General features: G+C 37.6%; 2 non-coding genes and 2 pseudogenes across 2 annotated transcripts; 1 reads left to right on the plus strand and 3 right to left on the minus strand.

Moving 5' to 3' along the window:
- Positions 1-25656: 25656 nt before the first annotated feature.
- Positions 25657-26318, minus strand: LOC120878845 (annotated as a pseudogene).
- Positions 26319-53925: 27607 nt separating this feature from the next.
- On the plus strand, positions 53926-54030 carry LOC120879156. The gene has a single exon (XR_005724724.1). It is a non-coding gene; the product is annotated as a U6 spliceosomal RNA (small nuclear RNA).
- Positions 53974-114483, minus strand: LOC120878846 (annotated as a pseudogene).
- TRNAC-GCA lies at positions 63614-63685 on the minus strand. The gene has a single exon. It is a non-coding gene; the product is annotated as a tRNA-Cys (tRNA).
- Positions 114484-144179: the final 29696 nt, after the last annotated feature.

The following is a 144179-nucleotide window of genomic DNA, read 5'->3' on the forward strand; positions in this document are numbered from 1 at the left end:
TGTCTTCTCCCACTTTAGCAAATGGCTTCGGCAATTACAGGTCTCCAATTAACAGGCCATCTTATGCAGAGCAAGCTTTGCACTGACTAAACCATGACTGGACTTAATCCCTTTAGCCAAGGGGATACCATGCACTAAGTATTTTAGGTTTGATTTACCTGGTACAGTCACTGTGGGAAGAGGAATGAGATATTACTCACTGGTTTATCATTCAAAGAATGTAAGTGCCATATGGGGAAACGGCCGTTTAGATGTATACAGATAAACTACAGTGAATGACTAACTAGCTACCTAAAAAACTAACTGAAAAAAGCAACAACATCAAAAACCTGCTCTTGACTTTATCTTCCCCTCAATTACTTTATATCTTTCATTTGATAGCAAATCTCCACCAAAAAAATCCAGATATGCAATTCTAGTTTCCATTCTTCCATCATTCCTCAAAGTTACTCTAAAAAAACCTTTCGCCACCAGACTTATTAAGATTCCAAACTACCTGTTTCAAAATTCCATGGTCAACTTGTGTTCCCCAACCTACTTGATCTGGTTAAATTCTTCTTTCACACCATCATTTGTGTTTCTTTCATTTTTTCCCTTTCTTCTGATTTCCCTTTATTGGTAGAATACCATGTTTAAGACTTGTTAGTACAAAGACATTTTGGTGTCTTCTTTTTTGTCTAGCTACACTAGTTTCTCGGTGATCTCATGGAAATTCATGGCTCTAAATACCACGTACATAAGGACTCCCAATATATGCATCAATAATTTTGTATTTTTCCTTTAATCATAAATTTGCATGTCTATCAGATATGTCTGCTTGATTAGGTATAATCTAAAGCTTAATGTGTTTGACTTATTTCAAGTTCACCTTCTGGTACTCCATATAGAAACAGCCCTGATATTCCCTTTCCAAATAGATGACAGTTCAATTTTTTGAGTTGCTCATGGCAAAAACTCTAGTGACATATTATTTTTTATGTATAATTTTATTTACTTATTTATTTATGTCTGTGCTGAGGCTTCCTTGTTGCACTTGCTTTTCCCTAGCTGTGGCGAGCAGGGGCTACACTCCGGTCATGGGGCGCAGGCTTCTTTCCTTGCAGAGCACGGCTCTGGGGCAAGTGGGCTTCAGTAACGGCGTCCGTGGGCCCAGCGAGAGCAGCTCCTGGGCTCCAGAGCACAGGATCTATTGTTGCAGCGCCTGGACTCAGCTGCTCTGTGCCGACGGTGGGATCTTCCCGGATCAGGACTCAAACCCGTGTCTCCTGGGTTGGCAGGTGGATTCTTTACCATTGAGCCACCAGGGAAGCCTTAGCAACGTATTCTTGCTTCCTTTCCTAGCGACAGTGCCCGATGTAGATCTTCTCAATTCCCGTCTGGGGATTCATAAATGATTTGCTGAATTTTTTGTGCCCACTGATGAATATTAAATAAGAAAATGCTTTTAACTGAATTTTGGTTAACATTTTCTCCTTTCCCTATACCCTGAGTATGCCTCTTATTATCTAAGAGTATTGGGACTAAAATTGATTAATGAAGAGTTTGATTAAAATGAAGTTGCCTGTCTATAATTAAACTATATCTTCAAGAGATGTTGATAAAATATGCTTTACTGTAACCTAAAAAAGTTGGAAATTGTTTACTTAATGTTTCAAATCTTATTCATGAAATCATTTAAACGAATTGCTCCAATAGTTTCTGTCATTACTTAGAAATGTCAATGAACTAGCTTTTAAAGTTTGGTTCCACTCCCCAAATCATGCAATCATCTTGTTCTTTCCCTAGTACACTCGTGTAATTGTTTTAGTTAAAAGCCTACAGTTTATACTTAAGACAATTAGTGACATAAAGACGGATTGCAGAGGACCTGTTCACAGTAATTGAAACAGTGTCATCTGCTGCACGTACGGGCTGTTGCAGAAGTTTGAGCTCAGGGTACACAACCTACTCTTCACCCTTTGTAGAAAAATTACTTGGCTTTTCAGAATATATTGTGTTCTTTACACTATCTTGTGGTTTTCATTTTCTGTGAAAGCATGATGAATGCATTATATATAAATTCCTAGTCCTTCTAGTAAATGCAGGGCATAATCATTAATTAAATTGTGACCATTCCAGTCTATAAAGTATAGCTTCAACCAAATTGGCAGATGGTACCTGCTTCATTTCTCTGTGTTCTAGAAAGTAAGAAGAAATAGAGGTAAGCTTTTCCTCATCACATCTGTACACTTTTGTATATCCTTTTAAAAACATTGAAACACATACATTTAAACATATCTTGTAAATCAGTCAATTACAAGAGGAAATCAGTTAACTGGTATGATGGTATAAATGTAATATCCATGTGAAAAACATATAAAATTCTATGAGTATAAATATCTGATTTTTCAGACAAATATATTTCATTTTTGTGCACTGTATTACTAGTAAGCAACATAGACGATTTTGGTATTTATGACAGCTGCTAAAATGGAAATATATATTTCACACATTTTCAAAATATTTTAGTGACTTAGGTAAATAGTTCAAATAGGAAAAATTTCTAGCATTATAACTTTTTCAGGTTCAGAGGCAGATAACAGCCAGTCAAATTTCTGCCTGTTTTAATATTGTTTTCATTTATACTTCAGTCAGATTCTACTAATAGAAATATTTGATATTATACATTTCAATTCCATTCTCCCAAATCATCCCGATGTATGGCAAAACCAATACAGTATTGTAAAGTAAAATAAAGTAAAATAAAAAAAATAAAGAATAAATATTTACATCACATTCTATTATCACCTTGAAATTCTAATGAACTTAAAGAATATTATAGCTGAATGATTTTAATAGCTGCACTATTAATCACTGAAAATAAGACACTATTTAATGCTAAGGGGAAAAAATGACAGATTTTTGCTCTTTGACACTTATACAAATTTTAAATATCCTATAGTAATTATAGTAAAAATTAGCTATATTAAACTTTGGCCCAATAACTGTGACATTATATAATTTTTAGGAATTCTTTTTTTTTTGTATGCTGTTATATCATTTTAATGCGTGAGAGTGTGAGATAGAGTGAAAGTGTCTATGGTAATAGAATTTTTAAGCCAATTGCACTGTTGCATTAATCTACCAGTACAGACAAAGTGTGAATCTGGAAGAGTTTTTAGGTTGTTTCTAAATTCAATAATGAATTTTTAAATCCTAATATTCTTGTTGGATGAGCTCTCCACATCATAGAAGGGAAGAATGTTAAGCACCTTGTACTAATGAAACAAACTGTTCATGTATAACTTGTCTAAAATTAAACATAAATAATTATGTATTATGACACTTCTTGGGATAATTTTAAAGTAGCTGAAGCAGTGTACCCAGTCCTCTCAACTCTTGTCCCAAGTGAGTATATTACCAAGAACGATCAATCCTGTCAAAACGTCCATCATAGAACATAGGTGTATCCATACTTAAGAGCACAGAATTCCTCTGACAGTTTCATCAGGAATATTAAATAGATAATAATCTGGTTCTATTTTTATTTGTATCTATTCTTTTTAAAAGATTGATGCCTTCTACATTTTCATTTTTATAATATGGTTTTAGTTACTAATTTTCTGGCAATTCTAAGAATCTGACAACCCCAAATTTTGATTTGGAAATTAGAGAGTTATATTCTAAATCAGTCCAGGCTGCTATAACAAAGCACTATAGATAGGGTGATTTATAAACAACAAAAATTTATTTCCCATAGTTTTATAAGCAGGAAATCTGAAACAGGAAGAAAACCCTCCTTTAAGTTGCAGACTTCTTGCTGTGTCCTTAGCTAGTGGAAAGGACAAGAAAGCCCTCTAGTATTTCTTTGATAAGGGCACTTAACCTATTTAGGAAGGTCTCCTCTTCATGGCTAACATATCTCCCAAATCTCCTACTTCTCAATATCATCATGTTGAGTGTTAAAATTTCAGCATTTGAATTTTGGGGAGATATAAACATTCAGTCTATAACAAACCCTTAATTGTAAAAGACATTTACAAAATAAAATGATAAAAAAATAAACAAAAGCACAGGCACTAACTTGAACATCTTGGACATATTTGCAGAATCCATTCTCCCGTTTTCCTTGTCAAAGTAATCAATTCAATTTTCTCATGACCGGTCCACTGAACTACTGCTGCCCACATCATTGTATATCCTTCTCTGTACCATTTCTCATAGCCAACTTCTTCCTGACACTAGCCACATTAGATATCCAGTAGCTAAACACTTTTCGATTATTCCTCTGGCCAATAACTTTTTGACTCTTTCTAAAGTTGGAATGTAACAAAATTTTACCCAAGGCTTTAGTCTTTTTGCATTCGATGTGTCTCCTCTGATCTGCTGCTGTAGCTGCTGTTGATCAGTCGTGTCTGATTCTTTAGGACCCTAAGGACCATAGCCCACCAGGCACCTCTGTCTGTAGTATTCTCCAGGCAAGAGTACTGGACTGGGTTGCCATGCCCTCCTCCAGGGCATCTTCCCACCCGGGCATCAAATGCAAGTCTCTTATGATCCTGTATCAGTAGTGGGGTTCCTTACCACCAGTGCCACCTGGGAAGCCTCTTTTTTCATCTACTTCTATTTTTTTAAAATCAAATCTGTCGGGGGACATTCAGCTTTAAGGGATCCAATATGTTATTATTTTCTTTTGTGTGCCATTTCTGAAGGATTCTCTATTCCTCATCAGTTCCTGGAAAACAGGAGTGAGCAGAGCTGCACACAGTTCTCAGGACTGAGAGCATGAGAGAGGGCACCTGCCTGGATTCCTTTCATGACTCCCTTCAGTGACCTTACTTAAATGTAATCTATTCAGTTATGCCCCTGTTACTCAGGATATGGAATGCTTTCTGGCCCTTTGAAGATTGTTATTTGCCTGGATTTGTTTTTGTTTAATTTTTTTTTTTTTTTACTGCCTAAAGCTGCCTTGCACAAAGATATATAAACAGGTGTTTCTGCAAATAAAACACCCTTGTTTCACTCGAGACTTGGGTCCCCCAGGTCTTGGTCTACAAAGACCGTGACACAAACCTATGCAAATACAGTTTATAAATCAAAACCATACATATGACAGACTCTTTATCATCATTCTTAGTTCTTATCCCACTTTCCTAATTATTATCTTCCTTTTAATGCTCTAAAGATATCTCCAATTTATGTTCCAAATTGAAATAGAGATACCTCCATATTAATAATTTCAAGTCCTATCAGTGTTTTCTGAACTTTTGAAAGGTGTTCATTTTCAATAGAAAGCTTTCTATCATTGAGGGGATCCCTACTTAGAAATTCTTAAATATGAGTTCAGATTTTGGTCTCAGCTACTAACTTGTCCTGTGGTCTTGGCCAGAATGTTTGATAACACTTCTGAAATAGAAAATATATAAACCTTTCTAATATCAGGAATTTTTAAAGTATGTTGGCATAATGATTAATGATTTTCTTTATAAACTTTAGAAAATACTGAAATTCTATATTTAAATAATTAATTCACTCTGTGAATATCTACTGCAGATCCCTTAAAAGATAAGGCATTTTCTAGGCTATGTATGACATCAGTGAATTTAAAAGCTACAAATCACTACTGTTTAATAGTTTAAATTCTATTGGGAGTCTAGAGCTAGCCAAATGAGTAAGGAAAACATAGAGCAGGTTAGATAATGGCAATTGCTCTAGAGAAAGATAAATACGAAAGGGGTAATGGATGTTGTTAGGTGGATGCATATTTAATACAATAGCTAAGGAAGTCCTCACTAGGTGATTGAGATTTAAGTGAAGACCAGGAAGCTGTGAGGGAGTGGGCCTGATGGATCAGCTAGGATAAAGAAATTTCAGGCTGAGAGAACAGCAAGTACAAAGTGCAGAGGAAATAAGGTATTTATTTAAGTAAATAGTGGAAGAACTGCTGCTGCTGCTGCTGCTAAGTCGCTTCAGTCGTGTCCGACTCTGTGCGACCCCAGAGATGGCAGCCCACCAGGCTCCCCCATCCCTGGGGTTCTCCAGGCAAGAACACTGGAGTGGGCTGCCATTTCCTTCTCCAATGCATGAAAGTGAAAAGTGAAAGTGAAGTCGCTCAGTCGTGCCCGACTCTTAGCAACCCCATGGACTGCAGCCTACCAGGCTCCTCCGTCCATGGGATTTTCCAGGCAAGAGTACTGGAGTGGGGCGCCATTGCCTTCTCCAGTGGAAGAACAGAGATGCATAATAGGGCTTCCCTCATAGCTCAGCTGGTAAAGAATCTGCCTGCAATGTGGGAGACCTGGATTCAACCCCTGGTTGGAAAGATCCCCTGGAGAAGGGAAAGGCTGTCCACTCCAGTATTCTGGCCTGGAGAATTCCATGGATTGTACACTCTGTGGGGTCCCAAAGAGTCAGACACGACTGAGAGACTTTTCACTTTCAGAGATGTATAATGGAATTAGTTTCTGAAGTGTTTCTAGGCCATTGTGTGATTTTTGTTTTGAATTACAAGACAAGAGGCTCTGAGAATTTGATTAGAAGAATGATGCATCATTCCTCAAATTTTAGCAAGATCAATTTTAACTTCTGTTTGAAAATATATTTTAAGAAAGACTGGAACCATTAGGACCAGATAGGAAGTTACTAGGTTAATCCTAGTAACTGTAATGGGGGGATGGTAGATGGGGAAAAGAGTTAAGATTTTATTTTATTTATTTCAATTTTTCCAGCTTTGTTGAAACATAATTGACATATAATATTGTGCAAGCTTAAGATGTACAACACAATAATTTACCTAATTCAAAAATAGCTATTATGATCAGGTTAATCAAGATATCTAACATCTTATGTAGTTACTTCTGTGTGTATATGCATATGAGAACTTTTAAAATATGTTTTTTTAGGAACTTTCAAACATAGAAATCCAGGTATCCATACCTGTGGTCACCATGTATATCTCCAGAAATTATTTATTTTATTTATCAAAAGGAATTTGGTACCGTTTGACAGCCTTCATCCACTTCACTCACCTTGTGCCCTGGTGACTACTAATTTGTTATACTTTTATGATTTTTTTTTAGATTCTATATGTAGGTGAAAGCATGCAGCTTTTGTCCTTTTCTAACTAATTTCACTGAGCATAATATCTTCAGTGTCCATAAGGTTATATTTTAAATGTAGAGGCATCATAATCTCAGAGTGGCTGATGGTATGAAAGGAGTCAAGGATTACTCCAAAGTGTTGGGACTAAGTATTGATATCTGAAGGAATAGAGTTGTCACCACAGAAATGTGAGACTGCGTGAGAAGGATTTAGGACCGGAGGGCAGATCAGAGTCAGTCTGAACAAGGATGAGTGACAAGTTACACTTGGAAATTCAAACACAGGTGACAACAGGCAGTCATGTACAGGACTGTGTCATTCATGGAATCAAATGTTTAAAAGGGGAGGTCTTTTCAATATTAGGATCTGGGACTGAGAACCATCAAAGCAGACTGAGAAGGTGTATCCTGTTGTGGTCAGGAAAAAGCAAAACAAAAGTGAAAACAAATATTCCCTCACATCCAAAACAGGAAGCTACATGAAGATGATATTTTAAGAAAGAATTTGTGATCAACCAAATGCTGCTAAAAATCGCATATGATGTTTATTGAGAATTGACTATTTGATTCACCAAATGGAGATCAACACTGGCTTGAAAGTACCAGTTTCAATAGAAAGAAAATTGCAAAAAACTCATTAAGTGAGCTCAAGGTAGCATGGCTGAGAGGAAACGAGAGTAACTAACATTTTCAGAACTCCTGGAATGTGCTGCGTGCTTAGTCGCTCAGTCGTGTCCGATCCTTGCGACCCCATAGACTGTAGCCTGCCAGGCTCCTCTGTCCACGGGATTTTCCAGGCAAGAATAGTGGAGTGGGTAGCCTTTCCCCTCTCCAGGGGATATTCCCAGCCCACGGATCAAACCCAAATCTCCCACATTCCAAGCAGATTCTTTACCATCTGAGCCACCAGGGAAGCCCAAGAATACTGGAGTGGGTAGCCTATCCTTTCTCCAGCGGATCTTCTCAACCCAAGAACTGAACCCGGCTCTCCTGCATGGCAGGCAGACTCTTTACCGACTGAGCTATGAGGGGAGCCCTCTTGTGATGGGTAGGCATAAATTTCTCATTTGACTTGAGGTTTAGAGGAATACAGGAATAGGATAATTGATGATATAGAGGAGGAGGACAAGTGCCAGAGAGATTTCTCTGAACTGCCAGTAGGCGACTAGTGCACAATTAGACGGTATTACCTTTTCCTGAAGCATAATTGCCTCAATGCCTCAACCGTAGTAACAGGAGCATATGTAGGGTATCTAGGTACTGGTGTGAAACTGTATTGGTAAAATTTGTGGAATTTATTGTGTCTGCTTGTATTTTCTCAGTGAATAGAAAGCATGGTCATCAGCTCTGAGAGTGGGGAAGAGGTGCTCTGGACGAAGAAAGCGGAGAATGGGGGTCAGACTGGACCCGGAAAGTACTGCACATTTGGTGGGCAACCTTAAGAATCCATGTGAGGTTAACAATGAAGTTAAGAGGCATTAAAGGGCACAGTGCATTTTTGAATGCTTACTGTGTGGTCAACACACTGAGAAATGCAATGTGCATATGTGTTGTCTCAATGCTAAACTTCAGAGCCACTCGACAAGTTTCCTATCATTATCACCATTTTCTAGATGGCTAATTTTTATGTATTTACAGATTTAGGAAGTTATTCTGTCATTATTTGAAATTAAGTTTTTTTGATGGCAAATCTCATGTTTTTTATTTACTTTCTACTTTATGTTGCCTGGAGAATCCCATGGATGGAGGAACCTGATGGGCTACAGTCCTCAGGGTAGCAAAGAGTTGGACAGGACTTCACTTTCACTTTTATGTATGGGACAATTGTTTGGCTATTTTCCAAATCCAAGTTTGTTAATAACTACAGTGTTGCAAAAAGAGTGTCTTTTTTATTTATATAAAATGATTATTATCATCTTTAAGTTGATATGATGAAATATTTATCAAGATTATGATGACTGTGAGACCATGAGATATTTTAATAACACAATCAAAGACAGAACAGAGATGAACATATTGGAAATTATTCTATATTGACCTTCAGGGCTATTGTTACCAAGCTCAAGCTCACTCTGCTCACAGCACAACAGACAAATAAATCTGAGAGATGAGGTACTGAGTCGAGGCATACAACTTTATTTGGAAAGCAGACAGAGCAAGAAGATGGAAGGCTGATGTCTCAAAATTATCTTATCGAGGTCTGGATGCCAGGTTCGTTTATAGAACAGAGATGGGGAAGGTGAGGAAACAATGTAAAAATCTTGCAATATCTTTAATCTTGCACATATCTCCTAGAATGACTAGCCTTGGAGAGGGCATATGTTAATTTCTTCCATCCTCTGGCCATCCACAGGTGGACAAGTTCCTGAAAAAGGCATTTTGGTTTAACATTTAGGCAGAGGGGCTGGGTTTCCCAAGGCAGACCATTTTGTAGAGACAGTATCCTTTTAGTGAGCAGAAGCAACAGGAAGCAAAAGTTAAAGAAGCAGCTCCAACATGGAGTCAGTTCTTCCTTTAAAATTATAAATACTTAATATTTTCTTCTGAAGTGCACTAGGAGTTAATATTATTAAAGATAGAGGACTAATAAATTGGATTGATTGTTAGGGAAATTAAGTAGTCTTGCTTAGGCTTCAGAGACCAAGCAGAGTGGGCCTCTGACCTTGCTTCTAACCTGCCTGGACACTGCCCTGCCTCTGAGTGACAGTCACTGCTCTGAGCACAAGGTCTGCAGCATCAAACTAAGACAAGGGGCAGGGGATGAAACTTGAGATTGCTGAGGTGCTGGGGGTGGGCTGGCAACAAAGCCCTGGGCCCAACTACATTCCCAGTTTTACACACTGACATGAAACCAGAGCTGCAACTTGCTCACAGATTGGTGATGCTATCAGTCTGCATCCTGGGATTATAAACGGGAATCCCAAACTGCAATCTTTGAAGTCTCACCCATGGAGCAAATATACTGACTGGGACCTTTTCCCAGCTGGGACTCCAGATGTGCTGGGTCACGGGACTTCTCAGCGCTGTTTGAGTCTGAATGTTGGTCAAAATCCAGTTTAGTGATGTATCCTCTGCTGTTTCACTTTCTCTTTTCTTTTAATGTTAGTATATTGAAAGTAAGCTAGATAGTTCACTAATAAATATTGTAATATTTACTTGTACAGAATGAGTGGCTTATTTTGTTAACAAATCCTTTGAACCTGAGGCAAAAGTGAAAACTTTCAGCAAAACATCAACATTTAGTCTTTTTTCATATGTATATCCTTTTAAAAATATTATTGTGAGATTAAACTATCCAGTTTTTCCAGATCTCATCAAACTGTGAGAGAAAGTAGATTGATAACAAAAATTTTCAAAATTCTCTGATTCTTATTTTAACCTATGAGCACAGGACTTGTATCCTCTTCAGTGTATCCCTGAGATGCATCTAGAAGTCCTAACCCTAACTTGTAAGAAAAGTTATGACCAACTTAGATAGCATATTCAAAAGCAGAGACATTACTTTGCTGACTAAGGTCTGTCCAGTCAAGGCTATGGTTTTTCCTGTGGTCACATATGGATGTGAGAGTTGGACCGTGAAGAAGGCTGAGCGCCGAAGAATTGATGCGTTTGAACTGTGGTGTTGGAGAAGACTCTTGAGAGTCCCTTGGACTGCAAGGAGATACAACCAGTCCATTCTGAAGGAGATCAGCCCTCGGATTTCTTTGGAAGGAAAGATGCTAAAGCTGAAACTCCAATACTTTGGCCACCTCATGCAAAGAGTTGACTCATTGGAAAAGACTCTGATGCTGGGAGGGATTGGGGGCAGGAGGAGAAGGGGACGACAGAGGATGAGATGGCTGGATGGCATCACTGACTCGATGGACGTGAGTCTGAGTGAACTCCAGGAGATGGTGATGGACAGGGAGGCCTGGCGTGCTGCGATTCATGGGGTTGCAGAGTCGGACATGACTGAGCGACTGAAATGAACTGAACTGAGCAGGCTTTAAAATATCTGAATATCCCATCTTATTGTGGAAAAAAAAATCTGCTTCTGTTTCATGATCCAACTCTTCTATATTTTGAGATCCTTTGACAATCCTAAGTTGTTTTCATCCTGCTTTTCCCCCCAATAAAAACAAGTAGATGGTTACCACATTGTTGTTTTTCCATCACTCAGTCGTGTCTGCCTCTCTGCGACCCCATGGACCGCAGCATGCCAGGCCTCCCTGTCCATCACCAACTCCTGGAGTTTATTCAAACTCATGTCTATTGATTCAGTGATGCCATCCAGCCATCTCATCCTCTGTCATCCACTTCTCCTCTTGCCCTCAATCTTTCCCAGCATCAGGGTCTTTTCAATGAGTGGGCTCTTCACATCAGGTGGCCATAGTAATGGAGCTTTAGCTTCAGCATCAGTCCTTCCAATGAAAATTCAGGGTTGATTTCCTTTAGGACGGACTGGTTTGATCTCCTTACAGTCCAAGGGACTCTCAAGAGTCTTCTCAAGCGTCACAAAATAGTTACCACATTTTATTAGTTTTATTCATTTTTGTGCCTCTTTTTCTAGTTTATAAACATTCATGTTAATGATTTGCTTATGTGCATATTTGTTCTCCATGAAAAAAACACTGTGATTAGTACATGAAAATCATTCAGTAATTTTTGATGATTAAATGAAAGAATGGAATGGGAACTGATGGGAAACTTTTGTCTGGTTTTGCTTGTTTCACAGTGTAAATTTAGTACCTTCATGGCTTGTCTAGTGGTGCAGAGGTTAAAGCATCTTCCTGCAATGTGGGAGTCCTGGGTTTGATCCCTGGGTCGGGAAGATCTCCTGGAGAAGGAAATGGCAACCCACTCCAGTATTCTTGCCTGGAGAATCCCATGGATGGAGGAGACTTGTGGGCTACAGTCTATGGGTCGCAGAGAGTCGGACACGACTGAGCGACTTCATTTCACTTCACTTCACTTCATGTGAAGTATTTATCATCACCATGCACAGTGTGTCATTTTAATAACTTAGAATCTGCTTCCACTCATATGAAATAATCCTTTAATTGAGGAACTATAGGCTGATGAGACCAAGCACTTTTTGATGCATTTCATTCTGAATTATTAGATACCAGTAAATGGGGTTTTACCTCAGTCATACTTATTGTGTTACTTTGAGTTATAGGAATACAAGTCAATGGATTCTATGGAAAAATTAAATAATCAGGAACTTCCAGATTTTGAATGCTATTCAAGATGTGGCCTTTCATTTTCTATGGGCTCCTGCCACATCACTTACACATATTAAATCACATTCCCTCAGTTGCACAGACAAAATTATTAATCATATTTCAGCCAATCAGCTTGGGCTTCCCTGGTGGCTCAGATGGTAAAGAATCTGCCTGCAAGGTGGGAAACCTGGGTTCAATCCCTGGGTTGGGAAGGTTCCCTGCAGGAGGACATGGCAACCCATTTCAGTCTTCTTGCCAGGAGAATCCTAAGGACATGGGAGCCTGGCAGGCTATAGTCCATGTAGTCACAGAGTCAGACACGCCTGGGCCACTAGGCACAGCACAGCACAAAACAAGCATCTTGGGTAGACATTGCTCTAAACTGTTGGTACATATGGAGAAATTCTGATGTGTAGTGATGAAAAACACCTGTAAATACAATTTGCTTCTTGAAATAATTGTACCTATATTTGATCCAGGAAAGGTACTATTACACAATGACTATGTCCAGCAACTTGAAAAGATGTGAGTGCTAAATGGTATAATCATTAATGGTTTTGTTTCGCTACTAATTTTGCAGAAATTAAATTTTGGACCCATGGTGGACTCATGTCAATGTATGGCAAAACCAATACAGAATTGTAAAGTAAAATAAAAAATAAATTAAAAAAATAAATAAATAAGAAAAATAAAATAATAAAATAAATTTTGGAGTTGCAATCATGATGGTAAGGAGTCTAAAGTGACATTTCCAGACATTGATATTGTTAACTAAAAACTTATGGAGGTAAAAATGAAAATGCTTTAGTTCTTATAAGAGTCGACATAGAGGACCCATGAAAGCGTGAACAAGTTTTGCCTTTTGATGGTGAGAGGATATTAGCTTTGTCAACAGTAAACACAGATTGCTATTCAGTGCAATAGTTGAATATGATTATATAGTTATTTTGAAATATGTTTCTGTCTTTGTGTGTTTTCTTTTGTTTCCATTACTACAGACTAAATATTGTTTGAATGGCCTTGAAGAAACGGTCCCTTATATCTTGTGGAAACAGGCTTTTTGAGAATACAAGTGTATCAAACTGCAATGAAGAAGGAAACAATTTCCTAATCTCATACACAATTCTATATTTCCAAGGGCAATCAGATAACATTTGTGACCTTCCATTTTTATTTCAAGAAAAAATGAACCATGATTGAAACATTTATATATAATACATTCTTTAGAAGAGACCTTGCTGATAACAGGGTTTTAAAAGATTGATGCTCAGAATGAAAAACTATTTTGACCTTCAATTTTTAACTTCACAATGCCTCTGAAAAGAAACCTTTCAAATTTCAATAAAAAACTTAAAAACTATATTTAATGTATAACATAGGCTGACTGAGTGCATTATTTTATTATAATAACAATCTTGAATAAAATTATGCATGTTCAATGTCTATAGTGACTATTCAGTTCAGTAAAATAATGTGCTCACAGACAGGAGAGGCAGAGAGCCAGACTTCTAGAATGCAATAAAGCACAGCTTCAACACTCTGCTGCAGCAGAGTTAGGGCCTGCTGTGAAAAGACAGAGAGAGAAAAAGGCCCAGCAGAGGCAGGGGGCAGCCATCAGAAAGGGGTGACACTCTTGCAGAATAGAGGCTTTGGGCAAATTCCAGACCTACAACAGACAAAGATGAACCAGAAAATAAAGCGAAGAAAATTTATAATGTTTATTTAGAATAGAAAAAACAAAAAAAGTGACCTCAGTTTCTTCAATAGAGCCAAGCTTTGAAATAGCCTTATAAGTGAAAAAGACAAATATGTTTATATGAAATAATAATCTTCATTACCAAATTTTCTTAGACATGGAAAAGTGTAACTTTACAAAATCGCTAATGTTTCTCAAGCTTATCTCTCAAGATCAGCTACTAAATTAGCTACTAAGTAGCTATTAAAACTGCTTAATAATGCTCCATATCAACTATGACCAACCATCTTTCTTAAAGGCCAAGATAATTATTCAGTATGAAAAATGTTGCAAGGAATAAATTTCTAATATTAGCTGACCAGCAAGGCCAAAGTCAATTTTTTACTGCTTTCTTAACTGTTTACTACCCTAATTGGAATATGTGTGTGTGTATATGTATATAAGCATGGGCTTCCATGGTGGCTCAGACAGTAAAGTGTCTGCCTGCAGTGCAGGAGACATGGGTTCGATCCCTGGGTCTGGAAGATCCCCTGGAGAAGGAAATGGTAATCCACTCCAGTACTGTTGCTTGGAAATTCCCATGGACGGAGGAGCCAGGTAGGCTACAATCAATGGGATCACAAAGAGTCGTACACGGCTGAGCTACTTCACATATATATGCATATATATATATATATATATGCCTATTTTCAAATCTAAAATTTTGAAATTCTGAGATTCATATTGAAGTGAAAAAAAATAAATTAATAAAACCCTGTGATTTCCTGAATGCGAATCTATAATACCATCCTATGTGATCTATTGAAATTTAAGGAATTAAGCTTTTAATACCTTAAGATTCTTTAATGAACTTGAGAGAAAACAGGGAAATGGTAATTGAATTTGTTTTACTTATTTCATCTAAATAGTTTTCCCATTGTTTTTGACTGCATTCTTATCAGTATTAGTAATACACAACACAGAATTAAATATGTCACTTATTTTTTCATGAGAACAAGATATTACTTTTTACTGAAGGACAATTTAAAGGAGCAAAAGAATGTCTTATGTTTCAAAGTTTCTTGTCATATTCGGTATTTTTCAGATTGATCTGCTAGCTCTGCATATATGAAGTTTCTGCAGTAGCTACCAGGGAAGAAACAGCAGTGTTAGTGATTTGTAAATCCACTAAAGGAAACAAATCTGATTCCATTATATTCTATTACAAAAATTCCACCACAGTGTTATATAAAATGCAAATCTGACCTGATTCAGATCCCCAAATCCATTTATTTAAAATAATTTCTGTTTCCTCAAGGGAAACACATACATAGGATGAAGGAGAAAACAGAAGAATAAAGAATAAGAAAATAGCAAAGCAGTAAATCGGCAGGCGAATAGCAAGGAGAAAATTTCGTTCACATTCTCTCATGACTAATTTGTCACTGTTGTTACATACTTGGATCATTTTGACTTTGAAGTGATGCTGAAGTGAGGGTCTCCAGGAGAGAGGTCTGACCGGCCTTCAGGAAGTCTCCACTGCGGGCGTCACACTGCTGAAATAACTTCCGGTTCTGAGCCCATCTTTATGACGCACTAACATTGCTGATCAACAGAATGAGAGCAGAGCCTTGAGGTAAAAATGAGGTCATACTAATTTAGAACCCCAGAAACTAATACAGAAAATATATGAAGTCTATTAATTGTATAATAAATATAATAAATGTATTTACATACATGAATATATATATTTTCCTATAGTGATGACAAAAATGAGAGTAGAATAAATGTTTATATTACTTTATATTTATTTGTATTGCAGTCCTGAGATTTTTTTAAATAAAAGTTGCTTAAATTTTCGATATCTTAGAGATTGGTTTGTGTCCAACTAAAGTATATGGAATCCGCATTTCATATAGTCTCAGAAATACATTCTTAGAGTTCTATTTGATTTATTTCAAGAAATACACATACGACCTAATTTGGGAAATGGTGGACTTTATTAACCACTGTTTACAATAAGAATCCAAAATAAAACTGTATGCTCACAAAATAGATTTGAGCAGTTTCCCCTTTGATTTACTAACTACTGAGATGCAAAGTTAATATTCTTACATCTGGGAAGATTCAAAATTTCTCTTTTTTCTACCTACTGTATAATTAGGTAATTGATAACTATCTTTCTCTTAATTTGTTAGATAATTAAATTTTCTATAAGGAACATTTATTAGGTAATGAAAGAATCCTGCCTGGCTACCAGGACAGTGAGCAAAAGATTCAGAGATTTCAGAAGCAGACAATACTTACTGTTACCAACAATTATTCCCCCCCCTCCCCCACTGGAAATGCACTGAAAATAACATTCTTAAAATTAGGATATATATATCTAATACATAATACACATAATATTGCATATTTAATATATATAATATATATATCTATAAATTATAGATACAACAGCCAGATTTTCCTAAACTGGTTAAATATAACCTTAATTTCCATATGTCATGGGTATATTGTACATATTTATGATTGATGACCTCTGGTTCTACTGTATGGTATTGATGTTTCATCAGAGAAAGGAATGACTCTCTTCCATTTATCTAATTTTCTGTCTTGTTTTTGGTTTAAGTGTTCCCTTCCAAAGCAACTTTAAGACTACCCTTATTTGTCCCATGTTTGGAGATTGTCCAATGTCTTGTCTAGGCATCATGTATTTTAGAGGATATTCACAAGTTCTATCTGAAGAGTCCTTTTTCATTTTAGCCTTTTCAATGTAGGGCTTATTGACCTTGACTTAAGGTTTTCATTGAATTTACCCACTTCTTTCTCTCTACTGTCTTATGATTTTAGCTTTGCTAAATTTTATGTCATTTTTTTTGCCTTCATTAACCTCAATTTCCCAAATTTCTGGCAATCAATTTCCCTCTAGATCATTTATTTTTATTTTTGTCACTGTATTAAAAGTGAAAATGCGAGTCACTCAGTTGTGTCTGACTCTTTGTGGCACTCCATGGAATTCTCCAAGTCAGATTACAGGAGTGAGTAGGCTTTTCTATTCTCCAAGGGGATCTTCTCGACCCAGGGATCCAACCCGGATCTCCCTCATTGAAGATGGACTCTTTCCCAGCTGAGCCACAAAGGAAACTCAAGAATACTGGAGTAGGTAGCCCATCCCTTCTCCAGCGGATCTTCCCAACCCAGGAATCAAAGCGGGGTCTCCTGCATGCAGGCAGATTCTTTACCAACTGAGCTATCAGGGAAGCCTGTATCAGGGAGGATTCATTGTATTAAGTACATATTTGTCTATTTAACTGCTATTGTTGGGGGATAAGAATGACCTAATTTCTTAGTAGCATTATTAGGAATGCAGTGTTCCATCCTTATGTCAAGATAAACATACAAAGCCTTTATTTTATGCTTACTACTATTACTTTATGCTAATACTTCTAGACTTACTGACCTAAGAATAAAAAAACTAAGCATCTGAGTTAGAATTAACCATAAGTTGCATGTGACTTTTCTGCTTAGAGTTGGAAGAAATATTATCACCAAACTTTTGTTTCATTTTTTTTTTCATAAAATGTATCAAGTTTAAAAGTTGTGAACTGGAAATGAAGACTGTGAACTTGGAAGAGCCTTATTTATCTTTGGTTTCCCTCTCAACCTACCAAGGCTTTATAGAATTCAATAAAATATATTCTTCCTAAGCTTCATTACTTTTGATATACTGTAAGTAGACAACAAAACATTTGTAATCTCAAATCCTTTTTTTAGTGAGGAAAATGATAAAGTGTCAAGAAAATTATCTAAATTATTATCTCATTAATTCTATTTAAAGCATATATATCACAGGAATAAAAATGTCAGCATAGAATGAATCAATTGACTATTATCCTTGTTTTATTGTGTTAATTTGTTTTATGTTGTCATTCACAAAAATATTCTAATTATGAGTATACATCCAAATTTCAATTTTAAAATTCTTTGATTAAAGCTCTCTTGTTTAAATGTAACATATGGCATTAAAATTATTTCCAAAGTCAATGAATTCCACTTCAGTTTTAATTAGTATAATATTCTTTTTCATGGTTTGCTGAATTTTTTCTTAATATACCTTCTACTCTTTGCTTCCTCTGTAGCCTCAGTGAATCATTTTGTCTTCCACTTGGGCATAATGTGTATGAAAATATTTACTCCAGGTGAATCAAATATTTAATGATTTAAGGTATTTTTGAATGAAAATAAAGTTTGCAGACCATAAGTGTTTCCTGAATTTCCCAGCCTCAGCTGCATTCATCTAGGCCCTTTCCCTCCTCTGCTGGACGATAAACTTCCCATGCACCGACATAAGTCAGTCCTTACATTTATAACCTCAGGCTACACTAAGAATTGCTCTAATATTCTTTTTTTTTCTTATGAATCATCATTAAAATATAGGTCCATAACACTGTCTTCTATTTCTTTTTTTCTCATTGTTTTTTCCTCCTTCCATATTGACTGCCTCGTCTTAGTTTTTTCTTTCTTTTTTTTTTTTAACTTATTTTTTCTTCATAGTTTAACCTCTACATGTTTGAAAGTTCTAGGCTGCAATTCCTGAAAGCCATTTCTTTGGATTTTTTAAAATTTATTTATTTTTATTGAAGGATAATGGCTTTACAGAATTTTGTTGTTTTCTATCAAACTTCAACATGAATTAGCCATAGGTATACATATGTTTGAAGCTATAGCTTCAGCTATAATTACATTTATAAACATGGATTAGTTCAAGGAAAATAAATATTTGAAAATCTTTGCCACTTGTACATACTATATATCATGGAATAATGGGTAAAATAGCACTCTTTGTCAAACCAACCATCAATTTTTGTGTCTTGTTAGAAAAATATGACAATCTCTTAATTCAAATAAAAGTTCTGTAAATACTTAACAGAATCTAATAGAAAAAATTAACAATTTATAGAACAGAATTTTTATGAGTTTAAAATCAGTGAGGACATATACTGGAGCTCAAGTACATTGATTCAATCTCTTTAAATATTTTATTAGGAACAAAAATGCAATAGACTTTCATTATGTAATAGTACTGTGTGGTGTTTAAGTCAAGTTACTTATTTATGAAGTGAGACCTATGCTCTAAGACCCAAGGTTCTATCTAAAAATATGCACATTTGTATATTGCCCACATATATTTAGCTTTGGGCTAACATGGCACAAAAAGACAAAAAATCCTTTATTTCCTTTCACAACCAAAAAAACTCCTCTGATCTGGGACTGCTCATGTGTAATTATTTCAGTGATTACAATGAAATAAAGCCAGAATATGAAAATTAGCTATAGTGTCTATAAAGTGAATTAGTATAAAAATAATTTAAATACTTAAAATTTTTAATATGCAGTGAAAAAATAAAAAAGTGGAGGATGGTTTCATTTTAAGGGGTTTTTAAAAACAGAATTAATTAAAAGCTCATTGCCAGGAATATATTATGAGTTGTTATCTTATGAATAGAAGGACCTTTATATTCTGAATTGTCAAAAAAGTTGAAATTTTTTATAATATTATAAAGCTCATTTTCTAATTGGCCTGCTTTGTAAGGTTGCAGACAAAATGAATTCTACAGAAGGTCATATATTTGTAGCAATTAAAGAGTTGCAATGACAGGTCACCTATTATAGGATTACTATACTAATTTTGTAGTTAAGTCTCAAAAGAATTTAAATTTGGTTTAAGCTTTTGTTGTCACAAAGCAAATGCACTTACGAGATGCATTTGTTGCCTTTTTCCTTAGCTACCTACCTTCTATATTTTAAAATAGTCATTTCTAGCAATTGTAATTTGGAACTGGCTGGCTTCCAATGACTTGTATGCTGTAATAAATAAAAGATTCATACTATTTTAAAATGTGATTATTAAAAAATAGTTCTGATAAATATTATAGGACTAAAAATAAAGTGTAAATATCTTCTTTTTATTCTGTTCCTGCAATCCACTACATCATAAAATGCATGGAATTTCTCAAACAAATTTTTGTCTATTTTTATTCTTGACATAGAATTAAACATGTCTATAAGTTTAGAGGCTGCTGTAATAGGTATTTTATTGTTAAATATTACTAAGTCCCAAGATTCTATTAGCAGAAATAATAGCATTAATTTCATATTTAACTGATATTCATCTTATTGAGGAAAATGTGCTCATTATTTTATTTGCTTATGGCACTAATAATTTTTTTCTAAATGTGTAATTTAACACAATTGAAAGGACATATTCAAGCAAATCTTTTTTAGATGATGATTTTTTAATTAAAAAAATCTAGATGATTTTATCTTTACTCATTTGAAATATTAAGATACATTTTTTCACATCACCAAAACAGTATCTTAAAATTGGAATGCTATATTAATACTAATCATTAATATAGCCTATTTTACCCTTCTTAAATATTGAAAAATTTAAAAAAATTATGGAGAAGCAAAGAGGGAAATACTACCTCATGTACAAAACATCAACCTAAAATGTAATACCCACAATGAATCCTCTGAGCACTTAGGTGATTTAAAAGAATAGGCCAATGATATTAATATATTTACTGTTTGAAAATAAGGTATTCTCATGTGGAGTATTGATTTCAGCTGGAAAAACAAATCTCTGAAATAGAACTTTCTTTTTAGTATTCATTATGTTCTCATTTGAGAGATCAGAACCAACAGCATGGATGAGGTAAAAGAATTGCTTTATCCTGAAATCTGGATATGATCTGAGGTATTAATTGTAGAATTAGAAAGGTTTAGTCTGGAAGACCTTTGACAATACCATGGAGAATCCATTGAGGGCAACAGAAAATTCTGAGCTGGAAATTGCTTGAAATATCTGAAAATAGGGCAGCTTGGTAAGATCTCTTCATGTGGAGCAGAGTCAAATATGGTGTAAAGGAAAAGTAGTGTTTAGGCAGCAGCTGCTGCTGCTGCTGCTAAGTCGCTTCAGTTGTGTCCAACTCTGTGTGACCACATAGATGGCAGCCCATCAGGCTCCCCCATCCCTGAGATTCTCTAGGCAAGAACACTGGAGTGGGTTGCCATGTCCTTCTCCAATGCACGAAAGTGGAAAGTGACAATGAAGTCACTCAATCGTGTCCGACTCTTCGCAAGCCCATGGACTGCAGCCCACCAGGCTCCTCCATCCATGGGATCTTCCAGGCAAGAGTACTGGAGCAGGGTGCCATTGCCTTCTCTGGTTTAGGCAGCAGTATCATGGAATTTTTATCTACCTATCCCCATACCTATGTATTATCTATCATCTATCTATCTATCTATCTATCTATCTATCTATCTATCTATCTGCCTGCCTGAGTTAAACATTCAAATAACAGAATATGGTCAGAGAAAAATGAAATCATGTTAATTTGTCTTACCTTAAATTCATTCCCATAAACCTCAGCTCTGACTGAGCCTCCTAATGATTTCTTTAGTTGACCACTTTCCTACATTTAGAGTGGAAACTTTTCTCCCACAGATTCCTACCCCCTGCCTTGCCTCAGCTTAGCTGGTGGATTTGTTTTGAGGTATGTGGAGAATACAGAGTTACACTATATCTGACCCATTTTTTCCGCTAGCCATTCACTTTTTAAAATTGATATATAATTGATAAATAACATTTTGTAAGTTTATGAAACTTGATGTCACCTGGCTTAAAAGGAGACAAAGCAAAACCTAAGTCTTGTGTGATCCCCGTTCTATTCCTGGTGGAACATGCTTTTATATTATATTTCAATGTGATTACCTTGTATGTGGGTACTCAGTCATATCCGACTCTTTGTGACCCCATGGAGTGTAGCCTACCAGGTTCCTCTGTCCATGGGATTCTCCAGGCAAGAATCTGGTTACCATTTTTTCCCTCCAGGGGATCTTCCCAACCCAGAGATTAAACCCACATCTCTTGTGTCTCCTGCATTGCAGATGGATTCTTTGCCCCCGAGCCATCACCACCTTAATGTTATTCAACACTTCTAAGTTGCATAAATTATCATTTCTTTTTTTGTGGTGAAAACATTTCAGATCTCATCTTTTAGCAACTCTGAAGTATTGTTGATTATGATCACTACACTCTGCATTAGATATCAAGTGTTGGTGAGGATGTGGAGGAAAAAGAACCCAGTGCACTGTGGGTGGGAATGTAAATTGGTTCTGGCACTCTGGAGAACAAGCTTGAGGTTTCTAAAAAAAATAATAATAATAACCTAAAGATAGAACTACTATATGATCCCGAAATCACACTTCTGGGTATATATCTGAAGAAAATGAAAGCAGGATGTTAAAGAGGCATTTGCGTCCTCATGTTCAGTGCAGATTATTTACAGTAGCCAAAATATTCACTGACCTTGTGATCACTCCGTGCTTTCTGTATCATAACTGGCTTTTCTTTTTCATTACTGAATCATCCTCATCAGGATATGAACGGGGCTCGATGTCACCCGGCTTAAAAGGAGACAAAACAAAACCTAAGTCTTGTGTGATCCCCCTTCTATTCCTGGCACTCTCACACTTCCATGCTCCCTTTTCAGTAAGACTGTACACAGGCTTGTGTACACAGTCTGTATACACTCATTCTACTCTCTACCTTTCTGTTGCCTTATGAACAAACTTTAATTTGAAGACAGCATTCTTTCTTGTTTAACCTTCTACTCCACTGGACTTTCATACCCTTCTTTGGAATTAGACTAAAAAATCATCATTTTTAAACTAAGTTGTGGCACACTCTAGAACCTACTATGCACCTCCTATTTTCTCTATATACTTTCATAGGCAATTTCTTTCATGACCATGGATATCATACAAGTGACTCATAAATACAAATGTGTTTTATCTCAGACCTTTCCCTAAACTGCCAACTTGTATGCTTTTATTCCACATGACCATTTGGTTCACACTCTTAAAAGGTACTCCAACCTCAGGCATTCACTAACACCTCATTCTTTAATGGCAATCTACTATTTTAGCTGTTTAGTTTAAACAGTATCTTGTCAATTTTGAGTACTATTTTTTTTTTCCATAAAGCATCCAACAGCAAATCCTGATGTTTCTGCTTTGAAATATATTTAGAATCTGCTCTATCACCACCAGTCACTGTATTTCCTTTCCTGAGCTATTATAATAAAACTGTTAGAATTACCCACATACCTGTACACAGACACACAAACACAACACAGACATGCACAAACACACTGTATTTTCTGTACTTCACTCACGTAGTTATTCTTCACATGATAATGGAAGTGAATACTCGAGAGCATTTAACATCTCTGCTAAAATCCCCAGGGCTTTGCCACGCCTCTCTAATTAAAACACGAAGTTTTTGCTTTGCTATGGCTCCACCAAACAGCTGTTCTTGCCCCTGCTCAGCAGCTCAGTTGCGTCCAACTCTTGCAATCCCATGGACTGTAGCCTGCCTGACTCCTCTGTCCATGGGATTCTCCAGGCAAGGATACAGGAGTGGGTAGCCATTCCTTTCTCCAGGAGATCTTCTCAACCCAGGGGTAGAACCTGGGTCTTCTGCATTGCAGATTCCCTTGCAAGGAGAAATTCTTGTAATTTCATGGCCACAGTCACCATCCCAGTCATTTCAGAGAAGAAAATAAAATCTGTCACTGTTTCCACTTTTCCCTTCCTATTTGCCGTGAGTTGATGGGACCCGATGCCATGATCTTCATTTTTTTTTTTTTTTAATGCTGCATTTCAAGCCAGGATTCTCAGTCTCCTCTTTCACCCTCATCAAAGGGCTCCTCAGTTCCTCTTCATTTTCTGCCAGTAGAGTGGTATCAGCATTTTTTGTGATCCAACTCTCACATCTGTACAGGACTCCTGGAAAAATCACAGCTTTGACTATGTGGACCTTTGTTGGCAAAGTGATGTCTCTGCTTTTTTAATATGCTATCTAGGTTTGTCATAGCTTTGCTTCCAAGAGGCAAGTGCATTTTAATTTCACAGAGGCAATCACCATCTAGAGTGATTTTGGAGCCCAAGAGGATAAAATCTGTCACAGCTTCCACTTCCTCCACATCTATTTACAATGAACTGTTGGGCTTTGATGCCATGATCTTCATTTTTTTTTTTTTTAATGATGACTTTCAAACCAGCTATTTCACTCTCCTCTTTCACCCTCATCAAGAAGCTCCTCAGCTCCTCTTCACTTTCTGCCATTACATAGATATCATCTGTGTATCTGAGTTTGTTGGTATTTCTCCCAGCAGTCTTGCTTCCAGCTTGTGATTCATCCAGTCTGGTATTTTGCATGATGTACTCTGCATATAAGTTAAATGAGCAGGGTGACCATATACAGCCTTGACGTACTCTTTTCCCAGGGTAGCATGGCGGACTGCAGCTCATTTGGTCACAAAGAGTTGGAGGCAGGTGAGCACTCATTGCCAAACACAAGGCTCCTGAAACTGGAGAGAATGTTTATGAACAGGGTTCTTAAAATTTTCTGCCAGTAAGCTCCTAGCTCCCAGCTCCTGAATTTTCACACACCACACCATGAACTTTCTCAAAATGACTGCCAACTTCTACAGCCTGACGGCTTTTCAACCCCACTGATTGCATGCTGTGAGCACAGGTACAGAGGGGAAGAAGACCCAAGCAAGCAGGGAAATGGTGGTGTGATCCCTGAGGAGAGAGCTTGGCAGCTGAAAAATCTGGATTTGTCTGGAAACGTCAACACAATAAATGACATACTGACCTGAATTTTCTCTGTTTGTGGTGTTTAACTTTGCTATTAAAGTGGTTAATCTTTTGTGTGTGTGTGTGGTGAATTTAAGTTAAGAAGAAAGAACAAAAACCCCACAGTCCCTGCCAAGAACCTATTTGCAAAAACCTAAAGTAGCTTTGATACTCTTCAGGAAAACCTTTGGGCCTAGGAGATAAATAATAGCAAAACCAACCTGGATAAGGCTAAATAAGCATGTAAAAGTCAAGATAAAGGAAAACACACAGTCAATGGCTTGATGTTATGTATGGTTGTAATGTAGAAATACTGTGAACTGCAATTAAGTATTAATACTGTCAACTAATTGGAAACTTTTAAAAACTATCAAGGCCTAAACCACAAGTATAAATATGCTCTATGTGCTAAGTCTGAGTTTAACTATCCCATGTCTGGTAGAGTACACCATGAGGGGGGCCGGGGGATACTCAGCTAGAACAGATGAGCTAGAAAATACCCAAAACTTAAAAGGCAAGAGCATATGTGAATAAACATTCTTAATAGAACTATAGAACTTATTGAATGAGAGCTGTTTTAAGTTCTCTTTATATCTTAAAATGCTATTTTCTAGCAATAAGTTAAATTGAAGTAGCTTCCCTTGCATTAATCTGCAGAATAGTCTATCTTCTAGGGTGAAGATGCTATTTCAATACCAGCATAGTTAGTCTGGCATTCCACTTGCAGTATTTTGGCAAAAATGCCAAAGAGATGATCAAAGACAGGAGAGGTGATGGGTTTCTCCCTAGGAAGGCCACCTCTCCTTTTCCCTATCTGGCCTGACCCCCAAATCCTGGGGGCGGGGGATACTGTTCTAATAGCATCAGCTTGTGCTGCCAGTCCACGCGGGGGCCTTAATGGTACCCTTCCCCACCCTGGTCGTCTTGCTGATCACTTGTCCAGAGCAGGAGGTTGTCCCCGAGGAAGTGCATGATCCTCGAGTCCTCATGAGCCTGGAGTCCTTGCAGGAGTCTTGTTGAGAATGTCACGAGCTTGGTGATGATTGAAAGCGATCATGGTCAAGTGGCAGGCTTGCTCCATGGCCTTCTGGACCTGGTAGTAGAGGACAGAGTGGCTGGGGGCCAGTCCTGGCTCACTGGAGTGACTGGACTGTGTGTGCTCCTCGCTGACCTCATGGGCTTTGCTGTGGGCCTTCTCAGGTGACTCCATGAGGGTCACCTTCTTCTAGCCAGTGGGCAACTTTGGCCAGGTAGTGGTAGTTGTCCCCTGTCATCTTTAGAAAAAAGACTTCGCTCTCATACTGAGTCTCACTGTCATTTTTGATCAGATATAGCTAGGTATCCAGCAGGCTTGGCGCATCCTGACATAGTGGCTCCAGCTCCTCTGTCCTTTCCACAGTAAGCGCAGCCCCTCTTTGCCGTCTTATTGTATTAGTATCTGCAGATGTCTTCTGCTCCATGCTACTAATGACCCCCAGGAAGAATGGCATGCCCTGGCCACGCTCTAGCAGGCCACGGAGAGGTTTGCTCCCCACTGGACTGTGGCTCATTCTGCTCTACTGCGTTCTTTATGGGCCTGGCCCTGTGGTCGTAGTGTTCCGCCTGTTCTGCCAAGGGGCTGTCTATACTGGTGGCTCCTTGCACCATCTTCAGGGGCTTGGGTCACCCAGGCAGGGAGACCGGGTCAACCTGAAGACCTCAGAGGGGGAGAGCAGCAGGGCAGCAGCCCGTGTGCCTGAGAGACCAGCTCACGAATGGACTGGCTGAGACCACAGCATGGAGCTGCAGCTCAAGTGTGACCTCAGCCCCAGACCACAGGGGCTCCTTTCTGACCGGTGTGTGCAGATATATCATTGTGATTTTGATTTGCATTTCTCTGATGATGAGCAATGTTGAACATCTTTTCATATGTTTGCCATATCTTCTGAAAAATGTCTATCCAGGTTTTCTGCCCAGTTTTAATTGGATTGGTTACTTGATACTGAGTTGTACGAGCTACTTATATATTTTATAAAATAACTCATTATCAGTTATATCATTTGTAAATATTTTCTCCCATTCAGTAAGTTGTTTACATTTTTTCAGTTTCCTTTATTGACCAAAAGCATTGAAGTTTAATTAGGTACCATTTCTTTGCTTTTATTTCTTTTACCTTACAAGACAAATTCAAGAAAAATATTTACTGTGATTTATTTCAAAGAGTGTTCTGCCTATGTTTTCTTCTAAGAGTTTCAAGGTTTCAGATTTTACATTTAGATCCTTAATCCATTTCCATTTTCTAATATGTTGTGTGAAAATGTCCTAATTTCATTCCTTAAAAGGTAGCTGTTCAGTTTGATCCCTGAATTGGAAAGATCCCCTGGAGAAGGAATGGCAACACACTCCAACCACTTGTTGAAGAGATTTTCTCTCTTCCATTGTACACATATGTGGATTATTTCTGGGCTTTCTGCTCTGTTCTGTTGATTGATGTGTCTGTTTTTGTGCCAGCGCCATGCTGTTGTGACTACCTTAGATTTGTAGTGTAGTCGAAAACCAGAGAGCACAATACCTCCAGCTTCGTTACTTTTTCTGAAGATCACTTTGCTAATTTGGAATCTTTCATGGTTTCAATTAAATTTTAGAATTATTTATTCTAGGTCTGTGAAAAATATGGTTGGTATTTTTATAGAGATTTCATTAAATCTGTAGATTGATTTGGCTGCTATGGATATTTCAACAATATTATTAATTTTTCCAATTCAGGAACTTGAGATAATTTTCTATTTCTTTGTATTATGTTGTTTCCCTATAGACCTCAGAGTACAGGTCTTCTATCCTCCTTTGTTAACTGTATTAATATCATTTTATTATTTTTGATGATATTTAGAATGATGTGGTTTTCCTGTTTTCTTTCTCCAAGTGCTCTGTTACTCAGTTGTGCCTGATTCTTTGCAACCCCATGGACTACCAGGCTCCTTTGTCCTTTGGATTTTACAGGCAAAAATATTGGAGTGTGTTGCCATTCCTTCTCCAGGGGATATTTCCAATTCAGGGATCAAATTCTTGCCTCTTGCATCTCCTGTATTTGTGGATAGGTTATTTACCACTAATGTCACCTGAGAATCCAGTTCATTATTAATGTATAGAAAAAAAATAGATTTCTATATATTGGTCTTGTATCTTGTATTTTTACTGAGTTCATGTGTTAGTTATTTTTGTGGAGACTTGAAGCAACAGTTAGAACTGGACATGGAAAAACAGACTGGTTCCAAATAGGAAAAGGAGTACGTCAAGGCTGTATATTGTCACCCTGCTTGTTTAACTTATATGCAGAGTACATCATGAGAAATGCTGGGCTGGATGAAGCACAAGCTGGAATCAAGATTGCCAGGAGAAATATCAATAACCTCAGATGTGCAGATGACACCACCCTTATGGCAGAAAGTGAAGTGGAACTAATCACCTTATGGTGACTGCAGCCATGAAATTAAAAGACACTTACTCCTTGGAAGGAAAGTTATGACCAACCTAGATAGCATATTGAAAAGCAGCGACATTATTTTGCCAACAAAGGTCCATCTAGTCAAGGATATGGTTTTTCCAGTAGTAATGTATGGATGTGAGAGTTGGACTGTGAAGAAAGCTGAGTGCTTAAGAACTGATGCTTTTGAACTGTGGTGTTGGAGAAGACTCTTGAGAGTCCCTTGGACTGCAAGGAGATCCAACCAGTCCATTCTGATGGAGATCAGTCCTGGGTGTTCACTGTAGGGACTGATGCTGAAGCTGAAACTCCAGTACTTTGGCCACCTCATGAGAAGAGCTGACTCGTTGGAAAAGACCCTGATGCTGGGAGGGATTGGGGGCAGGAGGAGAAGGGGATGACAGAGGATGAGATGGCTGGATGGCATCACCGACTCGGTGGACATGAGTTTGAGTAAGCTCTGGGAGTTGGTGATGGACAGGGAGGCCTGGCATGCTGCAATTCATGGGGTTGCAAAGAGTCAGACACGACTGAGTGACTGAACTAAACTGAATTGGGGCTTTTTATATGTAAAACTATGTCATCGGGAAATAGTGACATCTTTATTTCCTTCCAATTTGAATGGTTCTTAATTGTTTTTCTTTTCTGATTACTGTAGCTAGGAGTTTTAATACTGTGCTAAGTAGAAATTGTGAGAGTGACTATTTTTCCCTTTTTCCTGACTTTAGAGAGCAAGTTCCAACTTTTCACTGCAAAGTATGTATTAGTTGTGAGTTTGTGATAAATCGTCTTTATTATGTTAATATATTTTCGATTTATACAAGCTTTGATGAGTTTTTATCATGAATGGATGTTAAGTTTTGTCACATACTTTTTCTGCATCTATTGTGAGGATATGATTTTTATCTTTCCTTTTGTTAATATGGTGTATCATATTGTTTGATTTGCAAATATTGAAACACTCTTGCATTCTTGACAAAATTTTCAGTTAATTATAGTGTGCAATCCATTTTACATGTTCTTGAATTCTGTTTGCTAATATTCTGTTGAGGATCTTATACACATCAGAGATATTGGCATACACTTTTCTCCTTTTGAAGTCTTTGTCTGGTTTTGATATTAGGCTGATGAAGGCCTCATAGCATTTTTTTTTTAATTTGTCTATTGAAGTTCTATTTTACCTTGTTATGATAGATTTCTAAACAACAAGGTATTATTTTTTAGTGAAGTGAAAGTAGCTCAGTCATGTCTGACTCTTTGTGACCCCATAGACTATACAGTCCATGGAATTTTCCTCACCAGAATACTGGAGTGGGTAGCCTTTCCCTTCTCCAGGGGATCTTTGCAATCCAGGGATCAAACCCAGGTCTCCCACATTGCAGGCAGATTCTTTACCAGCTGAGCCACAAGGAAAACCCAACAACAAGGTATTATTTCTTAACCTTTCAACAAATGCTCAAAATTAATATTAAACCACAATTGCACAAAGTAGAAGGATGTTGGTCAAAGGGTAGAAAGTTTCATTTATAAAAGTTTTTGGACTCTCCTGTATAGCATAATGTCTGCAATTAAAAATGCTCTGTCATATACTTGAAAATTACTGATAGAGTAGATTCTAGATATCCTCAACACATGTGCATATACACACACGTACACAGAAGTGATTCCATCAGGTGATGGAGATGTTAACTAACCTTACTGTGGTGGTCATTTTGCAATATATATCAAATCATCATATTGCACAATTTAAACTTAATATTATATGCTAATTATATAAACCAAAACCTTAATTAAGTAAATGTTGGAGACCAGATAGGGAGCTCTCATGCTCTATTATGATATAAGAGACCAACAAGAAGAAGAACTTATCTTTCACTCCTGGTAAGGACTACAGATGTGAGAGTTAGACTGTGAAGAAAGCTGAGCACCGAAGAATTGATGCTTTTGAACTGTGGTGTTGGAGAAGACTCTTGAGAGTCCCTTGGACTGCAAGGAGATCCAACCAGTCCATTCTGAAGGAGATCAGCCCTGGGATTTCTTTGGAAGGAATGATGCTGAAGCTGAAACTCCAGTACTGTGGCTACCTCATGCGAAGAGTTGACTCACTGGAAAAGACTCTGATGCTGGGAGGGATTGGGGGCAGGAGGAGAAGGGGACGACCGAGGATGAGATGGCTGGATGGCATCACCAACTCAATGGACAGGAGTTTGAGTGAGCTCCGGGAGTTGGTGATGGACAGGGAGGCCTGGCGTGCTGCGATTCATGGGGTCGCAAAGAGTCGGACACGTCTGAGTGATTGAACTGAGCTGAACTGAACTGAAGGACTTGTCCAGTTGTTTATACTGCCCTCGTGACTTGTTTTCCCTCTGTAAGGATGCTCTCCTTCCCGTGCAGTGCATGACGCCTTGCACGTGATTTACCATAGTTGCAGTTCTGTGCTGATTTACAGTTTTCTGCTGATCCCAGTTATAAACCCATCTCTGCTAGGGAAATGTCTGACCATTAATTTCAGGTCAATATTCTGGTAGCCAGTGCCAGGACCAGAGAAGACCCTCCATGGCCCCAGGGCTGGTGAGTGAACGGTTCGTGGCATCCACCAATGATCCACAGCACTCCCTGCTCTTCTCGCCAACAGTGCAGTTGGAAGGCACCTCTTTCTCCCAGATCTAGCTCAGGCAGCGTCCATTTAAAGCTCTCCAGGCTTTAGTCAGGGTCTGTTGTAGGGTTTTGTCATTTTAGTTAAGGCCTTGTTCTGTATCCAAGTGCTTCTGTGGCACTTTGGTCCAGTTTTTAAGATCAGACTTTTTCAACCAAACTGATTAAAAGGTCATCAACACATTCCTTCAGGACCAGGCCCTGTGTCGCTGAAAGTGTGCCAATTCATCCACTGAACTGTTCTATCAGAACAGGGTCTATTCTATGGAAACTGTTGAAAGGTCTTTGGCCAAGACCCTCTAGGAATATGCTGTTTTCATAGAATGAGCTGGATTAGCTTGCACGCTGTTTGCTTCATAAGCTATTTAATCCATTTCAAAATTATTCTTCTACTCTAGAGAAAAACTTCTGAGGAATAGCGTTGCAGTAATATACATATTTTTAAGGGCACCTCCCTGCACAAAGACTCTGGCCAATTTATATTTAAAATCCCAGGTTTTTCCTTGTGCACATTTCTGACTAAATGGACTGGCCTGACCAAAGGCATTTTAGAATATCAGTGGTCATTATGAGGAACTTTTGAAACCCCCAAACTTAATTTCCTGAAAAGCACTAAGTTAGACTACAATAGCTCAAACTTTCCAGGACAGAGTGGAATGTTTATTTTGATTGATATGTTGGAGCTCCCCAATGTTATCAGGTATCTGAAATTGCCTCCCTGTAAGTTAAGATTTTGAGACTGACCAAGGCCAACAAATAAACAAAATTAAAATTGCTCCCTCCTGGTCCTCCTGTGGGCTGTTTTGCCTCTAGCTCTGTGTCTGGTGTCTTGCCTCTCTTCTGGAATCCTAATGATAGGGCTCTTCTTTTCATACCATATTCCTCTTTCTCTTCTACACCCCCTAGTCTGTCTCTACATCCTCAATTCTTCTACACTTATTATTTCACCAAGTATCCTGTTTTTTTGTGAAACTCGCCCCACTCCTCTTTGGTCTGAACTTGCCAGGGACTGTCTTAATTAAAATAAATAAATTTATATTAAAAATAAATAAATAAAAATAAAGTTAAGACTTCTAAGGATCCTGGGGCTAAACCCTTAATTTTTAATATTTCCCAAACTAAATCTGAACTGTGATCCATAGAGATTTTTCCAAAGTAATTGAGGATCCTTATAGATTTGCCAAGGAATTTAATAGTCATTCAAACTTATCAACTTGATTTAGCTGACTTATATTAAACAATGTATATGCTTGTTGGTGAAGTCCATTCCCAGTACTGGATGAGAACCACAACTGGTAAAATTCTGAAAATGGTCTAGAATTACAGCTGGGAGACCAACCTGCTAACTTACCATAAATAAAGCTTTGGTGATACTAGGTGACTACATCAGCAATTCTTAGCGTTTGTCCAAAGCTTGATGATTAGAACAAACTTCAGGCTTCAACATAAAAATATAATGATCCTTCTCATGAACAATTACAATCAACTTCAGTTTTTGTTTTTTTTTTTTTAAGAAAATTCTGGTCTTCCTTCAGATGTTGATTCCAGTTTATTTACTATTGGGCTATACCAGGAATTTTTTGTGTTAGTATAAAGGGTCATGATGGAATGGGAAACTATATCCACTCCAGATTTAGTTAATCTGGTAAACTAGCCTTCAAACGGAGTCACCGTAAAGTTAGACCACTAAAATTCTTAAGTATTAACTCCAACAGATAAGGGGTCTTAAATAAAACCAAAATTCTCCTGACTTCTGTTATTATTGCAGAGAGCTAGGGCATTAGAAAAGCGAGTGCTACAAATGTAAATACTTTGGTGTAAGCAGCCTTTCCTATGTCCTCCCCGTTCTCAATGGTGGGGTTCTTAGGAGATGCAGGGACTTTTCTGAATCTTCTCTCTTAATTGGCTTGGAGAAACATTTCTCCAGACTGCAGTTGAATCTTTTTCATTCTTAACTGGACACCTAAGCTACACTCTCAGGGATCAACGCCACTACCATTAAAATAGCTCCTGCTAGAGAGTCCTAAAGCAATTCAAATAGTGGGATGGACCAATAGTGAACTCAAGAGGCCCTGTCTCTAATCCTGTTCCCTTTTGTTTAGGCTCTCTAAGAGATCCACAGCCTTCTCTTCTTAGGTCCTCTCCTCCTAGCCATTTATTAGTCTAAGTTTTCTTAGGGAATTATCATGCTATAATTTCTTTCTGTCAAAAGGGAAAAATAACTCTAGAGCTTGACAGTAATCCACAAAGTAAATTAAATGACACTTTACCATCTTTTATTTGTTCCATCTCTGACAGTTAGTAGAGCTGATTCTGGAAACATTGATTACTTGTCCCATTTGAATTAGCTACCATCTTCCATATGGGCAAAATCTCCAACCAACATTGTTTAAACTTCACAGTGCACCTCCCTTCAACATTCACATAGATCCCTCAAAACCTCTTCCCAGAGTTAATCAATACATTTAAATAGATCTCTCAAAATGTCTTCCCAGAATTAATCAATATAATATAAATAAATAAGCCCTTCAAAGCAGAAAACCCATAAAAGATTACAAGGCCGAAGACCTCATTATCCCTTGCATTAGCCCCTGTAACACCTCTGTTTTACCAGGGAGAAAAACCTAAGGGCCAAGAGTTTTTTCTAGGACCTTGAAGCAATAATCGACACCGTTATCCTTTGACACGATGCTGCTCCTAATCATTGTACCTTAGTAACACCCATTCCCACCAGAAGCAAATTCTATACTGTAATTGATTTATGCATTATGTTCTTTAGTATTCCAGTTGACAAATCTAGTCAATAAAGTTTTGCTTGCACTCTGGAAGAAAAACAATTCACCTGGACACTAATGTCTTAGATTTTCCTGAGAGTCTCCTGAAGGCTGATATGGATTATATGAAGTTTGTTACAATATGTGGGTCATTTGTTTCTTTGCTCTCTTCCTCAAGCCTCCTCACAGTAAGACAGAGTCTCCTTGCTAAAGCTTTTAGCCTGAAAAGGACATGAGTTAGCCAAAGAAAAACTGTAGTTTACCCAAACCTAGATTTTATATTTAGGACATTTGATATCAGAACAAAAACGTACATCTAGATCCAGGTAGACTTCAAGGTGGCCTAGGTTTCCAAAACCCCCAAACTTAGCACCAAGAGCAAAGTTTTCTCAGACTAGTTGGTTACTGCTGAAACTGGATTTCAAACCTTTCTTGTATGGCCTAATCTCTGTATGTTTTACTAAACAATAAAAACCTCAACATCATTTAATGGGAAGAACTAAACAACACAGCTTTCACGGATTTAAAGGATAGTTTTATGTAGCAACCTGACCTTGGGCATGCCAAGGATAAGATTCCGTTTTACCTTTTCGTTTATGAAAAGGAATGCGATGCCCTGGGTTACTCATGGCATGTAATTCTTTTATGTTGTGATAACTTTAACCCTGCCACTATTTAACCCTCCATCCCCGGTGAAGTCCCTGAAAACTGCTGAACACTGATGGCCTGCCTCCTGACTCACTGGGATGATCTACAGGGAATCATGTGGGCTAACACCGACTTCTCACGGTTCACAGAGGATTCTTATTCAAAAGGTAACAGTGACGAACATAGTGGTCATACTATTGCAGCTCCTTTTGATGTTGTCCAGGCCGCGTTTTCTCATGGCCACTTCAGCCCAACAGGCAGAGTTATATGCTCTCACATGGGCTTGCACTTTAGTCAAGGTCAAAATTGCTGATATATGCACTGATATTACACGTGCTTTTGGAGTAAATCTTAATTTTGGAAAGTTGTGGAAACGATGTGGTTTCTTCACTTCCAGAGGAAATAAAATTAAAAATTGCTCTGACATTTAGTGATTATTAGATGCAATTCTTTTATCTGTCATTTTAGTTATTATTAAGATTTGGGGGCATTGTAAACTTGATTCTTCGGAAGCAAAAGGAAGTCACCTTGCTCATATTTCCACAACAAATGCTTCCTTTAAAGGAACCAACAGCAGTCAAATCTCTGTCACAGTCCAAAGGAATAATTTCTGAAATAATAATTAAGAAAAGCTGACTAGAGAAGCCCAGAAATTGGTCTCAGAAAAGAAAAGAAGCAATTAGAAATTCAAGAATTGTTGGTTTGATAAAAAGAGAAAACTCTGGTTTGGGCCAAATAACAAACCAGTCTTACTGGTGACTCGAAAATTTCTACTTCTCACCACTGTACATGCATTAAACCACTGGTTTACTGACAAAATGATAGCCTTCATGAATCAATATCAGTGGAGAAACATTAACAAAGCTGCAAAAAGTGCCTACCTCACTTGTTCTACCTATCCAAAATACAACCCAGGGAAGCTTGTTTATACTGGTTCCTGACATTTTAAACTACTAAGTGGACAATTTAAGGTCTGACAAATGGATGTCATGCAACCTCCTGTCTAAATATTAGTTACGGTCTGTATCTTTTTATATTGGATTGAAGCCTTCCCTTGCAAATAAACTACTAATTCTTCTGTGGCTAAAGTCTTTCTTGACAAGGCCATCCCTACCTGGTGAATGCCTCTTGAACATTTTACTGGCCAGGTACCTTCACAAGGCTGAGCTTTTTAGCCCATTTTCACACTTTCTCTGTGTTTACCATCCTGAGTCCTTGGTTTATTTGAACACACTAATGGCATTTTTAAAATTCAATTAAAAGCTCAAAATTTGTAGACTCAGATACCTTGATCAAAAGCATTACTGTTGCTTCTTCTAAATCTCAGATCTACCCCTGTTGAAATTCATAAACTGTCACCCTGAAACTCATTCACAGGATGCTCAATGTACTTGCCTTCTTCATGTTTTGACCCATAACCAATTTTATATATATATATATATATATATATATATATTTACACACAGAGAGACATACTTCTTTAATACATTTCTACTTAAATGCTAGTTTGTTTTAGGGTGAGTCATTAAAGTTTTAATATTTCTGCTTCACTACATTTAATGTACTAACTTTCATACCCATCCTTCTGGTCATAAAAAGATGACTTCCTGTCAGGCTTTACATTTGCATTTCAGGTAGAAAGAAGTGGGAGGGTAAAGGGACATAACACAAAGGATCATTCCATAAGCCTGCCCCTCTGAGAGTTAAATAAAATATTTTTAGGAAATACCACAAATCTGACACTGTTTATATCTCTTTGACAAAGTATAAGTTACAAAGACTCTGATTCAGTCACTGGCCAAATCACTGATGAAGATTAAAAGTATGAATTTTGTTTAGCTATCTATATAATTGATAATTGTAACTTAGATGATCACATTTTAGTAATAGAAAGAAAGCTCAAGCTAATTTCCGTATCTTTGTTCAACTTAAAAACTTAGGAAAGCCTAATGTTAATGCTGCTTAATTACTGTTTGACAATAGAAACATTACAAATTTTCTTTGAGTTCTAATTTCCTGACCAATAAAAATAGGAAAGAAAGTCTGAGGGAAATAATAACCCTCCTATTTAGTGTACTGATTTTCATTATAATCAAATAAATTTATAGCTTTAAAGGTATAAAGATCTACACAGGGAAAGCAACGTTTTCAGAATGTGGGAAATGATGATCTGTAAAACGTGTTTATGATTCTGAGTTCAAAAATCCTTGAAATGTATCTAGATTATTTATCTTGTTTATCTTCTTTTTAAATCAAAATAAAAAATAATCAAACTGACTAGAGTGGCCCAGCAATTAGCTTCAGCAAATAAAAGAAACAATTAGAAACTCAAGAATTGTTGGTCTGATAAAAAGAGAAAGCTTTGGTTTGGGCCAAATAGCAAATAATAAAAATTCTTAATTCTAAATCTTTATAAACAAAGCTATCTGAAATCTAGTGAGCAAGCAACTATGAAAAATATTACATAGATAAAAAATAGATTGCAGTAAAATTTTTATTCAAAAATAGGAGAATATGGAATAGTAACTTAGTGAGCATCTCAGAAGTTGAAAAGATGATATCACTTCAAATTGATATTTTGTTTGGAATCTAGGTGAAGCTTGCGATTAAATCAGAGTTTTAAGATTTTATTCTTTATAAAAGGGGGAAGTTTTTACAAATATCTTATGAATGAAATAGTCAAGGTTCATTATCAAACTCTTTGGCAGAATATTTAGGTGACTTGACTTCAATTTGCGTGGCTAAACTTCTTTACTTGAATTCTACAGGTCTACATTTCAGTTTTAAAAGCAACCCATTACATTTTTGTACTCCAGCATCACATGGAATAACAATTATCTTCTCCCCTACGCTTGATCTAGTATAATAAGCTCATCGGGTATAGAAACAATATCAAATTATTTACATTATATTTACATTACATTATAGAAACCAGGTATCATTATTTCAAAATACGACTGAATTCTTAGATATAACTATATTTTAATTACTGAAAATGGCTGGAATATTTTTGAAAAAATCAATAATATTCTTTTCAAAAAAATCTTAAATATTGTCAACAAAATATGTGTATATTGAATATAACTATACCTGTCCAAACACTCATCTCCTTACTGATTGAAACATATTAATACATAATTAGCTAAACGTTTGACTTTAGGTTGGTTTCTATAATACTCTGTAGTAACATCTAAGGTGTGTAAGTCCCTTAATACTTTCTCTTGTTACTCCTTTTGTGTTTATTTACATTATATTTTAGATTAAATACTTTCCCACATATATTGCATAGGTAAAGCTTCTATCTAGTTATGAACTCTCTGAGGGTTTTAAGGTGTGCATTTTTGACAATGATCTTTCCATGTTAATTACATACAAAGGATTTTTTTTTGGAAACACAAAAGACCTCAAATAGACAAAGTATCTTGATAAAGAAGATTGAAAGCTCGAGGTATCACCCTTCCTGATTTCAAATATATAACAAAGCTATGGTGATCAAACAGTAGAGTGTCAGCATAAAAACAGGCAAACAAATCAATGGGACAGACCAGAGAGCTCAGAAATGTACCCAGGCACATACAGCTAATTAACGTTCTACAAAGTAGCAGAGGGTATGCAACAGGGAGAGGGCAATTTGTTTAATAAAGGTGTTGGAAAAATAGGGCAGCTCTAGTCAAAAGCATGAAACTAGACCACTTCCTTACAGCATGAATATAAGACCTAAAGTATAAAAATCCTAGAAAAAAGCATAAGTGTTAAGTGTTTTTGCATTGGTCTTGAATATGATTTTTTTTTTTAGAATTATCAATGAAAACAAAAGCAATGAAAGAAAAAGACAGGTGGTATTTTATCAAGCAAAGTTTTTTGTATGTCAAAGGAAATAGTAAAATATAAGCAAATAGATGAATAAATAAATAAAATCCAATTTAAATGGATGGAGCAAGATAATAGACATATTCCCCCAAATATACAGATGACCAACAGATGCATGAAAAGGTGTCCAACATCAGTAATTATCACAGGAGTGCAAATCAAATGCACAATTTGATATCACCATCACCCCAGACTTGTTAGAATGGCTATAATCAATAATAAACAACAAGTGTTGGTGAGAATGAGGAAAAAGAAAATCCTGTACATCCCCAGTGGGAATGAAAATCGATGCAGCCACATTGGAAAATAATATAGAGATTTCTCAAAAATTAGAACTGCCATATGATATAGCTCCATTTCTGAATGTCTATACAAAGAAAACAAAAACACTAATTTTAAAAGCTATCTGTCTCCTCATCTTTATTGCAGCATTATTTTTAATATATAAGACATAGGAACAACTTAGGTATCCATAGATGGATAAATACAATTGTGATTTTAAATTATTTATAATGTATAATAGCTGTGGAAAATTCTGAAAGAGATGGGAATACCAGACCACCTGACCTGCCTCTTGAGAAACCTTATATGCAGGTCAGGAAGCAACAGTTAGAACTGGACATGGAACAACAGACTGGTTCTAAATAGGAAAAGGAGTATGTCAGGGCTATATATTGTCACCCTGCTTATTTAAATTATATGCAGAGTATATCATGAGAAATGCTGGGCTGGAAGAAGCACAGGCTGGAATCAAGATTGCTGGAGAAATATCAATAACCTCAGATATGCAGATGACACCACCCTATGGCAGAAAGTGAAGAAGAACTGAAGAGCCTCTTGATGAAAGTGAAAGAGGTGAGTGAAAAAGTTGGCTTAAAGCTCAACATTCAGAAAAAGAAGATCATGGCATCCGGTCCCATCACTTCATGGCAAATAGATGGGGAAACAATGGAAACAGTCGCTGACTTTATTTTTTTAGGTTCCAAAATCACTGCAGATGGTGACTGGAGCCATGAAATTAAGACGCTTACTCCTTTGAAGGAAAATTTTGACCAACCTAGATAGCATATTAAAAAGCAGAGGCATTACTTTGCCAAAAAATGTATGTCTAGTCAAGTCTGTGGTTTTTCCAGTGGTCATGTATGGATGTGAGAGTTGGTTTATAAAGAAAGCTGAGCACAGAAGAATTAATGCTTTTGAACTGTGGTGTTGGAGAAGACTCTTGAGAGTCCCTTGGACTGCAAGGAGAGCCAACCGGTCCATTCTAAAGGAGATCGGTCCTGGGTGTTCACTGGGGGGACTGATGTTGAAGCTGAAACTCTAATACTTTGGCCACCTGATGTGGAGAGCTGCCTCCACTTAAAATACCCTGCTGCTGGGAAAGATTGAGGGCAGGAGGAGGTGACAATGAAGGATAGATAGTTAGATGGCATCGCTGACGGACGTGGCGGACGGGGTTTGGGCGGTCTCCGGGAGCTGGTGATGGACAGGGAGGCCTGGCGTGCTGCAGTTCATGGGGTCGCAGTCGGACACGACTGAGCGACTGAAGTGGACTGAACTGATCATATATTACACATATATATTATATATATATATGTATGTGTTTAGTCACTAAGTTATATCTGACTCTTTGTTACCCCATGGACTGTAGCCCACCAGGCTCCTCAGTCCATGAGATTTTCAAGGTGAGAATACTGGAGTGGGTTGCCATTTTCTTTTCCAGGGGATCTTCTGGACCCAAAGATTGATATATATTTGAAATTTGTTATTTTTAAGCAAATTATATTTATATTTATGTATTTGAAATTGTAGATATTAAAGGTTTTCATCACAAGAAAAATAATCTGTAACTGTATCTGATGCCTATTAACTACAGTTAATTGTGGTGAATATTTTGCAATGTAAACATATACTGAATCATTATACTGTACATCTAAAACTAATATAATGTTAAAATAATAATGAGTGTATGCTCAGTCATTCAGCCTTGTTTGACTCCTTGCCACCCCATGGACTGTAGCTGCCAGGCTCCTCTGTCCATTGAATTTTCCAAGTAAGAATACTGGAGTGGGTTGTCATTTCCTCCTCTAGGGGATCTTCTTGACCTGGGGATCAAACCTGAGTTTTCTGTATGTCTTGCATTGGCAGGTGGAGTCTTAACCATTAAGCCACCTACAAAGCCCAATATAATATTGTGCATCATCTATATCTCAACAAAATAGAAAATCTTATCAAGATAATAAAAGTATTTAATCTTCATACAAGTTACCAATAAAAGCACAGCATATGGTATATAAAATTCATTGTATAGATTTTAAAACAAATACGGGACACCAGGGAAAGGAGTTAATTTAAAGATAGATTGCAAGAAGATAAATTTTAAAAATATTGAACAGAGCCTCATGAACCTGTCAGATTGTACATAGTATAGCATCTATTTAGTTGGAGTTGTGGAAAGAGAAAAAAGAAAAGACAAAAAACAGAAAGATTTTTTGGATGATAAGGCAGAACAAAATGACCCACAAATGGACAGAATGCAGAACTCTTTATTACTTACACTCTGCCCTAGAGAAGGCTGCCGGAGAAAGCTGAGCTAAGATACACAAGCATATACGTGTGTGCGTGCACGCACATGTGCCTGCGCTTGGTCATTCCGTCATGTCCGACTCTCTGCAGCCCCATGAGCTGCAGTCTGCCAGGCCCCTCTGTCCATGGCATTTTCCATGGAAGAACACTGGAGTGGGTTGCCATTTCCTCTTCCAGGAGATCTTCCCAACCCATGGATCGAACCTGCGTGTCTTGTGTCTCGTGCATTGGCACACTGATTCTTTACCCTTAGCGCCACTTAAGAAGAAGTCTATATATGACCGATATATGTAGATACTAGTGATGGTTTACTATATACGATATGATACACTATACATAGTGTGTATATACACTGAGGCCACAAACATTAAAAGGATACGGGAATTCTGTGAATAGCATGCCCACAGACTCGATGATTTAGGTAAGAACAACTAGTCCCTTCAAAGGCATAAATAATCACAAATTACAGACAACTAGATGACCTGCATTATTCTTTGAAATTAAATCAATAATTTACAGCTTTCCAAATAGAAATTATCATGCCTAGATATTTTCACTGGGGAATTCTATCCACCCTCCCCAATCAAATTATGGTAGAAATAATACCAATTTTTCCATGATATGTTCAAGAAAGTACAAGAAGACGGAATGCTTCAAATTCATTCTGTGAGTCCAGCACTACTCTAAATAGCATAAACAGATGAAGATATTACAAGAAAACTGCTCATCAATATCTCTCATAATTGTAGATTCAAATTCTTCCACCATATATTAACAAATCAAATTTAATGATGTATAAAATTAGTTATATGCCACAATTAAGTGAGATCAATACCAGTTATGCAAGACTGGTTAAGCATCTAAAAATTAGTCACTGTAATCTACCTTGCAAATGATCTAACAAATAAAAATAATATGATTAGGTTGATTCATGCAGCAAAATTTGACAGAATTACAAGTGCATTAATAATACAACTGGAATAGAGGGTTGGAATAGGAGGAAATTCTTCGGTGTAGTAAGTAAATCCACCAAGAAAAGAAAGAGAGAAAGAAGCAAACAAAAAAAAAGTGAGAGAGGAAAGGAGGAAGGGAGGAAAAAGAAAAACTACAGTGAAATCTCGTATACAAAAGCCTCATGGCTAACATCATACTTATTCTGAGAACTTAGGTGTTTCTAACTCATGCTGGGAGCAGGCAAACGTGCCCTCTCTCTCCCTAGTCCTACTTTAAATTGTGCTGGAGGTCCTAGCTCATGCAGTATGACATGAAAAGAAAATAAAAGGGACACATATTGGAAGGAAGACATAAAATTGTGTTTAGTTAAAAACTACATGATCATCTATGAATCAAAGAATCTTCAAGATGATTCATGGAATTTATGAATAATTGTCACACAATTGCTCCTGGAGAAGATGGAAACCTGCTCCAGTCTTCTTGCCTGGAGAATCCTATGGACAGAGGAGTCTGGCAAGCCCCAGTCCATGGGGTCACAGAGTCAGACACTGCGACCACTAACACTTTATATATAGCACACTTTACAGGACACCAACACTATAAAGCCACTAACACTTTATAGTACAGTTGCAGTATACAAGGTCAATATAAAGAAGTCAGTTGTTTCACTATACACCAGCAATGAAGTATTAAAATTTAATAATTAAAATAAGGGAAATAATACAAATAATAAAGATGAGATATTTTGACATCAATGTAACAAAATGTGCAGAATCTATATGGAGTCAACATTATTGATGTCAATCACTCCTAAATTAGCCAATATATTAAAACTATCTTAATCAAAATCTCAGGAAACATTTTTACAAATATTAACAAACTGATTTTTAATATTTTTATGAAAAAACAAAGTACTTGGAACAGACAACACAATGCTGAAAAGTGGGAGAAGGATGAGCAGAAGACAAAGGCATAAACATCACGCAAAGCTTGATGCAGAGCAATCACAAAGCTTTCTATAAAACTGTATTAAGCAACGCGGCATTTTATTGGGGAAAAAGTAGACACAGAGGTTAGTGAAACAGAATGAAGAGACCTGAAATAGATATACACAAAGGTAGTTAATTGATTTGAGGAAGAAGCAAAGGAGTTCAATGGAGAAGACGTAGTCAAATGAAAATGGTGCTGTTACAATTGAACACCCATATGCAAAAAAAAAGAAAAAAAAGTCAGCTCACAATAGATCTTCTGGATCCTAAACATAATGCAAAGTGCAAAACTATAACAGTTCTAACCAAGCATATAAGATAAAATCTATACAGCTCTGAGTTTGGTATGGACTTTTTACATGCAACACTAAAAGTGAGATCCATAAAAGAAAAAAAAAAATATATATATGTTAAACAATGAAAAGTAAACACTTTCAGTGGGAAAGACATTGTAAAGGGAATGAAGAAACAATCTACAGACTGGAAGACAAATATTTCAAAGCATGTTTCTGATAAAGGACACATATCCAGACAATGCAAAGAACTCTTAAAACTCAACAAGAAAAAAATTTCAACTTGAAAAGGGAAAAAGAGCTAAGAGATGCCTCACCAAAAAATATATACAGATGGTAATAAGATGGTTAAAAGATTTAATATTACTCATCATTAGGGAAGTTCAGATAATATCTAAATAGATAACAAAAAATTAAAAAGCTGAAAATAGCTATTGCTGTTGAAGATGCAGAACAATAGCAAGTTTTACTCATTGGTCATAAGACTAGGAAAGCATATGGTCATTTTGCAAGACGATTTCGCATTTTCATACAAAGTTAATTCTATCTTACTATATGACCCAGCGATTGTATTCCTAGGTATTTACCAATTGGATTTATGCCATGAGATCCTTACCATACAAATCCTGAACACAAATGATTATAATGTTTGCATTCATGTTTGACAAAAGCTAGGAGTAGCCAAGATGCATCTCAACAGGTAAATGGGTAAGCAAACTGTCTTTTTAATACAGTGGAATGCTATTTAGGGATAATAATAATGAACCATCAAGTTATTCCAAAATATGATTAATTTTTAATGCTTATCACTAAAAAGGCTAAAAAGGCTTGCTAAAAAGACTACAATAGAAACCTAAAAAGGCTACAATACATCTCCATTTATATGACATCGGGTAAAGGAGAATAGGTGAAGAACAGGATTTTTCAGGATACTGTAACTATTCTGTCAGTACGTAGTGGTGGGTATGTAACATTGTATTTATTAAGATCCACAGAACTCTATATAACAAAAGGTAGTCTAAATCAATTTATGAAAATTAAAAAGATTGTTTAGAAGGCCCCAGACTCCCAAGATGGAGTCCAGACTGTGAGGAACAATCTAACTGCATTACAAATACACAAGTCGGTTCCACTGAAAGTGGTGCAGAGAGATGGGAGTGCTCTAAACGGCAGTTTTAAATGAGGTGAGTTTTTAAGACTAAAGGCAAAAGAAACTGCAGAAAGCCTTGTCCTCTGGTTGATAAAGTTGCTTCCCTTAGGGTATATATTAACTATTCTGAGACAACTCTTTATATAACGGATTTGAACAATTAAATAAATGGATGACAGTGGAGATTATGTTTCTTAATATTAGAATGAGGTTATAGACTATCTTGCCAAAAAGGTAATAATGACCTATGACCACATGGGTTAGGATTAGAGAAATTACTATTAATTCATATTTCAGTTCAGTTCAGTCACTCAGTCGTGTCCGACTCTGTGACCCTGTGAAATGCAGCACGCCAGGCATCCCTGTCCATCACCAACTCCTGGAGTTCACTCAGACTCACGTCCATCGAGTCACTGATGCCATCAGCCATCTCATCCTCTGTTGTCTCCTTCTCCTCCTGCCCCTAATCCCTCCCAGCATCAGGGTCTTTTCCAATGAGTCAACTCTTTGCATGAGGTGGCCAAAGTACTGGAATTTCAGCTTTAGCATCATTCCTTCTAAAGAACACCCAGGACTGATCTCCTTTAGGATGGACTGGTTGGATCTCCTTGCAGTCCAAGGGACTCTCAAGAGTCTTCTCCGACATCACAGTTCAAAAGCATCAATTCTTCAGCGCTCAGCTTTCTTCACAATCCAACACTCACATCCATACATGACCGCTGGAAAAACCGTAGCCTTGACTAGATGGACATTTGTTGGCAAAGTAATGTCTCTGCTTTTCAGTATGCTATCTAGGTTGGTCATAACTTTTGCATATACTTATGTTTATATTCCAAATAAACACATGGAATTTTTCATATGTGTGTAGATACATGGGTAGCATGATCTGTCAGCAGCAAAAGCCTAGAAGAAAAACATAATTGCAATAAGCATACCCGGTGCCAAGATTTTGGCTTCTAATACAATTTTCCAGGAAATAAAACAGTGTTCCTTGATAAATGTCTAATTCTTGACTTGAAGCAAGATCAATATACAAGATGAGCCTGGAGCATGCTGGGAAGTAAGAAGTCCTAAACACACACACACACAGGGTTATATTAAAGGGACAAATGAGCCAACTAAAAGAACTTTCAGTGGTCAAAACTGTAGAAATTTGAGCAAAAAAAAAAATAGCATAGTATTGAATATAAAATTGGAGAAAGACATGGCAGCCCATTCCAGTATTCTTGCCTGGAGGATCCCAAGGACAGAGGAGTCTGGCTGGCCACAGTCCACTGGGTCCCAAAGAGTCGGACATGACTGAAGTGATTTATCATGCACGAGTATGAAATAAATATCCATGAATCCATCTTAGCATAAATAAAAAATAAATAAATAAACAAATGGGGAAAAGAAAAGCATCAGATGTGAAAGAATCCCAAGTAATTCGAGGTCTTCGGCTCCAGTAATATTCTGCAGCATAACTCCCTACTCCTTAAATGTGTCCCGCACATCTTAACTTCTTTCCAGAGAGTGCAGTATGGAAAGGGAAAATGATGCAACTTTACAAGAGATAAATCTGATGAACCCTGCCTTAGCCTGGTGCTTAAGATTAGCATCAATCATAATAAGTCGTGTTAATAGTATCTATCTGAGATTGTACTAGAATGACAGTTTTATTATGTGATCTTCCTGTTAGAAAACTATGATCCTAGTATAATCATGAGAAAAGTTTCAGACAATTCCCAACAGAGATACAAAATACTTGACAAGTTCTCTTCAAAACTGTTAAGGTCACTAAGGCACAGGAAGTCTGAGAAAGATCATAGTGATGAGGAAACTAATGAAACATGATCATTAAATTAAGTGATATCTTGGATAGGATCCTGGAGTAGAAAAAGTACATTAGGTAGAAAGTAAGGATTTGTGAATAATATACAGACTTCACATAATAGTAATGTCTAGATATTGGTTCATTAACTGCAACAACTGTACCACAATAATGCAGCAGGGGAATAATGTAATAGGAAAATGAAATAATAGAAACTGACAGCTGGTATATATACAAACACATTATAAAAGAAGGCATGAAAAAAAGTCATAAAATCAATATAATTATGTGCCACTTCAGAGAAGAATGAGAAAATGTGTGGCTGCTAGTTAAAATATTTTTTATATTTAAAAGTTTTACATCATTTATTGAAGACATATTTATATTTTCCAATGAAATATCATCTTTAGTACTCTGGATAATATGCCAAATTATTTCCAAGATAATGTGAAAAACAGTTCTTTTTTTGCTTATAAAATGCCTTAATACTTACCAACACTGACAATCAATATATGTGTGGGTCAGTTTATTTATTTGAAAGCAATGTTGATACAGAAAAGTATGCATATATTAAGTATATGTATGGTGAATTTCCACAAAATGAAGACATACAAATAACCAGTATTAGATTTAAAAAAAGAAGAAGAAGAAATGGGTTATTACTAACATTCCGAAGCCCCTCTTGTTCTTTGAAGGAAGAGGTCAGGGGTTGTGAAAGGGTGTTATAAAGACGGTAATGCTTGAACTGGATCTTGAGGGAAAGCTGGCATTTTAGCAGATGAAGATGAGATGTGGAAGGGGGTCATTACAGAGAGGGAAGCAAGTGAACAGTACCTCCCAAAGGCACTGACGGAATGGCAACCAGCAGATCTGTTCAACTCTCTCGTGCACAAAGAGTATACAAGCTTTCAAGCTCAAACTTGCTTTTTGGCCAACTTCCTGAGGGTTTTAATGCTCCTATCGTATTTTGTTTGGTAGAAAGAAGAAAAATATAAAGGGTTTGAGTTGAGAAGTAATCTCCTTTAAGATAATAAATCATACAAAAATTACAGAGTAAATTGGTAAGAAACAAGTTGCAGCAAAACCTAATAAGATTGTTACACCTCAAAGTTCCATCCTACGTGATAACCAGAAGCAACAACGAGATAGAGCTTATATGTCAGATTGCATGAAGTGGTATAACTCTTTTAGAGAAGCTGATCTATCTTCCCTAAACAAATATATGCAACATGGAGAATTTGTCTACAGATGTCCCCTCTCATACTCCTACTTCACTCAGCTCTGTAAAAAGATATTATAGCTTTATTTGACAATCCCAAGAGAAATGGGATTTTCCTAATAGAAAATGCATATAATGCAAATAAAATTTTAAGCATGGATCTTAGTAACTGTAAGATATTCTTTAGTCTCCCAAAGCACAATAAGGGTTATCATGAAAAAAAAAAAAAGCCTCAGAGAAATAAATAAACTAGCTTGGAGAAGTAAATACATATTCATGCAATTCCTTGCATGTGTTTTGTGCTATTCTTCCAGGAAGAATATTAAATTCTAATATATAGTCTGTCCACAGGAAATTGATAATTTCAATGGAAAAGAGAGTCACAAATATAAAACTGCTATATATATAATGTACATCATTTTCAAACATTTAAATTGATTTCTTATTTTAAAATTTATTTTAATTTACTTTTATTTAAGTATTATTGATTTACAAATATTACATTAGTTTCAATGTACAACAAAGTGATTTAATATTTTATAGATTATATTCCACTTAAGTTATTAAAAATAATGGCTATACTTTCCTGTGTCATAACATATAGCCTACATAGTTTATATCTCTTAATTCTAAGCCCCTCTCTTGCTCGTCCCCACTGGTATCAACTAATTTGTTCTCTATATTTGCGAGTCTGCTTCTTTTTTGTATACAATGCTGATTTTGGGAAAATAGCATCTGAGTATATCTCTGCTACTGCTGCTGCTAAGTCACTTCAGTTGTGTCCGACTCTGTGCAACCCCATAGACGGCAGCCCACCAGGCTATAGGAACTACAAAAGCTTGGTCCAAGGCTGTTTCTGGGAAGAAGTTCTTGTTGCCTTGCAGTCATGTTGGGTCTATCTTTAGAATATCAACTGCATGCATGGCCAAAAGGAAGAAGATCCATAGATTTCTTTTACAGCGAACACATTGCCAGAGAACACATTAGGCTGTTATTTTTTACATACTTATTCTTTCATTTACATGATTAAGTGATATATAAGAGAGAAAAGTCAAAATTGTTGTGTGTGCTCATACCAAAACCTCCAAGTGGTTTGGCCACCACAGTTTTGGAATGACATAAATCACATAACCATTGCTATTTCATTAAGGACTGAGAGATTTTAACGTTAATGAGTTTAAAGCATCATAAAAACCATACTATGAATTTTCCCTGCTTAGCTCAAATAAATACTCCTGTATAATGAAGAAATTGGCCAGCCTTTGTTCCTAGTTCCTAGGAGGAAGCCTTGGAATTTCCTTTCTTATTCATCACATTTTATGCCATCAAGGGAACTCACTATGGGTCCCTAGAAAATAGGTTATGGCAACAAAATGACTCAAGATGGGGGCTGGTCATACCAGAAAGGCCAACCATGTGATTAGGGGTTGGGGCTTTTAGCCATGAGCCATCAGCTTGATTTCCAGGGAGAGAAGAGGGGAAATGGAGATCAGATTTAACTGTGGTCAGTGATTCAGCTAAGCATCTCTACATAATCAATGTCCAATAAAACTCTAAACATTGAACCTTGAGTGAGCCTTCCTGTTTGGCTATTCTATGCATATTGTCATATAACAATATGACAAGATGGTTATATATCCTGAATCCACAGAGAGAAGACAGTGGAAACCTTTATGTTTGGAACCCTCCTAGAACTTGACCTATGCACTCCTTCTTTTGACTGGTTCCGGTTTGTATTCTTTTGCTATAATAAAGCTATAAAGGGAAAAGTGACAGTGTTAGTTGGTCCGTAGAATCTGACTGTTTGTGACCCCATGGATCGTAGCCCACCAGGCTTCTGGGTCCATGGTATTCTCCAGGCAAGAATACTGGAGTGGGCAATTCCCTTCTCCAGGGCATCTTCCCAACCCAGAGACCGAACCTGAGTCTCCTGCATTACAGGCTTATTATTTACCATCGGAGCCATAATAAAGCTATAATTATTAGTATATTCCTTTTCTAGGTTGCATAAGTTGACCTAGTAAATTACCAAACCCAAGTGGGTAGTGGATACACCCCGACTTGAAGCCAGTTAGCTAGAAGTGAAGATGGCCCTGGGAACACACAAATTAGTGTCTTGTATATGAAGTTAAAGCAGTCCTTTTGCAGAGACAGTGCCCTTAATTCGCAAAGTTTGCCCTGATTTGGGGCAGCTAATATTAAAAGCATTGCCAGTATTTTTTTTTTAAGTTTATAAAAGACACCACTTTGCCAACTATAAATTTTACAATTGCTACTGTTTTTTTGAACTTACATCATCCAAGAAGAATATTATTAATGTAGAATCAGCTGGTAATTTTTAGTAAATGAGTATTTCTTGATTTCTTCTTTTTAGCTTATACAAGGTATCTAAGACAAATAAATTACAGTAAATGATGGTCAGAGCTACGGTTATTCCAATGGTCATGTGCAGATCTGAGAGATGGACCATGGAGAAGGCTGAGTGCCGAAGAATCGATGCTTTTGAACTGTGGTGCTGGAAAGGACTCTTGAGAGTCTCCTGGACAGCAAAGAGATCAAACCAATCAATCCTGAAGGAAATCAACCCTGAATATTCATTGGCAGAACTGATGCTGAGGCTGAAGTGTCAATATTTAGCCATCTGATGCGAGGAGCTGAGTCATTGGAAAAGATCCTGATGGTGGGAAAGATTGAGGCCAGGAAGAGAAGTGGGCAACAGAGGATGAAATGGTTGGATGGCATCACTAACTCAGTGGACATGGGTTTGAGCAAACTCCAGGAGATAGTGAAAGACAGGGAAGCCTGGTGTGCTGCAGTCCATGGGCTGGCAAAGAGTCAGACAAGACTGATCAACAACAGCAATATTTAGTTGTAACTGAAAGGCAAGCATCATGCATCCTAAGACAGAGGGAACATATTACTATTACATAGCTCTGCTTAAACCAAAGAAACAAAATAACAGAGACTCCAATATTAGCTCACCTCAGATAATTATGAGAAAAGTGGACCACCCATATCTTCTTTGACTCAGACCACCACTTCTTAATCAGGGAATCTAGAAAATGGTCCCAAGTCTAATTAAAAGTAGAGAATTGATGCAAGCATTTAACAACTGTCTCTCCACTACTGAACCCAAAGTCTTGAGTTAAGTTCAGTAAGTTAACTGACTTGTGTTGAATACAATTATAACCAGCAATCATGCTTTCTCCTTCTGTCCACCTTCACACTCCAGTGGTCAGAATGCTTTGACAGTCTGCAAATTGATAGATGCTTTCTTGGACTGCTGTTATTTTCTGATGACGTAAAGTGCTTCCCTGGCGGAAAATAGAATTAAACAAACTACAAAAGCAATGTAAAGGTATAAAATTCAAATACTCTATGGAAATAATGCAGATCAATTCAATCTAACTTTTTTCTATAAATGTTATGAAATTTTAAACTGCTAAGGAAAAAGTAATTGGAACACTAAGAACTTAGACTGTGCATAATTTGATTGAACTCTTTTTAAAAAGCATTGAGTGAAAGTTCAAGAAATGAGTCATTTAAAATATTCATTAAAAACAATGCAAAAGAGTAAAATGGCATCAGGTCCAGCTGAGGTACAGAATTATTCAGAACATCCCATGAAATCTTAGTCATCACTTTCAGATTAAATTTAGATTGGAAAAACACTTTAAGAACAAGCTATATTTAGAGATGTAGTAATATTCACAAGGCCTGGGAATTAAATAGGTTTATTTAGCATTTATGTTTTGGGGAGGTAAGAAGGTATTTTTTAATTACAAATAGAGTAAAACTTTCTAGTTTAAAAAACTAAACTTTTATTTTTTTAATTAGTAAAATAAGAAAAGAAAAACTTTGCAGAATTGATATGCCCATTAGGTAACTTGAGAACTAGCTATGTATTGTCAATATACTTTATTACTTTAGCTAGAGGTTTCTGACATGTTAAAAGGTGAATATGAGATAACCATTACAATTAAGATGTATTTTGATTCTAGAAAGCAAGAAACATTTTACATATATCTCATAATCTACCTTTCAACTAATTCCTGGCACCCCTTTCATGTTTATCTCGATTTTCAGTAACAAAATTCCCTTAAAAATGCCATGTTTTGTCAAGCTTCTGCCTTTGATAATGGAGTAGTCTCACCTATGTGAAGTTCGATACCTCCTTGGAACTTGATAAAAAATCTTAAAGTCTGACATGGGTCTGAACTTAAATGAATAAATCCTTGTGTCTGGGTCTTAGTATCATCAATATAGCCTTGCCTACAGAGGCTCAAAGTCCATCACTGAGAACTTGAAAGCTAAAATACCTGGGAGACTGCTATGCAGCAGTCTGCATAATGATACATAATTCAGAATAGAATGATTAAAAAAATGTAAGCTTGGCAAGATATCAGACCTTATTTAAAGTCATCACAAAGAAACCACCATATTCATGATAATATGATGCCCATTAAATTTTGAGGCATCTCAGCTATAACAAAAAGAAAAGGGACTTGGAGTCTGAGTCATTGAAACATTTATTCATCTTAGTTTCTAGTTTGTACAAGAGAACACAAAATTACTTCCAATAATGTGTTTTACTTAACTCTATGTTAATTGGGGAAATGGGCTGATGAAAGAATCATTTCAAAGAAGTCAAGAAGCACAGATATATACATACTAAAGAAAAGCCAAAATGATGTTCAAATAGACATAAAACTGACTTTCTCTATGCAGGTAAATGTCAATTGAACATCAATCAGAAATAATGTATTTGCATGTCCGTAGATGAGAACTATTTTTCATTGCCACAGGCTATCTGCATCATAAGTAAGTGTAAAACAGTCCACTGGTATAGAAAAGATAGAATCACCTTTCAAGGGGTGTTGTGAACAACGAATTTTCTATTAAATATATTTAGTTTTTTTTTAAATTTCAATTTCAGTGAACACTGTGATTTTTTTAAAAATCAATAAAAGATTACTTCTTTTTATAGTTAAGGCTGGACTCATTAGGTTTGGCTTCATTATTTATATAGGTGAAGCCAGAATGTTTATTTACTAGATAAGTATTCCCAAATTTTCTTTCTTAAGTTTTTACAAGGAAATGGATTGGGTTTATAAAAGTCTCCATTATTTGCTAATGTAATACTAGGAAATCATGTCCAAGAAAATATCTTCATCAAACTTTGACCTGTGATACCTATGAATTTAGGAGAATCTCTTTCTTCTCAAGTGTCCTCAAATACTCTATGTTTCCTTTCCCACTAGGAAGTGATCTCTATCACTTACAAAACTGGAATACCTCCAGCCAGGCCACATTTTTTCTGAGAGAGATTTATAAGTATTGGCTCCATATAGCAGACTTAAGTTCCTTAAAGTAGCTTGTGATAACTGATTAAATAGTCATCATTCTGAAATATGTTATTACAGATAAGACCTCGGTTGTATTATAATTTTGTCATTATATTCTGATAAAAAGAGGAGAGATTTAATGAATCTATAGGGGTGGCTCATCCCTGGTGGCTCAGATGGTAAAGAATCTGCCTACAATGCAGGAGACCTCAGTTCAATCCCTGGGTTGGGAGGATCCCTTGGAGAAGGGCATGGTGACTCATTCCAATGTTCTTGCCTGGAGAATTCCATGAACAGAGGAGCCTGATGGGCTACAGTCCATAGATTTACAAAGAATGGGACATGACTATAACTACTTAGCACACACCCATCATGCAAGTAAATATGTTGCCATAGAAAGTAAAGAAATTCAAGATTGTTTCTGTTCTGGGAAAGAGAAGGTCAGTTAGAATAAGATGCCATTTTAAAATTTTTGTTTCAAAGAAGTTCAGTTCAGTTCAGTTCAGTTCAGTCACTCAGTCGTGTCTGACTCTTTGTGACCCCATGAACCACAGCACGCCAGGCCTCCCTGTCCATCAGCAACTCCCGGAGTCCACCCAAACCCATGTCAATTAAGTCAATGAGGCCATCCAACAATCTCATCCTCTATCGTCCCCTTCTCCTCCTGCCCTCAATCTTTCCCAGCATGAGACTCACATATATAGAAAACAAATTAGCAGATATTATCATGAGAAGTAGGGGTTCCCAGGTAGTGCTAGTGGTAAAGAAACCACCTGCCAATAAATGGGATGTAAGAGACCCAGGTTTGATCCCTGGGTCAGGAGGATCCCCTGGAGGAGGACATGGCAACCCACTCCAGTCTTCTTGTCTGGAGAATCCCGTGGACAGAGGAGCCTGGCAGGCTACAGTCCGTGGGGTCACAAAGAGTTGGACATGACTGAAGAAACTTAGCATGCATGCATAAGATGAGATAAAGCGGGTTCGTGACAAATAGATGGGGACACGATGGAAACAGTGAGAGACTTTATTTTTTTTTTGGACTCCAGAATCACTGCAGATGGTGACTGCAGTCATGAAATTAAAAGACACTTGCTCCTTGGGAGGAAAGTTATGACCAACCTAGACAGCATATTTGAAAGCAGAGACACTACTTTGTCAACAAAGGTCCATCTAGTCAAGGCTATGGTTTTTCCAGTGTTCATGTATGGATGTGAAAGTTGTAGTATAAAGAAATCTGAGCACAGAAGAATTGATGCTTTTGAACTGTGGTGTTGGAGAAGACTCTTGAGACTCCCTTGGACTGCAAGGAGATCCAACCAGTCCATCTTAAAGGAAATCAGTCCTGAGTGTTCATTGGAAGGACTGATGCTGAAACTCCAATACTTTGGCCACCTGATGCGAAGAACAGACTCAATGGAAAAGACCCTGATGCTGGGAAAGATTGAAGGTGGGAGGAGAAGGGGAGGACAGAGAATGAGGTGGTTGGATGGCATCACCGACTCAATGGACATCAGTTTGAGTCTGTATTGGAACAATACAGTGTAGATTAGTAGGGCCCCTGCACAAGGAAGACACACAAATTAGTGAAGTGATCCATATTTTACCAAATCACATTGTTGTATGACAGAAACTAACACAACATGGTAAAGCAATTGTCCTCCAATTAAAAAGTAAAAATTTTTAAAAATGAGGATAAGGTGAATATAAAGAACAAAAAAATTACAGTGGCAAAACAAAATATGGCAGATGACACATAGAAAGGATATTCTTTCATATTGAAAAAGTAATAAAAAATAAATCGTCCATTAAAATTGGTTGAACTTCGCTAAGATTTTAACATATTTCAGAGCCTTTTAGACTCAGATATTGTAAACCAGTAAATAAATGTCAACTTTTGTCCTTTATTATGCTCATTCAAATTCAGTAACAAACTGAAAACTTACCTGGCAAAAAACATCACAATATTGCAAGGTAATTTTCCTCCAATTAAATAAATTACTTTAAAAGGTATGTTTCAGATGTCTGTGAGGTTCACTAATTTCATAATACCAAATAAGTTCATACTTATTACTTAAAGATTACTAATATATAATTATACTATAATTAATATGTTGTTAATATATGTTATAACCTATTACCAAAAAATACAATATATACTGTTAACATGTCATTAATATAACAATATAACATATAGATGTATTCATTGTTATTAATAGTATACTTAAATGAGTGATCAATCAATTTTTTTAGATGTTTGATTTCAGTTTCAACATGGTAAATAATGAATGTTTTCCCCACAAAGACAGAGATTTGTGGGAGTTGTCAAAAAGTTTTAACAATGTAGAACACCTCAGGAAAAAATGCAAACAAACACACACACACATACACACATTGACTTCTCTTTTCCTTTAAAAACATGAAGCATACATAGGTGATTCTCCTTTTCTTCTATATCACTGAAAGTGAAAGTGTTACTGGCTCAGTCGTGTCTGACTCTTTGTGACCCCATGGACTGTAGCCCGCTAGGCTCCTCTGTCCGTGGGATTCGCCAGGCCAGAATACTGCAGTGGCTTGCCCTTCCATTCTCCAGAGGATCTTCTTGACCCAGGGAGTGAAGGCAGGTCTCCTGCATTGCAGGCAGATTCTTTACCAACTGAGCGAGCCAGCAGGGAACTAATGTAATGTGCTGTATGGAAAAACAGTAGAAACAGTGTCAGACTTTATTTTTGGGGGGCTCCAAAATCACTGCAGATGGTGACTGCAGCCATGAAATTAAAAGACACTTACTCCTTGGAAGAAAAGTTATGACCAACCTAGATAGCATATTCAAAAGCAGAGACATTACTTTGCCGACTAAGGTCCGTCTAGTCAAGGCTATGGTTTTTCCTGTGGTCATGTATGGATGTGAGAGTTGGACTGTGAAGAAGGCTGAGCGCCGAAGATTGATGCTTTTGAACTGTGGTGTTGGAGAAGACTCTTGAGAGTCCCTTGGACTGCAAGGAGATCCAACTAGTCCATCCTAAAGATCAGTCCTTGGATTTCTTTGGAAGGACTGATGCTAAAGCTGAAGCTCCAGTATTTTGGCCACCTCACGCGAAGAGTTGACTCATTGGAAAAGACTCTGATGCTGGGAGGGATTGGGGTAGGAGGAGAAGGGGACGACCGATGGCTGGATGGCATCACGGACTCGATGGACATAAGTCTGAGTGAACTCCGGGAGATGGTGATGGACAGGGAGGCCTGGTGTGCTGCGATTCATGGGGTTGCAAAGAGTCGGACACGACTGAGCGACTGACCTGAACTGAACTGTATATAGTGAGACATCTCTTCCTGGTTTCTCCGGCCTTTACTGCTGAAGCCCCGTAACCCAGGACAGCTCTCAGACTCAGGCCCGCGGAGAGGAGAGGAGGAACGGAGAACTTCCGGTCGTTACCCCAGCGCGTCAGCAGACTTGCAGAGCGCGTAATACAGCTAAAATCAGAGGCAAAACAGATTCTATGATCACTTTGATTCACCACAAGGAGTCAAGTAACGACATGCCTAGTCTGCAGTGCATCAGTGCATTAATTTTACCCATCTTTCGTAGGCGAATGCTTTCAGTACCTTGGTAGAAGGCTTCTAAAACAAATTTAAAAATCTATATTTTTCCAGTCTTGTTGGGATATGGTTGATATATATAATATTGTATAAGTTTAAGATGTACTGCTGCTGCTGCTAAGTCGCCTCAGTCGTGTCCGACCTTGTACAACCCCATAGACGGCAGCCCACCAGGCTCCCCCCCGTCCCTGGGCTTCTCCAGGCAAGAACACTGGAGTGGGCTGCCATTTCCTTCTCCAATGCATGAAAGTGAAAAGTGAAAGGGAAGTTGCTCAGTCGTGTCCGACTCTTCGCGACCCCATGGATTGCAGCCTACCAGGCTGCTCTGTCCATGGGATTTTCCAGGCAAGAGTACTGGAGTGGGGTGCTGTCGCCTTCTACAACATAATGATTTTATATATATAAAATAATAATAACCACTACAATAATAATATTAAATAATACTAATGATATTAATATTAATAATAATATTAATAATACTAAATAATCACTACAATAAGTTTAGTTAATAGCCATCATCTCACATTTAAAAGTAAAACTATGATTTTCATACAGATAAAAAAATGATCTCCTGTAAAAGATTTAACTAACTTCATATTAATGAAGAAAGCATATATTACAGTTAAAGCTAGAATATTTTGTTTGAATTTGCTATGTTTAATATATTATGCTATGTTTATATTTTATAGCTAATTGTATTTATAGATAAATGTTTCTCCATTCTTCTAATTGAAATTTAATTCAATTTTTTAATTGAAAAATTAAAAATCCAAAAGAGGGTTGGAATTTTTTTAATGCAGTTTTGTATTTAGGCAATTTTATTTATGTTCCATATTCTATTATTAGCACTAATTGTAGTATTCATGCCAGTGAGCACTTTGAAGTTGACCTTAAAGTTATTAACCTCTTTAACTTAAAAAAACATTTAGCTCCATTCCATCATATGTACTTTTCAGTATGACCAAAACCTGGCCCTGGCTCTTGGTCAGAATTACTGTATTAACAAGACTTTGCATGTTAGCTTTCTCACACTGAGCTTAATCTTTCTATTATATATTTGTTGTTGTCGTTCAGTCACTCAGTCATGTCCAATTCTGTGTGACCCCATGGACTGCAGCACACCAGGACTCCCTGTCCATCACCAACTCCCAGAGTTTACTCAAACTCATGTCCATTGATTCAGTGATGTCATTCAACCATCTCATCTGCTGTCATCCCCTTCTCCTCTTGCTTTCAATCTTCCCCAGCATCAGGATCTTTTCAAATGAGTCAGTTCGTCGCATCAGGTGGCCAAAGTATTAGAGCTTCAGCTTCAGCATCAGTCCTTCCAATGAATATTCAAGGTTGATTTCCTTTAGAATTGACTGCTATGTTCCACTATATAGAAAGATTCAAAAACTATTGTACATATTTCCAAATTTACCCAGTTAACTGTGATATACTGTATAGGAAATTCATGTATATATTTTTTTGTCTATATGGGCTAAAGTCAAACATAAAAGTTGACTTTTTTGCTTTTACTATCATAACAGTAATTTAGGTCTTTTCAGTACTACCACTCTAATGGTCAGAGAAATCACAGAGAGACAGACTATGTGGAAAGATACTGAGGAGAAAAGAAGACTTTTGTATAGTACTCACATTTAACTTCACTTAATTCAATTTTACATGAACACAAAAGCCTGGAGAACTGCAAAGGGTTTATTAATATTAATGGAGTCATTTACTGTCTCAGTTCCTAGAAAGCATATTACAGAATCCGCTACACCTTTTCTAATGTCTATAATTATCTACTTGCTATTTCACTGAAATATCACCTTCTTTAAGTCAATAAATTCAAAACAATTTGGAAACACGGAGATATTATTAACTTAAATACACACTTGTTAATACAAGTTTTTGCATAAAAGCATTTTATTAAGTATATTTAATTGCTTTCTAAAAGGCATACTTAGGTCATTTTGCTCATGAAAAGGGTCCATCACATAAATAAACCTGCAGTCAGTTCTTGATGTCATTCAGTTATTGTTGTTTTGTCACTAAGCCATTTCTGACTCTTTTTGAGACCCCATGGATGGTAGCCCACCAGGCTCCTCTGTCCATGGGATTGCCCAGGCAAGAATACTGGAATGGGTTGTCATTTCTTTCTCCAGGGGATCTTCCCAACCCAGAGATTCAGCTTCGCTCTCCTGTATTGGCGGGCAGATTCTTTACCACTCTAACACCTGTGGTTGTTGCTGTTCAGTCACTCAGTCATGTCTGAGTCTTTGCGACCCTAGAGACTGCAGCATGCCAGACTTCCCTGCCCATCACCATCTCCCAGAACCTATTCAAACATGTGTCCATTGAGTCAGTGATGTCATCAAACCATTGTGTCCCAGACATCATCTTTTCCTCCTGCTTTCAATCTTTACCAGCATCAGGAAATTTTACAATGAGTTGGCTCGTCCCATGAGGTGGTCAAAGTATTGGAGTTTCAGCTTCAACATCAGTCCTTTCAATGAATATTCAGGGTTGATTTCCTTTAGGATTGACTGAATGGGTCTCCTTGCAGTCCAAGGGACTCTCAAGAGTCTTCTCCAACACCACAGTTAGAAAGCATCAGTTCTTTGGTGCTCAGCCTTCTTTATGGTCCAACTCTCACATCCATACATGACTACTGGAAAAACCATAGCTTTGACTATAGGGGCCTTTGTTGACAAAGTAATGTCTCTGTTTTTTTTTAATACACTGTCTAAGTTGGTCACAGCTTTTTTTCTAAGGAGAAAGCATCTTTTAATTTCATAGCGGCAGTCACTGTCCATAGTGATTTTGGGGCCCAAGAAAATAAAGTCTGTCACTTTTTCCATTATTTCCCCATCTATTGACAGGAAGTAATGGGAGAAGACTCTTGAGAGTCCCTTGGACTGCAAGGAGATCCAACCAGTCCATTCTAAAGGAGATCAGCCCTGGGATTTCTTTGGAAGGAATGATACTAAAGCTGAAACTCCAGTAGTTTGGCCACCTCATGCAAAGAGTTGACTCACTGGAAAAGACTCTGATGCTGGGAGGGACTGGGGGCAGGAGGAGAAGGGGACGACCGAGGATGAGATGGCTGGATGGCATCACTGACTCGATGGACATGAGTTTGGGTGAACTCTGGGAGTTGGTGATGGACAGGGAGGCCTGGCATGCTGCAATTCATGGGGTTGGAAAGAGTCGGATTTGACTGAGCGACTATAATGAACTGAACTGAACTGAACTGAACTGATGGACTGGATGCCATGATCTTAGTTTCCTGAGTGTTGACTTTTAAGCCAGTTTCTTCACTCTCCTCTTTCACTTTCATTAAGAGGCTCTTTAGTTCCTCTTCACTGTCTGCCATAAAGGTGGTGTCATCTTCATATCTGAAATTGATAATATTTCTCCTGGGAATCTTGATTTCCGCTTGTGCTTCCTCCAGCCCAGTGTTTCTCATGATGTACTCTGCATAGAAGTTAAATAAGCAGGGTGACAGTACACAGCCTTGACATACTCCTTTTCCAATGGAACCAGTCCATTGTTTCATGCCAGTTCTAACCGTTGCTTCTAGACCTGCACACAGTTTTTGAAGGAGGCAGGTAAGAAGGTCTGGTATTTCTATCTCTTTAAGAATTTTCCACAGTTTGTTGTGTCCCACACAATCAAAGACTTTAGCATAGTCGTTGAAGCAGATGTTTTTCTGAAATTCTATTGCTTTTTCTATGATCCACTGGCTGTTGTCAATTTGATCTCTGTTTCCTCTGCCGTTTCTAAAACTAGCTTGAACATCTGGAAGTTGTTGATTCAAGTACTGTTGAAGGCTGGTTTGGAGAATTTTGAGCATTACCTTGCTAGCATGTAAAATGAATGCAATTGTGTAGTAGTTTGAACATTCTTTGACAGTGCCCTTCTTTGGGATTGGAAAGAAAACTGACTTTTTCCTGTATGTGACTACTGCTAAGTTTTCCAGGTTTGCTGGCATTTTGAGTGCAGCACTTTCACAGCATCATCTTTTAGGATTCGAAATGGATAGCTGGAATTCCATCACCCCTGCTAGCTTTGCTTATGGCAATGCCTTCCAAGGCCCACTTGACTTCACACTCCAGGATCTGGCTCTTTGTCAGAGATTGTTCAACTGGGAAGCCTGTTATCAGTTAAGAAAACTCTAATACCATTTTCCAACTTAATTATGCTAATTCTTAACTTTAGGAATTTTATTAACTGCATTGAAAATGAATTTTTTAAAATATAAATTTTCTTATTTTAATTGGATTTTTCTGACATATTGTTAGAAGCTCTCAAGTCAAGATGAATATGATTAAAGTTAAATTGTTCATATAACTTGTTATACAAATCAGAACAATTTAAAGAAGGAAAAAGGATACTTTTAATAAATCATATGAAATATTGATATAGAGTGACATGAAACACTGGTATGAAACTGGACTGCTTCTGTTAATCTAAGCCATATGATAATTTATTCATTTTTATAGCAAATATAAAGGAAAAAAGTTAAGATGTTGATTATTATGGCTTAGTATATATAATTCAATATTTTTGATAGCTAAAATTATTATCAGATAGAAATTTTGGCAAAGGGAGGATTTTCATTAATTAATCATGTTTGAGTACAAGTATCAAATGTTTGAAATTTGGTAATTTTATGTAAGAATTAATAATAAAAGTTAGATATAATTCTAACAATTTTGTCAGACTTTGTGAATGAATATTTTCCATGTTCATAAATAAATTACGTACTGTAAAACAAATCAATATATTTGAGTATAAAATGGCATGCGTCAATAGGAGATAAATCGATAACCCTGTATGTGAGACAGCAAAAGAGACACAGATGTATAGAACAGTCTTTTGGACTCTGTGGGAGAGGGAGAGGGTGGAATGATTTGAGAGAATGGCATTGAAACATGTATGATATCATATATGAAATGAATCGCCAGTCCAGGTTTGATGCAGGATACTAGATGCTTGGGGCTGGTGCACTGGGACAACCCAGAGGGATGGTACAGGGAGGGAGGCGGTAGGGGGGTTCAGGGTGGGGAACACGTGTATACCTGTGGTGGATTCATGTTGATGTGTGGCAAAACCAATACAATATTGTAAAGTAATTAACCTCCAATTAAAATAAATACATTTATATTAAAAAAAAGATTTTAAAGGATGAAATTTGATGGGGATTGATATGAATTTGAATAAATATTTATTGAACAGGTTTGACAAAAGAAATTCTAAACTCATCAGTACTCATAAATATACTATATCTATGCGCGTCTGTGCTCAGTCGTGTCCGAGCCTTTGTCACCCTATGGATTGTAACTCTAGGCTCCTCTCTTCACTGGATTCTCCAGGCTAGAATACCGGAGAGGTTTGCTGTTTCCTCCTGCAGGAGATCTTCCCAGCCCAGCTACTGAAACTTTGTCTCCTGCATCTCTTCCATTTGTAGTCGGATTCTTTTCCACTGAGTGACCTGGGACGTCTCACCTTTATCCCTCCCTATCTCTACCATTTCTATCTCCTTTTTTCTTTCTTTTTTTTTTTTTTCAGATTAAGTCTGGAAGAATAATGGGAAATTTTATTCATTTTTATATTCTGTCAATTTTTAAATGTTTGATAGTCCTAGAAAATATTTGTCTTTACAGAATTGGCTTCATTCACCTGTAGTTTTGGCTGTTAAAGAAGGATGTCCTTTCCATAAAATGATATTTCTTAGAGATGACTTCTGAGATTTCAAAAGATAACTAAACAGATGTGTGTGCATGAGGAGTGGGGAGCAGCTTTAATGTCCAAAGTATTTTAATAAAGAATTTGATGGTATCATTGTTTCCCTTGGACTTTCCCTCAAGAGCCTCAAGTGAAATGTGAAAGTGAAAGTCACCCAGTCGTGTTTGACTCTTTGCAACCCCATGGACTATACATTTCATGGGATTCTCCAGGCCAGAATACTGGAGTGGGCAGCCTCTCCCACCTCAAGTGGATCTTCCTGACCCAGGAATTGAACCAGGGTCTCCTTCATTGCAGGCAGATTCTTTACCAACTGTGCTATCAGGGAAGCCCTCAAGAGCCTGTGTTCCTTGTAAATGGTCAGAGAATGGAAGAGTGGAAATGGTTAAGCAATTGATCTAACTTCTTGTTTCTAATGCTTATGCTTCCTTCTGCTTAGAAACAGACTCAGAAATGCGGACAAGATACAAGACATTGAAGACTTTAGGAGTGCTTCTGGTGCCTTTATTATTTTAATAAATATTTTTAAAAATTCATTACATCTTAAGCATGTTTTAAACACTTGTAACATTATTCAAACTCTTAAATTTTATTTCAGCCTTCTGAAATAAGTACTGTTATCTCCATTTTGAAGAGGGTCAAATTAAGGCAGGACAAAATGTCAGGGCTGGGATTTGCAACCAAGTAATCACTTTTCAGTCTGCAGGCTTCCCTTGTGGCTCAGCTGGTAAAGAATCCACTTGCAATGTGGGAGACTGGGTTTGATCCCTTGGTTGGAAAGATGCCCTGAAGAAGGGAAAGGCACCCCACTCCAGTATTCTGGCCTGGAGAATCCCATGGACTGTATAGACCATGGAGTAGCAAAGTGTTGAGCATGACTGAAGACTCTCACTTCACTTCACTTCTGGGGCCCTTACCCTTAAGGAGGGGCGTCCCCCAGGACAATCATTTAAAATTGTCTCTTTGGTGCTCCAAGAGTTTTTACACTTTGAAGAAAGGCATTGTGCCAAGGTTCAGGTTTGATGAGGGTCATGGCTTTCTTTTTTCAAGAGGAGGAAGGAAATGAGTGATGGAAGAGAACAATTTGAAGCATGCCTTAAAGGCACACTCTCAGGCAGATCAGTTATAGGAAGAGTTTATACAAAAGTTAATTACTTGGGCATTGAATACTTTTAAATGATTAAGCACTCCCAAATCCATTGGAAATGCTTCAAGTAATCCCCAGGGTGCAAGTACTCTGGTGAAAAAACTATATCAGGCTTCTCTGGAAGGGCAGATGGTAAAGACTCTGCCTGCAATGCAGGAGACCTGGGTTTGATCCTTGGGTTGGAAAAATTCCCTGAAGAAGAGAATGGCTACCCGTTCCATTATTCTTGTCTATGAATTTCATGGACAGAGAAGTCTGGCAGGCTATAGTCCATGGGTTCACAGAATGTCGTATACGACTAAGCTACTATACATGACTAAAAACCTATATGGTGCTCTTTTAATTTAATTTACTGACAAATTGCAAATTAATTAATTAATTTCAAAATTAGTGGCAAATCACAAGACTAGAGAAATTCCTGAAGCAATTTTATATCTGAGTCTGAAAGCAGCATCTCTGTTATGTGTCTACCTTAATTCCATTTGTAATTTCTAGTTATTTATATGAAGTAAAAGCAAATTTTATATGTGTTTTACTGTTATATTTAGTTTTTGATTGTTTATCTATTGTCTTTTGATTGACACGATTGCTCAGTCATGTCGACATGGTGGACTGTGGACTGTAGCCCACCAGGCTCCTCTGTCCATGGGATTCTCCAGGCAAGAATACTGGAGTGGGTTGCCATTTCCTTCTCCAGGGCATCTTCCCTACCCAGGGATCGAACCCAGGTCTCCTGCATTGCAGGCAGACGCTTTAACCTCTGAGCCACCAGGGAAGCCCTACTTATGTATATGAAGTAAAAGCAAATTTTACGTGTGTTTTGCTGTTATATTTAGCTTTTGATTGTCTATTTAACTTTCTGTTGCAGATTGGAAAATTAAACATAGAAAAATCTCTAGTCTGATTATTAGTTTAATTAAGATGGGTATATTTATATGAATGAGAAAAAGTAATCTTGTATGATAATTAAAAATAAGCTATTTAGTGTAACTCAAGTCACAGAGGTCAACCAGAGAGGTTTTACAAGATGTTAAGAACCATTCAGAGTGACTTCCATTTTATATGCTTATAAATATGTATGATATTATTTTATTATTCTGTCAGAATATTAAAAACATTAAAAAAAATCTCTAATGAAGCTTAGAGAAAAGTGCAAAAGTCGCTTACCATATTGGCTAAATGAAATGCAAAGAAATGCATTAAATCTTTTTAAGAGGTTGAAAGTGATATCTAAATTGCTATAATTTGTGTTGCATTCAAGTGGTTATAGTTAAGAAAAAAAAGATGGTTTAAATCTAATTAAAAGAACTGTGCACTATGTGAAAAGAGACTATGTCCAGAACTTAATTATGGTTAGGAGTTTTCAAAGAGAGACCTTAAAATATCATTTCCTTTCATTCTAGTGATACTCAGAAACACAAACTATGTCAGAAGGAATATCACACCTTTCAGGTGGAATATTGTTTTTAATTAGAGATATTTAGCCTTTATTTTTAAATTAATTGTATTTTTTAAAGAAAGGAATTGTATTTGTTTATGTTTATAATGTGCAATGGAATTTATTTATCTGATTTCAGTAGAGACCACAGTGTATGCTAGAATGAGTTTTTATTTTTTTCATTTATGAGACATTAAAGAACATTAACAGAGAAGGGTAAGAAATTAAAAGATAAAAATCAATGTGAAAAGTAATTGGTCTATAATTTAGGACATCTGAAAGCCTAAATGGTATTTAATAGCATTTCCTGAAACACATTAGATTATCACATCTTGGTTTTGCAGTTTCAAAAATCTTGTTGAAATCTATTTAATAAAGGTCTTGTACCTTGCTGGCTTATTCATTGCAACTAATTTTTAAAAGTAATGAATTTCTGTCTGCTTTATGTAAATGACTTAGCTGATGGGCCAGTAATCCCAAGATTATTACTAGATTGCAAATGCAATTGTGTAATTTTCTTCTAAATTAGGAAAATGCAATTTAGCACAATCATGATACTTTTTAAAGAATTTTTGAAAATACTACACTATATATTTTTACCTCTATTTCTCTAAACATAAAATTGTTTGAAGAAAATAATTCTGGGGTTTTAGATGTCTATATAGCCTGCTGAAATTAAGTTAAGTCTATATTACACTAGGCTACCCACTCCAGTATTCTTGCCTGGAGAATTCCAAGGATACAGGATACTGGCAGGCTATAATCCATGGGGTCATAAAGAATAGGACACAACTGAGTGACACACACACACACATTTCCCTAGGGATAATTTTCATCAATAACTTCTGGGGATTTTAGATTTCCAGATAGTGATTGGAAAGCATATTGATTAAAGCGACCTGATGTCAATTATCGGTACTGTTTTCACTATCAGCATTTTCACTAGCATTTCTCCCTTCTTGGATCATCAAATACTTCTTTGGGATCTTTTATCTAAGCCTTCTTGACTTGCCTACTGTGATTATTTAAGTTAATATGTGTTTTTTTTTTTCTTTCCCACTTGTATTTGGTCTTATAAGTACTACACTTTACTTTGTAGCTCATATTTGCAAGTATAATTTTCAAGCTTATTATAATCAATATCAAATTTAGGAAATTTGTTATTTTCAGAGGACTGGTGTTCAAAATGTTGTAGCTTCTTTGGCATGGGAGAATACCCATAACATACAAAGGATATCACAGACACACACACACACACACAGATGCGCAGTCTCTCATGTACTTTCTTGAAAGTTAAAATGAAATTGCACTGGAGCATATTCATGGTCTCCAGAATTTAAACAAAAGCTGGAAGCTCATTTAGTTATTTTTTTTCCCTTTAAGCTAGTAATCCATGGCAGTGTGCAAAAATATGCAGCATTTTTAAAATATTATAATGCTTCATGTATTTCCATGGGATTTATCATCCTTTATTTTCCAGTTTTCTTACTGTGCCTAGTTTGAGTTGTGAACAGAAATCAGTACTTTCCTGACTTACCATTGTATTCTGAAGCACTCAGTAAAAGTTTTTGACTGGATACATTTTTTTTTAAATTTTATTTTTACTTTATTTTACTTTACAATACTGTATTGGTTTTGCCATACATTGACATGAATCCACCACGGGTGTATACAAGCTCCCAATCCTGAACCCCCCTCCCACCTCCCACCCCATATCATCTCTCTGGATCATCCCCATGCACCAGGATACATTTCTTATAGGAGGCTTCCTTTGTGGCTCAGCTGGTAAAGAATCCGCCTGCAAAGCGGGAGACCTGGATTCGATCCTTGGGTTGGGGAGATCCCCTGAAGAAGGGAAAGGCTACCGAACCCAGCATTCTGGCCTGGAGAATTTCATGGACTGGATAGTCCGTGGGGTCCCACAGAGTTGGACACGACTGAGCGACTTTCACTTTCACTTTACTTTCGTTGTTTGAGAAGTATTACAGTAAGTATTTAAGTATTTTCTATATGTGAAATAAAATGTTTATTCTTTACCCAACACTGTTATTTAATTCACACTGTTATTTTTGCAACAGTTCTAAAAATCTAAAATTATTCCAACAGTTAATTAGGGGCCATATCATCATGGAAATGAGTGCAGAACTCAAGCAGTAATCTAGATATATTGCGGTTACATTTCTCTTTCTAAGAACAAAAAGAATCTATCAGTTTATTAACTAAATTCTGAATAGAGCCAAATAAGATATATTTTTTTAAAAAAAATCAAATTAGCATGGCACATCTCTTCTATTATTCTATGTGCATGAATTCACATTTTAAGCATTATGAGGGGAAGGCTTGTGTTTCTAAAATATATACTTGAAGGAAAATTTTGCAATAGGTTTCTAACTTGTTTCATGGTCTTGTGCCGTATGACCAAAGTTTTTCTCTGCCACCATATTACTATGCTTTGGAAAATACTGAAAAAAGTCAAAATGTTATTATGCTTTTGAAAATTGATGCTTTTGAACTGTGGTGTTGAAGAAGACTCTTGAGAGTCCCTTGGACTGCAAAGAGATCAAACCAGTCTATCCTGAAGGAAATCAGTCCTGAATATTCATTGGAAGGACTGATGCTGAAGCTGAAACTCCAGTACTTTGGCCACCTGATGCAAAGAGCTGACTCACTGGCAAAGATCCTGATGCTGGGAAAGTTTGAGGGCAGGAAGAGAGGGGGATGACAGAGGATAAGATGGTTGGATGGCATCATCAACTTGATGGACATGAGTTTGAGTAAACTCTGGGAGTTGGTGATGGACAAGGAGGCCTGGCGTGCTGCAGTCCACGGGGTGGAAAAGTCAGACACGACTGAGCGACTGAACTGAGCTTCTGGTGGATGAGGCTGAGGCCTGTGCAGGCTCCCTGGTGGAAGAGTCTCACTCCTGCCCTCTTGTGGGTGGCGGTGGTTTCTGTCGCTCAGTCGTGTCTGACTCTTGTAACCCCATGGTCTGTAGCCAGCCTGCCAGGCTCCTCTGTCCATGGGATTCTCCAGGCAAGAATACTGGAGTGGGTTGCCATTTTCTTCTCCAGGAGATCTTCCAGACCCAGGAATCGAACCCAGGTCTCCTGCATTGCAGTCAGATTCTTTACCAATTGATTTGCAAGGTGGGGTTGGGTCTTCTTCTTCTGGTAGGCAGAGCCATTCTTGAAAAGTTTTTAAGCATCCTGTCTGCTGATGGACGGGTTGTGCTCCCATCCTGTTTGTTGTTTGGCCTGAAACATCCCAGCACTGGAGCAGACAGTTCTTTGGAAAGAGCTAGTCCCTGGGGAAGAAATAGCAGCCTCCAGGGAGGCTCTGGTCAATGAGGTCTCACCAGAGATGCCGGTGGCTTTGTCCCTCCTGCCTCCCGCCCCCCACGGTAGACCTTCTGAGATGAGCAGGTTCGCAGATAGTTCTGCCCCTATCTCCTAGGTCACTGCTTTTCCCCCTGGAGCCTAGTGTGTGTGAAGCCTTTTGTATACCGTACGAGAAGGCCGTTTCTGTTTCCCCCATCCTGCGGACTTCTTGTGATGAGACCTTGCTGGCCTTTAAAGCCAGATTCTCCTGGGGTGCCTCCTCCATTGCCAGAGCCCCCGAGGTTGGGAAGTCTGACATGGGGCTTAGGATATCTACTCCTGGGGGAGAGCTGCTGTGATATACTCATTTTCCAGTTTGTGGCTCTCCCATCCATTGGGTGTGGGAGTTAATTTTATCAGGATTGCACCCCTCTTACCACCTTGCTTGTCTTTGGATGTAGGCTATCTTTTTTGGCACTTTCCAATATTTTTTTTTTTTGGCCGATGGTTGTTCATCAGTTAGTAGTAGATTTCGTGTTTTTATAAGAAAAGATGAGCTAATATTCTTCTACTTTGCCATATTGCAGGCTAAGACCTCTTATAATCTCATTGTTAAAAGTGAAAAACTATTTTTTCTACCAACTTCGTTACCTAGTCACGTTCAGTGAATACACACACACACAGACACACACACACACACACATATATAGTTGTATATATCCTTAAAGAAATATTTTTATAAATGGCAGTACATTAAATACACTATGTATTTTCATGTGACATATCTTTAAAAACCTTGTATATACTTGTGAATATGTTTTAAAGGCTATCTAACTCAACTTATACAAGGTTATATAACTTTGTATATATTTATGAATATGTTTTAAAGGTTATCTAACTCAACTTATAAAAATTGATATGATATTAATTAACACTCTTTTACTGATGAACATTTAGACCAATTGTGAAATGAGCATTTTTATATTCAAAATTTTCTGTTCCTCACCAAAAAAGAAAACAGACTTTCTATTCCCTCATTTTTTATTCCTGCCTGTAGGTTAATTTTTATTTGTTAAATTGGCAATATTTGAACTCATATTTTTTATGAACTAAACTTTGAATATTATTCCCTGATTGAAAGAAAAGAATGAAGATTTATTTATTTTATTTCAGTTTTGCATTTTCGGTGTTTTTAACTATTAAAATATAAACTTTCTCTTGTGAGCAGAATTGCCTTTACCCCAAAATATATGGCATTTACTCCTCAGTTTATCAGTTCTATCCACTCACCATCATCTATTTCAACTATGTAGATATTTCTACAAAAGTTATCATCTGGTATCCTAAAATCACAGTTACATAACTCTGAGTGGCAATATTCATTACGTAAAAGTTTAACTTATAATAATTTTTGTACCACCCAATTGAATTTTAGTTTAATTTGTTTAACACTGGTAAAATTGCATTTAAACATAGATTATTTTATCAAAGAATAGTTCACAGTGGAGCTAAGCTGAAAACAGATAAGCCACGAAAGAAGAAATTACCCCGCTAAAGTAATTCTCAAAATCCAGATGAAAGCTCTGACCAAATCCAGAAATAGCACTAATTAAGGTTGATTTGCATTCAAAAATTAAAGTCTATTTAGGAAAAAAGTTATTAAATATGTACCATGTGAACAAAGAAGAAAATGGTGCATCACTGAGAAATGAAGGGAGAAAGCAGCCTACATCAAGCTCTCTCCTGATTTTTATTTAAGGCATTAGGTTAAGAAATATATTAATGTCTATTAAGTAATTTAATAGAAAATATTAAAATAATGAAAATCTACATTTCCTAAAAGTGCACATTTTAATTTGGGTGTTTCTATTTTACTTGTGTGGGCCTTGATGGTAAAGAATCTGCCTGCAATGCAGGAGACCCAGGTTTGATTCCTGGGTAGGGAACATGCTCTGGAGAGGGGAAGGGCATCCCACTCCAGTAACCCTGACTGGAGAATTCCATGGACAGAGGAGCCTGGTTGGCTACAGTCTGTGAGGTCACAAAGAGTTTGGCATGACCGAGTGATTAACACACATTTGACTTTTAAAAAAACTTAAAAATTCTTTTAGTGCACGTAACACTTTTATATCTTGTTTCAACTTTATGTCAGTCTGGTACACAGGTAAGGCAGATAATACCTCCATTTCACAAATGAGTGACTTAAAATACTTAGATACTAATTGGTTATAGCTATTTAAGAGCTAAAAATAAAATTGCTTTCAGAGGTGAGATTGGAGTGTGTGCTTCTGAGTGCTGAGCCTTCAAATCTTGCCAGCAAATCATTTTCTCTTTGATGATAAATCATTCTATTTTAAATGTTTTCTTTGAAATAATTTTAGACCTACATAAAAATTAAAGTTATAGCACAAAAAACTGGTGTATATATATTTATGTATTTACTTGTAAGATGCATTTTGTGTTTAGACCAGTTTTAGGTAACAGAAAAGTTGGTAAGAGAGTAGAACCTCATATGTCTGGCAGCTAATTTCCTCCAGCATTATCAGCTTATATTAGTATGATGCACTGTTACAGTTCATGAATTAATATTCATACATTGTTAATAAGCAGAGCCTGTCCTTAACTCAAAGGATTTAGATTTTTACCGAGTATGCTTTTTCCAGGATTCCATCCATGAAAATATATAATATCTAGTTGCCTTGTCTCCTTAGGCTCCTCGTAGCTGTGACAAATAACCAAACATTCTTTGCTTTTGATGATCCTGACAAAATTGAGGATTAATGGTCAGGTTATTTTGTAGCATGTCTCTCTATTGGGATTTATCTGATATTTTTCTCACTATTAACCTGGAGCAATGTGGTTTGGGGAAGAAGACCAAAGAGGTAAAGTGTCATTTTCATCATAGAATATCAAGGGCACATACTATCAACAGCTGATGGTAAGTGTATCACCGGGATGAGGTAGAACTTGTCAGATTTCTCAAAGATAAGGATGCTCTTTTTTCACCCTCTTTCTATATTTCATTCTTTGAAAGGAATCCACTAGGCACAGTCCACACTTAGGAATTGGGGATTTATCCTTTATAGATTTTTTGGGGGGCACAGGAGATTTATCTCTTCATCCAAATAATTTATTTCTTATTTATTTATATCAGTGATGATTTATGGATCTTCCCTTTAACATTTGGGTTTAATCCAATACAATTTATTGTTCAAGGTGTTTCAGCTTTCGTCACTGAAAGCCTTTGTCATTGGCTTGTATGTCAAGAAATTCTTGACATATTCACCAGTAGTTGCTGTTGCTGGAGAAGGAAATGACAACCCACTCCAGTGTTCTTGCCTGGAGTATTCCGAGGACAGAGGAGCCTGGTGGGCTGCCACTTATGGGGTCACACAGAGTCGGACACGACTGGAGCGACTTAGCAGCAACAACAGCAACAGTTGCTGTTATTATTGCATTTAGTTTTTTTTAAGCACATCCTTATTTTCTGGCGCTAGAGATGATTAAGACTCATTTTACATACTTTTCTGCCAAAGTTCTAAAGTCAGAACAAATTCCACAAATGTTCATACTTTGTAACTGTACGATACTTTTTCATTCTGTCTCTTCTTTCTCTCTGTTTGTCTAGAATGTTTTTAATCATCTGCCCCAACAGCTTTTGCAATTTATTTCTTAATGTATTTTATAATACTCCTCAAAATGAATATTAACATTGTACTTGAATTGGAAAATATCACCAGCTAGTCTACAGGCCCCATTTATAATTATAATTTTTTCACTATATCTATATCTATATCTATATATATATATGTATATATGTATCTTGATTCAGGATTGAATTGGGGACCTCTCATTGCATTGATGTCATTGCTTTTTTTAGTACACTTAAATCTGGGGTGGTTTTACTCCCCTTTTTTTCGTTTTCTTTTATCATCTTGTCATTTGAATTATAAGAGCTTTTATTTTATGGAATGTCTCCCAGTTTGGGTTAATCTGATATTTTCTCATGATAAAATTATGGTTAACAATTTTGACAAGAATAGTACAGAAGTGGTACAGTATATTGGGAACTACAGATTTTTTTGTTGTTGTTTCTTTATGGTGATATTAATTTCAATCATCTTCTATTACATTTATGAAATGTAAATTTACTATTTTTCTGTAGTTAAAAAGTGTCATGTAGGAAGATAATTAAAGAGTATGTCTGTTATTTTTAACTAAATTCTTATTTATTAGTTTCAGCATTTATTGATGATTTTTGTGCTTTTCTATGTAGATTATCAAGTGGTCATTTTCTAATATCATTCTTTCAGCACTGAATTTTATTATAATGAATTTTCTTCCTCTTCTATGTTTTATTTATATGACTATATGAGTATAAACTCATGGATTGATAAAATGGTTCTAATCCTTTATTGTAATTACTTGTTTTAAAGCTCAGTTTGCTCCTGGTTTAACAAGTATCTTATCCAATATACCATTTATATCATTTAGTATTTCCAGTTAATTTTTATATAATAGTATCTCAAGTAATGATTTTTAAGAAGTTTGAGGTACAAAATCCTGACCAAAGTTTAAATCATTTCTCCTATCAATAAATTATTTTCTCCTATCAATAAATGTTTAAACTGTGTTAAATGAACAATGAAACAAAAATAGAATGTTAAACAAAATTTAAGCATAATTTCTAGAAAATCCTTCTGTCATTTTAGTCAACCTAGATAAACAAAATAGAAGAATAATTTTCTTTAGCTTTCTTCTCCACAGAAAACAATCTTAGAAAGATAGGCTGAGACAATTAAGTTTGATTTCTAACCTGAGGCTACATTTTACCATGAAAACTTCAAATGAGGTGTTATGAATTTCTTCAACCTATATTTATCAAGCTCAAATTTTTCTAGACTTCATTTGGAGCAGACTTTACATAGTAATAACTACTGAACTTAGTGGATATTTGTAATTTCTGAAGGTAATAATCTTCCCTGCTTTAGTGCCTTCATGCTGTGCTCAGTAAATTAAGAACAATAGATGATGATGGCTAAATAATTAATTCAGTGTAGGAAATCTGAGTAGAAGCTTTTTCTTACTGTTTTTTTTTTTTTGGTTTAAAATTATATATAATTAAGATTTTAAGAAAAAAATTAAATATGGAAACATTTTATTGCAAAAAAAAGTGTGTCATTGTTTACAACTTTTATAATATTATGTTCAGAGTCCTGGTTGAGTACTTTAACAAAACTAAAATAACAAAAGTTGACTCCTCCCTTCTAAGTTGTCATTATATGCAGATAACATGATGCTCTGTATGGAAAACCCTAGAGACTCCACACAAAACTACTAGGACTGATACATTCAGCAAGATAGTAATATACAATACTGACATGCAAAAATCTGTTGCAGTTTCTTATTTTATAGTAATAATGAAATATCAGACAGAAACATTTTTTTAAAAATCCTTTTAAAACTGCATTAAAAATACAGAACCAAAGAGGTGAAAGAATTATACACTGAGAAATAAAAACATTGATAAAGAAAATTAAAAATAATTCAGAGAAATGGAAGAATATTACAAGCTTTTGGATTGGAAGAATTAATACTGCTAAAAGCATCATAGTATCCAAAGAAATCTCAAAATTTAATGTGGTCCCTATCAAATTACCTGTGATATTTCTTTCAAAGGACTAGAACAAATCATCCTAAAATTTATATAGGATCACAAAAGACTCAGAGCTGCCAAAGCAATGCTCAGGAAAAAAAAAGTTGGAGGCATAACTTTCCCAAAATTCAGACAGTTACTACAAAGTGTGCATGCATACTAAGTCGCTTCAGTCGTGTCTCTTTGTGACCCTTGGCCTGTAGCCTGACAGGCTCCTCTGGCCATGGGATTCTCCAGGCAACAATACTGGAGTGGATTGCCAGGCCCTCCGCCAGGGGGTCTTCCTGGCACAGGGATTGAACCACCCATGGTTCTTATGTTTCCTGCAGGGGCAGGCAAATTCCTTACCACTAAAGCGACAGTAATCAAAACATCATAGTGTTGACACCGAAACAGACGTATAGATCAGTGGAGTAGAACTGAGAATCCAGAAATAATCCCACACACCTACAGTCAATTAGTCTTCAACAAAGGAGGTAAGAATGTACAGTGAGGAAAAGAGTCTCTACAACAAGTGAGGTTGGGAAGTTGCAAATCAATGAAGCTAGAACATACACTACACAAAATAAATTCAAACTGGCTTAAAGACTTACATATAAGATATAATTCCATGAAACGCTCTGACATAAATTATAGCAATGTTTTCTTAGGTCAGTTTCCCAAAGCAAAAGAAATAAAAGTAAAAATAATAATGGGGCCCAATCAAACTGATAAGATTTTGCATAGCAAAGGAATCCATAAAAAAATGAAAAAGCCCACAGAATGGGAGAAAATATTCACAAATAATACAATCAACAAGGGCTTAATTTAGAAAATGGAGCCGATTATACAGAGTGAAGTAAGCCAGAAAGAAAAACATCTATACAGTATACTAATCCGCTGAATCATGGAAACAGCAAGAGAGTTCCAGAAAAACATCTATTTCTGCTTTATGACTATGCCAAAGCCTTTGAATGTGTAGATCACAATAAACTGTGGAAAATTCTGAAAGAGATGGGCATACCAGACCACCTAACCTGCCTCTTGAGAAATCTGTATTCAGGTCAGGAAGCAACAGTTAGAACTGGACATGGAACAACAGACTGGTTCCAAATAGGAAAAGGAGTACGTCAAGGCTGTATATTGTCACCCTGCTTGTTTAACTTATATGCAGAGCACATCATAAGAAATGATGGACTGGAAGAAGCACAAGCTGGAATCAAAATTGCTGGGAGAAATATCAATCACCTCAGATATGCAGATGACACCACCCTTATGGCAGAAAGTGAAGAGGAATTAAAAAGCCTCTTGATGAAAGTGAAAGAGGAGAGTGAAAAAGTTGGCTTAAAGCTCAACATCCAGAAAACAAAGATCATGGCATCTGGTCCCATCACTTCATGGGAAATAGATGGGGAAACAGTAGAAACAGTGTCAGACTTTATTTTTTTGGGCTCCCAAATCACTGCAGATGGTGACTGCAGCCATGAAATTAAAAGACGCTTACTCCTGGGAAGAAAAGTTATAATCAACCTAGATAGTATATTCAAAAGCAGAGACATTACTTTGCTGACTAAGGTCCATCTAGTCAAGGCTATGGTTTTTCCTGTGGTCATGTATGGATGTGAGAGTTGGACTGTGAAGAAGGCTGAGCGCCAAAGAATTGATGCTTTTGAACTGTGGTGTTGGAGAAGACTCTTGAGAGTCCCTTGGACTGCAAGGAGACCCACCCAGTCCATTCTGAAGGAGATCAGCCTTGGGATTTCTTTGGAAGGAATGATGCTAAAGCTGAAGCTGCAGTACTTTGGCCACCTCATGAGAAGAGTTGACTCATTGGAAAAGACCCTGATGCTGGGAGGGATTGGGGGCAGAAGGAGAAGGGGACGACCGAGGATGAGATGGCTGGATGGCATCACTGACTCGATGGATGTGAGTCTGAGGGAACTCTGGGAGATGGTGATGGACAGGGAGGCCTGGCGTGCTGCGATTCATGGGGTCGCAAACAGTCGGACACGACTGAGCAACTGAACTGAACTGAACTGAACTGCACACATATATATGGAATTTAGAAAGATGGTAATGATAACCCTGTATGCGAGACAGCAAAAGAGACACAGATGTATAGAATGGACTTTTGGACTCTGAGGGAGAGGGAGAGGGAGAGGTGGGATGATTTGGGAGAATGGCTTTGAAACATGTATACTATCATGTAAGAAACGGATCGCCAGTCTATGTTCGAGGCAGGATACAGGATGCTTGGGGCTGGTGCATGGGGATGATCCAGAGAGATGATATGGGGTGGGAGGGGGGAGGGGGGTTCAGGATTGGGTACTCATGTACACCCGTGGTGGATTCATGTCAATGTACGGCAAAACGAATACAGTATTGTAAAGTAAAATAAAGTAAAATTAGAAATAAATGAATAAATAAATAAAAGAAAAACAAAGAAAATATACAAACAGCATATGCAACTCAACATCAGAAAAAAAAAAAAAAACCCAGTCAAAAAGCAGGCAGAAGACCTACATTTTTATTGGTCTTTTCTGCATGACATTTCTCTAAAGAAGACACACAGATGACCAAAAGGCACAAGAAAAGATGCTTAACGTCTTAAATATTGGAGAAATGCAAGTCAGAACTACAAAGAGGTTTTACCTTATATCAATCAGAACAACCGTCTTCAAAAAGTCTACAAATGATAGTGCTGGAGCAGATGTGGAGGAAAGGGAACGCTCCTACTCTCTTGGTGAGGATGTAAATTGGCACAGCTCCTGTGGAGAACAGTATAGAAGCTCCTTTATATCTATCTATCTATCTATCTATATACATAGATATAGGTCTAACATAAGGTCCAGAAACTCCATTCCCAGCATACCTCTGGAAAAGACAAAACCCGCGATCCATATATACATCCCAGTGTTCACAGGTGCACTATTCACAGTAGGTACGACACGGAAGCAACGTAAATGTCCATCAACAAGTGAGTGAATTAGGAAGGTGTGCCGCATATAAAATGGAAGTTTACTGCTTAATAAAAACGAATTAAATAATGCCATTTGCAGCAACACGCGTGTACCTAGAGATTGTTATACTGACGAAGTCAGATAGACTCAGGCAAATATCATATGACATTGCTTACATGAGGAATCTTGAAAAAAATAATATAAATGAACTTATTTTCAGAACAGAAACAGACTCACAGGCAAAGAAGAAAATTTATCGTTACCAAAGGGGAAGGATAGAAGAGAGAAATCAGGAGTTTAGAATGAGCAGATACACGTTACTATATATAAAATATATAACCAACAAGGACCCAGTATATAGCACAGGTAATTATATTCAAATCCTTCAATAGCTTATAATGGAAAAGAATATGCAAGACAAACCACACACACACACATATACATGAATCATTTTGCTGTACATTTGAAGCTAACACAATGTTGTAAATTAACTATACTTCAATGAAAATAGTAGAAGTTTGGGAGATATTTATCATGTTTGCTTTATTATGCTTTCAATAAAACATGTTATTTTAATAGGCACTCCATATACTGTTGGCTCAGATGGTAAAGAATCTGCCTGCAGTGCAGGGGACCTGGGTTTGATCCCTGCATCAGGAATATTCGCTGGAGAAGGAGATGGCAGCCCACTTCAGTATTCTTGCCTGGGAAATCCCATGGATGGGGAGCTGGGTGGGATACAGCCCATGGGGTTACAAAGAGTCAGACACTAAGCGACTAACACTTTCACTTTCATTCTGCATACGCTATACATATATTCTTTATACAAGGCATGTTTAGAAAGATATATGCTTGTATGCAACCTCAGAATTTTCAAACAACAAAATTATGGTATTCTAGTCAATTGAGAGAATTATGTCTGCTGTGAGGAAGCTGAACTTAAGCTAACTTTCCTGAAGAATATTGAAGGATGGGACTAATGATATGTATAAATGAACTAACAAGGAGCAATCACCCATGGTTACTAATAACTAAAACCAAAAATAGTAAATCTGGTAAAGAATATCAGAGTAAGCACCTTGTAACTACTGACCAATGTAACTGCATTTTATTTGAAGTCACACTATATGTAACTAGCTTAAGTTCTATGTCAAGAGAGAGAAATAATCACAACAGCTTTGTGGCCAATTTCTCACGGTCTGCATGCTTTCAAGGTACTTGCTTGCTCAATGATAAAGTCTGCTAATTTTATATTATGAATTGGTGTGTTTCTTATGTGCCAATCTTGCCCCAACACTCCCTGCTAATTTACTATAAACAACTGGAATTACATTATAGTATTACGTTATACCATATTATACATATACAGTGTGAATTATAGTATTATCTGGAATTTGAGTTACTAAAACTAACTGAGATAATCAATCCCTTGGAATGTTTTCTGTGTGAATATACATCCATAAGGTGTCTACCATGCAATCATGGAATGATAAATGTTAGAAATGGACTTCAAAGTATTTTGTTCTTTTGCTTCAACAAATATCAATGAACTCTTTCTGAATCACTGATTAAAGTAAAGAAAGGTCAAAAATATTTTTAAATTAATCTTTACAACAACATAGAATACTCAGTATTTTTAACTGGACTTTACATTTGTAGGTAGAGTTGCAAAATTTCTGCTTCTCCCTTTGACTCTCAGCACTTTCAAATAATAAGAAGAATGAAAAATAAGCATGCCAACATTGTCTTTGGTGAAATCTAGAGAAGTCTGGATTCTCAAGTCATAGAAGAGAAGAAAAGAAGGGTAAAAACCAGATATTATTTAGCAAAAGACTAAAAGAAAGGCTTCCCTCATAGCTCAGTTGGTAAAGAATCTGCCTGCAATTCAGGAGACCTGGGTTCAATTCCTGGGTCAGGAAGATTCCCATGGAGAAGGAAAGAGCAACCCACTCCAGTATTCTTGCCTGAAGAATCCCATGGAGAGAGGAGCCTGGCAGGCTACGGTCCCCGGGGTCGCAAGAGAGGAACACGACTTAGTGACCGATAACGTACCACCAGCACTAGAAGAAAAATGCCAGTTGTGCTGACGTAGGAAAGCAGCATCGATGTGATATGCATCTCATAAGTGAGGGGAGAAGGAGAAGGGAAAGAGTCCACCTGGCAGCGTGGAGGAGGTGCCTGCTGACACGAGTTCCTCCGTGGTCCCTGGTCTGCAACGCAGAAAGGGCTGCCTCTCCTGCTGCTTAGTCACTGACTCATGCTCCCTTCTCTGTGACCCCATGGACTGTTGCCCACCAGGCTCCTCTGTCCTGGGATTTCCCAGGCAAGAGTACTCCTAGACGTCCACAGGCAGATACATAGATAAAGAAATGGCGATGCATATACACAATGGAATGTTACTCAGCTATAAAAAAGAAATGCATCTGAGTCAGTTCTAATGAGGTGGGAGGGGTTCCCTCCTAGCTCACTCAGTAAAGCGTCTGCCTGCAGCACAAGAGACCCAGGTTCGATCCCTGAGTCAGGAAGATCCCCTGGAAGAGGGCATGGCAACCCATTCTAGTATTCTTGCCTGGAGAATCCCATGGACAGAGGAGCCTGATGGACTGCAGTCCATGGGGTCGTAAAGAGTCAGTCATGACTGAGCAACTAACACTTCACTTCATTAATGAGGTGGAGGAACGTGGAACCTATTATATAAAGTGAAGTAAGTCAGAAAATGACAAGCATCATATATTGAGGCATATGTATGGAATCTAGAAATATGGTACTGATGAACCTATCTACATGTCAGCAACAGAGACGGGGACATAAAGAACAGACTTTTGGACACAGTCGGGGAGAGAGAAGGTGAGATGATGTAAGAGAGCACCTTTGAGACATACACAGTGCTGAACGCAAAGTAGACAGCCAGTGGGATTTGCTGCCTGACACAGGGAATGCAAAGCTGGGGCTCTGTGACCTCTTAGAGGGTGGGGTGGGGAGGGAGGTGGCAGGGAGGTTAAGAGGGAGGGGACATATGTATGCCTAGGGCCGATTCATGTTGACGTATCACAGAAACCATCACAATACTGTAAAGTAATTATCCTCCACTTTAAAAGAATATATTTTAAAAAATGCTGGAGAGATTTGCCATTTCCTTCTCCAATGGACGTTGCCAACCCAGGGATCAAACCTGTGCCTCCTCCATTGGCAGGCAGATTCTTCATAGCTTAGCCACCAGGGAAGCAAAGGCAGTGGAATTAAAAATGGAGGCAGACAATCTATATTTGTAGAAAGTGATGTAGCTTTTATACGTGATATTGAGGAAAAGAGATAAATGACAATATGAGTATTCACACGTTTCCATTTCCATTGACTAATTACACTCAGTTATACACATTGAACACATTATAAAGGATGCTGTTTCTGAAAAACGAATTCAGCACTCAGAAAAGTAAATAGATGTTGAGTATAATGTAAGACTATACACACACACACAAAAATGTTGCCCCCAAGCAGGAGTTTTTGCATGAAACAGAAATATAAAAAATAAAGAAAGATATTTTGAGGAAAGAGTAGGTAAAATGTAAGCTGGTCAAGTCACAAAAGTAGTTTTAAGATAAGTATTTTATAAGTGTATTCAAATATAGTAAAGGTACAAATGAAAATAAATATACCTTGCTAAAAACACTAAAAGACATATGGAATAGAAATATAAAAAGTAAAGTAGTGAAAATGGCACCCCACTCCAGTACTCTTGCCTGGAAAATCCCATGGATGGAGGAGCCTGGTGGGCTGCAGTCCATGGGGTCGCTAAGAGTCAGACACGACTGAGCAACTTCACTTTCACTTCTCACTTTCAATCACTGGAGAAGGAAATGGCAGTCCTCTCCAGTGTTCTTGCCTGGAGAATATCAGGGACCGGGAGCCTGGTGGGCTGCCGTCTATGAGGTCACACAGAGTCAGACATTACTGAAGTGACTTAGCAGTAGCAGCAGTGAAAATGAAAATGAGTTGGAAAGTATTAGAGGAAAGGAGGTGTATGTACACAATTTACAACCGAATTTCCTAAAGAAAGAACATGGAATAATAAAGCAAGACAAGATTTTCGTGATGACATAATTCCGGTACATTTTCAAAGGCAGAACATGGAGGAACTCACAGACCATAGGCTTATTTTCACTATTTTATTATGAGAGGAAAAGAGCAATCAGTGAGTCCAGATTTTGGCCTGATTGATTGGAAAGATGAGATGACATAGATAAAGATCAGAATAAAAATTTTTAAATACTAATTTGGTGATATCTACATTCATGTGCTAAATTCATTCAGTTTATGAAATTCAATTGAATTATAATTCATTTTAATGATACTTTCTCTAAACTTAGCCATATTCAATTTAAAATTTCTCACTGATGGCACAGTAGATTTTAATGAATTTATTGAATTTCTTTATCCATAATAATATTGATAACATGTTATATGGAAAAGGAATCCTCTTAATGAGTATCAGTTCAGTTCAGTCCAGTCGCTCAGTCGTGTCCGACTCTTTGCAACCCCATGAATCGCAGCACGCCAGGCCTCCCTGTCCATCACCAACTCCCGGAGTTCACTCGGACTCACTTCCATCGAGTCCGTGATGCCATCCAACCATCTCATCCTCTGTCGTCCCCTTCTCCTCCTGCCCCCAATCCCTCCCAGCATCAGAGTCTTTTCCAATGAGTCAACTCTTCTCATGAGGTGGCCAAAGTACTGCAGCTTCAGCTTTAGCATCATTCCTTCCAAAGAAATCCCAAGGCTGATCTCCTTCAGAATGGACTGGTTGGATCTCCTTGCAGTCCAAGGGACTCTCAAGAGTCTTCTCCAACACCACAGTTCAAAAGCATCAATTCTTCGGCGCTCAGCCTTCTTCACAGTCCAACTCTCACATCCATACATGACCACAGGAAAAACCATAGCCTTGCCTAGATGGACCTTAGTTGGCAAAGTAATGTCTCTGCTTTTGAATATGCTATCTAGGTTGGTCATAACTTTTCTTCCAAGGAGTAAGTGTCTTTTAATTTCATGGCGGCAGTCACCATCTGCAGTGATTTTGGAGCCCTGAAAAATAAAGTCTGACATGTTTCCACTGTTTCCCCATCTATTTGCCATGAAGTGATGGGACCGGATGCCATGATCTTCGTTTTCTGAATGTTGAGCTTTAAGCCAACTTTTTCCCTCTCCACTTTCACTTTCATCAGGAGGCTTTTTAGTTCCCCTTCACTTTCTGCCATAAGGGTGGTGTTATCTGCATCTGAGGTTGTTGATATTTCTCCTGGCAATCTTGATTCCAGCTTGGGCTTCTTCCAGCCCAGCGTTTCTCATGATGTACTCTGCATAAGTATAATATTTGACAATTCTTTTGAAAATGATTAAAAATTGCAGAATATCAGAAAAAAAATGGAAATTGACCTCTACTTTTTAACATGATCATGATGTCACAAATATTGATGATAACATGAATATTGGCAGTATTGGCTAACTCACTCAACATCTTTTATTTTGATAGATAATATGGTCTTTGATAATAGTTATACTTCCTCAGTATATTTGCATCTATTTCCTAAAATAAACTTTAATCATTAGAATTACTCTATAAAATTTTATTTTAATATTTATTTCCTGAAAATTACTTAGCTATTGTCAAACAGATTTTTAAATGAACTACTGTTTATTCAGTTAATATACCTGGTATTCAGTTAATATGGCTCATATTTTCACAATGCAATCAAAATGGTTAAACAGTGGAACTTCTGAAAAATTTCTATTTTTGACTGTTGAATCTTAAAATTCATCTCACAGTAGCATCATTAGTCACCATTCTCAACAGTAAAAAGTTTAGATTGATGAGATTATTCTTTTACAGAATAGCTTAATAGTTAATTTTAATTGAAAAATTAATATTCATTTCTCTTAGAGATGATATATATTTAGGGAAAAATAACACACAAAATTAAGAGAGATAGATGATTACATAGTAAGTTTCTGGAGATAAAATTTAATTCTGGAAACATCAGAATGATTTGTTTTTTAAAAAATGAACTTCAAACATGGAATATTCAAAATAGTGATATTCTAAGATTAAAGCAAAATACACTTGATTTTTTTTTGCCTCTACATCCCTACAAATCTTATTTTTTGCAGTATTATTCTTAGAAATACTTTATAAGAAAAATAAAAGTTTTTTATGATAATAGTTTATAAGAGGGACAGCTTCGTTGTCCCTCTCTTGCTCTGTCTCACTCATTTATGAATCAGCAATGTAGAGACATACCTTTCCTTTCTTTCCATCATGAACTTGAATCAGAATAGGTGATTTTCACTTGAACATTAATAAATTATCATTCCCAAATAAATGATTCTTTTGTTCCAATAACTAAAATTTAAGAGGACATGTAGCATTAAACTTTCATTGTGAATTCAAAAATATATATTTTTAAATCCTTCATCACAAAATATAATTTTAAATGGGTATGTACAAATTTTAAAATATTGTGTGGTAAATCATGGTCTATAAATACAAAGTTCTCTTACTTTAAGGTTAAAATCGATGGGTTTAATATATACTTAGAAAAATACTGTATATCAGCTGAAGCTGAGATTATTATGCTTGCTGATCTCAAGATCCAGAAGAAAATCAATAGCACAGAGTCTGCTTATTCTGGCAGAAGCTCTATCATGTTTCCAAAGTGATTTAATTACAGTGTGACTAAATAATTTGAAAAAGGAAGACCATGTTAACAAACTAGGATTTCAAACAGAGCAAGTATCAAGTATATGCTTTGAAAGAGCAAACAAAATATTACGTGTCCATGTAAGTAAGCAATTAAAGCAGTGGTATCAACATCAAGTTATACTGACAAAACCCTAAAAAATACAGAACATTATTTAAATGAGATTACTTTGAAGACATCAAAGCAAAAGGAAAGCAAGCAAGAATTTAAAAATATGTTTGATGTAAATTATTATGTTTTCTAAATTGTATACATGAGTAGCCTGAAACTCCAGTACTTTGGCCACCTGATGTGAAAAACTGACTCATTGGGAAAGACCCTGATGTTGGGAAAGATTGAAGGCAGGAGGAGAAGGGGACGACAGAGGGTGAGATGGTTGGATGGCATCACTGACTCAGTGGACATGGGTTTGGGTAAACTCCGGGAGTTGGTGATGAACAGGGAGGCCTGGCGTGCTGCAGTTCATGGGGTCGCAAAGAGTCTGACATGACTGAGCAACTGAACTGAACTGATCTGTAAGCTGAGAAATAATAACTGAGATAGTTATTTTATCCTGAGTGACCTGTATAATTATGCCTGGGAATATAGATAAGGATATAAAGAAAATTGGAGTAGGATAAGGCACTTCACTCCAATATTCTCACCTAGAAAATTCCATGGACAGAGGAGCCTGGTGGGCTACAGTCCATGGAGTTGCAAAGAGTTGGACACAACTGAGCAACTGAGCACAGAAAGAAACTAGGGATTCAGTGCCAGATGTTCAGTACTGTTTTAGCTTTCAAATCTATTACTGTGTCTACTATATTTTCAGGCAACTACAGCTTTCTCTTAAAACATTTTTGACAACTTCATGTTTAAGTAGGACTTTTCCCTATATCGTGTGACCATCAGTAGGGGTGGTAAGAGGATTGCATTGGGTATGGAGTTTAAGGTGTCTCAGAGAGCAAAGGGAAGGCTACCCATTCAGATAAATTCTTAGCAACTATTTGGTCTCTTCAAAAAAATAAAAAAGCTTTGTTCATTTATTAGACTGAAATTTCCTTCTGCCACTTAGATTATATTTTCTCTTGAAAATTATTTATTTGAGAATGACACTGAATCATCTTTGACAGATTCAGAAAAGAGCAATATTTTATTTTGTGATATAACACCGGTGCAGCAGAGCCTGCGAGTCTGGACTTATTTATTAATTCCTCTCCCATCTCAAACTGTCTCCAGAATCTAGTTCCATGAGCTGATTTATTAGAAAGCATTGGCTTTCAGCTCTGGTAATGCTAACACACCATTTTTTCATAACATATTTTTTTGAATTCCATCTTTACTCTCCTGAAATCAAATTAGCAATAATATAATATACCTACAAATATACTTTCATAATGAATAATATAACTGTAGTACAAAGAGAAAGGCAACAAGGGCAATTTACAGTGAACTAATATGTATTCAATATGCAAATGCTTGGGCAAAATTACACAAAAGACTTAATGAGGTAGTCAAATGCTTGCATAAATATGCAGAGTAACCACAGAGAAGATTTCAACAAACCTAGACAGATGTAGATTTGTTTTATTGATTACATTTATATAATAAGTGTTTCTGTTCATGACATGTTTATACAAAGGTAAAGAGCCAATAATACTTGTGCAGACTCTGTATTTGCTTTTACTTGGAAAAAAATCATTGATGTTTAGCACCGTGAGAACTGTGCAACTATATTGATTGTAAACTGTGATTAGAGGACAGACTTGGATAATTATATTTTTTAGCATGTGTCTATTTGTCTGGCTGTGTCTGGTGTTAGTTGTGACATACAAGAGCTTTCGTTGTGGTGCACAGGCTTCTCTCTAGCTGTGGAGAGTGGGCCCTGGAGCATGGGCTCAGGAGTTGCAGGACATGGGCTTAGTCGCCCTGCAACATTGTAGTGGATGACATTCTGGAGGATACTGGCACCCAAGGGCCCTGCAGTTTTCTGCCCCAATCATCAAGAGCAGAAACACCACCATCCCCAAATAACCTGAGTATTCCCAAGGAAGAAGCACTAACACAGAGCACTTCATCTGCAAGATGGTTTGTACGTGTGCTCTGGAGGTAAAGACAGAAGCCATGGAGACAGCATGGAGATGTCTCCTGAAATGACAGCTTTCAGCAACTAAAGATATGCTCTACACAGAAAACGAAGTGACCAGACTGAAAATACGAAAATAAACAGCTCTTATTCGTGGCTCAGGTGACATAACTTGGCACAGTTGGAGATTGATCAATCTCTTCATATCTCTTAGGAAATTTATTTCTCTCCAATATAGTGATAACAGAAGAGAATTCGGTACTTCTTTGGTGTGCCAAAGGTGTTTCCAACTTTAGAGGATAGTTCTCTGTAACAGACAGTACTCTAGGAAGGCAAAAGGCAGGGCTTCTGTAGTCTAAAGTCATGGCATAGTCTTTCACAGATATGAAAGAAGAGGCCAGAGGAAAACTATACCCAGGAGTAACACGAAATCACTGAGAGGTGTTAAGGTGACTTGTGGACCTATAGTTGAGGAATATCAAGCCAGAAAAAAATTGATTATTGATGTTAATATGGCTTCATATGTACTAGAACCTGATATAGTCTTTGATAAAATTTCAGAGGCTAGTTAAACTAACTTAAAAACTCGCTCTTATATCCTCTTATCTTCATCAATGTATACCTGTGTGTGCATGCGCGGGTGTGCTGGAGGGGGTTATGCGTGCCAGTATTTTCTTAGTTTCTGACATCATAAGGTGTTACAGGCTTATATTGTAAATTTTCTGTCCCAGAACTAGAATCAGCCATTTTTCTAAGAATCCAGAATGATTTCATTAAAGAATGGTTGTAGAAACCAAGTTCAGGGTGGCAGGTGTGCTCAAGGTGTCGTCTTTGGTGATAACTATCACTTGTGTCTCATACCTAGAAGCAATATAAAAGGCAGCTCTTGGGATGGATAAATACAAAGAATTTTCTGGCGCATTAAGCACTGCAAAATCAGCAGACTTGCTATAACTCTCGCTGCTTTAAAGGTTTTTCTTGTAACTGTATAAATATCCAAGTAGTCTTACTAAGCTATATTCCCATTTTACAGACAGTGCTACATAGCAGTTTAGAACATGGTTTACCAGGGCTTGAATTAGAATATCAGCATAAAAAGAAACAAATACATCTGCCTGTGTGACCACGGTGAGGTTTTTCAGTATCTCCATTCTTCGTTCCTTATGTGTAAAATAATGATAGGAATAACATCATGATTGTAGAATGGTGAGGGTTAAATGAATTAATACAAGTAAAATATTAGAACACTGTCCACACACACACACACATACATATATGTCCTTTGGGCTTCCCAGGTGTCACTAGTGGTAAAGAACCCACCAGCCAGGAAGCATAGAGACAGAGTTTCAATCTCTGGAGATCCCCTGGAGAAGGACATGGCAACCCACTCCAGTATTCTTGCCAAGAGAATCCCCTGGACGGACGCACCTGGAATGTTACAGTCCATGAGGTCTCAAAGCATCTGACATGACTGAAGTGACTTAGCATGCATGCATATGTGTCTCTAGAGATAAGACTGCTCAGTTCAGTCGCTCAGTCGTGTCCAACTCTTTGCAACCCCATGGACTGCAACATACCAGGCCTCCCTGTGCTTTGCCAGCTCCCGGAATTTACTCAAACTCATGCCCATTGAGTTGATGATGCCATCCAATCATTTCATCCTCTGCCATCGCCTTTTCCTGCCTTCAATCTTTCCCAACATCAGGGTCTTTTCCAATGAGTCAGCTCTTTGCATCAGGCGGCCAAAGTTTTGGAGTTTCAGCTTCAACATCAATCCTTCCAATGAACACCCAGGACTGATCTGCTTTAGGATGGACTGGTTGGATCTTCTTGCTGCCCAAGGGACTCTCAAGAGTCTTCTCCAACACCACAGTGCAAAAGCATCAATTCTTCAATGCTCAGCTTTCTTCACAGTACAACTCTCACATCCATACATAGCTACCGGGAAAAGCATAGCTTTGACTAGATGGACCTTTGTTGTTAAAGTAATATCTCTGCTTTTTAATATGATGCCTAGTTTGGTCATAACTTTCCTTACAAGGAGCAAGTGTCTTTTAATTTCATGGCTGCAGTCACCATCTGCAGTGATTTTGGAGCCCAAAAAAATAAAGTCTGACACTGTTTCCACTGTTTCCCCATCTATTTCCCATGAAGTGATGGGACCAGATGCCATGATCTTAGTTTTCTGAATGTTGAGTTTTAAGCCAACTTTTTCACTCACCTCTTTCACTTTCATCAAGAGGCTCTTTAGTTCTTCTTTGATTTCTACCATAAGGGTGATGTCATCTGCATATCTGAGGTTGTTGATATTTCTCCCGACAATCTTGTTTCTAGCTTGTGCTTCTTCCAGCCCAGCGTTTCTCATGATGTACTCTGCATAGAAGTTAAATAAGCAGGGTAACAATATACAGCCTTGACATACTCCTTTTCTTATTTGGAATCAGTCTGTTGTTCCATGTCCAGTTCTAACTGTTGCTTCCTGACCTGCATACAGGTTTCTCAAGAGGCAGGTCAGGTGGTCTGGTATTCTCATCTCTTTAAGAATTTTCCAGAGTTTGTTGTGGTTCACACAGTCAAAGGCTTTGGCACAGTCAATAAAGCAGAAGTAGATGTTTTTCTGGAACTCTCTTGTGTTATGATGATCCAATGTATGTTGGCAATTTGGTCTCTGGTTCCTCTGCCTTTTCTAAATCCAGCTTGAACATCTGGAATTTCACGGTTCACATACTGTTGAAGCCTGGGTTGGAGAATTTTGAGCATTACTTTACTAGCGTGTGAGATGAATGCAATTTTGCACTCATTTTCTTCTCATGGAGTTTACATTTTAGTAGGGGAGATAGGCAGAAAAGCAAACACAAGGACATTTAATTCCATATAGGAATAACCAGTGCACACACACAAAAAAAGAAATATCAATACAACTCTTCAGTGAATGTGGAGTATCTGTTATCTTAGATGGTAGTCATTGAAGACAGGTGACATTTGAACAAAATGCTAAATTAAATAAGAATAAAGTCATAAAGATATTTTGAAGAAAATTATTTAAAAGGAACATGAGAATGGTAAGAAATGAGTGAGAAGTTAATAGATGCCAGGTCACATAACTTAGTAGGAATTTTGTGTGATAGGAATCCACTGGAAAACATATATGAAAAATAATTTCTGTTTTGGCAAAATCATTCTAGCAGCTGTTTGAGGAATGGGCTATAAGTTTGGGGGTGGAGAGACCCGTTTATATGTCATTGCATCAGTTCTAGAGGCGGATTAAGGTGACTGAAATAGGTCACCTTCAGGCTGCATGAAGTAGTTGGTTTTGTTATATATACTTTTATTGATTTAGATTGCAGAAGAACAAAACCTATCATTGCCATCAGTAGAATGTGAACATATGAGAGAATGTGTCAGTTGTTCTCAGGCTTTATAAGCCAAAAAAGTCACATATGGATGGTTTGTTAAAACACAGATTTCTGGGTGGGCTGCCCTTCCTGGGTCTTACTACATAGGTCTCAGTGAGATCTCATCACTTGCATTTCTGAACAAGTTCCTACGTGCTGATGCTGGACCATGCTTTCAGCACCTCTGCTTTACAGGATGAGGAGGGTGATCCTACCACCTATGGGATGCAAAGTATAACACCTTTACAATAACATTTTATTCAACCTTTGTTTACATTTTTATCTATTTTGTAGCTGTTGTGTTGTGTAATGGAAATCACTTATTAGTAGATTACCACAAGCGAATACATTTGCAAAACATGTCTTACTGGTAATAATGGATTAGAAGTTTAGACTCCATTAGATTTCAGGAATGAGCTTAAGTTTTAGTTGAGGTTTGTGTGTGTATTCATAGCTCAGGAGGAACAGTTGTTGGATAGTGAATATTAGAGATTGTAGAAAAATAAATCTAGGCTTACTAAAATGGGTAATTATATCTCATGTTATAAATACAAAAAAAAAGTGGCTCCATAAAAGCTTTGACTAAAATGAGAAACTTGGAGTGTTCTAAATGAGAGGAACTAAGGAGTCTCTTGATGAAAGTGAAAGAGGAGAGTGAAAAAGTTGGCTTAAAGCTGAACATTCAGAAAAATGAGATCATGGCATCTGGTCCCATCACTTCATGGCAAATAGATGGGGAAACAGTGGAAACAGTGTCAGACTTTATTTTTGGGGGCTCCAAAATCACTGCAGATGATGATTGCAGCCATGAAATTAAAAGACGCTTGCTCCTTGGAAGGAAAGTTATGAGCAACCTAGATAGCATATTCAAAAGCAGAGATATTACTTTGCCAACAAAGGTCCGTCTAGTCAAGGCTATGGTTTTTCCTGTGGTCATATATGGATGTGAGAGTTGGAGTATAAAGAAAGCTGAGCGCCGAAGAATTGATGCTTTTGAACTGTGGTGTTGAAGACTCTTGAGAGTCCCTTGGACTGCAAGGAGATCCAACCAGTCCATTCTAAAGGAGATCAGTCCTGGGTGATCTTTGGAAGGAATGATGCTAAAGCTGAAACTCCAGTACTTTGGCCACCTCATGCAAAGAGCTGACTCATTGGAAAAGACTCTGATGCTGGAAGGGATTGGAGACAGGAGCAGAAGGGGATGACAGAAGATAAGATGGCTGGATGGCATCACTGACTTAATGGATGTTAGTCTGAGTGAACTCCTGGAGTTGGTGGTGGACAGGGAGGCCTGGCGTGCTGCGATTCATGGGGTCGTAAAGAGTCGGACACGACTGAGTGACTGAACTGAACTGAACTGAAATATGGTTTTACTTACCTTTCATATGTACTATATCGAATATCTTAATGTACTTTATTAACATTTAGATTATATTGTTTTTTAAATCCAAATCTACAGACTGTACTTCTTGCACATAATCAAAGTAATTCATACAAACTCACATCTACTGTAAGCCTTGAAGCATGATTATTGAACATAAAAATAAGTTTAATAACTGATTATAAAGACTACATAACACTCTTTTGCTACTTTTTACCAACTGTTTTGAGGATGACAACAGCAGCATCTGGAATGTGATTGAAAAATGAGGATGCTTTTGCAGTTTCTGCTTACTTACAGAGTTGTTATATCCTGTGGGAGAGACACGTGGGAATCTTGCTATGAACTCATCATGACTTTCATGTGATTTTGATTTTGTTCCTGTGTTACTCTGGCTTTAATTGTTAAAAGAACATCTATGTAATCTATAAAAAAATACTGAATCACTATGCTGTACACTGAAAACTGCCATAATTTTGTAAATCACTATACTTTGCTAGATAAAGAGTAAATAATCATGTAGACGTAACTAATATGATATCTAAATTGTGATCCCCAGTAAGTACCTAATATGCAACAACTCAGAAAAATGACATGTTAAGTCTGGATATGTAGCCACCTTTATATTTTATTTTCAGTTTAATAAATGGGTACATTACAGAAGATATTTCTTCTGTCAAGGTACTATCTTGCCTTTCCAGTTTAAAAAAATATATATTTGGGTTTAATAGATTTATAATGTTGTTTTAGCTTCAGGTGTACAGCAAAGCAAATTAGTTATACATTTATCCAGTCTTCCCTTGTGGCTCAGATGGTAAAGACTCTGCCTGCAATGTGGGAGGCCTGAGTTTGATCCCTTGGTTGGGGAGATCCCCTGGAAAAGGGCGTGGTAACCCACTCCAGTATGCTTGCCTGGAGAATCCCCATGAAGAGAAGAGCCTGGAGGGCTACCGTCCATGGGGTTGCAAAGACTTGGACATGACTGAGAGACTAAGCGCATACATTTATCCACTCTTTTTTAGATTCTTTTCCCATATAGGTCATTTTAGAGTACTGAGAAGAGTCCTCTGTGCAGTGCAGGAAGCACTTACTAGTTACATTTTTATGTAAAGTACGGTGCGTGTGTCAACCCCAGGCTCCCAGTGTGTGCCTCCCCTCTCCCGTTGCCCTAAGTCTGTTGTCTAGGTCTATGGCTATTACGGTTTTGCCGATTATTTTTATTTTTTTAACAGTGAAGATGATAGTTCGAATTCGTTCATAAATTCTCAGATTCACCTTACCTAAAATAGTTTTAAAATATTTACTTAGCTCATTTTGAGACCATGACCAGCTTTTCACAATGGAGAAAAATGCTTAATATTATTACTTCAAATATTCCATCAGCAAGAAAGATGAAATAAATTTAAATCACACATTAACTGCATTAATCAATTTGGGTAAACCAAATGCACAGGTAAATAAGTGTTCTACTTGGTTTTGTATCCACAGCCCTTGCATTTCTGTCCCTCCATTAAAGTCTCTTGCAAGCATGGGCTTACAACTTGTTTCTTGACTTATTTATGTACATCTGTGACATCTTATTATAGCATACCTTTACTTTGCTCCAATATTCCTATTCTATCTCTTTTAACTTGAAACATTCTCCACGGAAGTTTTAATATAATACTTCAATTTGGAAGGGCTTCCTCAGTGGCTCAGTGGTAAAAATCCACCTGTCAATGCAGGAAACGTGGATTCGATTCCTGGAGAAGGAAATGGCAGCCCACTCCAGAATTCTTGCCTGGGAAACTCCATGGACAGAGGAGCCTGGCAGGCTACAGTCTATGGGACTACAAAAGAGTCAAAGTGACTAAACAACAACAACCCGATTTGGAAAATGCTCAGGGTATCCATAGAACAGTGAAAACTTGAGAACAGGTGCCCCGTGAAACCGCTCTGCACACATTTATTTAATTTCTGAATCGTCTGCTTTGAAAATTTGGTAATATTAACCATTGAAGATTCCTCTTTTGTGTTCTTTTTATGGTCCCAGTGTTATTAGCTCTCATTTCCCTACACTGAATTTCAAAAGCCACCTAGCTGCGCACACCCCTAGTTTACCCTGGTCGTTCTGATTTTACTGTCCTTTTCTTTGCAGTGACTGGCTATGGCTCCTTTCCAAAGTCAGCAAGGGCCATTACCTGGCGCTCATTCTTTCTACCAGGTCTCTGCATGCACGTTCCCTGACAGTGCATGAAACATGTCATACCTGATCCTCAGCACGTTTTTAGACTCACTCACAGGTTAACCTTGCCTTGCTTATACTTTGCAGTGACTAGAATTCAATCGCGTTCTTATGAATGAAGTGAGTCTGGACCTATTTTTGTGTCCTAAATTTAACCAACAATGCATTCTCCTCAGTTTTTCCCTTGCTTCCTCAGAAGCTGTTTCATGAAGTTTCATTGACTGTATGATCTAACTATTAAAATGCAAATGGAGAGAGCAAATAACTTTTTTCTAAACATGACTGCATAAAATTTTGCCTCATTTTGGAAGCAGTGTATGTTAGTTAAATCTGTTAATAATTTACCACTCAAGTATTTCCTCAATCAATCCCTTTCCCCCACCTATATGAGGAAAAGCAGTTACTTCCCAACTAGAAATACCAGTGACTTCATTTGGAGACTTAAAGTGTTTTTGGTGTTTAGAAAAAAAAAAAATGAAATGTTTCATTTTTTATTTGCACTTGGATTTGATAATTTGGAAAGAAGAATAATAATTCTAATGCAATGGACTATAGACATAAAATAATGTAAATTTATCTATGGACTTTTGAACATTTTTCTAGATTCCATATTATTTTCCAAAATAATCCAGATTCACAAGTCAATTATGATTAGTTTAAAACAAATAATATTTGCAACAGCTGTCATTAGTTAAATGTCAATGGCTGTCCACTTAGTGTGTTATACCAAACGAGCCCTCTACTTTGGAGGAACATGGGCTAAATCATTGGTGGATTCTATGGAAAAATAAAACTTCTTATAGCCCTATTCATAATCAAATATCAACATTTGCGTAAATTTGCAGAGGATGTATTCAGACTTTTATTTCCGTACATACTTAACCATGGCTCCCACATTTCACATACTCAATTTTTATTAAACGCAAGCACTTGAAGATACCTCTGATCACCCTCGTCTGTGCGAATTTCATTTTTCAGTTGGCATTTAGACATTCCATTTGATGTATGCCAAAATATACTTTGGTTTTAACAGTGCTTATCTGTTTTTCCCTTGGCATAGCATAGGTTTTTGCATCAGTACATGAATATTATATTTTGCCTCTTCTGTCCTCTACAAATAAACACATATATTTAATTTTAAAAAGTTTTTGTATTTATTATACTAAATTTACATAAATATACCCTCATTGGGCATGTCCGAAGTACTAACGTTTAATGAGATACTGTTTGGACAAAAACCGACATTTGTTTTCACTTTTGTGTGTAAAAATAGACAATGTAAGAACTTCTAGAAATGTTCAATGGAGAACTGGTTTCTCAGTAAAGTGCAGTGAGTTGAATGGCTTCCAGTCACCTTGAATAACAAATAAGGTCCCCTGTGACTGAGTTTCAAATGAAAGCTTAAATATGTCTGTCTCTGTACTAAAGAAAAGCAAGCCAAAGTTTTCCTTTACTAAATGACAGCTTGTAGTCATCTCAATTTCCCTCAAACTTTAGACCATTTTGCTTCACCAAAATAAATGTCATTGTATTTCAAAATGTTATCTATATATTTACATGTCTGGTCACAAGATGAACATCTAATTATGTTGTGGTATTATTATTAAATGGAGTGTTGACTCAAATGCGAGGTTTATAGTGATTAAGATGAATAGGTAGATGTCTCTGAAACAGACTGATTTGCTCTAAATAGCTGTTCACATTTCAAAGAGGGCTAAACTATAATCTCAACAAAAACAAACCTATTTACATTTTCTATCCTATCACTTTATTTAGAATAAACAGATAAGCAGTCTCCATTACCTGCACTGAATTATTTTTATAGAATTCATAACAAAGCCAGGATCATGACCTAGCGCAGCATTTTGGACTGTTAAAAGGCTGGCTTGTTCCCTGACTATTTCATTTTAGAAAATGGGCAGCTTTACCCTGTAACATCATGAATACAGCAGACATACAAGTGGTTCAGGTGGTTCAAAATGCAGGGTCTGGTGCTTACCATAAAATTCAAATCTAGTCATACTTCCTTCATCCGTATCTGCAGGTGCTTAGTTATGCATCGTTTGTTAATAAAATAATTTAGAAACTAACCATATGAAAAAAACAATATTCTTCAAAGCGTACAATTGCTGGAATTGCTTTTATATACAGAAAATGTTTCAACTCACTCATTATTATTTAGATGAATAAATGGTTTAGTTACTTGTTACACAAAATGTAATGGTCTGATCAATTACTGCATTACCTTGGAGTCTGCTAGAAATGCAAAACCTCAGGCTGGCCCTTATATCTCCGGAATCAGAATAGACATTTTCATATCCCCCAGGCCCGGATGATTCTCACGTATGGTATAATTTAAGTCTGCTGTTTGACTCTTCCTGTCTTTAGAATTCAAACCTAAATTCTGTTCATCCCAAATCAATATTTTATCCAAACTAATTATGTGAGAGGATGACAACAGAGATTCTTGTCTGTTCATTTTAACTTTTATTCGATAAGCCTATATTAAGCACTGGTATGTCCTGGGCTCTGTGCTAGATGTTGGTTGTATGAAAGTAGCAGGAACACTTTTATGCCCTGTAAGAGTTCCACATCTGCTCTAAACAGAGAAATGACTGCAGTTTGGTGTAACAAGTGTTTCTAAAAATTTAGAGTTAAGCAATTCACCCTCACATGGCAAAGATAATGTTTTAGAGTATAGTTGATTTGCAATAGTTTGTATTGGCTTAACTATATTAGAGTATAGTTGATTTGCAATGTTGTATTGGCTTAAATTATTCAGCAAAGTGAATCAGTTGTACATATACATTTATCTGCTCTGTTTTAGATGCTTTTCCCATATAGCCCATTAGAGAATTTTGAGTTGAGTTCCTTCTGTGCAGCTTCGCATTAGTTATCTAATTTATATATAGTCGTGTGCATATGTTAATCCCAGTCTCTGCTTATTCCCTGGTAACCATAAGCTTGATTTCTACCTTCATGCCTCTACTGTTGTTTTGTAAATAAGTTAATTTGTACCTTTTTTCAGTTTCCACGTATAAACGATATCATATGACGTTTGTCTTTCTGTGTCTGACTTACTTCATCAGCAGGGCAATGTCTAGGTCCATGCCATTTGGATCTGGGTTATCAAGTGGCATTATTTCATTCTTTTTTGTGGCTGAGTAATAGACTTTTGTATATATGTACCATGTTCTCTTTATCTACTTTTCTGTCAATAGACATTTAGATCGCACCCACGTCCTGGCTGTTGTACACAGTGCTGCCGTGAACCCTGGAGTGAATGTGCCTCTTCGAATTATGGTTTCTTTTCTCTGGGTGTATGCTCAGAAGTAGGATTGCTAGGTCACACGGTAGTCCTGTTGTTAGTCTTTTTAAGGAATCTTCACACTGTTTTCCGTGCTGGCTATTCCTACCAATGATATAGGGTGATTCTCTTTTCTCTACAACCTCTCTAGAATTCATTGTTACTATTTTTTTTTTAATGGCCATTTGGACTGTAGTTTGGCTTGCGTTTCTCTAATAATTAGTGATTTTGAGCATTTTTATATGCTTTTTAATCCATCTATATGTCTCCTTTAAAGACATGTCTATTTATATCTTCTGTTTTTTGACTATTTGTGTGTGTGTGTGTGTGTGTATGTGTGTGTGTGTGTGTGTGTGTATGCTCCATTGAGCTACATGAGCTGTATGTGTATTTTGGAGATTATTTCCTTATCAGTTTCTTTGGTTGCAAATATTTTCTCCTATTCTAAGGCTTATCTTTTTGTTTTCTTTATGGTTTCTTTTGTGGTACAAAGGACTTAAGTTTAACTAGATGCCATTTTTTAAAAATTTTCATTACTGTAGGAGGTGGATCAAGAAAGAGCTCACTGTGATTTTTGTCAGAGAGTGTTCTATGTTTTACTCTAAGAGTTTTACCATGTCCAGTCTTACATTTAGGCTTTAAATACTTTTTGAGTTTATTTTTGTGTCTGATGTTAAGGAGTATTCCAATTTCATTCTTTTACACATAACTGTCCTGATTTCTCAGCACCACTTAATGAAGAGACTGGAGTACTCCCAAGATCACTCTATAATGCCACCATCACTTGATAATCAAACCAGACAAAGATATCACAAAAAGAGAAAATTACATGCCAATATCATTGATGAGTAAAGATGCAAAAATTGTCAACAAAATACTAACAAAAAAATCCCACAATACTTTAAAAGGATCATACACCATGACCAAATGGGATTTGTCTAAGGGATGCAAGGGTTCTTCAATATAGACAAATCAAATTGATAAGTCATATTAACAAGTTGAAGAATTTTCAAAAATGGTCATTTTAATAGATGCAGAAGAAGCTTTTGACAAAATTCAACACTCATATGATAAAAACTCTCCAGAAAATGGAGATAGAGAGAATCTACTTCAAAATAATAAAGCCATACATGACAAATCCGCAGCAAACACCATTCTCAGTGGTGCAAAACTAAACGCACCTTCCTTAAGATCAGGAACAAGACAAGCGTGTCTACTGTTGCCACTATTTTTAAGCATATTTTTGGAAATGCTAGCCATAGCAATCAGAGAAGAAAATGAAAAAAGGAATCCAAGTTGGAAAATAAGAAATAAAACTGTCACTGTTTTCAGGTTATATGATACTGTACACAGAAAATTCTAAAGATGCTAGCAGAAAACTACTAGAGCTCATACATGAATGTGGTAAAGTTGCAGGAAACAAAGTTAATACCTAGAAATATCTTGCATTCCTATACACTAATAACAAAAGATAGAAAGAGAAATTAAGGAAACAATCCCATTCACCACAGCAACAAAAAGAATAAACACTCAGGAATAAACATACCTACAGAGGCAAAATACCTGTACTCAGAATGCCATAAAATACTGATAAAATAAACAACAACAACAAAAAAAATCAGAAACAGATAGAGAGATATACCATGCTCTCAAATTGGAAGAAACAATATTGGGAAAATAACTATTCTATGCAGTCTATAGATTCAATGCAATCCCTATCAAATTACTAATGGCATTTTTCACACAACTAGAGGAAAAATTTTTACAATTTGTATGGAAATGCAAAAGACCCAAATAAGCAAAGCAATCTTGAAAAAGAAGAGCAAAGCTGGGAGAATCAAACTCTCCAGCTTCAGACTATACTACAAAGCTATACTCATCAGGACAGCATGGTATTGACTTTTAGAAAAGCAGAAATATAGATCAATGGAGCAGAAGAGAGAACCCACAGATAAACCTATGCACTTATGGTCACCTATTCTAAGACAGGCAAAGTTATTTTGATGAAGCAGAAATAACTTGAAATAAAGGTCTACTGATAAATCATATTCTAAAGTTAAATAAATAAAGTTTTTATATATTTGATGAAGACTGTGCATAGCTAAATGGCACTAGTGATTTATACATACATTTGTGTTTTTCAGATGTACATAGTATTACATATATGCATATATAATTAAAATATAATCTAATGTACACATTTTGTATTTCAATAGACACAGTTTACACTTACACTTTACAGAGGGTTTCGTTAGGAACATTCAGCTGTAAGCTGGCACTTGCCACGGGTGCTTGCCGTCTATGTCCACAAGGATTAAATCGTCTGTGCTGCTTGTGCAACTGCTGACCTTCAAAATCCCCAGAAGGGAATTCGGGGTGCAGAGCAGAAAGGAGGCAGAACAGGTCCTCAGATAGTTAGATATTTCTAGGAGTTGATTTATGAGCTTAGTTTTTGTATCACCTCATGTCTAGAAAAGAACCACAATCCTTTGTAGTGATGACTGTTCCCCATGACTAACTGGAAGATTCACAAGGCTGGTAGAAACCTTCTAGAAAAAATATGTGTGTGATCGTGTATACTCTCCTTGCACCAAAGTCACATATATGCTGTCCTTCCCCCAAACCTCTTGGGAGCAGTTCACCAAAGCTATCTGAGGTTTATTTGCCCCAAATAAAATTGAACTCACAATTCTCAATTTGTGCCTTTTTTTTTTTAAGTCAGCAGACAAAAGGGTGAAATAGCTACCACAAAGTCACAGAATGAGTAACAAATCAAGTTGAGATTCAAGTTTATTTATGCAAATAAACAAACATTTGCCTCACTAGAACTAATTAGAGAGTCTTTAAGAATGAACACTATAATAATATTTTTTTTTGCAATAATTCTTTGGTTTTGCTTGTGTTGATGATAAACTTTTGCTTAAGAAATCACAGGCAATTTTTCAACAGATTGTAATGCAGATAATCAATTTATCTCATAGCTGACATACTATAATCACAACTTTAAAATGCTGCCTGAAGACATTCAATTTGGTAAAAAATTTGTGGGAAGTAAAAATAGTCTTCAGTTACACATTCCACAGTTTTAGACTTATGGCACTTTGAAAATAATTTTAAGGTTGAATTTTGTCTTCTAATTGGGATCAACTTTTAAAACAGAAACATATGACTTCCTATGTATTAACTGTTTAGAGACACTTTAACTGTTGCGTCCAAGTAGCAATGGCAAAAACTTGAGCAACTGGGCCCTTGAGCAGAAGCAGATGGTCTGTTTCAGACTTTGCAGCTTAGAAGCAAGTCTCATTTAATGGCAGCCAAAAAGCAACGGACAGTGTTCAAATCTGGAATGCAAAGAACACTTTTTCTAGGGCTTATTTGGTAAACTCTGTGACAGTTCGGCATCTGGATATGCTGGAAAGAAATGATTTTAAGCTATCATGGAAACTGGTCCCTTTGAATTAGATGATCCATTCTCTGTAATTAAAGCTAAGTAGTAGGTATCTGCCACAAACCAAATTAATCAAAATTAATTAAAAGACCTTGGAAAGGACATGCCATGCTGATCTGTGTAGCATGACCGTGAAGAGGACAGTTTATTATATGAGAAAGATTTCATTGTCAAAAAAATTGTCATTCTGGCAAATGCTGAATAAGGCAAGTAAAGTGCCTATCAATTAGACATTAATTAGCATTCAGAGGGCACCATTTGATAAATGACTGCTTCCAAAAAACTAAATTGTGCTATCTTCAATAGAAAAGTCACTCATTCAAGGTGAGGACATTGCTTTTAAGTAACAGTTTATTTGTTTTACTGTCTTACTTTATTCCTGTTTAGTTTAAAGCATGGCAGTGTGTGTGTGTGTGTTAGTTGCTCAGTCATGCCTGACTCTGTGACCCCACGAACTGCAGCCCACCAGGCTCTTCTGTCCAAAGGATTTTCCAGGCAAGGATACTGGAATGGGTTGCCTTTTCCTTCTCCAGGGGATCTTCCCGACCCAGGGATGAAACCCAGATCTCCTGCACTGCAGGCAGATTCTTTACCATCTGAGCTATGAGGGAAACCCAAAACCATGGCAGAGTGAGGTTAAATGTTTAGTCATGTTAGGTTTATGAAGAACCATGCTAACACCCCTCAGTACATTCACCGTAACTCATCAGTGATTATCCTCAGTAAAGACTTATCAGAAAAAGTCAAGGCAGATCCAACTAGTGATACTGCGTACTGTAGTATCTAGAAACTTCACAGCTTCAAGCTGCAAAACTAGTGATACTGCGTACTATAGTATCTAGAAACTTCACAGCTTCAAGCTGCAAAAGAGTTTTGGACTCAGTGGTGCATGAATAACTGTCATTCATTTGTTTAATATGCAATTTTAGTGGACTAGTCTTTTAGGTTACTATTTCAGCTTTGCTCTAACAACATTTAATCTTACTTTTGTGTACTGACAATTACCTGCATGAGAGAATGAGACAAAATTGAAATATGATTTCTGTCCTTAAGAAAGCTTCCAAGAAATGCTAGCATCAGCTTGGCTTCATCTACTAAATATGGATCCTAGCTTTTCCTTTATTTCCCTTTCCATTTAAAAAAATATGTATTTTTAATTGAAGGATAATTGCTTAACAGTGTTGTGTTGGTTTTTTTTTTTCAGCTAGTGCCCTTTTGTATCAATTTATTTTATCTTTAAAAATTATAATTCTATTTAAAAGTTTTCCAACCTCATTTAGATATTATTAATATAAAACATATGTAAGTTTAAGATGTACAGCATGATAATTTGATACATGTATCAAATGTGGTGAAAACGTTACCACAATAGGAATGGTTAATACTTCCATCCCCTCAGTAATTCCCGTTTTGCCACTGCAAATAATGCTGCAATGAACATTGAAACACACATTATTTTCTAGATAAAGATCTCATTTTCCTCAAAAATACATATATATATGCATATGTGGAGAATTCCATGGGCAGAGGAGCCAGGTGGGCTGCAGTCCATGGGGTTGCAAAGAGTTGGACACACTGGGCAGTCACTCCATCACACAGAAAGTGAAATTGCTAGACCATGTGATAGTCTTATTATTAATATTGGAGAAAATTTTACACTGTTTTTCACAGAGGTTATTTTAATTTACATTTTCACCAATAGTGTGCAAGAGTTTCCTTTCTCCACAGGCTTACCAAACCTTATTGTGTTTTGCATGTTTATTCAATTCCTTTCCCATATTTAAAATTAAGGCTTGGTTGATATATAATATATATAGGTTTCAGATATGACATAGTCAACTTTTAAAGATTATAATTTATTTACATCTATTAGAATGTATTGGCTATATTTCCTAGGGAGTACAACATATCCTTGTAGTTCATTTTATACGTAGTATTGACAGTTTGTACCTTTTATATCCTTGAGTCTGTCTTATGCCTTCTCCCTTCCCTCTCCTTACTGCTGCTGCTGCTGCTGCTAAGTCGCTTCAGTCGTGTCCAACTCTTAGTGACCCCATGGACTGCAGCCCACCAGGCTCCCCTGTCCCTGGGATTTTCCAGGCAAGAGGACTGGAGTGGGGCGCCATTGCCTTCTCCCTTCCCCCTCCTTACCGGTAACCACTAGTTTTGCTCTCTATATCTGTGACTCTGCTTCTTCGCTGCCATATTCACCACTTTGCTTCATTTTTAAATTACACATCTAAGTGATATCATACAGTATTTCCGTTTCACTGATTGTCTAATTTCACTTAGCATAATATCCTCCAAATTCATCCATGTTGTTGCAAATTACAAGACTGAGTTCTTTCTCATGACTGGGTGGTGGCTCAGATGGTAGAGAACCTGTTTGCAATGGAGACCCAGGTTCCATCTCTGGGTTGGAGAAATGCCTTGGAGAAGGGATTGGCTATCCACTCCAGTGTTCTTGCCTGGTACATTCTAGGGGTGGGGGAACCTGGCAGGCCACAGTACAAAATTAAAATCTGTCCCTCTTTCCACTTTTTTCCCATCTAATTGCCATAAAGTGATGGGACATGATACCATGATCTTAGTTCTTTGAGTGCTGAATTGTAATACAGCTTTTTCATGCTTTCTTTAATATCCATCAAGAGGCAATTTAGTTCCCTTTCACTTGTTATAGTTGTTGTTCAGCTGCTAAGTTACGTCTGAAACTTTGCGACCCCGTGGGCTGTAGTTTGACAGGCTCCTCTGTCCATGGGATTTCCCAGGCAGGAAGACTGGTCTTAGTCTCCATTTCATTCCCCAGGGGATCTTCCCAGCCCAAGGTTAAACCCACATCGTCTTTCTTTACCACTGAGTCATGAAAGAAACACACCTTTTATTTTATAGAATTTTATTAATAATGTACCTAGGAGAGGATGGTCTGTATTTGAAATTAGGAAACCATTACCTGTATGAGCTTAAATCTCTAAATTTCTACCCACATTCAGGAAGTTTTTAGGCTTTATTTCTCTAAATACGCTTTCTGTCCACTTAGTTTAGTTCAGTTCCGTAGCTCAGTCATGTCCATCTCTTTGCAACGCCATGGACTGCAGCACGCCAGACCTCCCTGTCCATCACAAACTCCTAGAGTTCACTCAAACTCATGTCCACTGAGTCAGTGAGGCCATCCAACCATCTCATCCTCTGTCGTCCCCTTCTCTTCCCACCTTCAATCTTTCCCAGCATCAGGGCCTTTTCCAATGAGTCAACTCTTCGCATGAGTTGGCCAAAGTACTGGAGTTTCAGCCTTAGCATCAGTCCTTCCAATGAACACCCAGGACTGATCTTTTTTAGGATGGACTGGTTGGATCTCCTTGCAGTCCAAGGGACTCTCAAGAGTCTTCTCCAACACCAGAGTTTAAAAGCACAAATTCTTCTGTGCTCAGCTTTCTTTATAGTCCAACTTTCACATCCATACATGACCACTGGAAAAAACCATAGCCTTGACTAGATAGAACTTTGTTAGTAATGTCTCTGCTTTTTAATATGTTTTCTAGGTTAGTCATAACTTTTCTTCCAAGGAGTAATTGTCTGTTAATTTCATGACTGCAGTCACCATCTGCAGGGATTTTGGAGCCCCCAAAATAAAGTCTGTCACTGTTTCCCCATCTACTTGCCATGAAATGATGGGACCAGATGCCATGATCTTAGCTTTCTGAATGTTGAGTTTTAATCCAACTTTTTCACTCTCCACTTTCACTTTCATCAAGGGACTCTTTAGTTCTTCTTCACTTTCTGCCATAAGGATGGTGTCATCTGCATCTCTGAGGTTATTGATATTTCTCCTGGCATTCTTGATTTCAGCTTGTGCTTCATCCAGCCCAGTGTTTCTCATGATGTATTTTGCATACAAGTTAAATAATGAGGGTGACAATATACAGCCTTGATGTACTCCTTTCCCGATTTAGAACCAGTCTGTTATTCCATGTCCAGTTCCAACTGTTGTTTCCTGACCTGCGTACGGATTTCTCAAGAGACAGGTCAGGTGGTCTGGTATTCCCGTCTCTTTAAGAATTTTTCAGTTTGTTGTAATCCACACAGTCATATCTTTGGCATAGTCAATAAAGCAGAAGTAGATGTTTTTTTTCCTGGAACTCTCTTGCTTTTTCCATGATCCAGCAGATGTTGGCACTTTGATCTCTGTTCTTCTGCCTTTTCTAAATCCAGCTTGAACATCTGGAAGTTCACGGTTCATGGACTGTTGAAACCTGGCTTCGAAAATTTTGAGCATTACTTTGCTAGAGTGTGAGATGAGTATAACATGCTATTTTTTGAGCATTCTTTGGCATTGCCTTCCTGTGGGATTAGAATGAAAATTGACCTTTTCCAGTCCTGTGGCCACTGCTGAGTTTTCCAAATTTGCTGGCATATTGAGTGCAGCACTTTCACAGCATCATTTTTTAGGATTTGAAATAGCTCAACTGGAATTCCATCACCTCCACTAGCTTTGTTCATAGTGATGCTTCCTAAGGCCCACTTGACTTCACATTCTAGGATGTCTTGCTCTAGGTGAGTGATCACACTATTGTGGTTATCCGAGTCATGAAGATCTTTTTTGTACAGTTCTTCTGTGTATTCTTGCCACCTCATCATAATATCTTCTGCTTCTGTTAGGTCCATACCATTTCTGTCCTTTATTGTGCCTATCTTTGTATGAAATGTTCCCTTGGTATCTCTAATTTTCTTGAAGAGATCTCTGAGGAAGCTGAAGTTGAATGGTTCTATGAAGACCTACAAGACCTTCTAGAACTAACACCCAAGAAAAGATATCCTTTTCATTATAGAGGACTGTTATGAAAAAGTAGGACGCCAAGAAACATCTGGAGCAACAGGCAAATTTGGACTTTGAATACAGAATGAAGCAGGGCAATGGCTAGTAGAGTTTTGCCAAAGAATGCACTGGTCATAGCAAACACCTTCTTCCAACAACACAAGAGAAGACTTTACACATGGACATCGCCAGATGGTCAGTACCAAAATCAGATTGATTATGTTCTTTGCAGCCGAAGATGGAGAAGCTCTTTATAATCAGCAAAACAAGACTGGGAGCTGACTGTGACTCAGATCATAAACTCCTTATTGCCAAATTCAGACTTAAATTGAAGAAGGTAGGAAAACCTGTAGAGCATTCAAATATGACCTAAATCAAATCCCTTACAATTATATAGTGGAAGTGAGAAATAGATTCAAGGGATCGGATCAGATAGACAGAGTGCTTAAAGAACTGTGGATGGAGGTTTGTGACATTGTCTAAGAGGCAGGAATCAAGACCACCCCCAAGAACAAGAAATGCAAAAAAGCAAAATGGTTTTCTGAGGAGGTCTTACAAATAGCTGCGAAAAGAAGATAATTTAAATGGAAAGGAGAAAAGGAAAAATATACCTATTTGAATGCAGAGTTCCAAAGAATAGCAAGGAGAGGTAAGAAAGACTTCCTCAGTGATCACTGCAAAGAAATAGGGAAAACAATAGAATGGAAAAGACTAGAGATCTCTGTCCCCTTCCCTCCCTGTTTTTTTCCTGCTGAGGCTACAGTAATGGTATATCCCACAAGTCACATGGGCTCTCTTCCTTCTTTATCATTCTTTTTTTTTTTTTAAATATTACTCTGACTGTATGATTTAAAATAACCTTTCTTCCTATTCACTGTTCTTTTTCTATGTTGGATTTGCTGTTGCAGTTCTCTGCTGAACTCTTCAAATCAGTCATGATGTTCCTGAAGTCTAAGATTTCTTCCGTTTTTGTTTTTTAATAGTTTCTCTTCATCTATCCAACTTCTCACATTTTTCTTTGGTTTCCTAATTTCATTTACCTGTATATCTGTGTTTTCTTGTAATTCATGTAATTTCACTTTAAAGCATTATTCTTAATTCTTTGTTATGCAGTTAATATATCTCCATTTCTTTATGATCCGCCCTTAAAACTGTGTTAGTTTCATTTGTTGTTTGTCACTTTTCCTTGATTATTCATAGTCTTTTTGGACCCATGTTGTGTTTGCACATTTGATGATTAAGTATCCCTTCCAGTCTCTTTGCAGACTGACTGTGGCCACTGAGGCGTAACTATTGTTCAGGTGCTAAGTCCTCTCTGACTCTGTGACACACAAACTGTAGCGCTCCAGGCTCCTCTGTCCTTCACGATCTTCCAGAGTTTGCTCAAGTTCATGTTCATTGAGTCAGCAGTGCTGTCTAACAATCTCATCCTCTGATGGCCTTTAATCTATCTCAGCATGAAGGTTTTTTCCAATGAGTTGGCTCTTCACACCAGGTGGCCAAAGTATTGGGGCTTCAAGCAACAATCCTTCCAGTGAATATTCAGGGTTGATTTCCTTTAGGATTGACTGGTTTGATCTGTTTGCTGCCCAAGGGACTCTCAAGAGTCTTCTCCAGCGCCACACTATGAAAGCATCAGTTATTTGGTGTTCATCTTTCTTTATGGTCCAAATCTCACATCCATACATGGCTGTTGGAAAAACCATAACTTTGACTATACAGATCTTTGTCAGCAGTGTGATATCTCTGCCTTTTAAATGCCCTGTCTGGATTTGTCATACCTTTCCTTCCAAGGAGGCTTTGTCTTTTAATTTGATGGCTGCAGTCACTGTTTCCACTTTTTCTCTACTTGCCATAAAGTGACGTGACTGGATACCATGATTGTAGTTGTCTTAATTTTGGGATTCAAGCCAGCTTTTCCATTCTCCTCCTTACCGTCATCAAGAGGCTCCTTAGTTCCCTTTCACTTTCTGCCATTAGAGTGGTATCATTTGCATATCTGAGGTTGTTGATATTTTTCTTGACAGTCTTGATTCCAGCTCATGATTCATCCAGCTCAGCATTTCACATGATGTTGTCTGCATATACGCTAAAAAATAGTGACAATATACAGTCTGGTCATACTCTTCTCCCAATTCTGAACCAATTAGTTGTTTCATGTTTGATTCTGTTGCCTCTTAACCTGCATACAGGTTTCTCAGAAAAGAGGTAAATGGTCTGGTATTCCCATCTCTGTAAGAATTTTCCACAGGTTTTTTGTGATCAGTACAGTTAGAGGCTTCATCATAGTCAATGAAGATTTTTTTCTGGAATTGCCTTCCTTTGTCCATAATTCAAACCGTATTGGCAATCGAATCTCTGGCTCCTCTGCCTCCTCAGCACCCAGCTTGTACACCTCTTAAGTTCTTGGTTCATGTACAGTTGAAGCCTAGCTTGAAGGGTTATGAGCCTGACCTTGCTAACATGTGAAGTGTGTGCTGTTGTGCAGTAGGTTGACTATTTTTTGTCTCGCCCTTCTTTGGGATTGGAATAAATACTGACCATTTTTAGTCCTTGGCCACGCTGGCACACGGAGTGTGGCACTTTGTCAGCATCTTTTAGGATTATGAGCATCTCACCTGACATGCCCACACTTCCACCAGCTTTGCTGGTAGCAATGTTTCCTAAGGCCCATGTGACCTCAGGCTCTAGGATGTCTGGCTCTAGTTGAGTGACTCCACCTTTGTGATTACCTGGGTCATAGCACCTTTCTGAAATAGCTCTTCTGTGTGTTCTCACCACCCCTGCTTAATGTTTCTCTTTCTGTTGTGTCCTTACCGTTTCTGTCCATTACTGTATCCATGTTTGCATGAAATGTCCCCTTGGTATCTCAGATATTCTTGAAGAGATCTCTGGTCTTTCCCATCCTATTGTTTTCCTTTATTGCTTTGCAACTTTCTTTTAAGAAAGCCTTTTTCTCTCTCCTTACTATTCTCCAGAACTCTGCCTTCAGTTGGGTGTATCTTTCCCTTTCTCTCTTGCCTTTCACTTCTCTTCTTTCCTCAGCTATTTGTAAAGTCTTCTCTGACAAATACCATGGCTTCTTGCATTTCTTTTTCTCTGGGATGGTTTTGGTCAATGCCTTCTAGACAATAATATGGAGCTCCATCCACAGTTGTTCAGGCACTCTGTCTATGGGCTCTAGCCTCTGAATCTATTTGTCACTTCCACTGTATAAACACAAGGGATTTGATTTAGGTCATACCTGAATGGCCTAGTGGTTTTCCATACTTTCTTCAATTTAAGCCTGAATTTTGCAATAAGTAGCTCATAATATGAGCCACATTCAGCTCTGGGTCTTGTTTTTGCTGACTGTATAGAGCTTCTATATCTTTGGCTGCAAAGAACATAACCAATCTGATTTCAGTATTGACAATCTGGTGATGGCCATGTGTAGAGTCTTCTCTTGTGTTGTTGGGGAAAAAAGTGTTTATTTGACCAAAGTCTTCTTTTGATAAAACTCTGGTGGCCTTTGTCTTGCTTAATTTTGTACTCCAAGGCCAAAAATTGCCTGTTATTCTGGATATCTCTTCATTTCCTACTTTTGCTTTCCAATCCCCTTTGATGAAAAAGACATCTTTTTTGGTGTTAGTTCTGGAAGGTCTTGTAGGTCTTCATACTACCGGTCAGCTTCAGCTTCATCAGCATCAGTGGTTGGGGCACAGACTTGGATTACTGTGACTTTGAATGGTTTGCTTTGGGAACTAACAGGGTTTTTTCTGTTGTTTTTGAAATTGCACTAACGTACTGCATTTTGGACTCTTGCTGATTATGAGGGCCATTCCGTCTCTTCTCAGGGATTCTTGCCCACAGTAGGAGATATGATGGCCATCTGAATTCAATTCTCCCCTTCTTGTCTACTTCAGTTCACTGGTTCCTAAGATGGCAGTGTTCACTCCTGCCGTCTCCAACTTCAGCATGCTCTATTTACCTTGCTTCGTGGACCTAACATTCCAGGTTCCCGTGCAACGTGTTTCTCCACAATCACATCTTCACACTTGGCTTTCACCCCCAGGGACATCCATAGCTGAGAGTTATCCCTCTTTGGTCCAGCTGATTCACGGTTACTGTGGCTGTTAGTAATTGCCCTCCACTCTTCCCCAGGAGTGTATTTGACACCTTCTGACTTGGGGGGCTCATTTTCCTGTATCTTATCATTTTTGCTCTTCCATACTGTTCATGGGACTATCCTGGCGGAGGAAATGGCAACCCACCCCAGTATTCTCGCCTTGGAAACCTCACAGACAAGAGAGCCTATTGGGCTACAGTCTATGCAGTCTCAAATGAGTTGGACACAACTTAGTGAGTAAAAATAGCACGGGTTCTCCAGACAGGAATCCTGAAGGGGGTTGCCACTTCCTTCTCCAGTGACCAGATTTTGCCTGAACTTTTCACGATGATCTGTCATAGTGGGTTACAGCATAGGTGCATGGCATGCCTCACAGCTTCATTGAGTTAAGCAAGCCCCTTCACCATGACAAGCCAATGGCCCATGAAGACTTGATGCCCTAGAAATTGCCCAAAGCCAGGAGAGCTTGCCCTGAGAAGGCCAGCCAGGAGCTGGGTCCAGGAAAACCTGCTCGTAGCCTGGGGCTGTGGAAGCCTGTGCAAACCTGGGGCCTCAGTAACCACCCAGGGCTGTAGGAAAGATCAGAAGTCAAAATGAATTGCCTCTGGATTCCCGGGGACCCTCAAATACCTCAGAGCTGAGGGAGTTGTGGAGCCACTTGAGGCTTCTGGAGCTTCCATTGCACAGGGGGAAGGTGCCCTGGGTTGGCAGCGTGTCTCTGGGGACCTGGAACTGAGGAACCTACTGAAGCTGTGCGCCTTGCCTGGGTCTGCTGGGATCTGCAGGTGACAGTGTGATCCAGGGGCCTAGATTAGCGGGATTCTGTTGGGAGTCTGCTTGCAAATCTTTATTTTATCTTAGTCTAATTGTTTTGGGGCTTTTCAACCTCTGGTCTCACTTACTGCTGCTGCATTTTCATATTCCTGTCTCCGTCCACCTCACTTTCCTTCTCTCGTCAATTCCTTCCCTCCCTCTTCCATTCACTTTCCCCCTTCCCCTCATTCTCTTCTGCACCCTTTCTCTGTTCATTCTTGAATACTCGCACTCTTGCCTTTCTTTTCTTTACCTCCTCCCTGTCACCTTGGGACGTGTTTTTCTTTCTTTCTTTTTTTAACCTGTATCCCCTTTATCTCCTTTTCCTAAGCCAAGATGGTGTCAGTCCCAACCGTCCAACTGTCTTTAGCATCTTGATCATGGGTGAACCAAGGTGAATGATTTCATTATTGTCTTAGCCATCTAAATATCTGGGAAACAGGGCCCTGGTTAGAGTTCTGTTGTTTTTTTTTTGTGTGTGTGCATTTTGTTTCTACTTTTTCTTAGGTGGAACATATTGTTTCAAAATAATATATTTTTATTCTGTTTTGAATAATAGAAAGGGCAAGCTAACCTTTGCGTTCATCCTTAAATATGGTATTTCTGCTTTCAGACAGTTAAGACTAGTTTGTCAAAATTGCCTGATTATCATGGGGAAAGATAAGAGAATTATAGAAAAAGGAAGCCATTCCTATTCATTTTGCTACCTTTCTGCTTGGACTGTGAAGTATTTCTAGATCTCAAACATGAATGGAATGCAGAAGAACCCTGAACCATTGTGTGGAATACTGATTCCTGCTCATTACTCTGTGGATGGAAACATCTAGATTTCCCATAAAAATGATAATGTTTAATAATGCAATCTTGAATATAGTTTTAAACAAATTTTAACACACTATGTGAAAATTCAAATATGAGAGCATATTTCTGAGAATTTAATTCTCCATCTGTTTCAATATTTCCAAAAGACAATCAATTCATGTTTTGCTACACTGTTGCCATTAGTTACACTTCCCTGGTGGCTCAGAGGTTAAAGCATCTGCCTGCAGTGTGGGAGACCTGGGTTCGATTCCTGGGTCGGGAAGATCCCCTGGAGAAGGAAATGGCAACCCACTCCAGTATTCTTGCCTGAAGAATCCCATGGATGGAGGAGCCTGGTGGGCTGCAGTCCATGGGGTCGCAAACAGTTGGACACTGAGCGACTTCACTTTCACTGTGATATATCTAACTTAATTAATTGAGATAATTTCACACTGAAATTCCAGTGGAGGATAATTTCCTTTTGGTCATCTTATACTACAAGATTATCATTATTTGTTTTTCTTTAATTACTTCAAATGCTTCCTCCCAACAGTCAAAACCATCTTTTGATTTAATAACCATGAATTTATTGCAAACACAGGGAAACTATACCTGGGAGTTCATTGGTATAAGTACCAGTAGAGTAAATGAGATTCAGTTCAGTTCAGTTCAGTCGCTCAGTCGTGTCCAAATCTTTGGACCCCATGAATCGCAGCACACCTGGCCTCCCTGTCCATCAGCAACACCCGGAGTTCACTCAACCTCCTGTCCATCAAGTCGGTGATGCCATCCAGCCATCTCATCCTCTGTTGTCCCCTTCTCCTCCCGCCCCCAATCCCTCCCAGCAGCAGAGTCTTTTCCAATGAGTTAACTCTTCGCATGAGGTGGTCAAAGTACTGGAGTTTCAGCTTTAGCATCATTCCTTCCAAGGAACACCCAGGACTGATCTCCTTTAGGATGGACTGGTTGGATCTCCTTGCAGTCTAAGGGACTTCTCCAACACCACAGTTCAAAAGCATCAATTCTTCGGCGCTCAGCCTTCTCCACAGTCCAACTCTCACATCGTCTGAACCTGGTAGATCTTTTGGAAGTATGGACAATAGACATTCATATATGAATGGAATGATGTTTAATGATGGAGGTTTTATGAGTTATTTATTTTTTCTTACAGTTTTGAGATTTTATGATTTTTTAGTTGACCTTGAAAATGGCAACATTCAGTGATGACACTTGTAGTAGTCAGTTCATGTGTATGGTTCCACATTCAAATAGGTGTATATATATAGGCGATTTTTGTGTGCACATGCATATGTGTGTGTGTGTGTAAACTGATATTTTATTATTTTATCAGCTGTCTCTAATCTACTTTTGGTTAAAACAGCATCTTAAACTAGAGAGAATAGGTGGAACTGAAGAATGAAAAGAAGCTTTAGAAAAGCAGAAGCTTTGCTGGAAGGTACTTCAGGGTCACAAAAGCAATACAAAAGAAAATGCCTGTTTTTCTAGTTTATATTATGCCTATACTCTGATTCTAAAGCATCGTATTTGCTTGCCATCGTTTTTTCCCCTAGTTGTTCTGATATTCCTTTCCTTTATACATGGAACTTTGAATATTAATTAAATCTGTATAATCTTTGATGTATGTATGTATATCTAAGTTGAGGGAAGTGTTGAAGGTTATGTTCAACAAAAGGAAGAACTGCACAAATTCATAAATCCAAACTGCTTAATAGTTTTGTTTTGGGAGATTTTCAGTGCAGTGGTTTAAAGTATCCAGCGTAACAAAACTTGTATTAGCTAAGCTTCTTTAGTCCATTTTATAAGGTAGGACTTGTGTATTTAGCATGCATTTGAAATTAAGACACATTATTATTCACCACTCAGTAGTTTGCTTCCTTTTAGATGTGATAAAGGACATATAACATAAAATTAGCTATTTTGACCATTTTAAGAAGCACAAGCTGGAATCAAGATTGCGGGAGAAATATCAATAACCTCACACATGCAAATGACACCACCCTTAGGACAGAAAGTGAAGAGGAGCTAAAAAGCCTCTTGATGAAAGTGAAAGAGGAGAGTGAAAAAGTTCGCTTAAAGCTCAACATTCAGAAAACTAAGATCATGTTATTTGGTCCCATCACTTCATGGGAAATAGATGGGGAAACAGTGGAAACAGTGTCAGACTTCATTTTCTTGGGCTCCAAAATCACTGCAGATGGTGACTGCAGCCATGAAATTAAAAGACGCTTACTCCTTGGAAGGAAAGTTATGACCAACCTAGATAGCATATTCAAAAGCAGAGACATTACTTTGCCAACAAAGGTCCATCTAGTCAAGGATATGGTTTTTCCAGTGGTCATGTATGGATGTGAGAGTTGGACTGTGAAGATGGCTGAGTGCCAAAGAATTGATGCTTTTGAACTGTGGTGTTGGAGGAGACTCTTAAGAGTCCCTTGGACTGCAAGGAGATTCAACCAGTCCATTCTGAAAGAGATCAGCCCTGGGTGTTCTTTGCAAGGAATGATGCTAAAGCTGATACTCCAGTACTTTGGCCATCTCATGCGAAGAGTTGACTCATTGGAAAAGACTCTGCTGCTGGGAGGGACTGGGGGCAGGAGGAGAAGGGGACGACCGAGGATGAGATGGCTGGATGGCATCAGCAACTCGATGGAAGTGAGTCTGAGTGAACTCTGGGAGTTGGTGATGGACAGGGAGGCCTGAAGTGCTGCAATTCATGGGGTCGTAATGATTCGGACACGACTGAGCGACTAAACTGAACTGAACTGAAGTATATAGTGAATGTAGCAGTAAATATAAAGAAATCGGGGTGTGATGTAGTCCTAATAAAGGCCTAAGCAAATTTAATAGGTGCGTCTGTAAGTATCTTGAATCATGGAGAGGGCCAGGCCTTTATTCATTTTTAACAACTGATGTTTGAGGCACCCTACCCTGAAAATGGAATTGGACCATGGACCTGAGGCATCTCTCCAGTCAAATCAGTTCTGAAGCTGACAGCTGAGGACCATTTGGTGGCAACAATCCCAGCAGCAGAAAAAAAAAAAAAAATGATACTTTAGTACCGAAAGAGCATCTGGACAATTCATTGCGAACATGGCTTCAGTGTTTTCCCCCACAAAATTCTCATTTGTTTTGGTAACAGTGCAAGATAGCTAGGACAAGTATTATTAACCACGAAGCAAGTTAATAATGGAATTTAAAATTTACACCATGCGATCAGCTTGTTTGTTTTATTTAATACAGAATTAGCTATATAAGGTTGGCAGAGGAAGATAATACAAAAACATGTGCTTATTGACACTTTAACTTGTAAAACGAAAAAGGATGATTTTGAGTAGTTTGATGCTAAGGTAAAAATCTGCATAGAAAACAAAAAAGCAGAAATAGGCATCAAAAGTTTCTGATGATTGTTGGGGACGGTCCAATCCCTTGCTGTGATTCAGCATCAATTCTAGCTAAACTCTGCATTTAAATGTTTACAGTGCCACTTCATATGAGGTAACTAAACACTAAGTTCATAGAGGTTTTTCTTTGTCAATATCTTTATTTTCCCAATTTTTGGTACATTTCCTTGTATGGAAACCTCAGATAGTCTCCTGCTGAGAAATGAAGGTTGGCACAGTAGAGGATCATGATTCTGACAAGCCCAGAGCCTGCCGACCCATGCACAATAGACTCACCTGCCACTTTTTGTCAACATCTTGACAAGGTCATCATACTTTAAAGAGAAACATTCATTCTCTAACACTCTAATGCTCACTTTTTCTTAAAGAAAGTGTGCAAAAAGGTATCATTTTAACACATCACTATCATTTCTGCCTACATAGTAAGTGGTTTTTGTTCATTGTAAGTGAAATTCTTGCATGCAAATACATCAGTCAGAAGAAAAAGGTTCTGAACAATAGTGGCTACATCTTTGAACAATGCATTGGTTGACCTCTAAATATCCTTGCAGCTTAAAAGTGCTCTTAAATTAGAGAAGGCTTTGAAAACTATGGTGTTCAAGGAAAAATTATCACATGCTTGCAGGTCCTTTAGAATCTACATACATAATACTTCAGTTGGAGAAGGCAATGGCAGCCCACTCCAGTACTCTTGCCAGGAAAATCCCATGGATGGAGGAGCCTGGTGGGCTGCCATCTCTGGGGTCGCACAGAGTCGGACACGACTGAAGCGACTTAGCAGCAGCAGCAGCAAAGCTAGGATGGACCAGGTGAATATTATTTTGAAAAAGTCTCACACATTTTTTAAAGTATGTGGTTTATACACATATTCATAGTATAAAATCTCATTCAAATTTTGATCTTCACAACTCAATGGGCAAGTATGCTTATTTCCACTTTTAGCAAACTGAACATGAGAATACAGAAAAAAGCCAGTAGAAAAATAGGACTTTGACTTGGTTTTGTTTATTGTTATGTTAAAAAAATAAGAGAGATAAAAGATAGTGCAAAGTTGTGTCCAACTCTTGCAATCCCATGAACTGTAGCCCACCAGGCTCCTCCATCCATGGGATTCTCCAGGCAAGAATACTGGAGTGGGCTGCCATTTCCTTCTCCAGGGGAACTGGAAACCCGACCCAGAAATTGAACCTAGGTCTCCCGCATTGCAGGGAGATGCTTTACCGACTGAGCCACCAGCATATTTTTGTCTATAACATTAAGCAATAGGAAGAGGAATGACTATCAGGTATACCAAATTTAAATGACTCTAATTTCCATACTTTTAAAATGTAGTGATTATCAAGCACTCATTCCATAGAAGAGTCAGACAAAGCTCTACCCTGGGCTTGTTCCCAGGTCACTGTTCTAGTTTGGCTTTCACTGGTCTTGAGGAAGATTACACCAACAACACCTGAGCCAAAAATAACGTCCAGAGAATAATCTTCCTCACAACAAGGCTAATAATCTAAGAGCTGCCAAAAGGCAGCGCCATAACAATGACCCGGATGCTGAAGCACTCGGTAGCCCTGTTAAGCCTTGGAAGCTGTGCATGAGATGCTGTGTGATCGGGGTCCTACCACGGGGAGAGGACGGCGTGTCTCATCGTCCCTTTCCTCTGGCATATCCTTTGCTGGCTTCTTCTTCGTCAGCGTCATACTTGCCTAGTCTCTCAAACTTTGGTCTTAAACGAGGAAAAAACAATGAGAAGAATGTAAAAACCTGCAATTTTGCAAGAACTGAATTTATAATAGAGTGACATTATAATAGTTCAGTTTCAAGAAATGGCAACAGTTGAAATTAACCAATAACCCTGACAGCACATAGAGAGATCCATAAGTGCAAGTAAATTCGGCACTAACTGCCAGGCAGGCCCAGAAAAACTGCCTTACTAATGCTATTTCTGAACTTAATTCAATATTTTATAAAACTATGTTTCTCAAAATGACAGCAAGCAATAAGAAGCTGCATAATGTTTTACTTCCACAATTTAAACAGAACTTTTTCTAAGTGATAAAAAATCCTGACTCAAATAAATGACAGAAACCAGTAGTTTTAATTGCCTTTGGCTGAATAGAAAATGAAAACTTATAAAGCATTATTATAAGGTCAACATTTATAGTGATAAGCTCAAGGAAGTCAGGGTCATTTACATATGCTTTTAAGGAAAACTATGAAAGTCTTGGAACACATTTATGATTCAGATGCAAATAGAATTTTTTGGACAGTAAAATGTCAGCTAGAAAAGGCAAGGGTATGCTAGTGAGAGAGCAACACAGGCATTTATACTTCTGTAAAGATTCAGTTGCCCAGGCTTGGAAAGACAGTTCTAAAATTATGTGTGATATAAGACATAGGAGACGTGAGATAGAGATGAACACAAGCTTGGTTTCACGCTGGGACGATGACAGACAGTCACAATAGAGGCTCGATGTCAAGAAGATCCATTGCATCGCACAGATTAAAGCAGTAATGAGTCTGTTTGATTGAATCTCTCATTTAAAGGTGAGAAAATTAAATCCTCCAAAATCCAAATTTATTTCCAAAGTCATGAAATGGTATGGGAACCAAAACAAGTCCAAAATACATCTTCTCCATCTTAATCTTTAGTATTTTACCTATATACCTCCTGGAGGTCTAAAAACAAGATTCTATCATTCAGTAAATCTCTCTGAGGATGATTAAATTGAAAAGTAACTTTCAAAATATTGTATAGAAGTTAGATGACTTATAGCTTAAATACCAAGAGAATGATTGTATTGCAAATGGGCTAATTTGTTTTCTTCTTGAGTTTAATATTACTTATATTGTCCCTTATATCATACATAATTGATTGCTTCAGAACTTTTAAATCACAATCTGGCTATATAAGAAATGATGATAAGCTGCTGAATTTTCATAGATCAGTTTAATCTGCCACACAAGAAATTTTATATTATCAATTTACAAGAGAGCTACTCATATTAGACACTTTTCTTCATAAATTTCACTTTATTCTACTAGTTTTTGTATTTATTCTCATCTTTCACTTAAGACAGAAAATATTATATGCAGAAGATTCTCAGATGCTCATCAGATTCGTCAGAAATAAGAAATAGCTACTCTTTAGAAGAGGACGTTGTTTAATATACTGGAAGCTTCTTGTATACCGCTTCGAAATCCACCTCGCCTCCCTGCTGCTTCAATCACGGTGTGACAACCAGTCGCATAGAGGTTTCAATCAGCTTCATGTAGGTGCAGTCTGATAGCGCCTCACCTCCAACCCGCGCTGCCTGCTCCTTGCTTCTTGCTCTGGGATTCTCTGATGCCTAAGGAAAGCAGCTCTTCCCTGATGAATGCGCATCCCTTATGCGTGCGTGACCTGTACTTGTGGCAGTTAATGCTCACATTTGGCCAATAGGGACCTGGAGTCAACAGATAAATCCTGCCTCTTTTTCCTCCCCTGGGTAGAAAGCCTGAGAATACAATTCACAGGTCTCTCTACACATCTCCCAGAACCAGGTTTCAGGGAGCTGCATCCCTAACTCTCCAGCACGGCTCTCTAAGGAGGTCCTTCCTTGCGTACCCCGTTTTCTCTAGTTCATTTCGACAGCCGCCTCCTCCTCTCCATCCCCATCCCCTTCCTGTGATGCTTGAGATGGCTTTGCAAATGCACTTCCTGGGTGAAAGCCACTGTCTCAGGCTCTGTTTTCAGGAGAACCCAGACTGAAACTCGGAGATATGGTTTTTAATGGGATTAATTTGACTCACTAAGGTAATAGATGGGGCTGACATAGCCATAACTCAAATGTGAATTCCAACAAAATTACAATTTTGTATATCATGTATATAACACATACTATTGATCTTTGAAATTATTAATGAAAAGCTAAAATAGCAAATATTTATTCTACTAACACTAAAGTTCTATTTTAAATTCCAGAATCTTGATAAGGTGACTCAGTAATAGAGAATTACCTAAATGTGTGGTAGAATTGTAAACAGGGAAATTTCAATTAATTGATTTTTACTTGGACTCAGATGTTGCCAATGGCAAAGTACTGCTATTATTTACAGCTATCTATAGCTATGAGGAAGTATTATCACTAACACTATTTTATTTTGTATTAAATCAGGTAGTTTAGTCACTAAGTTTTGTCCAACTCTTGCAAACCCATGGACAATAGCCTGCCAGGCGCCTCTGTCCATGGGATTCTCCAAGCAAGAATACTAGAGTAGGTAGCCTATTCCTTCTCCAGGGGATCTTCCCCACCCAGGAATCAAACCTGGGTCTCCTGCTTTGCAGGCAGATTCTTTACCAACTGAGTTATGAGGGAAGTCTATCTTATTTCATATATACAACTGGAATTTGCATTCTTTCCCTAAGATATTATAGCTTGCAGAATGCTGAAATAAAAATTAACTCCAAACCTTATTCTCTTGCCTTTAAATCACATCACTCTTTGTGTTTGCCGTCCGTCTAACTCCACAGCCTTCTTAGGGAAACCTGCATGAATGGAATGGAGCAATCGTTCAATAGTACTTATTTGTTAATTTATATTTCTATATAGATGTGTGTATGGGCTCTCCAGGGGCCCAGTGGTAAAGAATCCTCTGCAGTGCAGGAGCCATGAGACACGTGGGTTCGATCCCTGGGTCAGGAAGGTCCCCTGGAGAAGGAAATCACAGCCCACTCCAGCATTCTTGCCCAGAGAATCCCATGGACAGAGGAGCCTGGTGGGCTACAATTCAGGGGATAGCAAAGAGCTGGACAAGACTGAGCAACTTAGAACACATAGATGTGTGTGTACATTGTCGTTAAGGTATATTCTATTTATGTGAGTATACTTATAAGTACATCACTAAAAACCTGTCCTTTGAAGACAGTACATTGTAAATGAAAATACTTTATATGTGAAACTGCTCTTGAGAGTGTTAGAGCTAACAACACATGGTACTTGATTTAGTGGGTCACGTGGTAAACTTGTATAAAATTTGATTGCGTGTTCTGACTCAGCTATGATCTGCATTGGATAACAAACTGTAAAGGGTGTGTGGCACTTTCTCCAACCCTCAGCCATGACTCACACTGCAAGTCTTCTCAGCTCATACGAATTGTTTACACTTCTTCATGAAGAAGAAATAAAACCCGGGCATTCTGATGTTCATAATTCTGTTTAGATGAAATCCCAATTAGGGAGGAAAAGTAACAACTTAATGGGAACAGGAGGAAGTGCAAATTGATTGCACTATTCCAAGGCTGATTTCCTTGGGTAGGTTCCTGGTCTTTCAAGATGACTTCTGTGATTATTGTCACATGCTGTCATCTGTCACACTGTTGTGTTTAGTGAGTAACTGGCTGTTAGGGATTCGAGCAGTTGGTAAAGGCAAACTGGAGAGGTGATGAACTGTTTATATTTTCTAGCCTTGGAGGTTGAAAACACAAATCTTACCTAGGAGAGAATACACAGATATCTAATTTAAAGATATTTAAAATGCACCCTTTGGCAACTTAGCAGTTGTGAATACCAACTATATCTAATTGTATTCCTTCTCCTCCTTAAATCTAACTCTTGAAAAAAATATATGCAATCCTTTCAGTACTCAGAACATTTTCTGACTAGCAAATAAACATTGGGCTGACCAGATCTACGTGTTAACCCATAGAGAAAAATAATACCTATCATCTGCTCTCTCCAGTTCACCCTTCCAAACTGCCAATGCCATCATTTTATAGATTTCATTAATATTCTTTAAATATTCACCATAATAGAGCTGCCAATTAGGTGTTTTCTCATGTGGCTGCTCAAAAAGGTAGTATTAGTGGCTATTTCGAATGTGATAAGAGGGTTTCCAGGCAAAAGATAGGCTAAGCTGGAGAACATGTTCCTTTCTTGCTCAATGAAGTCATGATGAGACAGGGGGTCTGCATGCCTTTTCAAAGCGTGTAAGTGTGTGGCTGCACCTGCCGGTCAACCCTCCCTCCAGCCTGCGCCCTTCCCCGTGTCTCACTGTCCTCAGCCACGTGAGGATGCTCACACGTCTGGGATGAGCTCTTCCAAGCCCAGCCCCCGAGCGTTTGCTCAGGTTCTTCACTCTGCTCAGAACGCCATGCCCCACATCACTCAGCTGGACAGCTCCTATGGCTTGGAAGACTGAACTGAATCACCTCTTCTGCTATTAAATCTTCCCTGATTCACTCAACACAGTTAGTTGGTGCTTCCTTGGTGCCTCTATTTAACTTAGTGCAAAGCCTTCTTCATTCATGCATTCATTCATCTAGCCTTTTTCTCAACAAATATAACATCCATAAACATGTCACGTACATATAGTCTCTGCAAGGGACGGTATGCATGATTGTGAATAATATATTGAGAGAAATGCTTATATGAATATGCTTATCCAGTTTTATATAACTTAGGGCCTCTCATAAATATTCATAAGTAAAATGCAGTCATTTATTTCTGTCTCTCATATTAAAACATAAGCTTTTTGGAAGACTGATTAAAGTATATATTTATTTGTATTGCTCACTTTTAGTACAGTGCCTGATAAAATGTGGGTGTGCAAAGTTTTTTTAATGAGACCAAATTGATTTAATAAACCATTGGGAGAGTAGCTTCTAATTGTATTTATTTTCTTCAACTCAATTATCATGCCTGTATTTACAAACACATGCCTCAAAATACAATAGGATGTCTGGAATGGGATTACCTTGAGGAAAAAGAGAGGAAAATATATATAAATGTACAATATCATAGCTCATTATACAAAGAAATGAGTTCTTTGTTAGAAATTAGAATATTCCCTCTTATTCAAAACAAATGATTTTAAAATATTTTAAAGCAATTATTTAAATTGCTTAGGTAAAAAAATTAAATGATAAATATGTAGAGTATAGAGAAATATAGTAATAATAACCTATCAATAAGAGTCAGTGGAGAAAATTCAACTCCAGCTTATAAAATATAAATACGCTTTCAAAACAGAAAAACTCTCAGATACATTTTCTTTATTTATTCATTTATCACCCTTCTCTCTGTCTCTCTATCATCAACTTATCTAGAATCCAAATAGAAAAAAAAAAGATCAGCATAGGCAATATGTTATTTTACATCTCTTTGTGATTAAGTATACACTCACAGATTAAAGGGGCTTCCCTCATAGCTCAGATGGTGAAGAACCCACCTACGCAGGAGAGCCCGGTTTGATTCCTTGGTTGGGAAGATCCCCTGGAGAAGGAATAGGCTACTCAGAAGAGTCTGACATGACTGAGCAAGTTTCACTTTCACTTTTCACTTTCATAGATTAATTTACAGCTGAACTTATAAAGCTCTTCAGTGCTTCCCTTATTTTCTCGTGTCAAAATACAAAGTAAAATAAAAAAGAGAAGGGCTTTGATTTACATATGTGTCAGAGCTCCTTTCCTCAAAATGCAAATTGCCTTGAACAGGTGACACCCGTCCCTCAGAGTCGTTGTCCACAGAGAAGATGAACAGGGCTCAAAACGCTGACTCTCTCTCACACATAAACACTTGCACAGAAACACACATGCACACACACATTAAACTTAAAACTTTACCCTTTAAAATAAATATCTGCCACTTAGATACTATTTTTACAACCAAGAGGCTTATTTCCACTGAAATGTGTTTCACTATTTTATTTCATTAGAACTCTCTTAAATTAATGTGTTGGGAAAAGTGTGCTGATATAAGATGTATGAGGACCACAGCCAGGGAACCTAAGAAAATGTGTAGAAGTGAAATATTAAATCTTAAAGCGTTTGAAGATTTCTCTGTCAAGTAAAACACTTTGGAAAGCAAAATATATCATTGATTATAAAGAATTATTTTATAATTGTTAATGAACTTGGTTTATACTATTGAGAATATGAGATATCAGACATAATTATAATGCCGGGTAGATAGGTATTTCGGAGAAGGCGATGGCACCCCACTCCAGTACTCTTGCCTGGAAAATCCCATGGACGGAGGAGCCTTGTAGGCTGCAGTCCATGGGGTCGCAAAGAAGAGTCAGACACAACTGAGCAACTTCACTTTCACTTTTCACTTTCCTGCATTGGAGAAGGAAATGGCAACCCACTCCAGTGTTCTTGCCTGGAGAATCCTGGGGACAGGGGAGCCTGGTGGATTGAGGTCTATGGGGTCGCACAGAGTCGGACACGACTGAAGCGGCTTAGCAGCAGCAGCAGATAGGTCTGTAGATATTGGTGTAGTTATAAGCATGGTGGTAATGGGGCCTGACTCTTGCAACTCCATGGTCTGTAGCCCACCAGGCTCCTCTGCCTATGGCATTCTCCAGGCAATAATGTTGGGGTGGGTTGGCATTTCCTTCTCTAAGGGGTCTTCCCAACCCAGGGATCGAGCCCTTAAGTCTTCAGCGTTGGCAGGCGGGTTCTTTACCACTGGTGCCACCAAGGATGTCTATTTTTTACTGCATATTTAAAATGGAAACTATTTTTAAAACTCAATTCCATAATTTATTATTTTACTATGAGCCATATATCTGATTATTATATTTTTATAAAACCTGGTGAAACAAATTTTAGAAGGTCCTATTCTCCTTGCCCAGCTGTTTTTGGGTATTCCCCAAGTATGCTAATCTGTTTGTCTCGTTCCCTTGTATCGGAAATAACGTGTGGGCAGGATAATCTCCAATATCCAGCTAATAACATACAATCGCACTTTTGTGTTAATGTAATTGGCTGAATTCATGCGTGGCCTTCTATATTTGTGAGGTAAAAAAGCTTTCGTGACGTTTGCTTTTTAAAAATTCCCCTGAAGCCCTGCTCCCTAGTTCTCAATCTCCTTCTAGTTCTCTGATACGACTCACTAGTTTCTTGTTCTTCTTTCAAATCCCAGGCAACTTCCTCTTTCTTCCTCTTGCGCCTATCTTTTCCATTAACATCTCTCTAAAACATGCATCCTTTATATCTAAAGTGACTCCTCATCCCAAGTAGAGATGAACTGTGGAGATGAACCCAAATAGAGATGAACAGCAGGTCGTTGCTGCTACATAATTACCAGTACTGGCATCTTAGACGTGAAAGAGCACCCAGGTGTGAATGGTCAAATCATTCACTCAGCGGTTAATCTCTCAATCTATAAGCCTTTTTTCCACATTAAATACGTTTACCCAAATTCTCCAAAACTTGACAGGATGCTCCGGTCACTTCCTTTGTTTCACTGAAACCCACTTTGAACTTGAGAAGAGAGCTTCGTTTCTTGCAGTCTCCTGGGAAGCAGTGCTCGTCTTTCACATGCCTCCACAGAGGGGAGGGATGTTGATATTCTCTAGCTCTGAATTGCTACCCCAGGCTGCTCTACTCTTCCATAAACTCCTGTCCTCTGGGGCTCAAGTGTACATCTGAATTTATACCATTACTTTATGTCTCAACAGACTTACTTAATAACTTTCCTCTTGTCTTTTGAAAGATCTCTCCAAGTTTGGCGCCATCCTTGCTGACAAGTTGGGCTTCCCTGATAGCTCAGTTAGTAAAGAATCCAGCTGCAATGCAGGAGACCCTGGTTCAATTCCTGGGTTGGGAAAATCCGCTGGAGAAGGGATAGGCTACCCAGTCCAGTATTCTTGGGCTTCCCTGGTGTCTCAGCTGGTAAAGAATCCCTGCAAGGAGGAAGACCTGGGTTCGATCCCTGTGTTAGGAAGATCCTCTGGAGGAGGGAAAGGCTGCCCACTCCAGTATTCTGGCCTGGAGAATTCCATGGGCTGTGTAGTCCATGGGGTCGTAAAGAGCTGGACGTGACTGAGCGACATTCACTTTGACTTTGACTTTGCTGAGTAGTTGACTTTGTTCGAAATAGTCCAGTTTAGAAACTTAGCCCCAGGTGTTTGTTATCCTCAAAGCAGTGATTTTTTTTTTTTTTTTTTTTTTTATCATGCTTTGAGCTATGGAGGTTCTTATTTCCACATCTAGGGACTGAACTCGAACCCCCGTATTGGGAGCATGGAGTCTTAACCACTAAACCACCAGAGAATTCTGACAGTGTCTTTTCTTTAATTACACTCTTGCAAAATCATTTCTAAACCTGCATCTATAAAGTCATCTAACTCAGAAATATCCTACATCTAAAACTCATTCTGGACTTCAAATGATCATTTGCTTTTTTCACTTACTTGTGTTTATTTTCATGAGAACACCAAGCACAGTAACCTTTCATTTTGTCCTATTTAATTTGTTTTTGGCTTTCCTTTTCTTTCTTTCCACACTGATTCCATTTTTTTCAACTACTGTAGAGTTTGGTCAAAAGCAAATTTGGATACCATCCTCTTTAAGCCATTCAGCTATTATTCTCTCTTCTTGTTTTCAGCTTCCCACTCTTTAATTGCTTCTTCTCATCAGAATAGAAATATACTCTAGCCTCTTTCAAAAGACCAAAAGAAATAAAGTAAAAAGACTAGAATTTCACACCCTTCTTAGCCATCTTTCTTCACTTAATGCTCAAATTTCTTGAGAAAAATATCTTACTGGATCCTTTTTCACCTTTCATTTCTTTAACATATATATATTTATATTCCCTTTCCTACAAACTCTCGCTGTATTTAAATCACCTAAGCCATTACAGGCTTCCTTAGTGGCTTAGACAGTAAAGAATCTGTCTGCAATGTGGGAGATCTGGGTTCAACTCCTGGGTTGGAAAGATCCCCTTGAGGAAAGCATGGCAACCCACCTCAGTATTCTTGCCTAGAGAATCCCATGGACAGAGGAGCCTGGAGGTCTCAAACAGACATGGGGTCTCAAAAAGTTGGACACAACTGAGTGACTGTGCACAGCACAAGCCGCTACTTATCCCTTACCTATTGAGCCCAGCCTTCCCAATGTATTGGGCCCTGCTGATCTTTCCATTCAGTTTGGAACAGTTTACACTAATTATCAGGATAAGGTTTGGCTGATGTAGCATAGTGAGGAGGCATGGATTAATATGACTCAAACGTAGGTGATCCACTTGGATACCTTTGGTATCCAATTGCCCAGTTTGGTTGTAAATAGGTCAAAGAGTCATGTTTCAGGAAGAGTGAGAAAATCGGTATCTTAGGCCTTACCAGGGATAGGGCTCTAGGTCATTCTACCACATTCCACCTGGTCCGGCAGGGGTGCTGGTAGACATTTACAGTCATCTAGGTGTTGAAAACTCTTGAGAGTCCCTTGGTCTGCAAGGAGATCCAACCAGTCCGTTCTAAAGGAGATCAGTCCTGGGTGTTCTTTGGAAGGAATGATGCTAAAGCTGAAACTCCAGTACTTTGGACACCTCATGCAAAGAGTTGACTCATTGGAAAAGACTCTGATGCTGGGAGGGATTGGGGGCAGGAGGAGAAGGGGACGACAGAGGATGAGATGGCTGGATGGCATCACCGACCCGATACACGTGAGTTTGGGTGAACTCCAGGAGCTGGTGATAGTAGGGAGGCCTGGCGTGCTGCGATTCATGGGGTCGCAAAGAGTCGGACACGACTGAGCGACTGAACTGAACTGAACTGGGGATGGGTCACATTGAATAGAGATGATGCCCATCTGCTGGGGTCTCAAGTCCGGGGGAACAGGTACAGGCTGGAGTTTACTTACAGGGTTCCTTAAGAAAAGTTTTTCACTCGAGTAGAAAAGAGATGATCTTAGAATGTAAACGAAATTAGGGAATCACTGAGCACATCAAAATCTGTTGAAGAGTGATATCTGGTCTATGCAATGTAGATTTCTCTTTCAGGACAGAAGGCACTATCCTTTCAGCTGCTGGTACGTTTTCCTGTGTAACGGTGTTTGTGAGTCAGACTGCTACAGGACGTGCCTGAGCTGGAGAGAACTGCTTCACTCACAGGCACACTCCTTTCGAGAGCTACCCTGCATCCACTGGCTGGCTACTGCGGGAACATAAAGCGGGTCCTCTGCAGCAGGGGGCCACTCTGGCCGTCTGTCTGTTTCCAGCTCCATCCATGGTGGGCTAACCCCCTCTGGTGAGCGCTCCATGGCCTAACTTCTGCACGATTCCCATTTTGTCCCTTAATACAGATCTTTATATTGAGAACATTACCTTATTAACACCTGCCTCCCTTTCCATTTTATTTCCAGGGAGCTCAGCCTGTGGCAAAGTCACACTCTGCCCACTTGACTATTTTTCAGCTCTCTCCCACCTGGTGCTTTGCCCCAGCTCACTGCCCTTCTCCTTTGCCCTTCTGGAAACAAGCGAGTTCCTTTCAGGCTTGTCAGTGCCCTTATGAAGGTCTGAAGGAATACTGCACTTCCAGTATCACTGGGCTTCTAACTGCCTCCTTATCTGTGATCAAATGGTAAAATTCCCTAGTAGGTCTGTTCTGACTATGCTGCACATACAGGCACAGACAAACACACACACAGTTCAGTTCAGTTCAGTTGAGTCGCTCAGTCGTGTCCGACTCTGCGACCCCATGAATCGCAGCACGCCAGGCCTCCCTGTCCATCACCAACTCCCGGAGTTCACTCAGACTCACGTCCATCGAGTCAGTGATGTCATCCAGCCATCTCATCCTCGGTCATCCCCTTCTCCTCCTGCCCCCAATCTCTCCCAGCATCAGAGTCTTTTCCAATGAGTCAACTCTTTGCATGAGGTGGCCAAAGTACTGGAGTTTCAGCTTTAGCATCATTCCCTCCAAAGAAATCCCAGGGCTGATCTCCTTCAGAATGGACTGGTTGGATCTCCTTGCAGTCCAAGGGACTCTCAAGAGTCTTCTCCAACACCACAGTTCAAAAGCATCAATTCTTCAGCACTCAGCCTTCTTCACAGTCCAACTCTCGCATCCATACGTGACCACAGGAAAAACCATAGCCTTAACTAGACGGACCTTAGTTGGCAAAGTAATGTCTCTGCTTTTGAATATGCTATCTAGGTTGGTCATAACTTTTCTTCCAAGGAGTAAGCATCTTTTAATTTCATGGCTGCAATCACCATCTGCTATGATTTTGGAGCCCAGAAAAATAGTCTGACACTGTTTCCACTGTTTCCCCATCTATTTCCCATGAAGTGATGGGACCGGATGCCATGATCTTCATTTTCTGAATGTTGAGCTTTAAGCCAGCTTTTCCATTCTCCTCTTTCACTTTCATTAAGAGGCTTTTGAGTTCCTCTTCATACCCCCAAACACACACCCCAAGCAAGCACTCCTAACTCCTTTTTAACTAGCTCTCTGTCTCTGTATCTGTCTCTCTTATTTCCATAGCATTTACTATCTTTTATTTTTTTTTTGCCTTTTTTTTTTAAAATTTATTTATTTATTTATTTTTAATTTTTACTTTACAATTCTGTATTGGTTTTGGCATAGATTGACATGATATATAGCATATACATTATAGATTTCTTGTATTTACTGTTCACTGTTTGTCTTCATTCAATATATATATATAAAAGCCCAGATAAGGAATGATCTTCGGTTGCTATTTTTTTCCTCATTACTGTATTTAAGCACACAAAAATGAGTCCAGGCACACACTGGCACCCAGTACAAATTTGTAAAATAAATGGAATCCACTTAGAAATTTCACAAACATTTCCTAATTTACTGGTTCAGATTATCACGCATGATCAAGCTCTCGTATGCGCCACTCCTTTCTTAGTTCTTATATATTAACAATGTGCTAATATATCTAGAAAGCAGGCAGCTATTCTAGGGACATATTTGTTAACATCAATTGCCTTTCCAAATTGTTCTCAAATTGTTGCCTATTCCACAGTTATTTCTTTAACCTAGGTTCTCATATCTTCCAGGATTAAACATATTCTAGTTGCTTCCTTTGAAATTGACTTCAAATCTTTACTAATTCTTCTTCTACAAATTGAACAAAGTTTTCAATGTGTGAGTTTTTATTTTTCTTCTTAATACTCACAGCAACATGAATTTCTTATCTTTCTAAATCATTTTTCCCCCCTGAAAATAGCATGTACTCTTATGGTCTATCAGTTAAGATACTTTTGGCTGCCAGAAATCGAATGACAGCCAAATGCAGCTTAAAAGCTAGACAGTTGATTGTCTCTCATAATGAAAACTTGGAGACAGACAATTCCAAGTTTAGTGCAGCACTTCCAAAATACCAACAATGACCCAGGTGCTTCATAGCTTCCTGCTTTAACATTCTTACTATGCTGGCTTTTGTTCTTGTTCTTCCATCCCCAGGCAAAGATGAGTCACATCTTCATGGAAATATCCCATGTGAGAAGGAGAGAATAAAATATAAATACAGAGCTCCTCCATTTTACCAGGAAAATTAATCTTTCTTAGTAGGCACATGTAGCCTCCCTTATATTTTATACAAGTCTACATCTAAACAAATTATGTATGGTAAAGTTCAAGACCTGCTTAATTAGAAACTTTCAAAATAATTTTTATCATAAACTTTAGAAGAAGATTTATCTCCATATTTACCTTAATAAAGAAATGTTTTAATATTATTGATGGATCTGAAAGGTTCTATGATATATATATATTACTTTGTATATATATATGCATATAAAATATTGACATAAATAGAATATGAAGATATAAATATCAATATAATATATATTGCTGATGCAATATTACTATAGATTAAAATATTGTACATGATATAACACACATACATATGTAATTCTAAAATATAATTTTAATTTATACATTGTATCCTATCTGATCTTTTTCATTGTTGATGAAAGTCAAATCTATTGTTTTAACAATTTACTGAAGAGAAACTTGTCCTTTTTTTACTTACAGTGAGCAAGAACCAATTGAATTATTTCTAGGGTGGTTTGAGTGGAAGAATAATTTCTCTCTGCTTGCCCTCATGCATTTTGCTGCTTGAGTGGTATCTGAAAGAAATTTGCAATTCTTTGAGCAATAAAATGGACTGTTAACTGATAAGCAAATAATGTTGTATACAAAACAAGGTATTTTTTACATGTACATAATCCATTTTTAAATCATTTCTTGGTCTAATTGCTAAAATTGTTTCAAAGTCTAGAAGCACTCCATTTAAATTGCTAGCCAAATAATTGGTTGGCATTTTAGGCCTTTTATTTTGGGGGGAAGGGACATACCTTCAAAACACCTCCTTCATTTGGAACTTTCGCGAAACAATGACAGCAAGTTTCATCTCCAAAACAAGAAACACAAAAGCAGGCCTTTAAGAGAGCATTTACGATTTTAGACTTTTTGGTGAGGGTCATTTGGCTGGTATGAGGTGATAGCTCATCACAGTTTTGGTTTGCATTTCTCTGATCATTAGTGACGTTCAGCGTCTGTTCATGCGCCTGTTGGCTGTCTATGTCTGCTTTGGAGAAAGGTCTGTTTATAGCACACTGCTCAGCTGTAAAAAAGAATGAAATAATGACCTAGAGATTATCACACCAAGTGAAGTAAGACAGATAAAGTCATTTCATATGATATCACTCATACATGGGATCTAAAAAGATGGTAGAAATGAATTTATTTATGAAACAGAAATAGATTCACAGACATGCAACACAAAATTACAGTTATCAAAGGGAGAAGGAGGGATAAATTAGGAGTTTGGGATTAAAATATACATACTGACATTTATAAAATAAATAACCCACGAGGACTTTCCTGTATTGCACAGAGAACCATGCTCAATATCTTGTAATAACCTATAATGGAAAAGAATCTTCTAGGGAATATATATGTTAAAAAAAAAAAAGGAACAACATCTGGAGAAGTAAACATTTGGGAAAAAAAAAGATAAAAATCATGTAAATGGTACATGGGGAGGTTAAGTATCAAGAACTCTTTGTATCTCCAGATCACCAAGTGTGAAGTGTCTCTAATGAAGGTTTCTAAAGAAACTGTTGCTTTTCTGCTTTATGCCCATAAATAGCATTGCCACTTCAGGCTATCATAACAATACTGAAGATGATCTAATTATTTCTTTTGTTATGATTTGTTGCAAAGTAATAAACTTTCTGATTATAGCTTATTTTCTGGTATATTCTATGGGGGAAAAAAATGCACAAAGTAATTAAAAGTATCTTGTAATCATTCAAAGGTTTGTAGCTCTCATTAGGAAAAAAAAAGTAAACTTACTTAATTTGTGTCTTGATAGTTGAACATGATCTTCTCTGCCTAGTAAGAAAAACATTTTTTTTTTCCTGGTTGGCATAAATAACATTTAGAACACATCTGTCTGATAGATACTTATAGATACTTTATTGCAGTCTATCTCTTAACTGAAATTTTAATTAGCACCATTATTTTATGTTTGGGAAATGCAAGCTCAGAGGTGTTAAAGTACTGTTTAATAGACAAAAAAAAAAAAAAAGGTGGAAGAGCTATAAATTGAAACTTATTCTTTATTATTACAAAGTTTGCTTTTTGTTTAACTTTACACAGGTTGTCTTCCTGTCATATTTGTGGCACTATTTATTGGCATCTTCTATAAATTAAGGTGAGCAGTATGTTATTTAACCATTTTATTACTTTTACATGTTTCATTATTTTTGCAAGTAAATAGTTTTCAAGAGGGCAAGAAGCATGTTAAATATATTTTCCTCATGTGGACTTAGGCAAGTGGTCATGACCTAATCTGTATCGATTAACTATGATTTTCTGTGATTTGGAAAATGCCAAATTAATATTAAGTAATGCAAATGAGCTTAATCACAAGCTTATCCATTTTGTTTTGGTAGGCTGTAATGCCAAGTAATCTTTTGCCTAAAACTTTTCACTTATACAATAGCTATTTTTAGCAAATTTAATTGCAATTTATAGAGTGAAAGGAAAAAAAAATTCACAGATGGTAATTTACAATGAAAGCCATTTATCATTATGGGGTAATTAAAAAATTGCAGCTTTTTCTCATTAGCTTTCTCCCTCAACTTAGTTTCTATTGATTTTTTTGTCTTGAAGAGTTGAGAGAAAATTATTACAAATTGTATGTGCTCTTGAATACTTATCTTAAACCAAAGCCTAATTGCTAAATTTTAGCTCCTGTATACATCAGATGCCACCGGTGCTTGCCACTGTTTTTTGTCTCTCTTGTAATTAGACTCTGTCTAATATCATCAACTCTTATAAAAGACTTGAGGAATGTTCTTGGGCTACATTCTGTTTTAGTTCTCCATTAGGTAAGTGAAGATAGCCTTTAAAAACAAAACAGAAAATCATTATCTTAAAAAAAACCTGATAATAGTCAAATATTCTGCACAAATAAAAGAAATGTTTCACTATGATTCATATAGATTTGTAAGTATTATTGAACACTAATGGTGTAAGTGACGGTGACTGCAGCCATGAAGTAAAAAGACACTTGCTCCTTGGAAGAAAGGCTATGACCAACCTAGACAGCACATTAAAAGGCAGAGACATCACTATCACTACGCTGACAAAGTCTGTCCAGTCAAAGCTATGGTTTTTCCAGTGGTCATGGACAAATGTGAGAGTTGGACCATAAAGAAGGCTGAGTGCCAAAGATTTGATGTTTTCAAACTGTGGTGCTGGAGAAGACGCTTGAGAGTCTCTTGGACTGCAAGATTGAGTGCTGTATGAGAAGGGGCAACAGAGGACGAAACAGTTCAGTTCAGTAGCTCGGTCGTGTCCGACTCTTTGTGACCCCATGGGCAGCAGCAAACCAAGCCTGCCTGTTCATCACCAATGCCCAAACCCATGTCCAGCGAATCAGTGATGCCATCCAACCATCTCATCCTCCGTCGCCTCCTGCTCCTCCTGCCTTCAATCTTTCTCAGCATCAGAGTCTTTTCAAATGAGTCAGGTGGCCAAAGTATTGGAGTTTCAACTTCAACATCAGTCCTTCCAATGAACACCCAGAACGGATCTCCTTTAGGAAGGACTGCTTGGATCTCCTTACAGTCCAAAGGACTCTCAAAAGTCTTCTCCAGCACCACAGTTCAAAAGCATCAGTTCTTCAGTGCTCGGCTTTCTTTATAGTCCAACTTTTACATCCATACATGGCCACTGGAAAAACCATAGCCTTGACTAGATGGACCTTTGTTGACAAAGTAATGTCTCTGCTTTTCAATATTCTATCTAGGTTGGTTATAACTTTCCTTCCAATGAGTAAGCGTCTTTTAATTTCATGGCTGCAATCACCATCTGCTGTGATTTTGGAGCCCAGAAAAATAAACTCAGCCACTGTTTCCACTGTTTATCCATCCATTTGCGTGAAGTGATGGGACGGGATGCCATGATCTTAGTTTTCTGAATGTTGAGCTTTAAGCCAACTTTTTCACTATCCTCTTTCACTTTCATCAAGAGGCTTTTTAGTTCCTCTTCACTTTCTGACATAAGGTGTCATCTGCATATCTGAGGCTATTGATATTTCTCCCAGCAATCTTGATTCCAGCTTGTGCTTCTTCCAGCCCAGTGTTTCTCATGATGTACTCTCAGTTCAGATCAGTTCAGTCGCTCAGTCGTGTCCGACTCTTTGCAACCCCATGAACTGCAGCACGCCAGGCCTCCCTGTCCATCACCAACTCCCGGAGTTCACTCAAACTCACATCCATCGAGTCAGTGATGCCATCCAGCCATCTCATCTTCTGTCGTCCCCTTCTCCTCCTGCCCCCAATCCCTCCCAGCATTAGAGTCTTTTCCAATGAATCAACTCTTCACACGAGGTGGCCAAAGTACTGGAGTTTCAGCTTTAGCATCATTCCTTCCAAAAAACACCCAGGGCTGATCTCCTTCAGAATGGATTAGATCTCCTTGGTGACAATATACAGCCTTTACATACTCCTTTTCCTATTTGGAACCAGTCTGTTGTTCCATGTCCAGTTCTAACCGTTGCTTCCTGACCTACATACAGGTTTCTCAAGAGGCAGCTCAGGTGGTCTGGCATTCCCATTTCTTTAAGATTTTTCCACAGTTTGTTGTGATCCACACAGTCAAAGGCTTTGGCATAGTCAATAAAGCAGAAATATATATTTTCTGGAACTCTCTTGCTTTTTTGATGATCCAGTGGATGTTGGCAATTTGATCTCTGGTTCCTCTGCCTTTTCTAAATCCAGCTTGAACATCTGGAAGTTCACGGTTCACATATTGCTGTAGCCTGGCTTGGAAAATTTTAAGCATCACTTTACTAGTGCGTGAGATGAGTGCAATTGAGTGGTAGTTTGAGCATTCTTTGGCATGAGATGGTTGGATGGCATCAATAACTCAATGAACATGAGTTTGGTCAGACTCTGGGAAATGGTGAAGGACAGGGAAGCCTGCTGTGCTGCAGTCCGTGGGGTCACAAAGAGTCGGGCATGACAGCGCCTGAACAACAATGTTTCAAGGACATTTAAATATCATCTGGTACAATTGCACCTCTAGTATTTGATGCCCTTCTTCACAGCTGTTAAGCCTGCCTTTCATTCCTAGTCCACTTCTACTGGCCAGGAGGAAAGTACTTCCAGAAAAGTTTATTATAATAGTCTAGCATTACCACCTATTGTGTGCATGTTAATTTGCTTCAGTTGTGTCTGACTCTTTCTGGCCCTATGGACTGTAGCCCCCAAGTTTCCTCAGTCCATGAGATTCTCCAGGCAAGAATACTGGAGTGGGTTGCGATGCCCTTGTCCAGGAGACCTTCCCGACCCAGGGATCGACCCCACTTCTCTCGGGTCTCCTGCATTGGCAAGTGGGTTACTGCTTGCACCACCTTACCACTTGTTAGGCTATGCCAAATAAATATAATATAAATCATTGTTTTCTATTTTGTGGTTTCTATTCCAATAATAAGAAACTTCAAAATAATTGTTAAACAGGTTAGCAGCCTTCCTCTTACTATTACGATGGGAAAGTCCAAATCTGAGTCACAATTGTCTCCCTACAATGGGAAAGTCCAAATGTGAGTCACAATTATCTCCCTTTGGATAAAATGATATATACTATTGCAGCCATCGAATGTTTATTGATGTTCCCAAAAGAAGAAGAAGAAAAATGCGTGGATGGTTGAATGACATGTCTGTGTCTTTCAACAGTCTTCCACAATGGCTTAGAAGAGATTGTACCTCTCCCCATGCTTGTTGCAACATCAAGAAAAAAATCCAGTTTTCATCAATAATACAGAAAACACAACTGGACTCTCAGAAGCTTGGCATAAAAATTCTGTGTGTGTGGTGTGCATGTGTGTGCATGCACGCACTGTCAGGAGAATCTAAAGGGTGAGTTTTCATTTCCCTTTTTGTCCACACCTCCCCCCCCATTTAGTATTTCTTTCTATGGTGGTCAGAAGATAAGAAAGATATATAATCTGTTTGTCTATGAAATCTCCAGTGGAGTTTCTGATGAGGGAAGGAAATGTACTTAACCAAGGTTTACATTGTTCGTGTGTGTGATTGTGTGTGTGTGAATATGTGTGTGCCTGTGTTTTCTCAAAGTGTGTCTCAGTTTGTTGTTCAGAAATGGCTTGCAAACTTTAGGAGTAAAGAATAAAGGAGCATTCATCTGGTTTGCTGAAGTACAAAACTGGCAGGAATTTGGATAAAATGCTCCTAGGGGATCAAATGGGCTTCCCTAATAGCTCATTGGTAAAATATCCCCCTGCCATGCAGGAGACCCCAGTTTGATTCCTGCTGGAGAAGGGACAGGCTACCCACTCCAGTATTCTTCTGGCTCCTCTGGTAAAGAATCTGCCTGCAAGGAGGGAGACCAGGGTTTGATCCCTGGGTTGGGAAGACCCCCTGGAGAAGGGAAAGGCTGCCCACTCCAGTATTCTGGCCTGGAGAATTTCATGAACGGTATAGTCCATGGGGTCGCAAAGAGTAAGACACGACTGAATGACTTTCACTTCAGGGCAACAAAAGTGTATACATTTACCATGTCCTATAATTTATCTTTTCAAGAATTTTAAGTGCAAGAAAAATATACCGAAAAAGTATGAAATTTAGGTTTCCAATATTATGATTTGGAAAAACAAAAAGTATCACATAATGGTTTGCATAGAGTTTTACAGAAATTTCCACATTCAATGTTATTGATAATAACAATAAAAAAATCCTCCATTATGAGCTCTTTGGGAGTTAAAATTCTTCTTTATCCTATTATTATGTGTTCTCCTTAGACTAAAGTTATTGATTAGAATAGACCTAAAGACTCTATATAGCCAGTACAACTGAGTGACCATAAACGTAAATTTACTTTCAAAATCAGTCAATTATTTGCCCTATTTTGAAAATAAAATGTTTGGAATATATAAATATGGCATGTTCACATATAATGTCAACTCTGTAAAAATGTAATTTTGCACACGTTCATATAGGGACATTTGTGTACTTACAGCTGATTCACATTGTTAACAGTATGGCAGAGGCCGACACAGTATAGTGAAGCAATTATCCTCCAATTAAAAGTAAATTAGAAAAGAAGAAATATTAGAGTAATATAGCATCAAAAACAATCCTGAATTGGCTTAATGTTTTAGTTACATTTTTGATTAGGTATTGTTAATGTGCTTCAAAGGAAAATATTTGAAATCATCATTTCTCTCCTAAATAATGTATTTAGCAGAAGAGGTAAAAGTAAAGAATGTTTTTTACAATTATTTACACAAATGAATAGAGACTCTAATATTACACAGCAAGACAATGACGACAGCTTGTAAAGCACTCTATTTCCCCATGATTCTTTATAGCAAGCTGTGAAAAGTTTAAACCTGACTGAATATCGTCTGTCCAGGATGCTGCTGACACACTGATTGCTGAATTTTGGGGAAAATATTAAGTTGAATGATAACACGAGGAAAGGTAAGTGTATTCTCTCTCAGGTTTAGCATACCAACATTCAGCTGGAGATAGGAAACGAGGTTCCCTGTCATTTGCTGCAACTCAAGGAGGCCTAGCTTTCCCCTTAAATGAAAGTTGTGTTAGCACACACAAAAACCTTCTGTATTTTTCACTGTTATTACATCCATTTTCAAAATTAATTTTTAAGAACACCCTCAGAGAATACAAAATTTGAAAGCACTTAACAATTGCAAGAATTTAAGCCATTACTACTTTTTTTTTAATATTGACTAAAATGATGTTTCATTTTGCATCACTGGTGAATGACAAGCATTTTTGGATGTTACATTTCTAGAATGATTTTGAATATTTCACATTTTAATATGGAAACATATTTTAGAGGATGTTATGTGTTTGGGCTTATATGATTTATTATAAATTCTTTACAAAATATTTATAAATGAAGCTTGTACTTATTTGGAATTATAGCACAAAATAAAGTTATAGATCATCTATAAGAAAGCTGAGCGCTGAAGAATTTATGCTTTTGAACTGTGGTATTGGAGAAGATTCTTGAGAGTCCCTTGGACTGCAAGGAGATCCAACCAGTCCTTCCTAGAGGAAATTAGTCATGGGTTCATTGGAAGGACTGATGTTGAAGCTGAAACTCCGATACTTGGCAACCTGATGTAAAGAGCTGACTCATTTGAAAAGACCCTGCTTCTGGGAAAGATTGAGGGCATGAGGAGAAGGGGATGACAGAGGATGAGATGGTTGGATGGCATCACAGACTCAGTGGACCTGGGTTTGGGTGGACTCTGGAAGTTGGTGATGGACAGAGAAGCCTGGTGTGCTGTGGTTCATGGGATCACAAACAGCTGGACAGGACTGAGCAACTGAGATGAACTGAGTATGGCTCTATAAATGGATCATATTTTTTGTTTAATAATATCCAGCCTAAAATCCACTTGTAAATAATTTATGCATATGTCTATCTTCTTTTTGCTAATATAAACCTTGGCAACCCTATCTTTAAGTGATTAGATACAGCAGAAATTAGAAAAATAAAACATCAAAATGTTGTAACTTGCCCATGTCATATAATTGATCCTTTTTGTTGAAATAAAAAATGTCATGCTAAAGGCAGCTCAATATCAGGAAAGCAAATAGCTAATCAAAAATAGGCAGATGAACTTAACAGACACTTCTTTAAAGAAGAGAGAGAGATGGACAATAAACACGTGAAAAAAAACGCTCAATATCATCAATTATTACAAAATGCAAGTCAAAACTACAATGAGGTATCACTTCATATAAGTCAGAATGGCAATCATCAAAAAATCTACAAGCAATAAATGCTGGAGAGGAGGTGGAGAAAAGGGGACCGTCTTGTACTATTGGTAGAAATGTAAGTTGATCCAGCTACTATGGAGAACAATACAGAGATTCCTTAAAAACTAGGAATAAAACTGCCATATGACCCAACATTACCACTATTGGGCATAAAACCCTGAAAGAAAAAAAGTGAAGTTGCTCAGTCATGTTTGACTCTTTGTGATCTCATGGACTGTAATCTGCCAGACTCCTCTGTTCATGGGATTTTCCAGGCAAGAATACTGGAGGGGGATGCCATTTCCTTTTCCAGGGTATCCTCCAGACCCAGGGATCGACCCCAAGTCTTCTGCACTGCAGGCAGACTCTTTACCATCTAAACCACCAGGGAAGCCCACATAACACCCTGAGGAAACCATAAGTGAAAAAAGTCATGTATCCCAGTATTTATAGCAGCACTATTTACAATAGCTAGGATGCGGAAGCAACCTGGTTGACTATCAACAGATGAATGGATAAAGAAAATGTGTTGTACAATATATGTAGTTCATAAATGTCCATATTAGCCGTAAAAAAGTACCAATTTCAGTCAATGCTGGTGACGTGGATGAACCTAGAGCCTGCTTGATATATAGGGTGAAGTAAGTCAGAAAGAAAAACAAATATGATATATTGATGCATATATATGAAATACGCCAAATCCTTTGACTGTATGGACACGACAAGCTGTGGAAAATTCTGAAAGAGATGGGAATACCAGACTACCTGACCTGCCTCTTGAGAAACCTGTTTGCACATCAAGAAGCAACACTTTGAACTGGACACGGAACAACAGACTGGTTTCAAATGGGGAAAGGAGCATGTCAAGGCTGTATATTGTCACCCGGCTTATTTAACATATAAGCAGAGTACATCATGAGAAATGCCAGGCTGGATGAAGCACAAGCTGGAATCAAGATTGCCGGGAGAATTATCAATAACCTCAGATATGCAGATGACACCACCCTTATGGCAGAAAGTGAAGAAGAACTAAAGAGCCTCTTGATGAAAGTGAAAGAGGAGAGTGAAAATGTTCGCTTAAAGCTCAACATTCAGAAAACTAAGATTATGGCATCCGGTCCGATCACTTCATGGCAAATAGATGGGGAAACATTGCAAACAGTGAGAGACTTTATTTTGGGGGCTCCAAAATCACTGCCGATGGTGACTGCAGCTATGAAATTAAAAGACACTTGCTTCTTGGAAGAAAAGCTATGAACAACCTTGACAGCATATTAAAAAGCAGAAATATTACTTTACCAACAAAGGTCTGTCTAGTCAAAGCTATGGTTTTTCCAGTAGTCATGTATGGATGTGAGAGTTGGACTATAAAGAAAGCTGAATGAAGAAGAATTGATGCTTTTGAACTGTGGTGTTGGAGAAGACTCTTGAGAGTCCCTTGGACTTCAAGGAGATCCAACCAGTCCATCCTAAAGAAAATCAGTCCTGAATATTCATTGGAAGAACTGATGCTGAAGCTGAAGATGCAATACTTTGGCCACCTGATACAAAGAAACAACTCATTGGAAAAGTCCCTGATGCTGGGAAAGATTGAAGGCAGGAGGAGAAGGGGATGACAGAGGATGAGATGGTTGAATGGCATTACCAACTGGATGGACATGAGTTTGAGCAATTTCCGCGAGTTTGTGATGGACAGGGAGCCTGGCATTCTGCTGTCCATGGGGTCTCAAAGAGTCAGACATGGCTGAGCGAGTGAACTGAACTGATATATGGAATCTGGAAAGCTGGTATTGATGAACCCAATTGCAGAGAAGGAGTGGAGATACAGATATTAAGAACGGACGTGTGAACACAGTGGCAGAAGGAAAGAGTGGGGCGAATGGAGAAAGAAGCATCGACATATAACCACTACCTGGGGGCTCAGCTGGTAAAGAATCCGCCTGCAATGTGGGAGACCTGGCTTCGATCCCTGGGTTGAGAAGATCCCCTGGAGAAGGGAAAGGCTACCCACTCCAGGATTCTGGCCTGGAGAATTCCATGGACTGTGTAGTCTATGGGGTCACAAAGAGTCGGACACGACTGAGTGACTCTCTCATGTGTGAAATAGAGAGCTGATGAGAAGCTGCTGTGTAACACAGGCAGTCCAGCCTGGTGCTTTGCAAAGACCTAGAGGGCCTGGATGAGGCAATGGACTGAGGCTCAAGAGGAAGGTGATGTGTGTGTAATGAGGGCCGATTTGCGTGGTTGCACAGCAGAAACCAACACAACATTGGAAAGCAATTTTCTTCCATTTAAAAAATAAACAAATAAAAATTAAAAAAAAAAAAGATACAAGTAGGTCAAACACAATTCGTGGGAGTGTTCTCTATGGGTATTCCCCAGCACATAAATGGCTAGAGTTGTGAGTTGTCCAGGTTATCTGTCCTTCTTTCCAACAGGCCTGTGAAGCTGAACCCAGCCATGAGTTACAATGTATTTGATGATACTTCTCATCACTTCATTTCACAAACACTCCTCAAAGCTGCTTTATCCTTGTGACTATCAGGTGTTTCCCGAATAAGGGACTACTTTCTCTACAGTTTTCATAAACATTTATTTTCTAAGTATTCAGCAAGGCTGTTTAGCAATGGCTTCATGGAGTAATTCTCCAATGAGAGCTGAAAAGCATATTTCCTTGAGGAAAATATCAAACTACTCAGCTGTTCGACCCTCTCAGTTATCTTTTTATGTTTAGAAAGCTTCTGTGCATTAAGACTTCTAAAATAAATTAAATGATTGTCCCCATTAATCACGTCTATGCTCCATTTAAAGACATTATTTATGGCTGAGGTTTGACTGTTTTCTTAGCATTACACTAAATATTTATTGTGAAGCATCTGAAAACAGCTTCCCTTTAGGGATTATCAACACTTCTTCCTCTTCCCTTCCAGTGAGAGATTTAGTTTTCAAAGTATATTTTCATGCAACCACCTCCTCGGGGTCAAGATTTACAATTTATCTAAGAATGCTGCAGATTTAATAGAATGTTTTCCTGGGAAATTTTACCCTTTTTCTACTGGAGACAACGTAGCCTAGTTCATAAATGATGCTAAGCAGTTCACACATGTAAGAGAAGACATTTGAGAACAAACTGTCATTATAGATTATGAAAAACGTTTAACTCAAGTAATGATAAATTTGTTATTAGCAAAAATATAGAGAACACCTAGCACATTTAACATTGTCTCAAATGGATTCAGATATAACTATTAAATGCATGATGTGCTCTGCTTCCTTTGATTTATTCTTTTTAATGTTCAGGGCTGTATCCAATTCAGAGCTTCAAAGTTTTCACCTCCCACTCCACCACACCCCTCTCCTAATTGCTCTGATTTTCTCTTTGTTGGTTTTGTTATTCTTGTTTTTCTGTTTTTAATCTCAGATATGTCTTAATTTATGGAAGGTTGCTCTATTCGTTCATTATTCTTTTTACAGACATTCAAAATTTTACTTAGTTTTTCTCTATTAACTAAATCCATTTCATTTCCCAGGATCATAAGAAATAGTCTAAATAATTGGGGACTTTCTTGTATGTTTTCATAAAACATATAGTTATTTTTATTTATTTACTTTTATGGAAAATAGCAAACATGCAGAAAGGTGCACATAATCAACATATCCATTTAATCTGCCCCCAGATGAAGAAATAGAGTATTAGCTGACGCTCAGAATCTCCCATATTTCCCATTTCAGCCAATATCCCCAAGAATAACGTCAATACCAATGTTTACTGGCACAAATTAGTTTTGCAACTTATGTAAATAAAATCATACAACATATACATCTCTGGCCAGCGTCTCTCTCTCATTACAGGCATATGTACAATGATGTTTATCACAGCACTCCACGTTTCAGCTGATAAAAGTGAATCATCAAAAGTTCATGATGTGTCCAACCTAGGGACTATTATATAGTTATAAATAGAATGCTAAATCCATATTTTTTCTGGTAATGAGTCTATTATATACAGTTTTAAATTGTTCTTCAGTCACTAAGTCATGTCTGACTCTGTGAATCCATGGACTTCAGCATGCCAGGCTTCCCTGTCCTTTACTATCTCCCCAAGTTTGCTCAAATTCGTGTCCATTGAGTCAGTGACGCCATCCAACCACCTGATCTTCTGCAGCTCCCTTTTCCTTTTTCCTTCAATATTTCCCAGCAACCGGGTCTTTTCCAATGAGTTGGCTCTTTGCCAAATAGTTTTAATATATACTTGTAAATTACTCATTATACTGTGATTCTATTTTTAAGATAGCTACATATTTGTATGAATTTTTTACATTTCTATTTGAATAAATACATACAATACATAACAGAATGTTAAAGTGTTTCAAATCAGAGCAATAGGTTTGGGGAAGTTGTTGGAAGATTATTATCTTTTTAATAAAATTCTGCAATATTGGCTTACTAACAAGCTGGTTTAGGAAAGGCAGAGGAACCAGAGATGAAATTGCCAACATCTGCTGGATCATCAAAAAAGAAAAAGAGTTCCAGAAAAATATCTATTTCTGCTTTATTGATTATGCCAAATCATTTGACTGTGTAGATCACAATAAACTATGGAAAATTCTGAAACAGATGGGAATATCAGACCACCTGACTTGCCTCTTGAGAAATCTGTATGCAGGTCAGGAAGCAACAGTTTGAACTGGACATGGAACAACAGACTGGGCTGTATATTGTCACCCTGCTTATTTAACTTATATGCAGAGTACATCATGAGAAACGATGGGCTGGAAGAAGCACAAGCTGGAATCAAGATTGCTGGGAGAAATACCAATAACCTCAGATATGCAGATGACACCACCCTTAAGGAAGAAAGTGAAGAGGAATTAAAAAGCCTCTTGATGAAAGTGAAAGAGGAGAGTGAAAATGTTGGCTTAAAGCTCAACATTCAGAAAACAAAGATCATGGCATCTTGTCCCATCACTTCATGGTAAATAGATGGGGAAACAGTGGAAACAGTGTCAGACTTTATTTTTGGGGGCTCCAAAATCACTGAAGATGGTGACTGCAGCCATGAAATTAAAAGACACTCCTTGGAAGGAAAGTTATGACCAATCTAGACACCATATTAAAAAGCAGAGACATTACTTTGCCAACAAAAGTCTGTCTAGTCAAGGCTATGGTTTTTCCTGTGGTCATGTATGGATGTGAGAGTTGGACTGTGAAGAAAGCTGAGCGCCGGAGAACTTGATGCTTTTGAACTGTGGTGTTGGAGAAGACTCTTGAGAGTCCCTTGGACTGCAAGGAGATCCAGCCAGTCCATCCTAAAGGAGATCAGTCCTGGGTGTTCATTGGAAGGAATGAAACTAAAGCTAAAGCTGAAACTCCAGTACTTTGTCCGCCTCACGCAAAGAGTTGGCTCATTGGAAAAGACTCTGATACTGGGAGAGATTGGGGGCAGGAGGAGAAGGGGACGCCAGAGGATGAGATGGCTGGATGGCATCACCGACTCAATGGACATGAGTCTGAGTGAACTCTGGGAGTTGGTGATGGACAGGGAGGCCTGGCGTGCTGCGATTCATGGGGTCGTAAAGAGTCGGACACGACTGAGTGACTGAGCTGAACTGAACACAAGCAAGTAGCCATTGTGTGATTTTAAAAACAGCAAATTAAACAACCATGCTATTTGTTAAGAGTCAAAGAATAAATAAACCTGACATATTCAGCATGGAAAAACTGAAATATGAATGGATTACAAAGAAAAATTAAATGATAATCTGGCTTGCTTTGTTTATACTACAAAGACAAACTTGATAAAATTAAAATTAAGACATGAAATAGTTAAAAGTGAAATAATGTAACATGTTTTTATTTTAAATTTATAATATTTTCTATGATCAGAAAATTGCATTCCAGTAACCTGAAATATTTTACAGTTATGTTAGTATCAAATTTGACCGTTAGAATGTAAAATATAAACTCGTATTTTAAAATGAAAAGAAAATTGACTTAAGGCTATTCTAATTTCCCAAAGATAAAAGTTAATTACTAAAATTTTAGAACAAAGCAGTCAGTCTCCCCTAAAATCACAAAACCAGAGTTGAAAAGGTGTTTCATGAGCATTAGAAAGGGGAGTGGTCATCAAGACTCAATGTAGATTCAAGAGAAAATTTGCCACATTAGAGTCTCCTTTCATCCTAAAGGACTTCCCTGATGGCTCAGATGGTAAAGAATGCCTGCAATGCAGGTTCAGACCCAGGTTCGATCCCTGGGTCAGGAAGATTGCTCTGGAGAACAGCACGGCAACCCACTCCAGTATTCGTGACTGGAGAACTCCATGGGCAGAGGAGCCTCGAGAGCTATAGGCCAGGGAATTGCAAGAGTTGGACAAAATTGAGCAACAAACACTTTCACTTTCATCCTAAATAACTTCTCTAGTGACATTTTATAGATACAGTGTGTCTTAATTTCACTATGTTAGTTAGAGCAGTCTTTTATAATATCCAAACAGGATGAGATGAAAACTGTATGATTAAGCCAAATTGTTGAACCATTATTTACTCATTGACCAGAAGAGATATCCCAAAATGGCATATCACAAAGACAGACATTGGATAGGCTCATTATTTTTTTTTTAATGATAGCTTGAATGAGAATGCATGTCTGCATCATCTTATTTTAAATTGAATTTTCTCCTATTGAAAATTCATGTATCATATTTGCTGGTAAAATCACAGAGCATGTATGCTTAAATATAACCCGGATTTAAAGTCTCTTATGTAAATGATTGCTCTGCAAGTATTTCTTTCTCAATTATTTAACATAAATTCATTTGCTCAAAACTTTCTATATATTTTCGTGTCAAATTCAACAAAGGACAGGTTTTGCATTTTTATGGTGTGAAGATTTAATTTGACTAAATTTTTCAAGCCTATAAAGTAGAATTTTGAGTAATTTTTAATAAAGATGAAAGAGGTTTTTAAATACATATAGATAGATAGATAGATAGATAGATACCATTATTCTATGCTTTAGAATAAAATACTACTAATAATTTTTAAAAGTTTGAAACTGAACCAAAAACTTCAGATTTTATTAAATAGAATTTAATTGGCTATAGAGTATAAAAAAGATTTATAACAGGAAAACAGTTTATTAAAATCAGGAGGATAATTGCCTTGGTAATATAAACTATCCAGAAGATAGAATTTAATTCATCACAGATTCCAGTAAGTAAAGTATGGTCCTGGAAATATAATTTGAGATATACAAGTATAACAACTTATCTAACCAATACGGCCATAAATAGTGAATAGTGCACATAAATTGTGGTACCAAAACTCAGTGAAATTTATACCACTATTGAGGCTAAGGAATAGCTCTATGTGTGCTCTTGCTATTAAAAAGAAAAGTATGTTTCCACATATATAGATGTTCAGTTGTATATTCCTGGAATGTGTTATATAACAAATTATTGACAGTTTTAATTTCTGTGGACCATACAGTAAGCATTTTGAATGCACAATTTTATTTCTTTTTTACTATTTAGTCTACTATCTACCCTACAGTGGTTATAGGGTAGACAGGATATTCAGTTTCCATGGCATATCATCCTATACTGCTCAACTATTTGAAAATGACTTATCTTGTTATTAAATAAAAGTATAAAACAAAATAAAAATATATACAAAGTACTTTGAGCTTATCCCTCATGTTTATCGCAGTTCCAAAGTTCTGTGATCATCTAATAATAAAGTGCCAACATACTCACATTATGCAGATTAAAGATGCCTTATCCTCTCTAGTAAGGCATTGTCTTATCTATATCCATCTTCTGCCCAATGTTCTTATTTCTAATCCACTTTGAGTATTTTATATAAACTGCTGTCTACATATTCCAGAGTTAATGAATGGAGCTTGATTCTGAAATTATTTACTTTTACTGATTGATCAATGGCTTTTATCAATGTAATTTTGAAGACAGTTATTTAAAACAAGATTCCATTGACTTGTGTTTGTCTCTCAGATGATGAAAAATGCCTGTGAACTCAGGATACTCATAAATGTGACTATCTTGCTTTCTATGCTATCCACAGCAATTTTTGTATTTTGAACAATAGGTCTAAAAACTGATCTTCATAAAATGCATATGGTATTGTATGAATTTTTTTAACACTAAGTACTCTCTAGTAAACTCTGCTGTTCTTTGTATTTTATCCTAAATTATAGTTCTCATTCCATTTATCTTGCTTAAGGAAACTCAGACCTATTCTAGGGGAATAAGTGAAAGATGTCAACTTTTGGGTAGCTTTTTTAAAAAGATAGAGACCATCATGTTATTT

This window comes from Oryx dammah, unplaced genomic scaffold, assembly GCF_014754425.2.
Source record: "Oryx dammah isolate SB20612 unplaced genomic scaffold, SCBI_Odam_1.1 HiC_scaffold_19, whole genome shotgun sequence".
NCBI classification, from domain to species: Eukaryota; Metazoa; Chordata; class Mammalia; order Artiodactyla; family Bovidae; genus Oryx; species Oryx dammah.